Consider the following 144,179-nt stretch of genomic DNA (forward strand, 5'->3'; position numbering starts at 1 on the left):
CAACAAAACCCCCCAAGCTTTAACCTTTGCTCGTCCCGAGTGAAGGACGAAAGGAAACAAAGACTTGATTGTTGATCAGGAGTTGCTACTATGCTGCATATCTCAAGGATACAGGTGCAAGGTATATGTACTCTCTCTCAGATTAAATAATCTTTGGCACGGTAGCTTACCCTTACCCTTGATTCCCACGAGACACTGCTTCTCCGTGCCTTTGGCAGTTGAAAGACAGAACATCAATTTAGAGTACCAATAACCCAATCTTTCTTCAATTCTTATTCCGGAAGTTTTCAAACGATTTTGCAAAAGAAAGCCAAGTTCCTCAATTGATTCACTCAATCTCTCTAAGTGTATCAATATGAATTCCTCACCAAATATTGCCTTTTTTGATTCCTACTCTAAGGTTTGATATGTGGAGCTCGGTAGGGATCAAACATGGCATACTTGCATTCACATTTATTACTGAGTCAAAAACTTCGATTAGAGCAGATAACTAAACATACTCAAGATCAAGATCGTGCAAAATTTGTGTGTGGTATCTGGTGGAAATGGTATATGAGGAAAAAAAATAAAAGAAAACTGGTTCTCCTTTGTGCTTACTTTCTTCTCCCAAAAATCATTTTTTTTATTGATTAGAAGAGGGCATGGCTACAATTTTTTTTCAACATCATGCTTATGCTTGATGGAGCATAACTTTATTTTTCATAACCATGCCTTTCCCTCCCTTCTTTTTTTTCAAAAGGATTTTTTTTCTTTTCTTTTTAGGAGAAGAAAGCACATGAAAGTATGGAGAATTTATTTTGGTGGTAATATGGAAATGGAATGGAATTTTGTATAGCTCCCAGTGTAGGAGTTTAGCATGTGCATAAATGTGGGTATATGATCTTGATCATAGAGCATGAGAAGTATCTACACAAGTCACAAGAGTTGGACAAAGTTCAATGGAATGACAAGTAACCAAAATGTATATGGTTTAACCATTATAGCATTTTTTTTCTGGTAGGAATTTATATCAAATGAGGAACTTCCAATTTTATCATTTTGAAAAACAAAACATCCGGAATTCAAGTGAAACTAGTATCAGGATCATAGTAACTCATATTACTATCTCATATCTCGCAACAACTTAGACTTAGATCAGCAAGTGCAGCCTATTTACCTCAGATTCCCGGATAATTGTTGGCTACTTATATTTAACCTTTGAGAGAGCACTTACCAAGAACCCATATATCAGAGATATAAAACAGAGCAACTATTCATCATTTCAACAAAGAGAACTAGCTTGTCTTACCTAGCATGACTCAAACCTATCCTATCTTTTTGGTATTTTCTAGTTTGCAAACTTTTATGTTGTTTTTTCAACTTTTATAGGATTCAATTGGAAAACAAATATGCACTTGGAAAGGGAAATATGAAATGTGATACAAGTTACCTCAGTAGGGGGAGCGATGTCTCCCCCCCCCCCAAGCTTGGCTTTCGCTCAGGGTCCTTGATAAGGATTGAACCCCTGAAAACAAAAGTACGCCTGAAGGTCATCGTGCTGTTGCTGCATCATGTTGTTGCTGTTGGTGAACTGAGCATCAGCAGATTGTTACCATTCTTGCGTTTGAGCTATGTGTTTCGTGAGGTTGTACTGGATCATGGGTGTCCATTCTCCTAGTGATTTTACCCAAGTCCCAACGAGAGGAACTCGAGCGCCATTCACTTGGAGATTGAGGCACACCACTCGATCGGGGAGGTTGATTGTCCCCCAATTGGATGTCATGAGGCGCATGCCACCGGTCCTCACTGGCGCTTGCCCAAGTTGAGAGTCCGATGCTATGGCATGGAGCTTAGGTCCATCCGGGTGCATCCCCAGTTGGTGCCCATCCTGCCTCATACATCTGTATGGGTGTTGAGGATGATAAACTTTCTCGTTCGTTCCTTGTCATGTTGCGCGTCTCCCTATATTTTCCACCTGCACGAGATTCTTCTATGGTTTGTAGGGGAATGGTTAGTTCATGGCAGTTGTACAAATGATATCCCGCATTTGGCAACGGGATTTCATTTGTACAACCGAGGAAAAAGTAAATCAAAGATCCATCTACTCCATGTTTCATAATATGCCCTTGCACTTGATAAGCCTCATCAATACGCGGACGAGCGGCTGAGATAAAAGCAATTTGGTCGCTAACGACACTTAGCCCTTTTGCTATCCGAGTAATCATAGAAGTACACTCAACAGGAGCATAGAACTTTATACTTTCTAACCATTGCCTTATCATACATTTCACCTGAGCAATTTTGATCTTTCTAACCATGGCAAACATGATAATTAATTCATCTCCCCTAATGAGTCTCAGATCACCTCTAGGAAACAAAGTCATAGCAATCCATTTGTGCATGAGCCTAAGTGTAGGATTATGGATATCATTCGTTCTAGGTTTCTTGCAAATTGGAGCACCAGAAATGTCTTCCCAAAACCTATTTTTCTCGTACCCAAAAATTCCTTTCTGGAGATCGATTTTACAGGAATCGTGAAAACCAAGAAGTGTACTTAACCCTTTCCATGTGAGTGTGAACTCCTTACGGAAAAAGCGAAAAGAAATACTATCTTCTATTTCTTTCAAAGTGCATAGAAATTGCAAAGTAAGCAAACGAGAACCGGGCTCATCTACCACAACAAATCTCTGCCAACCAACAGCTTTCCAAATAGAACGAAATTCAACATCCAAACCTATCTTTTTCAGCAGCTCCAGAGAGTATTCTTGAGTGTGAGCATATTCCCGGTCGCTCAGCATGTAGTAGGCTTGTCTGTTCCGATCACTGACAAGGTCGAGGTCGGTGTTGTTCAGGAGTCGTCGCGGAGCTTCGGCGTCTTCCATCGAGACATCAGCTAATGAATGAGTGCTAGATTCGCCATGATGACTTGATGAAGAGCCAAACCCCTTGAACAGACGAGACAGTCGCCTCCTCATACTGCACAATAGAGCAAGAACGGACTAACTCGGCAGGGGTTAGGAATGACAAGAATTTCACCCGCCGGTTAGTTTCACCAAAGCAACTTGTATATATGCAACTAAATAATTGAATTTGAGGGAAACTATCAAAGCTTGAATGAACTTGAGAGCAAACTTTGGAGAGGGAATGAAAATGTGTTGAAATGGGGTGGAATTCCCTCTCTCGGCCGGCTGGCTCTTATAGGGTACCCATAACGGACAGAAATGACATGTGGGACCCACTAGCTGTTACCCTGCCAAAAGCGGCTGGTAGCAGTTGCCTGGCCGGTTCGGCCAAACCAGGGTGTTCGGCCGAACCCCTGGTGGGCCCAACCGGCCCCACTTTCTGCCGTTGGATTCAAACGGTCAGTGTGGTCGTGGCATAGTGAATTTTCGTTGAAATTTTTATTTTTGTTTGCTCTTAAAAAATTCATTTGAAGAATTTCCTCAAAATTCAAAAATCCTAAATGCAAATTTGAAATTCAAACATGTGATGATGCAAAAATTCAAATTGTTGAAAGCAAATATGCGGATACAAACCAATTTACCTGTTGGCAAAGGTCGCGTCGTTTAAAGTCCGACGTGCAAGACTGTACCTCCTTCTGATTTAGTTCACGGATTTTCCACCTGTCTCCGGAGGTGATGGAGCGGGCCTCTTTGGCTTTTCCTTCCATGCCTTTCTTGGTTTTGGTGCGGAAGACGGCTTCTTCTGAGTCGGCTGCTCTAACTTCTTGGCCGGCATCCTCCAATAACGGTTCCTGGGCATCGTTGTTTCCTTCTCCAGGAAATTCTGCATAAACTTCACCAGGCTGTCCGTCTTGGGTGGCTCCACTTCGACCACTTAAATATTCTGTGGGTTCTGCTGTGGAAACAGGGTAGTGCATGACTGGTTTCAACCTGCCGGAAAACTTCAAAGGAAATCCAGAAGCTTTCTTCCGGATCGTCATGCTGTGAGTCGTTGCTCCGCAGAAAACTCTACCGACAGAGAAACCAGCCGTACCAGCGCCACCGACCTTCAAAACTATGGCCAGCAAGACTCTTCGCGAGTTCACTGCTCCCTCTGCTGACAATGTGGCCATAAGGCAACAGGTCAACATAGGGGATGTGGATTTTGACTCGAAGTCCGGCCTCATCACGATGGCGCAGGCTAGCCCGTTCTATGGCAGGCCTAATAAGGATGCCAATGCTCATCTGCAACAGTTCCTGGAGATCTGTAGCACATACACCATCAAGGGCATCAGTCCCAACGCCATCAGGTTGCGACTGTTTCCGTTCTCCCTTCTTGGGAGAGTGAAGCAGTGGTTTTATGCCAACCGTGCTGCCGTTAACACCAGGGACAAGTGCTCTACGGCATTCCTCTCAAAATTCTTCCCGATGGGCAAAACGAATGCCCTTCGTGGACGAATTTCCAGTTTCCAGCAGACAAGGGACGAGTCCATTCCGGAATCATGGGAACGACTGCAGGAGTACGTGGCCGCCTGTCCTCATCATGAGATGGACGACTGGCTGATCCTGCAGAACTTTTACAATGGGCTCACCCCAATGTCCCGCGATCACCTGGACGCGTTTGTTGGAGGAGCCTTCTTCTCTAAAACGGTTCAAGGAGCCGTTGAACTCATAAGGAAGATGGTCTCCAATGTGGGTTGGAGTGAGGAACGACTCCAGACCCGTTAGCGAGGCATGCACACCGTCGAGGAGACGGAGTTACTTGCTACCAAGCTGGACCTCCTCATGAAACGCTTGGACGACCACGAGAAACAACCACAAGGCACCGTCAAGGCCTTAGACTAACACGTCATGTGTGAAGCCTGCGGCGGCATGGGTCATTCTGGGAACGACTGCCCGGAAACCCGTGAGGAGGCGGTGTACATGGGCAACAACAACGGGTATCGTCCACAAGGAGGTCAGGGGTGGAACCAACCACGCCCATATTATCTAGGAGGTAATAATAACGGTAACTTCTCTAACCAACCCTCCTTGAAGGATCTTGTTTTTGCGCAAGCTAAAACCACTGATGTGCTAAGCAAAAAGCTTGCTGCTAATGATAAGATCTTAGAGAACATAAATGTCAAGCTAGATGGCTTTGCTTCCGCATTTCAAAACCAGCTGAGCTTTAATAAGATGATAGTAACCCAGTTTGCTTAGTTGGCATCTTTAGTCCCTGCAAATGAATCTAGGAGGATTTCGGGGCAACCCGACGCCTCCACTGAAAATGTCAAGGTGATCACGACGAGGGGAGGTAAGTCCACTCGTGATCCGCCATATCCTAACCCTGCAGGAACTAATGAGATATCAAAAGGAGCGCCATCTAGTGACTCGGTTGACATGGAGGTTCTGCCAGAAAAGACTATGCCGCAGGAGTATTGCGACACACGGTTGCTGCCGTTTCCTCAATGGGGTAGGAAACCGTTAGTGGACGAGCAATTCGCTCGTTTTGTTGAAGTAATCCAGAAGATCCACATCAACGTGCCGTTGTTGGACGCTATGCAAGTGCCAACATACGCCCGTTATCTTAAAGACATACTCAAGAACAAGAGACCGCTCCCAACAACAGAGGTGGTCAAGCTGACGGAACAATGTAGCAATGTGGTACTCCACAAGCTCCTGGAGAAGGAGAAAGATTCGGGGTGTCCTACGATCACCTGCTCGATCGGGGCACAATAATTCGACCAGGCCTTGTGCGACCTTGGAGCCAGTGTTTGCGTCATGCCAAAAGACGTCTTCGACAAACTCAACTTCGCGGTATTGGCACCAACACCGATGCGCCTTCAACTGGTTGATTCATCAGTCCGTTACCTGGCAGGGATAGCAGAGGATGTGCCTGTCAAGATACGGGATTTCTTCATCCCGGTTGATTTTGTGGTGTTAAACATGGACACGGGGAAGGAGACGCCACTCATCCTTGGGCGCCCGTTCCTTAGCACCACAGGAGCCAACATTGACGTGGGAACGGAGATTATCCGTTTCCACATCAACGGGAAGGAAGAGAAGTTTGAGTTCCAACCAAGGACGGAACAATGCTCCATGGAAAACAACCAAGGTTAGCCTGCAAAAAGTAAAATGATTATACAGAGGTAAATATAAAGTATTAGTTCAAGTAATCTCTATTATGAATCTTCCCCAGCAACGGCGCCAGAAATGCTTGTTGGCATTTCTTAACAACATTACTAGAAATATAACTCCCAGCAATGGCGCAGAAAACTCCTGGTATATTATGGTTACAGAGTTCATCCACAAGCGCATGGATATACCATTGTAGCATTTTACCCGAGGGTATTCCAAGGGTATCGTATTTATTTTATCCCGTGGGAAGATCATGTAGAGAGAACTCAATTAATAATTTATATTACTTGTGATAATCAAATTCTAAGCATGGGTTAAGATAATCCAAGGGTAGAGTGACACACAAGCATTACTACTCATTCTCATAATATATTATCTGAGCTAAGTGGAAAGGAAAAAGAAAAAGAATCTATTCCTATACTTCTAATATACATAGTGTCCATACATTCTAGTTAACTGATATACTAGCTAATACCCTCTATCCGATGCCCTCCTGATACTTCGAGAAGCCACCCCTGACTGCCAAGTTCCTTACGACAGCCCGTCATGACCATATAACCGGGGCTAAATACGGAGGAATACCCTCCCCATCGAATTAACTTCGGATTATATACTGGCGCGGAGCAATACCCGTACTGAGCTGTCACCATCAGCGGCCCACCTCTCATCCGCAATATATTACCCCAAATAATGATATCCCGTAATCTAGACACCACGTCTAAACTACCAGATACTACTCTAATATCATCGTCATGACATAGAGTAATTGCATAAGCAAATATTATAAGCACACCCAAGCATATCCCAGATAAGCTAGCCATATATTCAGTATAACGACATAATGTAAAGTAGGTACTCATATATTTGGAAAGTATTTCAATACCATAAATGTATTTAGAAGAGTATTCTAATAAAAGTATAAAGCTTACAAAAGAGAAGAGAAAAGCTACTAGAGCTATATCCGAAGTCTTCCGAAGGCTTCCGGACTCATGATTTCTACTCTATTCCTATTCCACTAGCTAGATATTACTAAACTAAACTTGAGAGAAATGAGAGAGCTATTGCTTGAGGTGTGTGTTGAAGTGAAGAGAGTGAAGTCCTTATATAGAGGTGGTTATGACGGTTGTGGAAGGGGAATTGTCTGAAGTGCCCTCCAACCATCATTGGGATGCAATCTTGGACGTCCACGCCGAACCCTGCATCCAATGGTGCCAGGATGGGTTCGACCGAACCATGGGCTGGGCCTTCCCGGCCCATCTTCGGCTGGCGGCCTCCTCTATTGCTTCACTTTGTAGACTTGTGAATTTTGGCCCAATTCATCGTGTCAATTCTGAGTTCTTGGCCCATTCATACATAAGTCTAGTTCTCGACATCGTCCGATTGATTTATCGTCTGAGTTGATGTCGATTCTCCTCCACTTTATTGTCATTCTCTGCAGAAAGGTTAGTATACCTACTACTAGGGGAATATTATTATTCTAACATATTTATGCATTGCAAGCATCACTAGTTCTCCTCTATTCTGGTAATATTGACGGTCGAAACTGATCGATAACGACCGTCAACAGTGCCAACGAACCCCACAAACCGATCTGGGATTGGCGCCGCATCTGGTTCCTTGGCAACACATGGGGTTGGAACTCGTGGTTGTTCGACGCGATGATGCGGTGGTTTGAGGGTTCTGAGGAAGATTCTGCAGCTTGTAAGATCATGAGATCTAGATGTGTGGATCGGACATTAGGTGGCTCCCGTCGGTGAAGTACGCTAAATCCCTCGTTCCCAACAGGCGTAGAGTTTAGCTTGCACGTGGAGTATCACCGGGCAGCCCTCGAGAGTATGCTTGGTTGTCTTATGCACAGGACACCAAGTTCTCGGTTTTAGGGTGGTCATCCTTGTCGGCTTTTATCTTTCACATGGAGGTGAAATTCAGCTGCCTAAGGGTTCCTCCCAGGTATTGGGGCCATCGATGTTCCGTTCTCCACCTAAGTGGGAGGAATTGTCGGCGGGTTGTCGTTTCTCTCAGTCGTTGTTGTACCTCTCTCGTTCCCGATGATGATTGGGCCAGTCGACATTGGTGTAACGGTATAGACCGGAAAGACAATGGATCCGACTTGAGTCCACACCAACGGTGTCGAGGTAGAAGCTCCTTGATCGATGCTGGCGGTGACATTGTTGTCGGAAAGTCTTGAAGTCATACTGGTAGATCCTTGAGCACCAAGTCCGCCTACCTGGCGCGCCACTGTCGACGAGTGATACTCGTGGACCGGATGAATAGAGTATTGGGGTACGTTGGAACAAGGGTCTACGTAGTACAACATCAAAGCAGACAAAAGACAAGGATTATACTGGTTCAGGCCCCTTGTCAGGTAATAGCCCTAATTCAGTTTATATGGGATTGATGATGATGAAAACAGATTACAAAGAGAGTAACTGAAACAGGCGATACCGACGAGATCGTAGTCGAGGGATTCGACAAGACCTCCCGGCGAGTCGGCTCCACGTACTCCTGCTTGGTGGGTGTGTTGGCGATGAGATTTGATGCCCTTCGCCTCCCCCTAGGGGTCCCTTTTATAACGTGGAATACCTTGACTCCCAAGTAAGACTTAGGGATATGTAAACTGGCACGATATAACCAGAGATTTTACCCTTTTCGAGTAGGACTCCGGCAATTTCTTAACTCATAGAGATATTTTCCATAATTTAAGATAGATTCCTAATGGCGTATTGTGGACCCCCGTTTTTTTTATAACAGGAATCAATCGTGTAAACAGTACCATTTCCCTGGATCGAGTAGTCTGGTACACACGAATTCATAGCTGAAATACCAAATGCACATACACGAGTGTCTAGTACGAATTATTACATCATAAGCCCGCAGGCATAGTCTTAAATCATCGGACCGAGCGGTCCGGAATACATACCAAAAACAGAAGAAGGTAAGGCAGCGGAGTTAAGGCAGCGGCACGCCATTGCCACAGGCAACGACCGTAACTAAGACCTACTGAGCACCATCGTCTTCATCACCCTCCTGGTAATAGGCATAGGGATCCTCCGAAGCTTCATCTCCGGCCTCTGATTAAGTTTGTATATTGCAAGGGTGAGTACCAACCGTACTCAGCAAGCCACCACAGCAACAATGCATATGACAGGGGTATTCAAAGGATGGCTATGGTTCTTTTGCGCAAAGCAAGTTTTGTAATTCCTTTCACAAACCTAAGACCTAGCACAGACTGATCAAATTTTATTACCAGTGTTCATATTAAACAATAACGGTTCTGTCCACCATCCATTGTGATCCCAAGGATAGCTTCCCGCCATTGAGTCTGAGGACGTCCACCTTCCCGCCTCTCAGGAAGTGGCTCCATCAGCATAGAAATCATCATGCAATATCCCATTCCACACAAGTTAAGAATTTAGAGTCTAGCCAAGTGTAATACATGTCCCGGTGCTCAATAACCGCGAGCACGGCTATTCGAATAGATTTGGTTTACTCACACTGCAGTAGATGTACACTTTACCCGCACTCCGTGACTGCCCAACACATGAGCCTCGTCCCAACACATGGGACGCGTCACGGCAAAGCTTTTCAATAACCTCACATTGGCAGTACCCGCTCCATGAACTTAAATCCTCATGCACTCTAGGCGTCCATGTTTCTAGCAGTGAGAGGAGTTCTGGCGCTCCCGGGAAAGAGAAGTCTCACACACATATTGAATTATGGTTCAAGTTAAGTTCTCTCTCTCACACACTCATGGCAGTCCTACCGATGGCGACACCGATGTAGGGCACGCCTCTCGGCCCTACCTCAACGGCTGTCCCACCGTAGCGCACCTACCTCACTCAGGGGTGAACCATCTATGCAGAGATACTGCCTCCGCTCGGCTATCTAATCCGCTAGGTCTATACCCATACGAGAAGTACGGTTGTACGGGGGTCGTTTCATGCTTAACTTCATGGCTCGGTCCTTAATTGACCGGGGACGGTACTAGCCTTTTCCAGATACCACCCAAATCCTCCGTCCGCCCCAGTCGAAAACAGTTGTTTAATTTTATTTCTCCTTTCACAAATCATATCATCAACATCATGGCAATGTGGCGCTCATGTCTCCACATGCCGCATCTCAATTACCTTCCCAAAGGTAATTGCCCAAGCATATAGCATTTGATAAATATGAGTATGCATAAATCTAGAGTAGCATTTCTAAGCATTTGTCATAGTTGACTAGGGACTTATACGTAAATCATGGTTACAAGGATTTAAGGGTAAACAATAATCAAGGCATGGCATAATCACAAGTAGAATGTTCATCATTGCATGCAATTTTTATTTGTAAATAAAAATAATTTCGCAATTGGGATCAACATGTTCAAAGAATAGTGATGACTTGCCTTGCTCAAAGTCTTGCGGGTCTTGACCTTCGCTTGGATCCGCAACTCCCTCGGGCTCTATAGTTACGTGCGAAAACTGATTTGAATTCAGAATTCAAATAAAAATCCAAATAAATCCAAATGAAAGTCGAATGCGAAAGTCGATTCCTTTATATTAACTTTACTATTCGCGAACTAAGGCAAACCCAATTTCGATTCAAACTATTTTGCGGGTATAAATATTTTGTTGTCATAAGTTTTTAATTTAATCTACCCGAGCATTATATCCATATAATAGGTTAGAAATTTCTATCGCGAGCTAAATATCGGACGAAATCCAAGAAATATTATACGATTTAATTTAGTCTATGACTAAATGATTAAATATAATACACGGCTAAAATCCCTAGTAATTAAATCCGAATTTCTACCGTGAATCGATTACTTATAGGGATTACCCAAAAATAATCTATAATAATCTATAAGAATTCATCTATTTGTTTAGTCATTAACTACATCTAAATTATTACCGCGAATTGATTTCTTATAGAAATTGCCAAGAATAATCCATAATTTATATTAAATTTTGCAATTCTACGACTATAATTAATCTATAATTAAATTCTAATTATTTTAAATTTTCTAAACTTCCCTAATCTCCCCCTAATTTCTATTTATTTTTTTCTTTTCTTTTCTCTCCTCTTTCTCTCTTCTTTTCTTTCTTCTCTCTCGGCTCCTTTCTCCCTTCCTCTCTCTCTCGGCTCTTTGCCCTCCCGGCGGCGACGGCGGTGGACGCAAGGGGGGGAAAAGGCGGCGGCTAACCGACAGCGGCGGTCGGCGGCGACGACGGCGACGGCGGCGCAAGCCGACGGCGACACCCGGCGCGGCACACGGTGCGGCGCGGCGGCACCGAGGGCGGCGGCGCGGTGGAGGGAAAGAGGGGAGGAAGAGGAAAATGGATTGGGGAACAATGGAGAGGGGTGGGGGTGTTTATAGGGAAGAGGGGAAAGAGGGAGAGAAAGGGGGGGATGACGCGACGGCGGCGCGGGGCTCGGGGCGTTGGTGACGCGCGGCGACACGACGGGCGGCGATTTGACGGCGCGCGGCACACGGGCGGCGATGGCGACGGCGTGGCGCGGCTCGGGGCGTGAAGCGGCCAGGCACGTGGCAGCAGCGCGGGGAGCGAGGCGGCGGGCGCGCGGCGCGAGGCGACGGGACGGCGCGCGGCGCGGCAGCGGCACGGCTCGAGGCGCGGGGCGACGGCGCGCGGTGCGGCAGCGGCGATGGGATGGCGACGGCGATAGGCGGCGATGGCGACGGCGGCAGGCGACGATGGCGACGGCGCGCGGCGGCTCGGGGCGCGAGGCGGCCAAGCGCGACGGGCGGCGGCGCGTGGTGACGGTGGCGACAGAGAGAGGGGAAAGAGGAGGGGCTGGGTTAGGGGACCACGTCGAGCACCTAGAGTGCAATGAACATTGTCTTTTCTTATTTAACCCGATTTTAGCCTATTTATTATTTAAATTTGGTTCTATAAATCCTAAATTTTGCATAAATATGGTTTATTCAATATTTGTGTTATTCCAACCAATGGATCCACTCTAGATTTATTTTACCGATATATTATTTTTATAAAATTTTACTTGAATTTAATTAGAGTAAATTCCTATTCAATCGCATTTAAATTTAATTGATACAAATATGGTCGCGATAATATTTTATTCATTTCTATCCTCACCTCATCTTTATTTTAAATTATATCTTAATTATTTCTTTTGCCAATTTAATTTTAGGTTTTATTCCTAATTAATTATTCCTTATTCGTTATTGATAAACTTCGAAACCAAATTCCAATGAAATAGGCGGAGAAAATCGGCATGATGCAATTTATTTAAAAAGTTTTTGAAGGTCCATATTTTTAGAGTTTAGATTGTTGTCGTCGAATTTTCAGGGTGTTACACGTATACGGATACAACCCGTACATGTGAAGGTATACTTTATCGGGATGTTTCATAAGTCATAGGATAGAGGGTATGCCTTATTCATAACCCTGACAACTTCAAAATTTCAACCCAAATTTGGAAGTTTCTGCTAACAATTTGAACTTTCAACTCGAAATTTTAGAAAACACTACTCGAATTTTTGAAACTTTTCAACTCAAAACTGAAACCTTCAATTTAACTTTTGAAACTTTGAACTTATATATTAAAACTTTCAACGCATCTATTTATTTATTATTTTATTATAACAAATTATGCTTAGTGCTTAGTGGTGGAGGCGTGGGGACACGTGCGTATTGTGCTAGGTGCACTCCTGACGCCATTGCACACACCGTACCTCTATTTAAGAAGAGAAAGGGACATTTTAAATATTGATGTGCAATTTGTGCCCTACCAACCTTTTGGTAGGTTCTATTTTGTGGTTTAGATTGAACACAAAGGTTAGTTTGGCAACATTAGCTCTCTACAGTGGTGGACGCACCCATTAGGCAGGGAGGGTCGGCCGGTCCAGCTATGATCCGTGTCGCCCCACGCAGCTACACCCCTAAACCTTATTAGTAGACCTATTTTTAACACATTATTCATCCGTCTACTATTGAATAATTAGATAATTCAAATATTTTAAGTAGAGACAAAAATATTTATGAAAATTCGTGACTTATAAGTATTATTTTTGTATAAGTAGTACCATTTTGACTGTTCCTGATTTTGACCATATATAAAATTTATTTTTCTATTTCTATACAATTCCCAGTAAATAGTTAAATTGGTAAATATATAAAAAAATATATTTTACTCACTTGAACTATTTTGGCGAAGCACTTAAACCCCTAAATAATTTTTCATCTTGTTTTATAACCCCAATTGAAAGTGGTTCCCCTTATTATCATCTAACAACATTTCTCTTTTTCTCTCTCTACATATAAATCATATATATTTGTTCGACTACCAATTTTCGTTGTTAACTTTCTCGATATCCGTGCCGTGCACTGCTGCGCCAGTGTCATGAGCCGGCGACTATGGTTTGTGTGCATTGTACCATCACCTAATTAGAGTTAGCTCTGCCGCCATTAGCCGGTGACTATGGATTGTATGTATTGTGCCATCATCTAATTAGGGCTAGCTCCGTCGTCCCATCTATATTTTAAACCTACATCCGCCACTGGCTCTCTCTATAAGTAACGAACCAAATGTAATCAAGTCAACTCTCAGTACTAAAGAATTGGTAGGGTAGAGAACCAAAGTGGCCCAAAGTTGAAGCATCAACGCAATTCTTCAAACATTATTCATGGAATTTCCAAGCAATGCACACGCAGTAACTATAGTGTGCGAAAAGGGACTCAAAACTGTCTTGTTTTGTGAACGAGAATTATTATTGATCAAAATTTACCATCAGATCAATAGCGTTATCGGGAGAAAAAACAAAACGTAGTTTTTAAGCTGAATAAAAAAAACAGAAATGTATTGTAAAGGATTGGAGAAGGAGGGATGACTACATGATTACATTTACTCCTGCACAATTTTACAAGGAGCATCTTTCTAGCATCTATATATACCTACAGCTGAAGCCTCATACCTCCCACAAATTTAGAGGCGATTCGGCGAATTATACATATATATATAGCTAAGCAACCAAGATGTACTATACAGTGGGAGAATATATTCATTCCTGAGCTTCTTTGATTGTCTTCCAGGCGTGCGGCCAAGCTGCTCGCTAGAACGTGGGCACGACGCCGCAGCTGGAGTCGGCGGTGGTGGAGAAGTACTGGTCGACCTCAAGGTCGGTGTCGCTGCGCTTGGCGAAGCGTCCCTTGATCCTCGGCCGGGTCTCGGCATACGCCTTCCGCGACGCGTACCTGATGGTCTTCTCGAACCGCCTCGTCTTCCTCTTCTCCCTGTACCGGTGCACCCTGGCCTCCCTGTCAATGGCGCCCATGAACTGCGGTGGCGACATTATGCTGTGCGCCGCCACAGGGGAGCCAGCTGCTGCCGTGAAGAGGTCGATGGTGCTCTTGGATGGCCTCAAGTAGGAGGTGGTGATGTCTGGCACACCGCAGTCTGGGACCGTGCTCATGTTCTCCAGCGATGACATCGAAACCTGAGCGATCGTCGAACAAGGTTGAAATGCATACTATACTAGTTGATATTCCGCGTTTTGCTGAGGATATGTGGATGAATGCATGTTTTATATAATATAAAAGATAGATATATATGTTTAAATAATGTGATAATGATATGGAGATGATAATTTCACATTGCTCGCATATTAAATTCTAAAAATACAATAAAATTATAAATGATATATCATGTTTACATGAAATTTAAGATACTCTATAAAATAATTCCTAGTACGTGATGATGTGACACACTTGTATCTGATTTAAAATACTCTACACAATAATTCCTAGAGATCTTTTACGGTGTTTGCGAGGTACTTAGAGGTACTTAAAGGTGGATCAATGTAAACTGTTGATCAAAAGAGGGGTCAGGTACGGAATAAAATTATTGTAACATGATAGGAGGTGAGTAAATGAAAACGTAAATCATGGCTACCCTGTTAATTTAGCGATTGATTCAATCTGTATCGGAGAGAGAGAAAAAATCAAAGATCATGTTTCCTTTCTTCTCTAGCTACATTTAGAGATATCCATGACTTATTTACGTAGTTAATTAGTTGTTTATGTAGTCAAGGAAGAAGTTTCATGTTTTATAGGGATAAATTGATAAAATATTATATAATTTAAATCGACGCAAATCTTCGGTGATATTTTAACCGGTCATGTTTCTGAAACACAATACAAATCTCTTCTAGTAAAAAAGATATAAATCTCAAAAGAATTAAACGGAGGGATTTTGACATGTTCTTGAGAACATAACATAAATCTAGACAAGGGAACACAAATGAAAACTTTTACACCAATAACGTTTTCTTCGGAACAAAACGTATGTAAATATAAAGAAAATCATGCAGATGAGAATCTCAAATAACACAACATAAATCTATAGAAAATCATGCAAATGAGAACAGCTAGTACCAGGCAAATCACTTAACCGGTACCTATGCGGTACCGATAAATTTAGGGACAATTCTACCCTTTCTCTCAACAAGTATATTTATATTTTTACCCTTGATATCTAAGTATCTATACTAATACTTAAATACTTTTCACATGGTACCTATTATTGAGGAGCGTTGTATTTTTACCTTTTTTGGAATGCAAACACCGTAAAAGTTCTCGCGAGCACATACATACATATGTACCTATACATTTTTATTTTTAAGATTTTTACCACAACTTGTAGTACTTTTGTACAATTCACAGAATAGTACTATAGGCCATGCTACAAACTGATTTGTTGTTGTTTGTCACAGTCTTCTCTGAAGGAGATAGTAGTTAGTAACTTGCTATTCTTCTTTGGTGATGGTGTTGCATGTTCTTCTCGGGTCCTTCACACAGAGTTCATTTGTGTGTGTGGTTGTTAGTCAGAATATTGTGTGTGGGACATGCAATGTGTTCATATGTTTGGATACTTCTTTGATTTTGGTCAGCATTTCTATCACTGTGTGCAGAAGTTTTGATTTCTTTACATGTTCAAAAGTATTAGAACTTCTATATGGTTCAAGTTTGTGGTAAAAGAATTTGATTAGCTTGATTTGTTTACTCTAATTCTTTTCAAGGAGAGTTTTAGCTATGCATGGAGGATGTTAGTTCTTATCCATGAAGGTGGATGTGGATTCTGAAGAAATTAAGCAACATATCGTCCATGGGCTAATTTCCTATGTTCAGGTATTGATTTGTCTATTATTTACTGAAAATTAGCAGGTTTTGTCCTGCAAATTCACTGATATTTGAGTTCGAAAATCTGAACTTGGGGGCTATTAATATTGGGTAAATTTTAAAAGATTAGTATCATTTTTGTTTGTTGTGGATTCTGAAAAGAAATCGGGCATACTATCTCAATGTCATTTTCAGTACCTACACAAAGACCAATCATTAGCAAAATATTGTATTCTTGTTTGCTCTGTGTTTCTGTTTCTGTTTATGTTTTTGGTTTTGGTTTTGTCTTTTCTGTGTTTTTGTTAACCTTTTAAATTTTGCCAAAATAAATTGTTTTTTGTGTCCCATTTGTAATTTTTCTAGTACATTTTTAGGTGTACTGAGTAGTTGTGCTAGTTCTAGACTAGTGTCATCCCAGTCTCTAAACTCGCAAATCGACCGTTCAGGTCCTCAAACTTGTTCGACTGTGTCATCCTGGTCCCTAAACTTGCAGATCACTCGTTTAGGTCCTCCAACTTGTTCAGCTGTGTCACCCCGGTCCCTAAACTTGGATTTGAATATCATCTGGGTCAAATAGGACGGTCTAAATACTTTATATTTAAAAATAATTCATAACTTTTTCATGTGAACTCTGATGAAGATAAACTCTATATATCAAACTTGTAGCCCGCGACGCGATCTACAACTTTGTAGTTGAATTTTTTTTATTTAAGTCATTTTTGTCCCAAAATGTAATTTTAAAATTAAAATTACAAAATCTATAAATATGCAACAATATTTTGGGACCCTAAACAGTTTTAATTTAAAAACTTTTCAACTACAAAGTTGTAGGTCGCGTTGAGGGCTACAATTTTGATATAAAGTTTGTCTTCATTAGAGTTAACATGAAAAAGTTATGAATTATTTTTTGATATAAAGTTTTTAAACCGTCCTGTTTAGGGACCGAGGTGACACAACTGAACAAGTTGGAGGACCTAAACGAGTGATCCGTATGTTTAGGGACTGGGATGATACAGTCGAACAAGTTTGAGTACCTGAACGGTCGATTTGCGAGTTTAGGGACCGGGATGACACAGCGGTACAAGTTTAGGGACCGGTGATAGACTTTACTCATTAGAATTTTATGCATGACTATGTGCATCTGAATACCTCATCAATAATAAGTACAAAACAAGTTCTCATGTCTAGTTTTCTCAACTACTAACATTTCTAGTTTTGTGTTTTGTCAGCCATTTGATATTTCTGCAAAAGTTAGTTTTGTTTTCTAGACCAAATATCTGAAAATCAGTTTTGTCAATCCTTGACTAGCTGAGCAATTAATTTTGTACATCTGAATAGTATTGTTTTGTTAGCATTTAGTAGTTGCATATAACATATGACAATGTTCCTTAACTAGCGGTTATCTAACTACATGTTTTATCAACTTTGCCGACCAACCACCAGGTAAGACTGGGACAACCATTATCTGTTAGCCAATTCAAATTGCAATATTCCCTACATTAGCCCACTCTATAGGGCATAAGCTATCACCTAGAAGATTTTTTGTTCAAAGTGTGTGCAATATTCACATGATTGTTAACCTGATCGTTGACTTGATGAATTTGTAGGTTTGTCTGCAACATAGTTTGTTGAATGAATTCAAACGTATGTCATAGAGGTAGTTAGGCCCTATGTGAGTCATTGTACTTACTAGTTTTGATACCCAAATTATAGTTTAGTTGCTTCATTTTTCAGGGTGGAAATATGAAAGCGGCATGCATCGAGTCATTCTCCATGCCTTATTAGATTAGTGGATAATTTCTTTTCTATACCTTGACAAATGGAAGGTATCCTAAAAGATGCTATTAATAAATGACAAGTTGGTAATGTAAGAATTTGGTGACTCGACCTCATTTATCCCCTGGCTAGAAAATCACCAGTTTGGAATTGTTGATCAATTAACCCATATATTTTTGGTGATATTTTTTTTTGTTTAGGGCTGAGTTAGTATAGGTAGTACATGTATCATATGGGTTGCATTTGCCATGCATGCACTGTAGATGTTGACTTCATATATACAGTAGTTTGTCTGAGTATGCTAAAAAATTATCGTGACATTTGCATATTTTAGTACTCCATGATTGTTTTCCATAGATCTACTGCTATGTAAAAAGGGTTTATGCTACTTTTCTTTATCAATGTAATTTTAATATGAACTATCGTAACCTAATTTTGTCAACCTTGTGTGCTATCTATATCTTAGTAATTACAAAATCAGTACACTGAGCTTAAATTTAGACAATCAAGGCATCAAGGATCTACTTAGTAGTGCTAGTGCACTGAGCTTGATTGTTTGCACTGAAGCATAAGAGTAATTTATTTAGTGACTACTAGGCTTGATTGTCTTCTAGCAATTTTTTTGGATATCTATTTCGATCTTTACACTGATCATACTTTATATTTATTAATCTTTCAGGAGACCAACAACTGCTTTATATCATCCAACAGGTCATTTATACAATTTCTTTCATAGGATTTGCATAGATTTCACATTTTGCTCCACTGATTATTTGGCAATGGGAGGTGGTGGTGACTTTGCACTTTATCTCAACGAATACATGTAATCTCTGTCCTTCCTCCCGCCTTATCATACAAAACTTCTGGTCCATGTTTCATGTATTTATTCCCATTTGCTCTATTAGTCTCTGCAGTCTTAGGGAGTGTTCGCTCCTCCTGGTTGGGAACACTCCCCTCCGGCACGGAAAACTGAGCAATCCATTAGCGCGTGATTAATTAAGTATTAGATTTTTTTTTCAAAAATAGATCAATATGATTTTTTTAAACAACTTTCGTATATAATTTTTTTGAAAAAAATGCACCATTTGGTAGTTTGAAAAGCGTGCGCGTGGAAAACGAGAGAGATGAGTTGGGAAAACTGAGCCTTAATGGGTTTTCCATGTCAGTGAGATTTAACAGTCCATGCTTATCATGGAGAAAATCGGACACAATTAGTTTTGTTAACATGAGACAAATGTTAGTATGATGAATCAGTATGTAATTGCTGTCTAGGAAAAAGAGGGAACACAGATCCTTCACTATAATGTCAGATATTTATGTCACAAATTAATTGCGATGCATACATTTAAGTTTGTTGCTAAAATTGATTAGAGATGGTAATATCATTTGGAATTAATCTATTTATGCATACAGGATATGTCAAGATTTCTTTGTTTGTAAGGATTTTGCTAATGAATCTTGCTAGCTGAGCTTTGTCACGCAAAAGTTGTGTGATAACAAAATGGATTCAATCTCGCTCTGGTGTTGTTTCCTGGCTACAAATGGACCTTCTCATGTTGGGTTTGTTATGACTTAATGGAAAGAATTTGTGTGTTGATGTCAGACAGATTTTGAGCTTCTTTTGAATAGGCCAAAGCAACAATGTTGAGGTTGTTCAATATGAAAACAAGCCCAATAAATAACAAAAGATAAAATATGTTTTCTCAGTCCTGACCCAACAATGAGTATTGTTTTAATGGAGAAGCAATCGTGAGAAGGGCGCTCGCGCTCGGCGGGGCGCGCTCGGGGGTGGGTGGGTGGGTGGTGATTTTGACACATGTTTTATCGCATGGCTAAAAATTCAGCTGATTTCACACAATTTTTCAGCATGAATGGGGCGGATATAGGAGTAGGGCAGCTAGGGCACATTCTATTATACTAGTTCAACCCTACTCTTGAGCACATTCTGGCTCCGCCACTGAGCATGATATCACAGACAGCCCTAGAATTATGTGGATAAAATTGTCGTAACAAAATATTTCTCATACGTGTGTTACCTTTTTTTTATTTGTACAAATTATAAGTAGTTGAACTTGTAACTCATTGAATTAGAAAAGTCCAAAACAACACTTTTATTTTACTAAAGCGAGTATAGGAAATATACTGTATGTCGGTATAGGTATATATCTAGGATAGGGATGGCAGGACCAATTCAAACCTCATATTAAAACTAGGTACAGGAAAATTAAAGCCAAGGAGAGAAGTGACTGTTCCATTGACTATTATAGTAGTTTTTTATTCGAATATTCTTAAATAAGTTTCTATCTTTTAGGTATTAAAAAAGGTCCAGATAGGGCCGGGATGCCCTAAAACCAGCACACATAAGTATTTTCTGGTCATTCCAACTCCACATGTGGTCTAATCTAAAATTAAAAATCGGTAGTCAAGCCAATATGAGCAGACGCCCACATATGAGGCATTTTAAAAAAACAACACCTCTAAGAGAGTCTAGCAGACAAACCGAGCCAGCCCTAGTTTTATTTATTCCTTGAAGTTAATCTTTCCACCTCTCTTCTCTCTCAGAGTCCACCTCATTCTCTCTCGCACTTTTCTCTCAGAGTTGATCCCACTCCATTGATCTCTCGCCACCACCACCACCTCCTCTCTGCTGCAGCTAATGCCCCTCCTATCCGCCACAGATGCTGCACACCCCTTGTCATCTCCACCGCCGCCACATGTAGCGCCTCCTCCTCCAGGCCAGTGGATACGCCGCCACAAGCTCGGGGACGGCTAGATCCGGCCACCATGATCTCGAGGGCAGCTAGATCCACCGTCGCGAGCTTGAGGTCTACTTCCCTTCTCAACGTCCCTACCAATCATTGTGCCTCCCTCGCTCTCTCGACCTCCACCTCGCCATGGGCCATTGGTCGCCATGAGCTCGAGGTCAGATCCGGCAATTTGTACTTTTACCTTTCCGATTCGAGTAGTACGTAATGCATTTGAGCCAAAATTTGTGATTCACTTTTTCAATGGTGATATTGAAATACAATTTGGGATAGATGAAGAACCAATTGGGAAATTTTTGAACTCAATGCATGGGCTCAATTGGCTTGAATCGAGCCGATCAGACTTTTTGTTTTAAATCATGCACCTCATCAATAAGGGTTTTTGTTTTAAATCATGCACCGATGAGCCTGCCTCATTTATGCCCCTTATTTGGGGTCATCTCGGAATCTGGCACCAATTAGGGTTCCCAGCCAGCACTGAAGGGGGGTTTTGTTGTAGTGATTCCGTACATGTTGATTTTGATTTCTCAAGGAAAGTTGTTCGTTTTCCTCTTCATTGTTCCCTCCTTACTAAAAATGTGCATTTTTTGATCTCTTCATTAGCAAAGCATTTTTTGAGGAATACGCAAAAGAATTGTGCACCTTTGCATCAAGAGGAGTAAAACTTACAAAGAGCAAAACAAAAGAAATAACAAACCAAAAGACAGAACAGAGGTAGGGAAATAAAAAGGGGAAAAGGAAAAACAGGCGAAGCTTAAGTTTATTCTCATGATAACAGAGGAAACAATCTAGCGACCTAAAGAACTAAGGTAGCAACGCCTGCGACGAAGGCCGGGAAAGCTTCCAGAGGGTGGCGTCCCGCGCCATTGCCGTGACCACTTCAGGCCATGTTCGATTAAATTGATTAAGCACCAGATTGTTCCTCTCCTTTCGAATGGACCAAGCCCCAAGGGGTGCAATCATGTCAAAGCCACAACACTGGTCCTTTTGGACTTGTGGTGGCTAGAGCACACAACCAATCATGGAATGAGGAGACTCCGGCAAGGAAGCACTAGTGTAACCCGAGGCCTGAAAGGATGATCCATCAAAGCTGTAATGAATTAGGGCCCTCAATCCACAAGCAATCAATCGTTTCTTCCCATTGGTCATGATAGATGCTGCAAGCGGGGTGTGGGAGGCCTCTTTTCTCCAGACGATCAACAGTCTAGCAATGCCAGTGAGCGACCAGTCACAAAAAGTAGCTATAGCGAGGAGGGGCCATGGATTCCAGATCAGCGAGTGATGGAATGGGATCCTGCCCATGAATAGTGCGTGGTAGGGTTAGCAAGCGGAGTAGGAACCTGAGCTTTCTCACTTATAGAGGAAGGAGTCCGACTTGGTCCACAGATAGTGTTGTGGCACGTACCATCAACCAGATCAAAAGGTACTAGAAGATTGGCCGTACTCCTAGAGAACCGCGAAGATCGTTGATACATCTGTTGTTTCTTAATACGTCTGCGATTGAGAGGCTCCAGTGGATGCGCTCCAGAACACACTCATAGAGCGCAGGCGCCTAGAAATGGATGCTCACACCTTGCAACCAACCATCTTCCCAGAAGAGAATTGATTTGCCATCGCCTAGCATGCACGTCATGGAAACAACAGCAAACTCGCGTTCCTGCCTAGAGTACGGCATATGGAGACCTTGCTAGGGCTTAAATTGAGATGTGCGTTGGGCCGAGATCCATCAGGACCTAAGCGCAACACCCATAAGCTCTAGATTGTCGATGCCTAAGCCAGTATACTCCAATGAGCACATAGACCTTTGGCAATTAAGACCCATTTTGGAGGATCTATGGTGATTAGAAAGTAGACTAAGATTGCGCTCAGGACCACTTTGATAAACGCTTTCATTAGCAAAGCATTGGGTTCCCCTTTACTGAGTAGGATTTGTGTATAAACAAATCGTAAGAAAAGCAAACACCTTCTGCTGCCAGAACACCACTAATTCCATAATTTTAATCAAGTGTTGAAAGATTCGTTGGAATATGAAACTTTAAAGTCACTAGTAGAGTATATGTTTTCTTTTTATTTTTTACCCTTCTCTAAAAAAATAAAAAAAACTAGTAAAGTATATCATCTACCATATAATTCATCAACTCACTCTTACACCTACATTACTCATTCATCAAATCCTCATTCATCAAATCTAACGACCCAGGATCATTCAATCCAATACCTCAGATCGTCCCTACTATATATATACCTATACCTATATACCCTCTAATAATTCACCAACTCACTCTTACACCTACATTACTCATTACTCATTCATCAAATCTAACGGCCCAGAATCATTCAATCCAATGCCTCAGATCGTCCCACGTTTCCCCTATCCCCTCCTTAACCCGCACGCATATCACCCCACTCCCCTCGCGCAGAAATCACACCGCTCGCCACTCCCTCACGTGCTCTCCTTCCCCAAATCCTCTCCTCCCGCCCAGATCGATCCCCCTCCCCTCACCACCATGACCTCCTCCTCCATCCCCTGCCACCGCAAGCGTCACCCCGCTCCCCGCCGCGGCACCCGTGATGCTATCTCGCCCCTCACTGCAATCGTCGAAGCCAAAGACCACTGAGCCAGCGACGATCTCCTCCGCGGCCGCTGCTGACCGGCTCCGCCACCCGCCGAAACGAACGTCATGTGTGTGGTGTGGCTAAATGTGTTTGATTCAATGAAGGGCGAGAGCTGGTGAAGACAACAACAGCGGCGGCAGTGGTTCTTCGACAGTCTGGGCTGGCCTGGCATTGTGGCGGCTGACACAGGCGGTGCCGGCGGTGGGGGCGAGAAAGCGGCTCAAAGACGGTCTTTGCGGCAGACCAATCCAGGCCTGCGGTCGCCGCCGATGTCGAGCCACCAATCTCACACAGAATCTATGTCGTGGTCTCCGCCGCTGAAGCCGATATCTGCCCACTGTCGATTCGGACACCCCGCATTCGCGCGCGGCGCCACCGACATCCGACATCTCTCACACGCAACGCCAGCTGCCGCCTAACCCTAACAGTCGTCGCCGGTCCAACTGTTAGTGATATGCCCTAAAGGCAATCATAAAGATGATTGTATCATATACTATGTTTACATATTTATCCGACTTTGTTCCTTGAAATAGATAACTCATTATTAGTTAATGAATATGTGATTCTTTCATGAGACTCTTTATGTTGTGTGTTGCTATTTCTAAAGGATCCCTGATCAAATATCATATGTGGAACAAATATGTTTAGATGATCAACACATGTATTAATTGATGATCATGTCTCATGGATCATGGTATAGAGATACCAAATTAATAATGTGGACACATGTTGGTGAACATGTTGTTGGATAGACCCAACATGAGACACTGCAAGAGCCATATGTGTTGTGTCATCAGTGATCTCATTTAGTGTTGGTGTTGAATCCTTAGACTTGAAATTATCATGGTTCTCAACATGTGTAGTAGCTTACTTAGGGACTGCTAAACGCTACTCCGTAATTGGGTAGTTATAAAAGTAGTTTTCGGGTATGCTATGAAACATGTAGTGGGATATGAATAATCAAGATGGGATTTGCCCCTCCTATGGAGAGATATCTCTGGGCCCCTCGATGTTGTAAATTATGGAAGTGCATGGCCATGCCAAAGGTGATTGAGGAGTCAATCACAAGTTATATAATCTATCAATAGATTCGAGTGAATGATTGAGCTATTAGAGGATAGCACATATCTAACTTTGAGCTTAATCGATATCGTGAGGCAAAGGGGTTCATACAAGTATACACTAGAGGTTCAGCCGATATGATCTTTATGTATGCCCGGTGAGTCAATACGTTCTGCTAGGAGCCGTTGTTGACGCGTGGACCGAAAAGGAGTTTTCGGGTTACAGCCGAGTGTACATGAACCTACAGGGTCGCACGCTTAATGGGCCGGAATAAAGGGATTGGATGGGGATCCAATATGAGCTTAATTCAGATAGGGATCCGAATAGGAGTCCTATGGGCCTTGGAGGCCCGAGTGATGGATCCTATATATTCGTGAGGGGTGTAACCGGCGGAGGTATTGCATCACGTAAGAAACCCTAGCCGTCACTCCCCTCCCCGAGCAAAACCCTAGCCGCGCGCGGGTGCTAGCACATCTACGCGTGGCATTCCGTCCCTGTACGTGTGGATACCGGTAGAGGCGCCTCTGATTTGTGGTGCTGATCGGCGTGGGAATACGGCGAGGAGAAGGTCGAGCCGGTGCGATCGACTACTTCCTCTACAACGACGGGCGCTACTTCGCGAGAATTCCTTCGATTTCTTAGCGCCTTCCGCTGCGCAGCGCGTCGAGTGGTAACGATCTATGATCTAATACTTGCATGGTTCCTGGTTTACGTGATAGAAAATTTTGATCTATGCTATCATAGCCTACGCGTATCCCAACACCAACCGCATCACAGCAGCCGCCGGGCGCCATAGATTCCGACGCCCCTCCTTCGCGTGCGACGACGCCGACGCCCGGCATCAAGTCGCCATCAATTCCCGCCTCCAGTTTGACGCTGTTGGCACCCCCTCACACGCCTCCAAATCGACGCTGCCGGCATCCCCTCTTGCCGACTGCGTCGCGACGCCACCGCCGACTCCCTCGCGCCGCCAAGGATCCTGCGCCATGTGCTCTCTGTTAAGCCACCACCGGAATCCTCTCGACCACGCTGGGGACAAGGTAAGCATCGCTCGATCCCGTTCCTTCAACCATTACAGTTCAAATGCAAATTTGCGAAAATAGTGCATGTGAAATACCGAGCAAACCAACCAAAACAACTCCCTCAATGGCTTAGACTTGAAAATAACCAATTTGTTTTTAGTGCCCACAACAAAAGCAGCCGCAGCAGCAGCTGTTGCCCGGACTATTTTGCTGTTATTTTGTGAGAGGATGTGAGATTAGATGAGATGGCGTGCAGATGCAATACAGGGCTTGTGGGAAATTGGAAAGACTTGCCAGGATTGATGGGTTAGGTCTTTGTATGGTTCTGAACATATTTGGGAATCAAACTGCACGTAGGCAGATAGTCTTCCTGAGTGGTACAATCAATTAAGGGAATTTAACACTCACTAGAGTTCAGTTTCCAGTTAATCAGAAGCAATAAATTGAGGGAAATTGAGACTCACAAGAGTTTCATTTCCAGTCAATCAAAAGGTTAGTTTTTTTTTTTGTTCAACACTGACAATTTCCAACTCAAATTCTGTTGATGCATGTAAACAATCTGTGAGTTTAGAGCACTTGAAACTAGGCAATAAAATTATAACACTGAACATTTGGGAATAAATTACTTTGCTCAAACCGGGACCCAACATCACCAGCAGTAAATTTCTGAAGTAACATTCATATGTGAGATGTTAAGTTCATCATTTTTTTTTGTTCAGTACGAGTTTTCACAGCAGATGGTTAATGGTTTCAAATTTTTAGGGGTATTTTACAGGTGTTTGACGGTTATGGTTGTATAGACGAAGCATCTTTTGTTCGGAAGAACTTACAAAGGTCCATAGTTGATGCTTGGTTGACTTCCCCAGCAGCATCCACAATGCAGTTAGGAGTGCATTTCTACATGTTTATCGGATGATTGTTGATTGGTACCTGCCATATCTAACTATGTATATCTATGTATTTCTACTATGTACTCCTATATTAAGTATATATTTCTGTGCTGAAATGGAAATAGAAAAATGGCATAGTTGTTTTTAATATGCATTGGGCCGTCTGAAATTTAGAACACTGAAATATACATTGTTATTGTCCCTTGACTTTGCTTCTTATATGAGTGGTTAAGTGAATTTATTACTAAATGGTTAATAGTTTTTGAATTGTACAATGGAAACTGGGAGTTTTCTATGTTTTATAAAAGTTTGAATTGTATAAAGGTAAGCATTAAGTAACCTGAATTTTTTAATATTGAGCATGCTGGCAGCTTGCTTTCAAAATTCCTTTGTGGAATTCAGAATATATAAATGTAACAGGTTTGCTATGGCACTTCCAAGGAAAGCAGCGAACCTCTCCTGTTTGCTATGGGACTTCCTGGTTAGGGCTAAATTTTTGTACAAAATCTGTGAGTAACAGAATTGTTCTGATTTGAAACAGAGACCTCTGGTTTAGAGCATGATCACTGAGTTAGTACTGGCATTGTTTTAAATTCAAGCACTCTCCTCTGGTTGGAAACTTTGATCAGTTAGGTTTGAATTATGTCTCCTCTTTATGCAAATAATTTCTTTCTTTTTAGGTAATGATAATTTGATATAGAGTTTAATTTGGCACAATTGGAGTATTAACTCTAAGTCAGGGCTAAATTTTGTACAAAATCTATGAGTAGCATAATTGTTTTTGACCTGAGACAGAGTCCTAACATGATATCAGAGAGAGTTGCAAAATTTTGTAACGTCTGTTAGTACCAGAATCATTCTAATTTGGAACACAACTCCTCTGATTAACAACTTTAATCAGTCAGTGTGAATTGTGCCTCCTCTTAAGTGCAGATAATTTCTTTCATGTCAGGTAATGATCATTTGATCAGTCCGCCGTGCTCTCTTAGGTATCATCATGGGCAATCAAGTGTGGACCTCCGGTCATATTGGCAACATCTACATCCAGTCAGATATACCACGTCAAGCACCCAGTCCTTCAAATTTCCAGTGTAAGCATCCATAATCATCCACTTACTTTATATGCATGAATAACATTATTTTTCAAAACTGAAAGATCAAAGGTATGCTCTGCTGTGGTGGATGAACAAACAGCCCGGTGAGGATCGTGAAAGTGGAGTGAAGACGAAGCAGAGTATGATGTACGTCGTGGCTAAAACAAGAGCCTCCTATTATGGAAATTATGAGTATGGTTGTCTCTTGAATCCTTTTTTTCCTGCTGAATCTATAACTCCACCGTCTCATTTCTTCACCATATAAGTATGCTTGCTGAAAGAGAAGTGAAGAGGCGAATAGATAACTTATAGCCTAGCAGGCGATGGATCATTAGATTGTATTCTACACTACTACGAAAACAATCTTTCGTGGTGGCCATTTTAGGTTTTTGCTGGCGGATATCGGAGCCGCCACAAAGTAAAGGCTAGTTAAGATGTAGCATCTACGCTGGCAGCGACAAACCGCTAGAGAAGATCGATTTTTGCTGGCGGCCGGCTTAACACAACCGCCAGTGAAAATCGTCTTCACTGGCGGCTGGCTAAGACAACCGCTAGCACAAATTTCGGTTTTCGCTGTCGGAAGATAAAACACCCGCCAGTGAAAATATTTTTTGGATTAAAAAAGAAGAAAATTGGAATCCAGATTTTGAAAAAAAAAATCAAAATCACCGGCGTGCCCATCCTCCATCACCGGCGACAGGGAGGCCCAAGGTCGACGAGGAGGTGGGTCACTGCCGTAGAGCCCAGCCACTGCACCTCGTCGCCGAGCTGCCATCCACCGGTGCGAATCAGACCTGCCGCCTCGCAAAGCGAGTCGCCGCCGTTGGATTCGTCGGGCGACACCGCCCCACGAGTCGCCCCTTCTCCTTGTCACCGTCGCCGGAGTCGCCGCACCGCGCCGCCCCGCGAGTCGCCGCCGCTGGGCGACGCCCCCCGCGAGTCGCCGCCGCTGGATCTGCCGCCCCGCGAGTCGCCTTCGCCGGATCCACCGCCCCGTGAGTCGCCACTGCCGGATCCGCCGCCCCGCGAGTCGCCTCCGCCGGATCCGCTGCCCCGCGAGTCGCCGGTGCTCCGCCCGTCAACCAAGCCGCCAGTGCTCCGCCCGTCGACAGATGCGCGCGCCACGAGCTTCGTCGTCGCTGGCGGCTGGATGGAGAGGCAGAGAAAGGAGGGAGAACGGTGGGTAGATAGGCGGAGAGAGAAGGGAGAGAGTTGGAGAAGCGCGTGGAATAGGTGGATTTTTCGCGGCAGCGGATTCTAATAGGTGGGCGGTGGATTTTTCGTGGCCGTGGATTTTTTGCGGCGATGCTCTTTACAATCCGCTAGTGAAAATCCGATTTTCGCTGGCGGTGTATTAAGTGGGCCGCCAGGGAAAATAGTAACATCTTCGCTGGCAGCCCGCTTAACTCGGCCGCCGACAAAAATCTGTTTTCGCTGGCGGTCCGTAGCCCCCCACCCCTTGTTACGTTTTTGTTGGCGGTTTTCGCGTATGACCGCCAGCAAAAATGATAGGGTAACGCTATGAAAAATTATTTTTCTAGTAGTGCTATGTTTCTCTTTATCTTTTTGGTTTGAGCTTGAGAATGCATTTTTCTGTTGGTCTTGAACTCTTGAAGTCACACCTGGATGGATGGGTGTTCGGTATTCTCGTTTCCTTTTACCCAACTCATTTTATTTATGAATGATAATGTAATTTTGATAATTTAATTATCCAAAAATTGTGGGATAAAATCTTTATTTGACTCCGAAAGTTGACCTCCATTCTCTCATTGACATGTGGATCCATGACCAACATGTCAGTGAATTATCATGGAAAAATTTTCAATAAGAGTTGCTTGTAGTTATTTTGCACATCATGAGCAAATAGTATTTATTTACTTATAAGAATTTCTCAGTGCATCAAAAAATAGATGGTTTTGAGTGAAGATATAAAGGTTACCATGCTATTTTGCGCACATGGTTGTCTTTAAAATATAACAACTCTCTATTGTTCAATCTTTACGTGAATTTTAAATTTATCTAATTATATTTTTGATTGTGTTAACATATGATAGTCTTTGGTTTAATGTTATCGTATAGTTAGCACGGGTAAGTTACTAGTGTAGATAATTCATTGATGAAAATTCGTGTAAGATTGTAAGAAAAAACATTAAGACTTACGCTGTGGCCGAGCGATGCGCCAAAGCTGTACCCGCGCCTGAAATTGGAGGCGTCGTAGTCGGTAATGTCCATACTCACCGCCCCGAAGCCCTGGCGCTCCGGTACGGGCTCGCCGGGCACGGCGAACTCGTGGCTGCCCTCGCTGCTCTTCCCGTGGCTGCTGCTGCAGTCCTTGCTCGACGACGCGTCCTCCTTCTCCCCGGCGCCCCCGCCGAGGTTGAGGAAGTCGGCCACCAGCGCGTCGCCGAACGGCGGCAGCCCCTGATCCGAGGAGTCCTTGAGCGGGTCGAACAGAAGCCACGACGTCGCCTCTTCGTCTTCCTCCCCGTCGTAGTAGCACCTCCTGCCCTCTCGGATTGGCCAGGAGGAGTTGACACCGCCTGCAGGGCGGACGACGAAGGCTCCCCCGGCGCCGGGGGCAGCCACCACGCCCATTGGTACGCGGCGGTGGCGGCGTGCCAGCGGGTTGACGGAGTGCACGTCAGCGTCGCACGTGGCACAGAGCGCCGCCGAATCGGCGAGGCAATAGAACGCGCACGGCGCCGACCGGCACGAGTCGCACCGCTGCGGCAGGCCGGGGAACTCCGGCTCCAACTTCAGCATGGCTGGGTGCCTGTGCGAAGACGTGTTTCCAGCAATGGCAAAGCTTAGCTAGCAACTCCTATTAATTGTTCAATTCTTATTTTTCCAGTAATAGTAGTACGTGGCTTCTTTACTTGTTTTTCGATCGGACATGCACAAACCTGAACCACACAAAGAGCATGGCGTGTGGTGTTGTGCTTTGATTTGGTTTGGTTTCTTGAGGTCGTGGATGCGAGTGGGACAAGTAGGCACAAATGCGCAGGGAGACGAAGCAGGCGAATCAGCTAGGTGAAAACGTGGCGGTTTTCTAGCCGGTGAGAGCACTTGTACCTTATCTAGTGGTGTGGGTAGTCCCACTACCCGCATAAAAACCCGCTTATTAGTTTATTTTCCGTATGGTAGTATAAAATTTAGAAGAAAAAATGAACTAGTGGTGGAATAAGCGGGACAAAAAAAACCCGCTTATCCGCCCCGCTTGCATCCCTATCTAGTGGTCTCGACTCTCGAGTGGTTCCTGGTAGGCCCGGTCGTGCTCGCTTGGGTCCCATAGGATAAAGGGCTATTGGCATATTGCTCAGCTGATAAAACGGCCGCTTATAGACAAGTGCAAAGTTTACCTGAATCAGATGATCTTTCACAGGCTCTCGTAGCAAATATATATGACTGAATATTTATTAAAATAATGTAGAAATTAATATGATGAATGATGAATTTGATAGAAATGTGTGAAAATTATATGATGAATGATGATTTAGGTTGGGTTCTTTTCCCCACTTTCAACTTCTAATTTCTCGTTTTTCGCACGCATGCTTTTAAAACTGCTAAACAATGCATTTTTCATAAGTTTTCTATTGAAAAGTTACTTATAAAGAATTATATTAGTCTAATTTTTAAGTTTTATACGCTTAATTGATTATGCGTTAATCCATCGCTTGGTTTAGCGTGCCACCAAATACCGCCTTAGCATGCTTACATATTGATTTTTATAATGTAATAATTTGTAGTTGATGTATGCAGTTACATTTAAGTTTTAAGTTTTAGTATGTACTATGCGTGTTGACAGTGCTTAGTGGGTTGACGTGGCTTACTTATATGTTAACTACTTCCTCCGTTTTAAAATGTTTGATACCGTTGACTTTTTAGTACGTGTTTGACCATTCATCCTATTTAAAAAATTTAAGTAATTATTTATTCTTTCCATATCATTTGATTCATGGTTAAATATACTTTCATGTACACATATAGTTTTACATATTTCACAAAAAATTGTGAATAAGATGAACGGTCAAACATGTGCTAAAAAGTCAACGGTGTCAAACATTTTGAAACGGGGGAAGTAATATATATTTATACTTTCATGTTGAACTTTTAAGTGTTCAGTGGGTTGTAGCTTCATAGAAGATACCAATCGCTTATGGCTGGTGGTTGGGGACGGATATAAAATACCATGACAATTTATAGGATAATATGATTTTTATTTTAATTTCTATAGGCTTTAAAAATATATATCCTACATCTCCAATGTTATTACATGTAACAAGCACCTAACAGTGTCATATATCTCTTAAATCATCGATGTAGCTTGCTTGTTACCTAAAAGTACTTCTCATTCTCTTTTTTTTCTTTAGAGAATCCTTCTTATTTTCTTTTTCTAGACAATGTTGACGGACTTCTAATTAACTGCATGCCAGCACCACTTCCCCGTACACCACTAGCTATGGCTAGGGGTGGCAACGGGGTAGGTGTGGGAATTGGTATTTGCTATACACAGATAAATCTGCAAACGCATTGATGCCGTTGTAGTACTATCTAAGAACATGATTCAACAAAGGACAACAACTAATGATAGGATTGGAAACTCTATCAAATGCTTTGGCCACCGGCCCTCCCCCGGTATGCCAATTAGCTGAGTCCAGCCTTGTCTTCCATGATGTACCTAAATGTGGAGGGATGCAAATGACGAATAGGGCTGTCACCACCTGCCGCCTACCCCACTTTTCTTGGACCACACAACAAACGAAGGTAACATCTAAGTTAGACACCACGCGTAAGTTATTGATTACTACTCTAGCCTTGCGCAAAAAATTTCTTCTTTATCCAGAGTCCTAGTACTAGAGCACTTAATTATAAACTAAGCGACGAACCCACACTGATGAGAATATATCTCACTTAAGGAAACTAATTAAATAGTATAAAAGTATCTCGAACAGTTACTTTATAAAAGGAAGCTTCCGCCGAGGTACAATCGAGAAGAAGGCCGACAACCCCCAAGCGCTTCTCCAAAACTCCGTTGGAAGAATGTCGATTAACTCGGCACTCCTCTGAAAATTCTGGGAGAGAACTCCGATATTTTGGGGCACTCCTTCCGGAGCTTCCTCTCACTTTCTCACTATAAAAACATACTAAAGATGAAACTACATGTGAGTTGTACTCTACTTGAGCTCAAGTGGTGTGTGTTGCAAATATGAAAGCCTACTTCTTATATAGTGTGCTAATGATGGTTGTGGGTAGTTGGAAATGTCAGTAACACCCCCCTCTTAATCGTCATTGAGGACCAATGGGGAGTTGACACGTGGAAGCTAGCGGTTAGTAGCGCCGAGGCTAGTTCGGCCAAATCACCTCCACCGTCTCTGGCAACCAACTTCCCTTTGTCTCTAACAGGTGGGCCCCTATGGCGGTTGAGGATGGTTTAACCCCACTTTAGGCCGGTTTTTAGTATTAGGTGGGCCCTCCAATCCTTGTACTCGCACTTGATTGGTCGGAGGTTCATTTTGTCGCATGGCGGGTATATTTTCTCCTTAAATGACCTACATGCCTATCTTTACCAAAGCTAGTGAAAATGGTTAGTAATAAACTACTACCACTAAGTTGATATAATATTTTACTTCTTCTATGCAGGAGTTGACTATTAAATTTTGTACTTAACGACCTTTAATAGTGGTTGGGGATGGGTTGGGCTGGAACGTCTCTGCCCTCGGTCCTTGACTTCCTCACCTGCCCCCACTTCCGAACTGATGATCGGGTGGAAAATGTCTCCCATCCCCATACCTGTTGGGTCCCTGCACCACCCTCGGGGCCCTGCACCTATGTGTCATCGCATCTTTTAAGGACAACAAGCGGCGTTGGCCTTTGGAAAGAGGGAGATTGAAAGAGAACTCAGCGCGTAGCATGATGCGATCAGGGAACCGGTGAGTGAGTGCAACAACAGAAGCGTTCAGTTGGGTCGTTGTGGTACTTATGCATGCAACGCTGAGGCCGTCGAGTAGGCATAGACTAGGCAGCGGAGGAGGGGCTTAGCGCATAACGATGCTGGCCCACGACATAAAGAAGTGCGTGATAGTTTCGCGTAAGTGTGAGTGGCTTACCTCCACTTCTGCAGGTAGTGAGATAGGCTGGTAGTGGCGGCTAAGGAAATTGGAATTTGGAAAGGTACCTTCATACAAGTCAAGCTGGCTTGCTTGTATTTCAGCCTTCGTTGGGCCTACTAGTATTGGACCATTTCTTGTGAATAATGACTGTTGACGGCTATTAAGTACCAAATTCTCGCCATCAATACCTGCATAAAACCATAAATACAAAACATCCAACATAGTGGTAGGGTTTATTTCTAACAATTTCCACGAGTGTTGGTGTATATTCGTATGCAGGTGACAAACTACCTATGTTGAGAAGAAATATACATGAAGGAGGAGGAGAATCAAACGCGTATCCGAACATATGGAGTTTTGGACCCAAAAATCCAATTAAACACCTCCAAATGGGCCTTCCATCCACACCAATAGAATGAGGGGCCCAAAATGAGTGTCTAGGCCGAAAATCGGAGCCAATGGAGCCGTCCTAGGTTCGGCCGAACCCTGAGTTCTGCCGAACCATTACGGAGGCCGCTGGCCCATGCCCAAGTTGCGTTCGGTGGATAACGACTTCCCAATGATGGTTGTACCTGCAGAAACTGTCATGGACACGTGCCAAGAGGAGAAAAGAGATGTCCCTTGGATTCCATGGAGGATCTCCACATTCCCAAGCAAGCTATAAATACCCCTCTCCTCTCTCATTCTCACACACACTTGAAGCATGATCTGAATTAAAAGAGGCTCTAGTGTACTTTATTGTATATTAGAATAGGGAGAGAGTAAGGTAGAAGAAGTCAAAGGAATTTCGGAGTTATCGGCAATCCTCTTCCTATTTCATTCTGCTCTGTTTATTACTCGGATTATAATTGAAATATCATTTGAGTAATTTAGTTTTGCTCGGTGAGAATTATTTCTTGGTTAGTTCCTAATCAGAGTACGGGATCATCGTTCACTATAATTCAGTAAAATATAGTGACTACTTTAGTGAGTTATAAACACTAGAGTAGTTATGATGAACCCTGAGTTCCACTCGACACTCAAGGCTGTTGTTGGCCCGATCTTTCGGTGAGTTGATGATAACTACGATTTAGGACAAACGTTGACGATCATACTACAACCGTACAAGACGTTGCATTGCGCCTTAGCGATCGATACACCTCTTCGTGGGTTGTTGATCTTGCCGGTGCAAATCAACCCTATTCCTGCAAGCAAATCGAAGAAACAAGCAAGAACAAGATAAAAGCAATCTGATATTGCAAATAAGAGTTGAATACAAATGATAAGTTGGGGTTCTGAAGAACAAGCAGACGGACGGTCTAGCCGACACACGCGCTGCAAGCATGAAGCAATGGCTAAACTTTAATCTAACAAAACCCAAGAAACCCTGAAGGGGTACCTAGCTATTTATAGGGGAGGGAGGGCGACCAAGGGTGCCCTAGGGTCGTGCTCCACCAGGTTGGGGTGCACCCCACATGGGCTCCACTTGGGCCGGGGTCCCAAACGAAGTTACAAGCCCATTGGCCCAATATAGGTGAGACAGCACCTTGTTTCTTCAATTGCGGCCGTCTGAGATGGAATTCGGAGATGAGGCTGGATTCATTGGAAAGAGGACTCCAAGAGCTTTCCATCAAGTACTCACGGGCTGAAAACGGAGGTCGTATACAGATTAGGCGGCCGTTCGAAACCAGCAGTGTAGCAGGTGGCCGAATCGGATTCCAGCACTTGTAGGACTTGATCATGATATCTTCTTGTTCATCCATGATGTGAGGAACGGTTGTATCCATTGTAGCCATGGTCACATCAAGTTATTAATTGCTTAGACACGGTGTCTAGGTAGTTAATTTCTGGTGTTTGCTCCGCATCCCACAGTAGGTGTGAGGTGGGTGTAGAGGTGGTGACAGCACTCAATATCACTGAAGTCCTCCCTGTCCGGGTGCACAGTAGAGCGATATCTGGGAGCAGCGAGTTGGCCAGTGCCCGAAGTACCACATTAGGATTAAAGTTCAGCTTTCTGTAGACATAGTTTCTTACCGGTGAAACCTCTCTATCCTTTTGCCTATCCGTAGCTTCGTGTCCTTGGATGAACTAGTGAAGAGCTGACACACACGTTCCCTGTGGAAATCGATACCTTAGAATACTCCCGGGTGAAGTGCTACATTGGTATTTTCCGTGAGCTTGCAGATTCTATCTGTGAGGTTAAGAAATACCAACAATGACTAGACTTTTTATGGGCTTTCTACAACCAGGGCCCCATTGGTCATTTGCGGGTGAAAATTGATCCCTCACCCCGCATAACTTATGGGCTCTGCCCCGTTCAATCCATGGATGCACTATCCCTGGCCCCGTAGGGGCGGGTTGTGGGCGCTCGAAATTTATACTGTCCAGTGCAATTTGTGACCGCCACATAATTTTGGATGAGTCGGATCCATACATGCATAAATAGCCACACACACCTCAATGTGCCCATGGTCACAAATTGACACCAATCGATATAAAATACACAATGCCGAATAATGAGCAAAGCAGATATTGTTCAGACTCAACATGCCAAATGTGTTACACATCTCTCAGGAGAGTCATTAGGAGCCTACACGTGGAAGCAGATGGTGAGAGGGGCCGAAGTCGGCTCAGGCGACCTTGTGGTTCGGTCGAACTTCTAGCCCACCTCCCGGCCACTCCTTCGGCTGGGAGAGGCTGTCTGGTGGGCCCTCAATATGCTGTACCATGGTTGTGCTCAATTTTAGGTGGTTTTGATTGACATGTGGGGTCTCCATTCCGTGTAAACACGTCCGATTGTACGGAGGTGTATTTTGTCACATGGTGGGTGGTTTTCATCCATATTTCACCTGCATACAAATATTCACTAAGACTTGTGGAAATAGTTAGTAGCAACCACTACCTCTAAGTTTGGTATTCCATTTTATATTCTTCTATTTGCTATTATGTAGGAATCGATGGTCGAATTGGTACTTAAGGATCGTCAACAATAGGCTACAATTGTTGTGTCAAGGGACTCATACAGTGGATGAGTATTACAAGGAAATGGAGTTGCTCTTGATCCGTGCTCACATTAAAGAAGATGAGTCGAAAATGACAAGATTTTTGCATGGTCTCAATGATGAAATTTCTGATTTTTTGGAGATGTTTATTCAACACTTTTGCAAGATCTTCTTGATCAAGCCCAACATACGGAAAGGTACATTCAATAAGAACGGCATAATTGGTCCTCTAGTGGCTGCTCCAATGCAGTCCTATGGCATCGCACGCAACAAACTATCACTTTTGTTGGCACTCGTTCTCAGAGAGCCTCCACACGAGCCTCTCCACTAGCTGCTATAGCCAAGCTACAACCATCTTCGGCATCTTCTCCAGCTACACGCAATGAGTCTCGTCGGCTTGCTACACCTATAGCAAAATCCTCGTCCCGTAGCCGCGATATTGTGTGTCACAAATGCTAAGGTCGTGGCCACATTGCTGCTGAGTGCCCTAGTCGAAGAACCATGCTTGTGAATGAGATGGGTGAATGGAAATCTGCAAGTGAGACCAAGGATGATGGTTAGTGTGAAGAAGAGATGGTTAACGAGCAAGCGGATATTAATGTCGTTCATGCAGAACTTAGGGCTAGATTCACTTTCATTACACGAGTTTTCACCCAAGTTGGGATTTGTACCGTATATTTACCTTGGTAAGCGTAACACTTCACATACATTATACAAACCTTTTCTATCCTATAATGCACAAATAACACCATCAGTTTTCTTTTGCATAGACAAACGATGGTTACAGTTTACACAATACTCCCTCTATTTTATATTATGAGACACTATGACATTTTTCTAAGTCGAACATCTTTATGTTTGACTAAGTTTATATAAAATCGTAGCAACATTTTTAACGCCAAACAAACATACTATTGAAATATATTCACTATTAGGTTTAACGGAACAAATTCGGTGTTATAAGAGTTACTCTATTTTTCTATAATCTTGGTCAAGCCTTATAGAAGCTTGACTTAAAAGGAAAGTCAAAGTGCATTATAATATGAAATGGAGGGAATTATATCTTACTGTAAAGTTGATGTCCACTAACTTCTAAATCTCAATGTAAGTGTGATACATCATCACCCACTAGCAATTATTACATAGAGTATTTAAATCACTTGCAAGTGTACCATATCATTACCCACTAATAATTATTACCTAGAGCATTTTTAATATCAAACAAATATAACATATTATTTACAATTTTGTTGTATTTTTAGAATTCAACATACAATCAATGTCAAATCATTATCTCCACATCATTTTCACATTATTTAAACATGTACATCTATCATTCTATAATGTATAATATGCATTCATCCACATATCCCACGGTAAAAGCGCGGGGTATCAACTAGTATATATAAATGACGATCCAGAAGTGGGAACCGGTGATAACGGAATAAGACAATAATATTTTCCTCTACTGTGCACCATAGTTTCCTTATTACGTGCCAACATGAGGGTAGTTGTCACTGAAAACTACTCATAGCAAAAGGATTATGCGAAAGGATAATATTGTCTTTATCAGCGAAAAGCTAATTATATGATAGGCATTAATGGTTGAAAGGAAAATAATTAATCGACTATCGGCACAATGAGAAGGATAGGTTGCGACCCGTACTCCACTTATTATAGGAGAGAGATTTCTAATTTTCTCGCACAAGTAACTATTGAAAAAATAGATGGCTGGTCCAACGATCCTTTTTTTTTTTTTTGAAGAGATGGTCCAACGATCCTACTAACCTTTTCTTTCATTATGGAATAGTTTTTAGATGTGAATCAGGTGGTCTGCTACGCATTCCCCATTACTTTCTATGTTTTTTCGAAGATGGCCCCTCTATTTTTTTAATAGTATGTTTGACTTGTCCAAAAAATTTTAAATATGAAAAATATAAATCATGCTTAAATTATACTTCATAATAAAACAGAGTAAAAGAGTAATTACATATTTTTTTAATGAGACGACCAACATACTTACACTCTCTCCATTCACTTTTGATCAGCTTATATATAAGAGAAGTGAATCAAGACCGAGGAAAAAAAGCATCCAATATTCCATTTAGTGCGCATCAGTGAAGGTATGTTGTTGTTTCAGGAAGAGCAAATGAAACAGATGCTTCATTATGTAGTTGTTGGCAATTTTTTTTTGGCAAGAAGATAAACACATTTGGGACACCTAAACGCCTTGCGGTGATATGGAGTCGTCAATCACCCCGATCTCGCCAAAGGCCAAATCGAGATGGGTTCCGTAGAAAAAGCTAAACCGGCTAGCAGAGTCGATTTAGAGATCAAAATAGGCCGATTTAGATCGATACGAGGATAACTACCTGTCTCGTGGGCAAACGAAAGGTTTACGGAACAAACCTACAAAGGGGTAATCGTACTCTCGCAGCGACGACGGACGGTTTATGGCGCAAACCGACAAAGATGGACATAGTTGAAAAGTAAAAGTAAAAGAACAGATTGTTGGGGATTGGGGTCGAACCAGCCTTGACCCTTATAAAGGGGTTGATCTTGCCTCCTACAAGTCCTCCTCCACGTTCAACTCAGTATAGAAACCAATGAAAACCCGAAACATCCCTTACCGAGCAAGAAAACCTGAGAACCAATGAAATTCGCCTCGGACGCAGACTCTACCGGTCTGACCGGCCACATGCCTGCGGTCAGACCGGCTCAGACCGGACATACACTTGTGGTCGGACCGGCCCGTGAAGGAAACCCGACGCTTTCAAAACTTTAGTATTTTTCCGTATTTCGTTCATAGGTATCAAATTTAGGTGTAAAACAGTAGTATATGTTGATCAAAAGTGAATGGAGAGGGTATAATATTACAGAAAATTCAACGGACCGGTGCATATAATTCTATTGGAAAACGAGGGAATAATTTATTTACACGATCTGCATCATCACATAAGATGAGACCTTTACTTCTTTTCTGTCCACAATCAAACCAATGGACCGGTGCCAGCATTCCATCCATGTACATCGCCATCTTGCCGGTCAGCGTGCACTCATCCGCAATTCCCGTCCAGTTACATCAACGTGATGCGTCAGCCTCAGGCTGGGAATCATTGCTCATCCAGGACCGTCGGATCATCAGTTTACCCCTCAGCATTCGACTAGTAGGCTAGCGCAGAAAGAAAGAGAGACCATTCCGTCCATTCCCCTCCTGCGTACTTCCGCCGCGCGGCTCGCCGACGCACTCATCCCGCTGCCGCGCGTCGCCGCATCCCGTCCACGGGCGCCCGCCTCCTCGACTACCCACAGTCGTCTTGCTCGCACCTCCGCCGCTGCGGTGGCCGCCGGTCCCGGTGAGCAATGAGACCGAGACTAAACGTTTTGTTTTATTTGGGGTTTACTGTTCGTCTGAACTCGAATCGTTTGGTTGCAAGGAGGCGGCCTCCGATTTAATGGAGAAGTCCTACGCGTCGGCGAGCTCCGGCGAGCTCGGCGTCGTGGCGGGTGGTGGGGGCAGGTCGGTGCGGGTTATACCACTGCGGCATCCACAGGAGGCGGTCGCTGGGTCCTCGCCGTCGTGGTGGTCCGTGGTGATGGTGAAGGCGCGGGGAATGGGGCCGCGGGATTGGGCGGAGGCGGCTCTGCCCTGCTTGTCGTGGATGCGGACGTACAGGTTGAAGGAGGATCTGCAGGCCGACCTCGCCGCTGGCATCACCGTCGGCGTCATGCTCGTGCCCCAAGTACATTCTTTACCCTCGTGATTCGCAACATTTCGTATTGCTATGCACGGCTTCAACTGTTCCTAATCCTGGTTATCAAACGGGAAAGATATGGTTATATTTGTTAATTTCAAAACTCATTGCCTCGAAACATGATGTAGAATGTCCTTGTAATTACCTGATTTTTTGGCTACTGATTGAACATGTTAATCTCCAGGTTATTCTCTTGCTTGTCTAGTTAGTTTGTCATCATATCGCCAGGAACAATTACATAATTGTTTTTTGAAGTTATTACAGTTTACTGCTTGGTGGTCGCTAGTTCTAAGATCTAATTATGTCAACTGTAGTATGACTGGATTATTGAAGTATAGAATGGATGAGTGCCAATTCGTCTCCTAAAAATGGTCTATTGCACACGGCGCTATTATTTAGTGGATCCAACCATCTTTTCATGCTGGCCCGGAATAAGATAATCCCAATTTCCATATATGGAGTTATTTTCAGCAATGCATTCAGCTATAGATGGAAAGCTCTATCGAACATGTAGCTTGCTTACATATCATTCGGCTACCCCTTCTGTTAACACCATTGCAAATTGCAGTTTGAGGACTTAGGTTGGTTTGCCTTCTGACAAATACTGAATTTTCTGGACATCTTTTCTGGTGTTTCTGCTTAATAAGTTGCAAACTGGTGTATATCCTTCACATAGGCTGAATTTGCCAAATGGAGAACATAAATTAGCCTTATTTTGGGACACATTTGTTCAACAATTTCATTTCTATTCATGAACTTTGGTGCATGAGAATGTCAACATCTTTGACAGTTGACACTTGATAGTCCAGTCATCTGAATTTTATCTTAAGTCTGTCGAAACTTTTTAAAAGTCTTCCGATACAAATATGCAATGGTCGAAGTCCTGAAAATAATAACCAAAAAATGCCAGAAATGAAAATATTAATAATTAGCATTGTATTGTAGGCAATGTCATATGCAAAGTTGGCTGGGCTTCACCCAATATATGGGTTATGTAAGTATTTATATCTTTTGCAACTCCTGTCTTTGTAGTTTTTTATATTTGTATGTCTTTGCGCTTAATCGTTAGTATGCTATTTCCATGGCTGAACAGACACAGGCTTTGTCCCGCTATTTGTCTATGCAATTTTTGGCTCATCGAGACAGTTGGCAGTGGGTCCAGTGGCTCTTGTCTCTCTTCTAGTTTCTAATGTCCTCGGTGGTATTGTTGATTCATCTAGTGAGCTGTACACAGAATTAGCCATATTATTGGCATTCATGGTTGGTGTATTAGAATGCTTGATGGGATTGCTAAGGTAATTCTATTCTACTCTGGGTAGCTGTTGTTCTTTTTTAAGTCATTTTACAGTAGATAGGACATAATTTAAGAAGTATGGACACATCTACACATATTCCTTTGGAATTTTACACTTATGAATATTCAAGACAAATGCTTTATTGTCTCAGCATTATAGCTATGACTATAGCTTAAAATTTTGGACCACCAGCCGCATATCCTTATGCTTTTCACCATGTTCTGATGATATATCCTTTACAAGATTTTTTACTAAAGCTATAGCTATAACTTGTTATCCCATATGTTCATGGAAAGTGATCATGAAGTTCATGTAGAGGGCAACAGTATATAGGTCCTGCTACTTTTAGAGTGATACTAGGATCATTTCATGGGTACAAAGGTGTTCTGCTCTTGTGGGGCTCTGTTTTTTTGGGGCTCACATAAACAAATTTGTTGTCTAACAGTCATGTGTGCCAATACAAAAGCAGCAAACGTTCATAGGAAAAGCTGATATATCACAACCAGATATTTTTGAGGATTTCATGACTATTTCATGATGCACTGAACAACTGTCGTGTCCTTATGTTATGCACACATGCTAATTCTGTGGCCCAATTCATCGCTGTTGTAGTGCACCGAAAAACATTACCATGTATGTATTTCTTGTATTTTATATTCTCAAGAAAATGATTGGATTGAACATTAAAAGTTTGTGCGTATGCATCTATAGATTCTATACTTCCTAAAATGAAGGCACTGGCACCACCATTACCTCATCAATTTCATTTTCTGCAAATTGCTCCCTGGATTCATTATGATTACACACTGGACTTTCCATATGTTGTTTTTCTTTTCTTATTTGTCCTTCAAGATCATAATTTAATACAAAAAGGTCTAAGATGATTGAATTGTTGTGTATATACTAGTAATATGCCCATACTAAACGCTACGGTGTAATTCTATTTGTCTTTAACAACGTTTAAAATTTCATCTGTATATATGTAGTGTGTGAATGAATTTTCAAAAATGTATGTGAACATTTAGCGAACCTATGTACATTTAGCTAGTACCGTTATTTTTCTCAAATACGCAAGAGAATTGTGTATCACTGCATTAGATTTAAATATTTAAGACACCCACTGCTGTGGTGATGGAAAAGGAAAGGAAAATAACACCAAAATCCTCCAAAACCAAGAGGACGTGACCAAAAACACCAAAAAAATTCTAGCCACCTGCTACCTCCAACTGGGCCAAGCCCCTAGGTCCTGCTAAACACCACAAAGCCCATCCTCCAAAACCTGCCTAAGAAACAACTGCACATATGGAGAGACTCTGTTAAACACAATAATTTCGGTGCTTCCAAATCAGCCACACTCCCAAAGTAATGAGCGAATTCAGATCACACTTCCAGTGCTTTGAACCGGAGAAATGATCTTTAGCCACCATTCACAAAAACAACCATCCTCTGGTTGTGGTGAAAGATCTGTCCGACCAAGCCGATGAAAGAGGAGATACTAAACTTGTCGTGAGAAGACACAACCTATCAAAATATGTTGAATGGTTTCCTCCTCTTGGTCACATAGCGGACAGGTACTTGGATGGGGCATTAGCTAGTAACATATTCATGCTCTTCCATGTTTGCACACTTCAAACTATCTTCTAAGTTTTAGGGGGCAAAACCAAAATCATTTAGATATGCTTAATTTTTACTATAGTTATGTTACCAATGATATGTGTTCTTATTTACAGGCTCGGTTGGCTTATTCGATTTATTAGCCATTCTGTCATATCTGGCTTCACTACTGCTTCAGCTATTGTAATTGGTCTGTCACAGATCAAGTATTTCTTGGGCTACAGCGTTACGAGAAGCAGCAAAATTATACCACTTATTGAGAGTATAATTGGAGGAATAGATCAGGTGGGCTTTGCTGTATCTGTACGATCAGCTTATAGACTGTTTATTTTCCCATTTAAATTTTTCTATGCACAGTGCATGTTCCAATGTAATCCAATTCTTCAGGTAAAAAGCATACATAATTTGAAATGTTTCTGTCAGATCATAATACGCTTTTTGGTATTTGAACTACATATTTTTCACTAACTTAATATAGCAGTTCCATTTTGCAGTTCTCCTGGCCACCATTTGTAATGGGATCAAGTTTTTTTGTTATTCTTCTCATAATGAAAAATCTAGTGAGTTTTTAATTTCTTTCTTTATCAGTATGGTTCTTCTGTTATTTTTTTTTTCTGGAAACATTACAATCAAGGGGAGACTTCTATTTTTTTTTACCTTGAGAAGCGAAACTTTTTTCAGGGAAAATCGAATAAAAGACTGCGTTTCCTAAGAGCTTCTGGTCCCCTTACAGCAGTTGTGTTTGGAACAATTTTTGTGAAAATTTTCCATCCATCTTCCATATCAGTGGTAAGAAACACCTACATTATTCTTTATATTTCTTACTCTTAGATGTTACAAAATATGAGCAATGGAAGTACTTTATAATAAGAAATTTACTCTGATCACAACATTATCTACTTCTATGAATTTATGTCTATGAAGTGGGTTATTATACTACACTTACCAATCTTTTCTCCCTTATCCCTTAGAATATTATTTACACTAAAAAGTTGTGGTTGCTTTTTCCAATGGAATTACTTGATTCGTTGTTATTGAATGAACAAGTATAAGTAAATCTTATTAATTGTGGTACAATAGTCTCTTAGCTATGGTTCTCTAGTTTAGAGCTTTACTTTGTTCGTAAATTGAATTGTTATAGACATTCATTCATGGATAAGGTATTGTCCGAAGATCGGGATAAAGGCGGGATCTCTCTTGTCAGCACCGAGCTTGTCCCAGTTGTCCATAGACTCTTATCAAGCTAGACCTAGCTTTATGATTATTTATTGCTTAATTGGTAGTGGGTTACATGGGACCTTTTTATAAGGAGGGTTTCTGAGCTACAGTAGCATGGGTACTATTCACGTGAATCCGTGAGCAGCTTACCCCCTAATAATACAATCTCTACATCCTTAACAAACCATTTCTTTAGTTGCTAACCAAACGGATATGTTCCTAATTAATCGAACTCATACCAATCAACGAAACTATCGATATGTCTTGGGAATAACTATGCAATAGGTATTATTATTCTTCGTTATAAAAAAGTAGATACTATTATTCTTGAAGGTAAACTCCTAAGCATATTACTGCAGTTCATGGTAGTGTTTGCTACATTATCAACACCCACAAAAGAATGTTTTTCATTATCATTTGACTCTTTTTTTTTGTTATATGATGCATTGATGCTTCTTATATTCAAATGTGCGTATAAGATATATTTTAGTTGTTCTTTGTATTTAGTTACCTTTTTTGATAAACATATATATTCAACATTTAAATGATTTCCATTTTAGAAGAACGCAGAATTAGGTTGTTTTGTTCTGTCGGTTGACCATAATTTGTCTGTCAGGAAAAACTATACTTTATGTAATCCTCTATTTCTTGAGTGCTTAGGTAGGTGAAATACCGCAAGGTCTTCCCAAATTCTCCATTCCTCGAGGATTTGAGCATCTGATGTCCCTAATGCCAACTGCAGTACTTATCACTGGTGTCGCCATTTTGGTAAACAATAAATCTAGTATGTATTAGTCCTTTTTACTTGCTTTAGTGTTATTCACCATTTGTATCATACAATTTTAGGAATCTGTTGGTATTGCTAAAGCTTTGGCTGCGAAGAATGGCTATGAGTTGGACCCCAATAAGGAGGTTAGTTGTAAATCATTAACTAATGCATTGAATTCATGTTGGGGCAAGCTGCTCCCCATTTATTGTCACAAAAACAATCTCTTTATATATTCATGTTATGTGGTATAAATAATAGGTTCCATGCACAATATCTTAGAGGAGGTCATAATTAGTAGACCTCTTCTACATGCATAACCAAATTTATTAAATATTCTTTACATATTGATCATGTTATAAAATTACACAATGATTTTTCATGCACATTATCTTAGAGAGGTGACAATTTGCAGACTAAGGATAGTTATTAGTAGACTAACGGTTAGTATGTAAATTGCATATTAATTATATGAATAGTTAGTGCACCGAGAAATGGAGTAGTAATCATAGTTATTAAGACCGGACCGGTGCTCGAACCGGTAATAAACTCGGTTCACTGGTTTATTGGTTGGACCGGTCCAACCGGCGGTTTATTGCGGTTCAAATAGATTTGTATTATACTATTATCACATCTTGGCTCATAGCCTGGTGATTGATGCTTTATGCGGTGACATGGAGGTTTTGGGTTCGATTCACAAGTACTACATCATTTTTCCCTATTTTCTAACTCCACGTGACGCACCTGCAAGGCTGCAACCTGCGCGCTTCTGTTTCCTCCACGTGACGCCGTTCCAGCAGTTCAACCAGCTCCGGTTTTTGTCCGGTTCTTTGGAAAACCGCCCGGTTCAACCGAGTTCTTGCCGATTTGATTGCACAGCGATCTTTTAGATGAACCGGACCGGCCGGCGCCCTGGTTTCGGTTTTTTCTGGTTGGACAGCCGGTCCGGTCCGGTTCTAATAACTATGGTAGTAATTGTGCACCAAATCCTTTTTTATCATCTTATAGTTTATATTTAAATCTTTTTAGAGCATTTGAAATTTAAGAACAACAAACAAGTTACTCCCTATGTTTTATATTATAAGACGCTTTGACTTTTTTACTAGCCAAACTTCTTTCAGTTTGATTAACTTTATACAAAATTTTAGTAACATTTATAACGCTAAATTAGTTTCACTAAATTTAATATTGAATATATTTTGATGACATGTTTGTTTGGTGTTGAAAATGTTGCTATGTTTTTCTATACTAGCAAAAATGCTTGTGTGTTTTAACAGGTGAAGACATTTTTCACAATTGATAAACTCTGTCAATTTAAACGACAAACCGAAACAAGTCAAACAAAACAATGGCAAAACAAAGTCAAAAATCATATGTAGTATTGAACCCGGTTACACTCGCTTCATGTGTCATCACACGAAGAATCCTTTATGTACATCTTTCCATAGTCTCACAAATCGATCGGGTGGCTATTCCATAAGTTGACACGTGTATTTTGCTAAACGTCATCGACCAAAGATTGAAATTTTGATTGTTCAATTAGTGAAAGTTTTTTACCTGTAGATGGAAAGCATTTGCAAAGTAACAAACTTGCCGCATGCACACCTTAATGATAATTTCAAAAGGAAAATATTTATGAGAGAAATTTGGAAGAGAAAAAAAAGGAAAAAAGGAGAAAAGGAAGAGATTGGAAGGAGAGGAAGAGGATAGAATGATCGTGAGAAAAGAAAAGGAGAAATAGAAAAAATAAAGGAGAGAAAAAAAGACGCTAGTCGGGGATGCGCGCGGGTCAGGGCGGTGGGATGGTGTGGGTTGGACTGGGAGGGGGAGGGGGAGGGGTTGGGCTGGGAAGGGGGTGTATAATAGTTATTCTAGAGTCACGTCGAATTGGACATAGGTGACATTGAACCAACTCAAAGATGATGTACCAAAATTTTGGTGTAAACATCTTCAATTTTTATAATAGTAAAGAAACTTGGTAAAACTTAAAGATTGACTAGGAAAAAAAAGTCAAAACATCTTATAATATGAAAAGGAGGGAGAACGCCAAAAGATGTTATGTAAAAGTCAGTGTGTCTGTGACCCTGAGGAATTTTTTTATATTTTATACCTTTTTAATATAATATTTTAATACTAAACCATCTAAAATTTTATTTTCAAATGTGAACCTTTTGGCCACACCAAGCTAGCTGGCGTTGCCTATTAACTTTGCCATGCCACATGTATATTGGCGTGGCAGTACTGCCACATTGTATTATACATAACACGTCATCAGTGTTACCACGCCACTGTAATTGGTGTTGCAATTGTGTTCTGCCATGCCATTTTCTCTGGCGTGACAAGCTTGCCGATGGAGTGGCGCATGCTTAAGCTTCGTGAACGGCTTGGCTGCTGCTTCACTGTACCTGTACCACGTGTTGTTCCTTGCTTATTGCTGTTGCGTGACTTCGTGAGCTGCTTGTGCCCTCTGCTACATTTCCTTGGCACTGCTTTTGTTCAATTGGCCCATACAGTCATATTAGCTGCTTTTATATATTCTGCTTGTCGCTTTCCTTTGGCTATTATGTGTACAGCAATATTGCAAAAACTTACTCCCAAGCTGGTATGGGCTTTTAGCTCATTAGCTTGATAAAAAATGGAGGTAGTATATCTTTTTATGCGTACTGTCTTCTCCCGGTGACCACCTAGGCAATTACTCTTTTTTAAAGCTAAAAGTTGCTACATTTCCACCACTTGTATTTAAGTGAGTTAGTGTGTAATATCGTGTGAACATGTGATAAATTGGTAAATATTAATATTTTTAAGCTGATATAAATAAGTTAAAACTTGTTGATGAGATTAGTTAGTTATTTCACGATCTGAGCCAAACTTTTAGCTCGTTAAAATTAGCAAGTCGAATTGATCTAGCTTGTTATACATGCAAGTGCGAAGGGCCTTTTTTGTTCGAAGCCAAATTTTATCCTATCAAATTATTGGTATTTTAAATAGCATCAAAATTTATATGATGGTTTATTAGCGCACAATTAATTAAATACTCCCTCCGTCCCAGAATGTCCAGATTCGTTGTCCTAGGATGGGTCTCATCCCATCCTAGGTTGCTATATTCTGCTCCTAGGTTGCTATATTTTGGGACGGAGGTAGTATCAGCTATAAAAATAAAAATGAATTAATATGATATTTTTAAAAACTCCTATATATGTTTTTTTTTTAAAAAATGGCTTATTGTTTAGTAGTTTGGGAAGCGTGCATGCGAAAAAAGAGAGAATAAAAGTTAGGAAAGTATGGATAAGAACACATCCTAAATGTATAAAACACAGTATGATAGCAGAGCTAGTAGTTATACCAGTATTCAATCCCACCATAATTAATTAGTACTCTTATTTTTTCTGATTTATAATTTAGCGATTACGGAAAAATGTAGCAGCACCATGCTAACGCAAGTTACATGTAGCAGCAATGAGCAGCTCATTTTTTTCTTCGGACGAAGAGCAGCTCAATCGTGTAACAACAATAATTACATCCCCGGTACTGCAGCAAGCAAGCAACAGCCTGTACTTAAGCATGCATGTGATTAGTCTCTGCCGGTGGCAAAGCTTGTCACGCCAGAGAAAATGGTATGGCAGAACACGCTTGCAACGCCAATTACAGCGACATGACAACACTGATGACGTGTCATATCTAATCCAACGTGGCAGTACTGTCACGCCAATACATGTGGCGTGGCAAAGTTAATAGGCAACGCTAGCTAGCTTGGCGTGGCCAAAAGGTTCAGAGTTGGAAATAAAATTTTAGATGGTTCAGTATTAAAATATTATATTAAAAAGGTTTAAAATATAAAAAATTACTGACCCTGAGTCCCTCACGTCTGTCTTAACTGCAAACTACACAAAGTTTAACTTGATGGGTTTTTTTTTTTCTGATGGCTGAGTTATTGTTTGATTCCATAATGGAAAATGTCTCAATCCATTATTCCGGCACATCTTTGTATAATGCTTATAAGACTTAGGAGTTTGTGAAGATCTGAAAACAAATATTGTGTGTTGCTTACACAGAACTGTCAGGCACTCTTATACAGTAGGAACTGTGTTTCGTTCCTCCCAAATATTTTCATTTGCTCAAACTCATACCTTCCTTTTATGTTTTGTTCGTCACAGTTATTTGGGCTTGGTATAGCAAACATATGCGGTTCATTTTTCTCTTCATATCCTGCTACAGGTAAAATACTAACCATATTAATGAGAGATCATTTCTGTGCTTATTTATCTGTATATTACATAATTAAAATTCTTAATTCACTAGAGCTAAGCTTCAAAAAGCTGATTATTTTGTACTATTCTTTCAGGTTCCTTTTCTAGGTCAGCTGTGAATCATGAAAGTGGAGCAAAAACTGGTCTATCTGGAATCATAATGGGCATAATAATTGGTGGTGCTCTCTTGTTTATGACACCCTTGTTTACAGATATACCTCAGGTTAGACTCCACATGTCTTGTTTATTTGACAGCACCCTTTTAAGTATTGGTTCCATGTAGATTGCCATCTGAGAATCTTTTTTGCAACTTGTTTTTTGTAATTACTGCTCTGGAAGTCGTATTTGTTTTTCCATATTCCTGCTGCATTTTAATGAAAATAATGTGAAATTTGGTGTTGCAAACAGGTCCTTGTTGTATTTGTGGTATATTTCACAGTTCAAGTTAATTTGAAGTTGTACTTTTAGCAGATCTACTGCAACTAATTTATAGTATCTCTTGTGTATAAAAGTTAATAAATAACACACCTTTTAATATATTCAAGTTGTTTACAGTTAAGTACCAAACGTAGGTACAGTTTTGCTTTTTGAAATGCATTTGCTGTTCCATTTTGGTTGATGATTATGCCTGTAGATACTTACTAAGAAACTGCAACAATAACTACATTCCCCTGCATTAATTTGGTTTTTTTGTCTGTACTCCGTCCCAGAATATAAGAAGTTTTAGAGTTGGACACGGTTATTAAGAAAGTAGGTAAAAGTGAATGGTGGAGTTGTGATTGGATGAGTAGTGGAGGTAGGTGGGAAAAGTGAATGGCGGGTTGTGATTGGTTGAGAAGAGAATGTTGGTGGAGAAGTTGTTATATTTTGGGACAAATCCTGAGAGCTAAAAGTTGTTATATTTTGGGACGGAGGGAGTAATTAGCAAAGAAACTGGCCTATGTAAAATGTTAACAAGACAGAATGAGGTAGGCATTGTAGTAAAATGCAGTCTTACTTGAGATCCTCTATTATCAGCTAAAAATAACCACAGTTTTGTACTCTTGATACTTCAAATAAAAAACATAACTTTATTGCAGAAATCAACTTTTCAGCCCCATTTGTTGCATTAAGCCTGTAACCAAATGAATCAATGTTATGTTGGAAACATTGTACTATTGTGCTAAACATGCACTGCAGAAAACTCCATCTCAGATATTTTATTAGCTATGGTAATTACACACATTACTAATTTGATTTCATATTTCTTCCTTCAGTGTGCCTTGGCTGCAATTGTTATTTCTGCAGTCACTAGCCTGGTAAGGACATCTTATTTCTCAGATATATCAAAATACCTTTATCGAAAAAGATGCTCTGTCAATCTTGATGCCTATGTAGTGCTTTTTTCAAAGGAAGCTACTGACGAAATTGTGCCAACCTAAACATTTTATTGAAAAACATTGTAACAATTTACATATTAGTGCTTTTACCTAAAAAATAAGTATAGTTAATTTATTTTACCCTCCACCTTGAGCTTTCTTCTCTGACATGTCACAATAATTTGTTTTGTAGCTTTCTCACTTTATGATGTAAACTATGTCAATCTGATTTGTCATGGACATTTTCGTTATTTAGGTAGACTACGAGGAGGCTATCTTCTTGTGGAGTATTGATAAGAAGGATTTCTTTCTATGGGCAATCACATTCATTACAACATTAATTTTTGGTATTGAGATTGGTGTTCTTGTTGGGGTAAGTGTAAATTTATTGCTGATTACTGACATGTGGATAAGATACCAAAATGTTCTGCATTCTTTTGATGGTAACATCTTCCTTCGTAGGTCGGATTCTCATTGGCCTTTGTAATCCATGAGTCAGCAAATCCTCATATCGGTGAGTAATTATGCTATACTAGACCTGAGGGTACTCACACTTTAATAGATACCACAACATCATTTATCAAACTAAGAAACTACCATTCTATCCCACCCTGCTCCTCTATTGGTGCTTTGCCCCTTTATTATTATTAAAGCTTGGAAAAGAGGATAGATTGGTAGAAATGAGAGGTAGCAGGGTCCTACATTTACCTGCGGTATTGCTATAAATATGGCGACATATTTTTTCTCAATTCTCAGTCGAAATTTTTCTAAGCCTTTGATTGGCTGGAGCGCCGCTTTTTTCGGTGGCATTGGTCTCATCAATTGCATTTGATTGGCTCGAAGCACTGCTTTAACCGTAGCTCGTTGGCACGTTCTTTCACATAAGTAATCAATATATGTAATTTTCAATGCAAAATATAGAAATTACATTGCACTTACATTATAATTACATTATACTTACATATGTAATTTAGAGACTTACATATGTAATTTTAGGACTTACATTGTAAATACACTAAAATTACATATGTAATTTAGAAATTTACAATGTAAATATATACCGACTATTTTTTGATGAAAAATATGGCATCATAAATATAGTTACTCTCTTTACCTGTGGGTAGATGGTACCCCTCTTTACATAAGGCAGAGGGATTGGACTATCCTTCTGTTAATTGTTCTTGCTTTCAACAGGATAACCTCTCTTCTCAAAAAAGGGCTTCTTAACAATGGATCTAAAAAGATAAAGGACAGAAACAATCCCCTAAAGGAAAGTAACTAATCAATACATAACCAAATAATCTTATCCAAAGATTTTGAAGCCGCCATGCCATGGGTGCAGGAGCATGTGTATGCATGCTTCTCCTCTCTTCCTGACCCCCTCATGTGCTCTACGTCCATACATATTGCTCTTTGTGCCCTACTGCGACCTTGCCTAAACCAGGATATATTGCCGTCGACTTGGGACGGAAACCAGGACTGCACTTTGCAATCCAATCCTCATGGTGAATGACAGCTTATGTACTATTTATGCATGCCTCTGGTGATTTCCCTGTCATGCACCTGATTTGACCCCTCTGCAACATGGATTTGGATAGACTTGCTATTTCTAACTGTTATGTTCAAGAATTTTAACTTTTAGGTATCAGGTTCTGATATATTATTGCAGGGCAAAAAGGTAATTCTAGTCCTAGTAAGTAGGACCATGAAAGGAGTTCTACGATGATTCATAAATATAGCTTCATAGGATGAGGATTCCTGCTCTGTCTTAAGAGGACTTGCATGAGGGACTCATCCAAAGGAAGTAACTAGAAGTAATTAGGTCACAGTAGATGATTGGAGGCTGTGATTCTTTGTGCCGTAGATTTTTGTGTGGGATAGGAATCTGATAGTCTAAATAAGTCAAGACAACCATATTGAGAGTTCAATAATCCCTTGTACTGTTTGGAGGTTGTGCTTGAAGAAATTTGTAGTCCGCTTTGACATATCTTTTCTCTCGCCATGGATTGTTTTGTCGCCGTTATTTTTGTTCTCTATAGGATAACAGAAATATCCAGAGCTGCTGCATAGTATTAGAGTATAACAGTTGATTTAACTAGATTTTATGGTCTGTGTGCAGCCGTATTGGGCCGCTTACCTGGCACCACAGTGTACCGAAATAGATTGCAATACCCTGAGGCTTATACCTACAACGGGATAGTTGTTGTTCGAATTGATGCACCTATCTACTTTGCCAACATAAGTTACATAAAAGACAGGTGGATATTTTTTTTATCTGTATGAACAGTTTGTGTTATCAATTTTTTTTCTTACCCTGATGTCCTGATGGATGTTTTGTTGATTGTGTCCCTTATCAGGTTGCGTGAATATGAGCTTAATCTCCCAAATTCAAACCGTGGACCTGATGTCGGAAGAGTGTACTTTGTGATCCTCGAGATGTCCCGTAAGATCTTTTTCTTATGTTACATGATATGAGGCACATTAATTTTTTTGTCATATCATGTTTGCATAAAAATGTTTCTTTCAATTAAGAAACTCATGAGCATCAAGTAGATTTACTAGACTAGTTAAGATAAACAAATACTGAACATGCAGCTGTTACATACATCGATTCAAGTGCTGTTCAGGCTCTCAAGGACTTGTATCAAGAATACAGGGATCGCCATATCCAGGTTGGCACTTCTAATTAATTGAACGAGTGAAAAGTAGAAACAAATGTGTACAGGTATGGCATTAAATCATTGAGTACTACTGATTGGTTGCAGATTGCAATAGCGAACCCAAACCGGCAGGTACACCTGCTGCTTTCGAGATCGGGCATCATAGACATGATTGGTACTGGGTGGTGCTTCGTGCGAGTGCACGACGCTGTGCAAGTATGCCTCCAGAAGGTGCAGAGCTCATCATCAAGTTCCATAAAGCTGTCGCCACAGGCATCAGGGGACCTAGCTGACTCCGTTACCACTCCAAAGGTTCAACAGCGGTATAGTTTTCTAAAGAACCTCTGGAAATCACAGGTTGGGGACGGGTGTACAGGTAGTGAGGTTCAACCGTTGCTACGCCAAAACCTTGTTTAACATTATGGCCGACTACCTTTCTATTAGTATCTGTCTGCCTGTTTATATTTGATGTACATGTATGCATACAGTGTAAAGGAAAAAAAAGGAATATGTTATTACTCTCTTGCAATTTTATATAGAGGAATTGAGATGGGGTTGTAAGTGGACAGTATATGTGCTGCCAACACATTGGTTATCTACACATAAGGACGTAGAATATGCTGTGTACTGTACGGTGCCGCGGCTTGCCTATCGTGAGGAGTTGAAATGTTCGCAAAATTCTTGTTTAACTTGTAAGTTTATGTATATACATTTTCCTAGGCATGTAATAACAGCCGCTTTCCATCTGTATGAGTTGTTTTTACCCTATTAAGGCTTCTTTGGTTAATCCCTAAAAGAAAAGGATTATAAGGGTAAGAGGATTAATTTCACACCTCAATATACGTGGAATAATTTTTCTCCAATTCCCTTTCAATCCTTTATGAATGGGCCTGAGCTTGGTTTGATAAAAGGAATAAGGCGTTTGACGGGTATGCATGCTTGTGACCGTAAGCTGAATTATACCAGTCTCCTCAATTAGACTTTGCATCTTAGACGATTCTTAATAACTGGTAACTTATAAAAGTGAATTAGGATAAAAATTATTTTGGATGTTTTTGTCCTCATGATGTTATATAGAAACGGTGCTTGGAGACCATAGGTAATACTGTGGGAACATCTCTGAAGAAGATTTTCAATAGTATAATATTGTAGACCTGTATGAACATCTCTAAAGGAGATTAATATTGATGTTGTGTACTGATTTGTAGTTGGACAATAGTAAAATGAGGACCACAAAATTTGTTAGGAGTGCATTTAGATCAAAACAATACTTGTGCAATGCTATTCAGTTGAACATTCATTGGCTCTAAATCAAACAGTTCTTTTATCATGTTGACTAACTCAAGTAGAATCAAACCAATGGCCCTGGGTAAGATCTTGTCAGGCAAAGGAAAAAAATAGATACAATAAATTCCCTAAGTAAGACATTTTAGGACAATATTGTTAACGATGAAGATGAATGGATTATGTGGCCTATTATGCATCCATTGTGGGAGCAGAATAGCTTGGGCACCTCTGATATCTTTTTTTCATATAACCTAGATCATTAATTTTTACAGTGTTGATAGGAATAAAACTATGTAATGTACATTGGATAAAAAGAACTGAAGAGAGATATTTAAAGCATAGAAGATCACCTCTGGGAACAAACTTGATATATTATATCAGGTTCTTCTAATTGTGCAGAACGGTTTCCTAGAGGAAGCAGTAGCATAGCCTGCAAATTGACGCAAAAAAAAAAAGAAGAGGTAAATACCTGTAGGTAAACATAGATACATTGCCAGCTGGAAAAAGAGAATATTTGTCTACCTAAATACATCAACACACAGTTTAGAATATGACAATAAATAATAAGGACAAAATGCATCAGGAAACATCATACGATGTTACTCTTGCTCAATGCCAAAGCAGTACTGGAACTGGATTCATCTATAAAGTTCTTAGAAGCAAGAGCGGTAATAAGATGCCTTGTACTTTACTTTGGGTTATTTGCATAGATGAAATCATGGTGCTACTGCTCCTGGACACTACCATAGGAGAGAGTAAGCGTTACATAATTAATTAGTAAATAGAAGATGCAGAGTGAAATGTCTTGTGGTAAACAATGTACATACCTTCATCCACATACATCGAATTTGCCTATCAATCAGTAACCACATGGTTTTGCTCTGAACCCTGGTTGTAATCTTGGAAAACAAAAATCATGTCCAGTCGAAGATAGAGGAAAGAAGAAGGAAACTCATAGTCACTACTCACCAGTGGAACCGGATCCTCTGACGTACTTTATTCTACGTCAGAGGGACGTTCGACCATGGATCGCCGTTCCTTGCGCATCCGACGGCAACAACCGTTTCAGTCCCGTCCCTTGTCTCAGGCCCCACAGCGTAATGTCTCTGCCTGCTCTCCGGGAGAAAATTGTGATTTTGCTTATCGCAAAAGAATGGTTTCGCTGGAATACTATCCCTTCAAAGTGATTTATTAAAATGCTATTCTAAACTAAGGGGTGTTCATTGAAATGCTATTTTAGATCTTTTTGGTTGCTAGAAATGATTTTACTCTATTTTAAGTTTTGTTCTGACCAAAATACCCTTGTGTCCTTGTCTCTATTATGTTGTGAACCGTTGTGAACCGTGGTACATGTGAACCACTGTTATGTTGTAAACCATTGTTATGTGAGGTATTTTGTGAACCACATGCTATTCAATATTATGTCTACATGCTGTCCAAATTTGTTCTATTTTGTTTTTACAATTTTTTCATGCCCAAATTTTATGGGTTAAGCTAGCTTCACCATTATATCTTTATAACTTGGAGTGAGAAAAATCTTGATCTGTATGCGCGCTTGTGGCTAAACTGGACTACACACCATTTTTATTGTACAAATGTGAAAGCAAAATATATTGTTCTAGTAAAGCATGTGTCAAAATTAACCAGAGAGGTGCTGTTTGACTTTCAAACCAGTGCACTAGAGCTTTTGTATTAGTGTTAATGATCAATTAGTATATACATATCATGCAGCGGAGCGTGAGCCGTGCATAGGTTTCACAAATATATAGCAATATATTTTGCTCTAGCAAAGCATGTGTCAACCTGCCATTATCCTGGGCGAAAGGAGGACATAGAGGCGAGGGCATTTTGGTCCGGAGAAAAACTAAAAGAGAGTAAAAACATTAGTACTAACAAAAAGATCCAAAATAACATTTCAGTGAACATCTCTTAGTTTAGGATAGCATTTTAATGAATCACTTTGAAGGGATAGTATTCCAACGAAACCATTCTTTTGCGATAGCAAAATCACAATTTTCTCGCTCTCTGGCCCATTCATTGATAGGGACAGCGGTGTCGCGCTGGCCGCCGGAGAGCTCAGGCCGCCGCACACTGCCGCCGGTGGGGAGGTCGGACTAGGACGCGGTGCTACCGCCGTCCGCCGGCGAGGTCCAGGGCGACGGCTACGCCCGCCTCGGTGTTTGCTGTTGGTCCCATCGCCCAACGACTGCTATTCTCGGAACCGTCGCCGGCGAGGTTGGATTGGAATCGATCTGTAGCCGATCGAACTTCCATCATCAGGTTGCCTTTTCTCATGGAAGAGGCAGCTGGTTGAAAATCTTGCTAAGGCATTCGTGCTATCATTAACTTTTCCCAGAAACTACAAGTAACCTGAAGAATAAAAATCAGAGCTAACCAGAAGAAAAGAAACCAAAACTTTGCCAACAGATTCACAGTTGCATGCGACATAGCAAGTCTACAATTGCAACAAGAAAATACCAAAGAAGATGGTTTTTTTCCTTGAAGAAGAGATCAACGAGTGCAGATGTTAACCAAGGAAAGAAATCTCATGGCATGAAGTGAAGAGAAGATGAGTAACTTTTCTGTTCTATTTGTTCCCCGTATAGCTCTCCGACGACGGTTCCGACAACAGCAGCCGCTGGGCGGAGCCATCGCCGTCGACCTCGCCGGCGGACAGCGGTAGCACCGCGTTCCAGTCCGACCTCCCCGCCGGCTTCAGCGCGCGGCGGCCTGAGCTCCCCGGCGGCTGGCGCGGCGCCGCTGCCCCTATTAACGAATGGGCCGGAGAGCAGGCAGGGACATCGTGCTTGCGGGGCCTGAGACAAGAGATGGGACTGAAACAGTTGTTGCCATCGGATGCGCAAGCAACGACGATCTGTTGTCGAACGTCCCTCTGACGTAGAATAGATTACGATAGAGGATCCGGTTCCCTCACCAGTATCACCATTCACCAGTCACCAATAGCAATTAAGGCCTACTTTCTGGAGCGGAAGTGAAAGAACCCAAAGCAGCAAGTAAAGAAAAGTAGGTATAAGAAAGAGGCCCTACAAAAGGGCGTCAGCAAGGCTGCTATAACACGGGCACACGAGCCATTCATCGGAGATGCAACAGCGTGGATCCGCCTTCATCTTGACCAGCGGTAGCGATGGAGGACGAAACAATCTCCATTGATGAGATGCTAGTTCGTGGTGTGGAAGAGGAGGGGAATTTATTTGCATCTGAACTCTATCTGGACGGAGAAGAGGAATGGGAATGGTTGCAAGAAAACGGATCAGTAAAAGACAGGAGGGCAGGGCAGTGAGGCAGTCAGCGGTGAGTGGAAGCAGCACGGGAGCAGCGGCCTTGCTTCCTGTTGGTGTGGCGAGGCATAGGACAGACGGCTAGATGGGGGGTCGCAGCCTTGCAGGGTTGGATGGACAGGTGCGTCGATGGGGCGAGGAAGGCGAAGTGCCGGCGCTAGAAGGGGGAGGCGAAGCGGAACCGGCGCGCAGAGTGGCGCTAGGAGAAGGACGCGAAGCGGGACGCAGCGTGGATGTGGTGCGGGGGCGACGGCGCGAGATGCGGGAGGGGAGTTGATGCGCGTGGGGCCGCCGAAGCAGAGAGATGCGGGAGAGGAGAGAAGGGGAGCGTGGAGCCGGCGAAGCAGCGAGATGTGGGAGAGGAGAGGAGAGAAGCGACGCGGGAGGAAGGGCTCGATGCGGATCCAACGGTGGGGACAAAAAAGGTGACATGGAAGCATCAAGAAGCAGAGAGTTCTAGTAGTGGGGATGATTTGTATAGGTATATAGGATTCCAGTCTCCTGAAACATGCAGGTTTTCTAAAAGGAACATAAATCTACATCGAGAGGCCTATCGATTTGTGCCATCGCGCAATGCTGGGAAAGCCATCCATCCCGCGAACAAGCGACATGGTGTCCATCCCATGCGTCGTAGCGTTCTGACCGTGAGAAGGGTGCTTCTTCCTTTCCATCTACTCAGGTTATGCTTTTACGTGGATTGACTATGTCTGATGAAGAATTTGATAGTTTGATGGAGGATACTTCTCTAGTGGAGGGAGTTCAATCCCAGGACAATTTAGTTGAAAAGCTTGCTGCTGTTCCAGAAGTGATATTGTCTCCATCTAAGAAGAGTAAGAGGAGAGGTAGTGACATCATTCAACACGCTCTAGAAAGGGCAGAGAAGATAAAGGCTGACAGAAATCTAGAAAATCAAAAGGCTAAAGGTAACTTGCATAATAATGTTTCCTTTTTACATTTTTCTAATGATGATATTTCTGCCTCTTTACAAAATCTTGGTATTTTTGCTGCAAATAAAGATGTTAGCTTAGATCACGCTATTAATGATATAAGAAGTGTAGAACATGAAAGACTTAGGGATCATGTTAGTTTAAATGATAATAATGACTCGAGTTTAATCTTTGATAATGATTTCGTAGAGGATCAATTAGAGGATATCTTTTTACTACAGCAGTTATGTAGTGAAATTATGGATGAGGTAATGGATTCGTTTTCAAACTACTTCAGATTCTAAGATACCTTCCATGGACAAAAAAAAAGGCAAAAAAGTGAGGGGAAACAAAGTTTATAAAAATAAGTTATAAGTTTATAAAAATAAGTTATAATGAAAGGAGTCTTTTGGAATTGTGATGGGTTTAAAGACCCAAAAAAAACATAAGTTTATTTCTGATTTTACTAAGGAACATCAACTTAATTTTATTGCGTTATCAGAGTTTGTTAGGAGGGATTTTACTTCTTCTGATCTTAAAAATCTTTGTGCTAGTAAAGATTTTTTGTGGCATTCCTAGGGATAGATCTGGAGGGATGTTATTAGGAATTAATTTATGAACTTTTGATATTGGTTTAATTGATGAGGGTGATTTTTATATTAAATTTCATTTATGTAATAAATTGGATAAGTTTAAATGGGCTTTGGTGTTGGTTTATGGTCCGACGCAAAATGAATTTAAAGAACAATTTCTTCTTGAATTAGTGAATATGTGCAGCTATGAAGCTTTACCAATTCTCATTGGTGGTGATTTTAATATTTTGCGCAGTCATGATGAAAAAAATAATGATAACTGTGATGATATGTGCCCTTTTCTCTTTAAAGCAACTATGGATGGTTGAGTCTTAGACAACTTGTTTTGTCTGGAAGAAATTTTACTTAGGCAAATAATTTAGCAAACCCTACTTATGAGAAATTAGATAGAGTATTAATGTCGACGGAGTGGAAACATAACTTCCAGCTATCCTCGGTTGTTGCTCTTAATAGAGATATTTCTTATCATACTCCTTTACTTTTAATTACAAACTCCTCTTCACCGTGTAATGGACAACACATTTTCAAGTTTGAATTAGATTGGCTACTATGGGATGGTTTTGTAGACATGGTTAAGGAAATATGGTCCTCCACAGATGAAGGTAATACTCCTAAGCGTTGACAGGCTAAACCTCGTAGATTAAGAAAACATTCGAGGGGATGGGATAAACATACAAGTGGTGTTTATAAAAAAGAGAAAAAATAGTTATTAAATAATCTTGATTTGCTTGATAAAAAGGGTGAAACAGATTTATTAACTCCGGGGGAGATTGATATTAGATATGTTTGGAGAAATAGACTAGCATGTTTGTTGAGAGAAGAAGAAATTAAGTGGTATCGGCGAGCTAAGACTAAAGATATTTTAGAAGGTGATTCTAGTACTAAATACTTTCATTTGGTTGCAAATGGCAAACAAAGGAAAACGAGAGTCTTTCTATTACAAGATGGTGACCAAACTATAAATGGTGATGCGAATTTAAAATTGCATATTACCACTTATTACAAAGGTTTGTTTGGCCACTAGAGGACTCTATCTTACAATTAGATGAGAGTAGAACAAATGATATTCTTCAAATTTCTCAAATGGAAAATGAGGCTTTAACTCAGGAATTTAGTGAGAAGAAAATTAGAGACATAGTTTTCCAAATGGAACATAATAAGGCTCCGAGTCCTGATGGATTTCCAGCTAAGTTTTATCAGGTTTTTCTGGAATGTCATTAAATTTGATTTGTTGGAGTTATTTAAATATTTTCATAGGGGAACTTTACGTTTATATTCTGTTAACTTTGGTACTATATTTTATAGCCTATTTGTTTACTTATGTTAGTTTTAAAATTTTTACTAAAGTTGCTATAAACATAATAATTGGGGTTGCCCAAAAAGTCATTAGTCCTACTCAAACTGCTTTTATTCCTGGAAGAAATATTATAGAAAGAGTTGTTATTTTATATGAAACTATACATGAAATTCATCGCAAAAACAAGAGTGGGGTAATTCTTAAGATTGACTGTGAGAAAGCTTATGATAAGGTAAAATGGTCTTGTGTTCAACAAACCTTAAGGACGAAGGGTTTCTCGCCAAAATGGTGTCAGTGGATTGCCTCTTTTATCCGGGGGGACATGTTGGTATAAAAGTAAACAGTCAAGTTGGTTCTAATTTTCAAAGTTATAAGGGTCTTAGGCAAGGGAATCCATTATCTCCAATTCTTTTAAATATAGTCGTTGATATGCTTACTATATTAATTATAATTAAGAGGGTCAAGGATGATGGTCAAATTAGCGAGATCATTCCACACTTGGTGGATGATGGTCTTTCTATTTTGCAATATGCAGATGGCACTCTTATTTTCATTTTTTTTTAGAACATGATCTACTACAAGCCAAAAATCTAAAATTGTTATTATTGACTTTTGAAAAAAAATATCTGGCCTTAAAATTAATTTTTATAAAAGTGAATTATTTTGTTTTGGTTAGTCAATGGAATGTCAAGAGCTTTATTCTAATATTTTTTGTTGTAAGCTTGGGAATTTTCCCGTGAGATATCTTGGTATTCCTATGCATTTTAGAATACTTAGTTACAAGGATAGGAAAACAATCGAGGGAAGAATTGAAAAGAAACTTAGTAGTTGGAAAGGTAAGCATATGTCAATTGGGGGAAAATTGGTGTTGATTAATTCTGTGCTTTCTAGTTTAGCCATGTTTATGATTTTTTTTGAGATTCCAAAATGAGTTCTTCAAAAAATTAATTATAGATTACGTTTCTTTTGGCAAGGAGATGAGCACAAGAATAAGTATAGGCTTAACCCAAAGATCAAAGGTACTCTTGGAGTTCATAATCTTGAAATTCAAAATCAATGTCTTTTGAGTAAATGGTTGTTTAGGCTTATAAATGAGCAGGGCGTGTGGTAGGATCTATGAAAATGAAATATCTTTATAATCAATCCTTAAGTCAAGTTGAGAAGAAATAAGGGGATTCCCATTTTTGGTCGGGTCTTATGGAAGTTCAGAGCAAGTTTCTAAATATGGGTTCCTGAATTGTGAATAATGGTGTACAAGTGAGATTTTGGGAGAATAAATAGGCAGGGAACTATTCTCTTAAGGATGGGTACCCGTCGTTATATGCTATAGTTCGTAGGAGGAATTCTTCAATTGCAAATGTTATGTCTTGTGTTCTACTAAATGTTTCTTTTAGGAGAGCTTTAGTAGGACATAATTTAAACAATTGGCATAATTTATGTACTTCAATTGTGCATATTTATTTGACTGAGGAGAATGATATTTTTATATGCAATTTTCATCAAAACGGTGTATTCTCGGTTCGGTCTATATACTTAGCTTTAATTAATAATGGCTAATTGAGAGGAATAATATTATCTAGAAACTTAAGATGCCTCTCAAGGTTGTTCTAACAAAGAACAATTTAGCTAGGAAAAATTAGCATGGTAGTTTGAAATGTTGTTTTTCATGAGAAATGAGACTATTCAACATTTATTTGTGGAGTGTCACTATGCAAAATTTCTTTGGAGAGCTCTATAGTTTATTACTGGTTTATATACTCCTCATAGTATATCTCATATTTTGAGAATTGGCTTGTGGGGGGTGATAAAGAATATACCAAACTTATTCTTGCTGGAGCATCCGCTATATGTTGGGCTATATGGTTGTATAGAAATGATATGGTTTTTAACAAATCACCATCGATGTCCTATACGCAGGTTCTTTTCAGGGCAATATATTGGCTCTGGTCTTAGCCTCAACTACTAAAGTGTGACAAAGAAATCAAGTCAGTGAAAGCTGCATGTCGTAATCTGGAGTCAATGGTTATGCAGCTGTTCACTAACTTTAGATGGAGATTCATAAATAGAATTCAATAATTTTTGTGATCTTGTTATGCCGTGGGAGTTTTTATTAGTTTGTGTGTGCTTTTGTTTATTCATGTGTGAGTTTTTGTTAAATTGGTGTAATAATTGGCTGTAGAAATTTGAGTAAAGGCCGGGATTATATTCCATTATTAAAACAAGTTATGTGTTTTTTGGATGAATCTCAAAACATAGTTTATGAACTTGATATGTAGTTACATGTGATAATTCTATGATTTTTGGATATGTTCTTCCGGCTTCCTCTCCTCCAAGTTGCTGTTTTTCCTCCTCCCCTCTTCGTGCTTCTCTTTTTTTCGATCGATAATGCCGCGGCGGTTGTCCAGAGGTGGAAAGACGACAGATGTCCTGATGTGTGAGGGAGTCCATGCTGTCCTGGGCTAAGGCTCAGGCCACGCAAGATGCCCCACGCGAAGCGCGGTAGCGCGTGTGTGACACGGAGCGCATGTGGGAGAAATTCCGTTTTTGTCGAGGGTCAGGGGTCCCGTTACACAACACGCTGCGCGCGATAAAACTTCTTGGCGCGACACAGTGACAAAAACCCTAGTCCCCCACCACGAGGCCACCAACCCACCTGCCCTCGTATAGCATGAGTAGAAAAGTTACTCGTCAAATAAATCCGCATGTATGTGGAACATTTGTTCAGTTAAAATTGGAAGAATTACAAATATATCACTACTTTCACCCTCTAATTTATAATAGCCATTATAAAACCATCAATTGCAAATTTGCCACTGAAATTAGTGCATGTATATGGCGTATGCCATACGCCATTGCCGTTTGATTTGGTGCACTTAAGAGGAAAAAATATTTATAGAACTAACGTAAAATAAAAAGCAACACAATAAGACTATTTTGTCCTTCTAAGATTCAATCCCCTGTTTGCTCTCGACCGACTCGGATATGTGCACAATAAAAGCCAGAACAGGTTGAAGTAAAAATATTACTCACCAATAAGATTGGGAAAAAAAAGGCTTATAATAGAGTAAAAAGATTAGGGAGTAGCTATATTTATGGCGCTATATTTTTCAATAAAAAAATAGTCAGCATGTATTTATACATTGTAAGTCACTAAATTACATATATAATTTTAGTGTATTTACGATGTAAGTCCCAAAATTATATACTAATTACATATATAAGTAGTGTGTAACTACTGTGTAAATTTCATTTGACGTATTTTTACCTAAAAAGTTGTCACCATATTTTTATAGCTGCTAACATCTTGCATCATTGTTTGGTTTATATCCTGTAATTTGCCACAGCATGAATCTTAGAGAAGATCAAATCATCTAGAGATCTACCGTAAACAAGCCAAAAATATAGCGACAGTATTTTAACAAAACCGAAAAATTACTTCCTGCCTCACCGGTTCTCTCTCTAATCCCCCGTGGCCTTTTTTTCACCACTAGTAATTTCTTTACTCATTGGTTTATTCTCTCTCTAATGTCTCGATAGCTTTGTCAGAAAAAGTTATAAGATTTTCTAGTATTGTCCATATTAATATAGATGATACATATATATCTATTAACATATATATAAAATGAAGGAAGTAATTTATTCCTATATGCCAACTAAAAATCGCAGTAAAAAGATATTCTACCATCACAAAAATTGGAGACAAATATTTCACCATACGTAGTTACATCTCAAACATCAAAATCTATCCATGAAAAAAAAATTGCACACAAATAAAATCATCTGACTCCGCGAGAAAGATTACAAACTATATGAGCACTAGGACATCGGCAAATGAGCATTTGACACCTTCACTAGACCTCGTCACTATGAATAATTGTTGTTTGTTGTAGCACGACCCCATAAACGCCGACGGCATCGCCACTTGTCGATTCTCGAGTCTCGTGTGAAGCTCGGGGCGGGCTCAGTTAGCAGGACATCTCAGAAGTATCGGGGACACAGCTTCATAAATCCATAATGCTATATGCTTGCAGTAGTAGAATTCCAATTATGACGCAGTACACTTTCGATGCCTTAATGATAATCATATATATGCATTTTGGACACTGAACAGAAGTGCCTGCCGACATCCTGAAACAAGCATCCATAACAAACTAAGGGAGAGTTTAGATCTAAGGGGTAAAGTTTTGGCGTTTCACATCGGACGTTGTGTAGGGTGTTGCATGGGGTGTTCAGACACTAATAGTAGCACCACATTGTCAAATCATGGAGCAATTAGGCTTAAAAGATTCGTCTCACAAATTAGTCCCCATCTGTGTAATTAGTTTTTTTTCTAAAATTATATTTAATACTTCATATATGTGTTCAAACGTTCGATGTAACAGGGTGAAAAATTTTAGGGTGTGATCTAAACAGGGTCTAAAGTTCATACTCAGGTAAGGGAGAATAGTACCAACAACAAAGTTAAAAGTCTTAGTTAATCTGTTTTTGGCAGCCTGCAATTAAGTGATAAACTAAAAATTCAATCTCACCAAGCATACTGCAAAGGATCGAAGCCCCAATGTTCAATCAAATATCAAAGGAACTCCTCCTGTCTCCTGTCCTAGTGCCTTCCGGGCAGCTGGCTAAAAATGACGACAACAAAACAGTCATGGCGTCCACCGGCGGAGCAGGAAGAGGGAGGACGGCTTTACGGTGCCAGAGTAGGAAACCCGGCGCCGGCGGCAGCGTTAACGCACAGGGAAGGCATCTGCATTGTGCCAAGCTTCTACAGCACACTCTTGCTTTGCCTCGGAGCTCTTGTTTCTGCTACATAAACAAGATGCAGACTAAAGCAAAATGCAAACTTACCACGCTGAGACGTGCCGGCCATTAAAAACACCGCCACCAGCCGTAGCAGGCTGCTACTCTTCTACAACACAACCACGGAACACACGAGGAAGATCGGCAGTGTCGTGCCTGATCTGACGGCTACATCTTCGGCCTCCTCCGACCGGTGAAGATGGTGATCAACGGCGCTAAAGCTCAGTCCATAGGGGAGGCCTATCAGCAGGTCCAGTTCCACCACCTCATAGAGCAAGGAACGATGTCCCATCCTCCGATCTGCACGGGTGGTGCGACGGAGGTGCTCTATGGGCCACGACGGGCTCACCTCTTTCTCCCGATCTAGCGTGGGGCGCACCTCCTCGATCGCTGCCTTCTCGTCAGGGGCATCGCGATGGTACAGAGGATGATGGCATGTCAAATCTGCGCGGAGCGTGTAGGTGAAGTTCGCCGCCGTCGACCCCAGCTTACCCGAGCTTACCGCCGCCAAGAGCCAAGACCTCAGATCCGGAAAAAAAGGGAAGGCAGTGGGCTAATAAAAAATAGAGTGGGTCTTGGGTAACAGAAAATCTACTCCACGGCTTTCAGTTGCAACGGGAGAACTTAACTTGCGATTACCGATAGCGATTAACCGTGATTAATTAGTGTATAAACCGTTTTTCCGAACAGAAGCGTCCAGTGCCTGTTTCATTTTCCCCCACCCACCCGTGACTCTCGGAAAAACAGTGGCGTTCTATCGACTTCATCGGCGTCGTTGCCGCTCACGGCGGTGAATCTCCGCCGGCTTCCGCCGTCCTCGTCGTCGCCTACGCGTGGCGGTGCTTCGCTGGCGTTTTGCTCTCCCTCCTCCGCCGGCAATGGGGAAGACGGCGCCGCGCGGAGCTGCTCCCGCCGGCTCAGGAACGTGCGGCGCGGCGGCAAAGCAGCATGCGAGCTCTCGCGTCGTCGCCCCCCTGCCGACGAGGACCGCGAGCTCCTTCGTCCCTCTACCCTCACGCAGCAGTGTTTCACCCACCACTGCTCCCCTCCGTCCATCCGCCTCCTCACGCCACCAGCGCTGCGCCGCTACTTTGCATCCCTTCCTTCGATACCTGCAGGTACCCCTCACACTCCATTCTACTCCGACTGATTTCTCCACCCCTCCATGTCGGCTGTGTGTCGGCTTCACAGCCGCTTTGCATCCCTTACTCATGTGTGTTTTTCTCTTTTTTTCTTGATGATTTCCTTGCTGATTTTTTCTCCAGCTTATATGGATAGTATCAATTCCCCTGTCCTATTCTCTTGAATCCCATAATTTTACAGGTACCAGGTACCACAGGTACCATACACTGGTATCAAGTATCAGGTATCAGGTAGCAGGTACCAGGTACCAGATACTAGGTATCAGATACTAGGTGTACCAGGTACCAAGTACCAGGTATCAGGTATTAGGTACCAGCCTATGCTGTGCTGGTCCGGCTGCAGAGGAGCGACACCGGCGACGAGGTATCGCGCGCGCGATATCGAGTAGGAACCGGATAGGTATCGTGCCTCTGGTACGTATCAGGGGGAGCACACATGGAATCTCACCTATACAGATGAAAGGAAAGGGGAGGAGTCATTTAAAGTTATCCCGTAGCAACGGGATCCCATTGTGTAGCTGCTCTCCTTGGGTAAAAACGGATCAGAAAAACTAGCACACTGGATACCGTTCGAGCTACGGGATAAACTTAAGGGTGTGTTCGCTATTCCTGGATCCAAACCGGATCCTTCCGCATGGAAAACGGAACGGTCCATTAGCGCGTGATTAATTAAGTATTAGCTATTTTTCTTTTCAAAAATGGATTAATTTGATTTTTTTTAAACAACTTTCGTATAGAAACTTTTTGCAAAAAAACGCGCCGTTTAGCAGTTTGAAAAGCGTGTGCGTGGAAAACAAGGGAGAGGGGTTGGGAAAAGGGAGGAAGGCAGTGGGAGAATAAAAAATAGAGTGGGTCTTGGGTAAAAACGGATCAGAAAAACTAGCACACTGGATACCGTTCGAGCTAAAGGATAAGGATGTCAGTTAATTAATGAAGTCTTATCTCATGTTGCCACTCCTCCCTCAACCACTCATCTCCTGACGCCATCTGCTAGAAATGAGGACGAGCTCAGGTGGTACAGACTGAACTGACAGCGGCGTAGCCGATAAGGCCTCCATCGGAGCTGATGCTGATGATACTTCCCTCCTCTCCCTCGCCTCCAACCAACACCACTGTCGCACTCCCCTTTCTCTCGTTCGCCAAGAGTATTGTTCTTGTGGAGGTGTGGCGTCAGCGCAACAAGCTGATTTGTGGGCAGTCATGGTGGTGGCTAAGCAAAGCTGCCAATGCTGGATCCAGAGGCCTAGGTCATCCTATCGCTAGATCCGGTCTGAGCGCACATTGGGGACGAGGGCAGTGAGCGGCAACGCTCTTGTGTCCTCTTTTGTCCCAAGCTCGCAGCAAGGTGACGCCCATCAAGTCCAGGTACTAAGGCAGCAGGGGAAACAAACAAGAAAGAAGACCATCGAAGAAGACTCCCATAAGGTATCAGTTGTGAGCCATTGTATCACAGGTATCAAGTATCCGGTCTGATACCACAGGTAGCAGGTCTGGTACCATAGGTCTCATAAGGTATCAGTTGTGAGCCATGGTATCACAAGTATCAAGTATTTGGTCTGATACCACAGGTATCAGGTCTGGTACCATAGGTATCATAAGGTATTAGTTGTGAGCCATGGTATCACAGGTATCAAGTATCTAGTCTGATACCACAGGTATCATGTCTGGTACCATAGGTATCAAGTATGATACCTACCTAATAAGTACCGGGTATCATAGTACCAAGAGATCAGATTTGGTACCTATGGATATCATGTATGATACCCCACATACGGACGTACCTAGTATCAAGACACCGAAAAGGAACATGTGCCACTGCTTAGTCGGCTGGCGAGGGTCTATCGCCAACACCTCTTGTTCTCTTCTTCCTTTCTTTTCTTTCCTCGATTCCACTATCTCTTCCTTGTTGTTGTTGCCGTCCTGCTGTAGCTGCGTCCGGTGCGCCCTCTTGGCGTCTAGCCGCTGGTGCTAGCACCGTTGCTTCCTGCTAGCATCATCACCATGCGTGCACGAGGGTGGGTAGGTGTCCTCCTGCTTTACTCGTTTTCTCACACATGGGATTTCTCGTAACTGGAGAAAAGAAAGGGGTAGGGGGCTCATTAAAATATCTCGTCCTTGTGACGGGATCCCGTACTCTAGTCGCTCTCAAAACGGATATATAAATCGCAAGAACTTATCAGATAATAAAAATATCACTACTGTAAATACGAGGCACCTACAAATCAGACGCTCGATATTATTATTATTATTATTATTATTATTATTTGCAAAAATCAGGCATTGTTACATCAAGTAGATCGAAATTGTTTCAATCATTTAAAAAGCTGAAACACAACCAAATCACCTCATGGAACATTTTGCTACAACGTATGAAACAAAAGGTTTCCAAAAAATCGGGTGATGTTTCACTATATATAAAAACAATGTTTCAGCAAATAGCGAAAGGATATTTCAATTCACTGCAACATTTGATCTATACATAGTTGTCGGTGAAATGGGCCCGGGGGTACGCACAGCAAAGGGAAGTATCCTTCTCATCTAAGTCGCGTGGCCACGCGGCCTCATCTCCCCCCGCCCCTCGGGTAGCGCTGAGGTGGCCGGGCGACCTCGGGGTGCCACGTCACACCCCTCGGGCCTTTGGGGCGTACTACCCCGAGGCCTTCGCCCGGCCACCACATGGCGGGGAGAGCGGGCGGGGCGAGAAACGCTGCTCCGCGCCTTCAATGCGCGGTGCCACAACCGTTCCGCGCGGCATTTAATGTGGTGTGGGAGGACGTGCGGCGCCGCTCGGTCTGTGACCGGTCACAAGCGATGGGACGGGTGGCAGTGCCCCCACGTTCCGCCCTGTGTCAGGCGGAGTGGGGGCAGGTACGCCCCATCCCATCGGCACACTGCCAGGGGCATCCCCCGGCCGTGGTGAGCCGCCGAAGTCCCCATACAGTTAATGGGGAATGACGGGGATGTCCCCTGTGTCAGGCGGGAGACGGCGCTGGGCCCCACCTGAAGCCGGGCGACCGTGTTGCTTCCGGTTGAAGCAAAGGATAGCGATCTGATTAGGGCCATGTGGGCCCCCTCCTGTGGAGGGGTAGGTGCAAACGGTGCATGTGGTATCCCCTTGAACTATAAAAGGAGTACCTCGCCTACCAAGAAAGGGGACGACTCTCAGACAACTTGAGCTCGGAGGAAGAACAGCTAGGTTTCCCTTAGAGCTAAAAACCTCTTGTCAAAATTCACCATAATCCCACACATAGGAGTAGGGTATTACGCTCGATAGCGGCCCAAACCTGTATAATCCTTGGTCTCCCACATAGCCACGAGAGCGTTTTAGTAGTTAAGCGCCAAGCGGAAGTAGGGTCTTGATCATCGCGCCATCTCCCCCGACCGAACTCACAAGGGGGGGGGGTCTCACGACCACCCGCTAGAGGGGATCTCTCCTCGACAGCTGGCGCGCCAGGTAGGGGGAAATCCGTGCGCTTGAGAAGGAAGTCGTTTTCTTCCGCCCTAAGTTTCTCTCCATCCTCAGCGACCATGGTTGAGGTGGTGGAACATGAGGTGGTGGTACGCACACCCATTCTTCCGGGAGTGAGGATGCAAGTGGGAGTAGCGATCCCCGACACCATCACCAGAATTCTCTGACTCCTCCGCGCCATAGCCCCCGACGGCGGGAGGACCCCAATCGGTCTAGGGCTCGGCCCTCTCCCCGCCACCTGGTGGGGGGAGGCCACACCGCGCCAGGGTGCGGCGCCGCCTAACCTACGGTGATGAAGGTTCGCCCCAGCGCGCACTTCAGGCGGTGGGGGCTCTTCTGCGGCACCCCCCCTGTCAACCTAGAGCCAGAGACTCCTATTCAGCGATGGCTGGATGACGTGGCCAACCTGGTCAGCGCCGCTCAGCGACAGCTGGCCACTGACGGCGAGCCCGTGACTACTGGTACCTTGCGTACCCCCACTACCCTCTCCTTGTCCGCAAGAAGGAGGGCCCGTCGATCGGCCTTGACATCGAGGTGGTCGACAGCCCAATGTCGTCGTGGCCCTCGGAAAGCCGGAGGCATCATGATGACCTCTACGGGGAGCAGGACGCTCGAATCAAAATCGAGCGCCGCAGGGACGAGTGCCATGCTACCCGCATGGGGGAAGGCGCCTCCTCATCTGGAGTATCGCGCCCCTCCACGCAAGGCGGCTCACCCCCACATCCATTCCCGGTGGGGCTGGGTGCAAGGCCATCGTGGCGAGTCTCCGGAATGTCCGGTGGCCCCCGAAGTTCCGCCCCAACCTCACCGAGAAATATGGCGGCAGCATCAACCCCTCCGAGTTCCTCCGGATCTACACCACAATCATCGTGGTGGCGGGAGGTGACGACCGAGTCATGGCGAATTTTTTTCCCATGGCCCCTAAGGGTCAGGTGCGCGGCTGGCTCATGACCCAGCCTCCTGACTCTATCCACTCCTGGGAGGACTGTGCTAGCGGTTCATCACGAACTTCCAGGGCACATATCCCTGCCCAGGAGAGGAGGCGGACCTGCACGCTGTGCAGCGAAAGGACGACGAGTCCCTTCGCTCGTACATACAGCATTTCTGCCAGGTCCACAACACCATCCCCTGCATACCGGCCCATACGGCCGTTTATGCATTCCGCAGCAACGTGCGGCACAACCGCATGCTCGAGAAGATCACCTCCAAGGAGCCCAAGACCACCGCCGAGCTCTTTGAGCTGGCGGACAAGGTGGCTCGGAAGGAAGAGGCGTGGGCTTGGAACTCCTCTGGCTATGGTGCGGCGGCAGCGGCTACCCCCGAGCCCTCTTCCCACTCCAAGCGGTGGGATAAGAGGAGAAAGAGGAAGCCGGCCCGCTCCAACGACGAGGGCCATGTCCTTGCCGCAGACGGTCCTTCTCGGACCCCATGCAAGGAGAAGGTCACTGGCGACAAGCCGAGCATCACCACTCCCCCCGGCGAAAGCCGGTCAGCGGATAAGTGGTGCTCGGTGCACAACACTTATCGGCACAGCCTTGCTGACTGCCGCACGGTCAAGAACTTGGCCGAGCGGTACAGGAAGACCAATGAGGAGAGGCAGCAGAGTCGCCGGGAGGGCAAGGCCCCCGCGCCCTCCGCTGGCGACCAGCGAGAGGAGGCCAAGAAAAAGGCCCCTGCCGATGACGATGACAACAGCGAGAACTTGGAGTTCCAGGTACCTCAAGGGACTGTCGCCACACTCGACCAGGGGGGGCTTGTGCTCATGCCTCCCGTCGAAGTTTCAAGGCCATGAGGCGTGAGCTTCTGGCCGCCATCCCAACCCACAAGGCGGCTCGGAGGTGAAGCTCACTTTTGACCAGAGCGACCACCCGACGGTGCTCACCTGTGGAGGGAAGCTGGCCCTCGTGGTCTCCCCGACCATCCACAACGTCAAGATGAAGCGCGTCTTGGTCGACGGGGCCGCTAGCCTCAGCATCATCTCCCCGGTGGCCTTCCATGCCCTCAAGGCCCCGGGGATGAGGCTTCAGCCGTCGCTGCCAATCATTGCGGTGACACCAGGGCACACGTGGCCTATGGGCCACATCGAGCTCCCAGTCACCTTCGGCGACTCCACCAACTTCCACATTCAGCGGATTGACTTTGATGTGGCGAATCTCAATTTGCCCTATAATGTGGTCCTGGGAAGGCCCGCGTTGGTGAAGTTCATGGCCGCCACCCACTACGCCTACCTTCAGATGAAGATGCCGGGCCCCAATGGCCCAATCACCGTCTCTGGCGATGTCAAGATCGCCTTGGCTTGTGCGGAGCAGTGCGCTGACAGCTTGGCGGCGGCCACCGAGCCAGTGGAGGCCGGCGGATCCCCGAAGGCCTCCGCATCCCGCGCCTCCAAGAAGCGCATCACCTCGGGCGATAAGGTGCCCGTCAAGGAGCCCCTTGGCGATGATCTGTCCAAGACCGCCAAGATTGGCGGCAACTTGGACGCCAAATAGGAAAGCGTGCTCGTCTCCTTCCTACGGGCGAACTCCGACGTCTTCGCTTGGAAGCCGTCGGAAATGCCCAGGGTCCTCAGGAAGGTGATCGAGCACCGCCTCGCCGTGCGGCTGGACACCCGACCCATCCGGTAGAAGGTACGGCGCCAGGCCCCGGAGCGGCAAGGCTTCATCCGTGAGGAGGTGACGCGGTTCCTGGAGGCCGGCTTCATGTGAGAGGTCATCCACCCAGAGTGGCTAGCGAACCCGGTGGTCGTTCCAAAGGCCAACGGCAAGCTCCGGATGTGCATTGACTACACGGACCTCAACAAGGCATGCCCTAAGGATCCCTTCCCTTTACCACGCATAGATCAGATAGTCAACTCCGCTGCGGGGTACGACCTTTTGTGTTTCCTAGATGCTTATTCAGGATGCCATCATATTTGCATGGCTAGGGGAAGATGAGGAAAAAATTGCTTTCATTACTCCTGTAGGCACCTTTTGTTATATAATTATGCCTTTTGGTTTAAAGGATGCAGGCCCTACTTTTCAACGCATGACTCGCATTACTTTGAGTAATCAAATAGGGTGTAATGTTGAGGCTTATGTCGATGACTTGGTGGTAAAGACGCGCCACCACCAAGAAACATTGTTGACGGACTTAGCTGAGACTTTCGATAGCCTTAGGTCCATGCGCATGAAACTGAACCCCGAAAAGTGTGTGTTCGATGTGCCGGCGGGCAAGCTTCTCGGTTTTCTAGTCTCGTCATGAGGCATAGAAGCTAATCCCGAGAAGATACGCGCGATAGAGAGGATGCGCCCCCAGTAAGCTTAGGGATGTGCAGTGTGTCACGGGACGTATGGCCGCCCTAAGTAGATTTATATCGAGGCTAGGAGAGAGGGCGCTACCCCTATTCAAGCTCCTCAAGCACTCAGGGCCATTTGTGTGGACGGAGGAGGCTGAGGAAGCCCTCAACTAGTTGAAGGCCTACCTCACCTCCCCTTCGACCCTGGTGGCCCCGGTTCTAGAGGAGCCGCTGCTACTCTACTTGGCTGTGACCCCCCATGTGGTGAGTGCCGCCCTCGTAGTGGAACGCGATGAACATGACCCGCGGACGCCAAGTCACAAGCCCGGACATGGGAGGGAACTAGGGGCCCACTTAACCAGCGACAGCCCCTCGTTCCTTAGCGGCTCGACGCCCGAAGCCACCAATCCCCAGGAAGGCCCCGAGGCCACCGCGGGAGAGCGATAGGCTATGGCGGACGACCCGAGAGAGCGAGAGGTCTCGAACGTGCTCCCGGGCCGTCGCCTTAGTCCCCGGGGGGAAATCTTCAAGTGCGCGCCAAGGAAGGATGTCGGGGTCACGGGCCTGGTGGCTCGCGAGGACAAGTTCCACCGCAGCCCGCGCCAAGGAAGCCGATGACGACTTCACGGCCTCGATGACCTCCTCCTCCAGCTTCTCCAGGTCCACCACCATCTCGTCCAACCATCATGCGAGCACCGGCCTCGTGGAGGGGAGCTTCTTGTCCTGGCACATGGAGATGCCCACCCGGCGCCCCGCACGTTCCAGCCATTCGATGGCGTCGTGGAGCTGGCCGGGCCCGATGTCGTTGGCAAGACGGAGGGCCGTGATCTCTCTAGCCTGGTCCTGCACCAAGCGCCCCAGATCGGCGAGGGTGTCTTGGGCCGTGGCGAGCTGGCTGGCCTAATCGCCAGGCTGCCCGCGCGATGCTAGTTCCTTCTCCCTAGCCTCCAGCTCGAACGCCCGCGCCGCCATCGCCGCGTGTTTGGCCCGGGCGCCTTCCAGGTGGTGGGCCTCGTGCCCGGCGACGGCCTCCTCACGCTTGGTGAGCTGGTCGCCTAGCCGGCGTGCTACCACCTCGTGGCGGTTGACCTCGGCCTTGTGTTCGCGAGAGCGGCGTCCCGCTCCTGCCACGCCTCCTCTCGAAGCCGCAGTTCCTCCACGCGATAGGCCACTACGGCCTCGGCGGCGGTGGTGGTTCGGGTGCGCTCGGCGGCGACCTCTTCACGGAGGCGAAGGGCGGATTCGGCCTCGGCTGCCGTCGCCTCGTGGGCGGCCAAAGTGGTATCGCGCTGGTCTAACACGCGTGCCCGCTCCTCGAGCGCTAGGGCCCACTCCTCCAGATCCTAGGCCCGCTGCGCTTGTGCCCGATCGCGCCCCTCCTGCTTGCGTTTGTTGCAGTCGAGGACCTCGATCTGCCGGCGAATCATGGCCTCGAACTCCTGTGCAGAGCGGGTGCGCTCGTCCAAGGCTTTACGCTCAGCTCACAGCGAGGCGTCGACCTCCGATGCCCACCGCTCCTGGGCTGCGGCCGCATCAAGGACCCCGCTGGCGTCCTCAACCCTCTGCACCAGGTCGTCCACATAGGCCTCATACTGCAGGCGGATGTTGCCTAGCGCCTCGTCTAGGACGCTCGAGGCGATGAGCGCCGCCTACCGCTCCTCCTCCGTCTCCCGCATAATGGAGTCCAGCGTCTCCTCGCGTGCCTGGATCTCCGTCAGCCGGGCCTGGTGCATTTTGCGCCTTGTCTCCACCAGGTCGTCCACGGTGCAGCGCCCCTCATCCACCCGCGCGCGGTCCGCCGCGACTTACGTCCACTCTGCCTCTAGGGCCGCTCGCTCGTCCGCCAGGGCTTGGACTTAGGAGTTGAGCTCCTCCCGGACAGTGGAGTCGGCGGCGACGAGCACTCGTAGGAGCTCCATGCTTGCGGGAGTCGGGGAAGAGAAGGGCGTGGTCCGTCCACGGGACGATGGAGTACGGCTGGACCCCCCGCGAGAGTGGGGGCTGCGCTCGGGCCCCCTTTCACGTGGTTGGACCCAAGGGCGCCCAGGTGCAGAGGGGTACGATTGCTGTCATCGCCCTTCGCCTCGGGCCCCTGGGCCGATTCAGCCTCGGCCTCGGGCTCGGGCTTACGCCCCACCTCGGCCTCTGGGCCGTGTTCCCCTTCGGCGGTGCCCTCGGGAACGCCACCGAGGGGGATCTCGATGCCGCCACCACCGACGGTGGATGGCACCCTCTCCTCCCTCGAGGGGGCGGTCTCGGCCGTGGTAGATTCGGAGCCGGACCCGGCGTACGGGCCACGGCCCCCGCTGGGGGGCTGTGAAGGATCCACGGCCCCGGCCATGGCAGCCGGGCGGATGTGAGCAAGAGGATGGGTGCACGGAGTACGGTGGAGAAAGAGAAGAGCACTGGGGGTTGGCAAGTGTGTGCGTGAGTATGAAAATGGCGAGAGGAAGGAGACGAACTATCCGCATTCCTCCCTTTTTATCCTCGCCTCACTAGTGCCCGACTCCTCGTTTCTCGCCATTTCGGTTGCCTCCTCGTTTTTTGCACCCACTCGTCCCATTCGTCCCGCTAATCGCGCGCCCCGCGCTTAGCACGCCTGTCAGCGGCGTGGCCGGTGCGGGACGCATGATGATTACGGTTGCGGCCAGGCGGGCCCACCGATAATCCCGCATTCCCACGCGCCTGGTGGTCAGGCGGTTGACGAGATGGCCAGTAATGGCACCGGGCACGGTCTAACAAGACCCCTCATTTCTCCTGCCTTGCGCGCCCTGCGTGTGGCGCGTTTATTGGCGGTCGAATAATCATCAAGGTGGACGCTTGGATCGAGCTCGCTGACAATGACTCCTCAAACCCCCCGTGCAACCCATTATCATGAGACGGAAGTTATGAGGCACCACACCAGACCACCCCAAGGGGGTCGCACTCGGATGCGGTGCCAGAGGCTACTGTCGGTGAAATGGGCTCGGGAGTACACACAATAGAGGGAAGTATCCTTCTCATCTAAGTCGCGTGGCCACGCGGCCTCGTCTCCCCTCGCCCCTCGGGTAGCGCTGAGGTGGCCGGGGGGCCTCGGGGTGCCACGTCACAGCCCTCGGGGCTTCGGGGCGTGCTACCCCGAGGCCCTCGCCCGGCCACCACGTGGCGGGGAGAGCGGGCGGGAAGAGAAACGCTGCTCCGCGCCTTCAACGCGCGGCGCCCCAACCATCCCGTGCCGCATTTAATGCGGCGTGGGAGGATGTGCGGCGCCGCTCGATTGATGTCAATCGAGCTTGACCGGTCTATGACCGGTCACAGGTGATGGGACAAGTGGCAGTGCCCCCACGTTCCGCCCTGTGTCAGGCGGAATGGGGGCAGGTACGCCCCGTCGCATCGGCACACTGCCAAGGGCGCCCCCCGCGCGTGGTGAGCCGCCGAAGTCCCCATACAATTAATGGGGAATGACGGGGATGTCCCCCATGTCAGGCGGGGGACGGCGCTAGGCCCCACCTGAAGTTAGGCGACCGTGTTGCTTCCGGTTGAAGCAAAGGATAGCGATCTGATTAGGGCCATGTGGGCCCCCCTCCTGTGGAGGGGTAGGTGCAAACGGTGCATGTGGTATCCCCTTGAACTATAAAAGGAGGACCTCGCCCACCGAGAAAGAGGACGACTCTCAAACAACTTGAGCTTAGAGGAAGAACAGCTAGGTTTCCCTTAGAGCTCAAAACCTCTTGTCAAAATTCACCATAATCCCACACACAGGAGTAGGGTATTACGCTCGATAGCGGCCCAAACCTGTATAATCCATGGTCTCTGACACAGCCACGAGAGCGATTTAGTAGTTAAGCACCAAGCGGAAGTAGGCTCTTGATCATCGCACCATCTCCCCCGGCCGAACTCACAAAGGGGGGGTCTCACGACCACCCGCTAGAGAGGATCTCTCCTCGACAATAGTGAAACATTACGAGTACACTTGCTGAAACAATGTTGGTGGAACAAAAATTGAAACGGATTTCTTTAATAGAGCATTTCCATAATATGTGGGTAATTTGTTACAACGACGCATGTGATGGGGCGAGTGGTGGGGACGGCATGGAGGTCCGGAAGTGGCGGGCGCCTGATTTTTCTGGCGCTGATCGGGTTCCCGATCCCTAGCATTTTCGCCGTAAATATATTGGTGGGTGCCATGGATAAGGGTGAGGGGTGAGAGTAAAAAAATCACTATTGATAGACAGAGTGATGGGTAGATCGGTGGTGTAGTGGTTGAATAAAAAATTACTACGATAGAGGTAATGATGTGTGGCTGGATGGGAGTGGCTATGAGAAGTGCTATGCCGTTAGGTAGCACCGTTTCGGAAGATAGCGATCGCGAGGATAAGAGTTCAGAAGATATTTTGAAGAAGTAAGTCCCACATCCCAGTTGAGCATTTTGAGCCTACTTTATACAATTTTTTACCGTTTGCAAATAATTAAATTGCATGTTTTTCTAATTACATGGGATTAGGGACTACCGATCTGCTCGCTTGTGCCATGTTTACTTAATATCCATCCTTTGTCAAATTGGATGATAATTTGACTAGCTTGTCACTTATGTTGACCTAGGTAGAATTATATATGCTTAGCCATGCTTAATTACCACATTATCTACCTTTAGTATCTTGATGAGTTGTGAGTTCGAGACACCTAGCCATGTTTTATTGCTCGAAATTATACAACTAAAATATGGCTTAATGGTGAGCTGTGTGTGTATGGTTTTGCTAGTCGTACCCATAGCAATTAACGACCGGTTCGCGGGAAACCTAGGTGTATGGTTTTGCTAGTTGTATCCATGGTAATTAAGGATCGGTTCGCGCGAAACCCTAGAAGACTTACAGTGCTTACCACAAGCAAGAATGGGCAACTGCTGGACTTGTAGTGTAACTTTTCCCTTTCTGACGTACTGAGGCAAGAGTGAGCGTGATGGAATTTGGATGGGCCCTGCGACGGCCTTTATGGCTTTCGGATTCACCTAGGCACAAAAGGGGTTGCCTACCTTGGTTTTAAAGATAGGGGCAAAACTTACAGTATGATGCGATTGGTCAGTGGGAGTTATGCGAAGGGTCTTGTCACAATCACTCAACATGGTGACGTGTCTAGTCGGGCACGGTGATATGCCGGTAGATTGTGTCTTGTGGGTACAGTTGTGCATCTCTAGCTAGAGTAAAACTATTCGAATAGTCGTGCCCGTGATGATGGGCGATTGACTAGTTTCACCGTGATTAGCCCCACTCTATTAATTTGATTTAATGAATTGGTGTAGTTCAGGTGGTTTGGTTGGGTCTGTTCAATGTGGTGTAGAATTGTTCAGCGGAGATTTAATATTGCCTTAATCAATCAACAATTTTACTTTTTTTAACTTCAAATGTTTACAAGTGCCTTTTTGCAAATAACCATAAACCTCCCTTGTATTCTCTTACACGTATGTATCGTTGGTGTGGTTTCTGAGTACGGTAGTTGTACTTAGCCTTTGTATTATTCCCCCTTTTCAGAAGTTTGTGCTTTCCGAGCTGAATACGAAGTTAGAGGCCCAAGGCTTATACCCCAGTTGATTTTTTGTCTGTGGAGTGTAGCTGAAGCCCTGTTAGGGTTGCTTTTTTCCGCTGCTACTACTTTCTTTCCGGTGTGAGGACTAAGTGTCTCTTATATAAGTATTTACGTTTGGATCTATATATTAATTTGTTGTTTTGTGTATCCTGGCTTGGTTCCTCGATAAGGATTTATATATAAAATAGTCTAAAAATTTGAGCTAAATTTCAAGGTGTGACATGCTCTAGATCCATCCACGTGGGTGGGTTGGAGAGGGAAAGGGTGAGAGAGAGGAATGAATCCCTTCTTTCCGCACTGGCCCGTCCAACATGGCCATCTTGCGGCGGGAAGCCGCCACCACAACAGGACTAACGCTTAGAAAAGAGATCGTTGTAGCCTTCAACACCCACCTCATGGCGCTACCGTCATCGCCGCCTCGACTAGACTATTCGTGTCCAACGAGCAGCTTGGTCGCATTGCCGTTGCCTCCATCCTCCCACAGCGGTAGCCTCTGCGCCGCGCTCGCCAGCTACGAGCCTCCGTGTTGTGCTCTCTGCACGCCTTCTCGGTTGGCCTCAGCCGCTGCCGGATTCACTGCAATAGCCTCCCTGTCATCGCCAACGCCCGCTCCAGCCTTTCGGCAACGGAGCCTCCTCCACGCCACGTCAGCCTCTTCGGTGACGACCTCCTTGCCTCCACCGCTGCCAAACGCGCCGGCCTCTTCGTCCGACCGTCACTTGCATTGTCCTCGTCCTCCGCCATCGACCATGACCGTGCTTCGTCATGTCGCCCTGTGCCGCCCCGCTCCTCCACCGGGCCGCCGTCACCGCGAGCGCCATTGCTGTTGAGGGATTCGGCACCGCCGGAGTTGCCCGCTCCCAATCTTGCTGCAGGAGGGCTAGATGCGCATCCGGCGTGGCCAAATTGGCCGCGCCGAGTACTCTACCCACCGGTGCATGCCACTCCACCTCCCGTGCCGAGGAGAAGCGTCATTAACTTGTTTTGCCTGCCACCGCCTTCTTGGTTGGCCACTCGGTTTCCGACGGTGGCGATGCAACAAGAAAGAGTGAGGAAGGTGGCGGTGTTTTGCCGCCAGCCGCCCGCGCAAGAGCAATGCTGGGACAAGGAAAAAAAAATCCAAAAGTATATAACGTGCTGGACTTTGACTGAAAAGCACAATTTTTTTTTATTGTGATGGTTAGCAATGATATTTCAGCTAAGAAATGCGATAGTTAAACATATATTCCTTTTGAGTTTATTTTTGAAAATATCCCTACCTTACCTCCGCCACTGCGGCCGTGAAATTCGGTGTATTTTTCCCGCGGTACTCCACCAAAAGCTTCCCGCCAAACGTCCTTTCCCGCGCGGGGGGACGCGCCAAAACCCACCAAAATGTCTGCAACCAAAACCCCACCCCGCGTATCGTCAATCTCTGGAAACCCCTAACAAATTCCTGAACACCCGCCGCCACCATAGCTTCAGCCTCGTGGGTGAAGAATCTCTCGTCGTCGTCGTCGGTGTCACCATGAAAGGGCGCGCGGTGAAGCTCCGGGAGGCGCACAAGGCCGGCTCGCCAGTCTTCTGCTCCGTTGCGTGGGGCCAAGGCGGGCAGCATGTCGTCACCGCATCCGCCGCCGACGTGGCCATCCTCATCCATGACGCCGCTGCGGTCGCCGCCGCCGGTGGCCGGAGCTCGGGCTCCGCGGCTGCGGCGGCGCTTTCCACGATCCGGCTTCACAAGGATGGCGTCACGGCGCTCGCCGTCGCGCCGGGCTCCGGCGCGTCGCTGGCGTCCGGCTCCATCGATCACTCCGTCAAGTTCTGTTCTTTCCCAGGTTCTTAGATCTGACTGCCCCGGATGCAATTTCTCCTAATCTCCGTCATTTCCACGGCTATATTTGTGAAATTTTGCTTCGGATTTCCTTCTAGAGGGGGTGTTCCAGAGCAATATCGCCCGGTTCACCCTGCCGATCCGGTCACTGGCCTTCAACAAGAAGGGGACTCTGCTGGCGGCGGCCGGAGACGACGACGGCATCAAGTTGATTGCCACCATCGACAACACCATCTCCAAAGTGCTCAAGGGCCACAAGGGATCGGTAACCGGGTTGTCTTTCGATCCCAGAAACGATTATTTGGCATCAATTGACACCTTCGGCACAGTCATCTTCTGGGATCTCTGCACGGGGACTGAAGCCCGTAGTCTGAAGCGGATTGCGCCGACATTTGGTTCAGACCACTCAATCAACAATGCCCTGTGCTGGAGCCCTGATGGGCAGTTCCTTGCTGTTCCGGGATTGAGGAATAATGTGGTCATGTATGATAAGGACACCGGTGAGGAGGTGTTCACTCTGAAAGGGGAGCATGAGCAACCAGTGTGTAGTCTCTGCTGGTCCCCAAATGGGAGGTACCTAGTCACTGCTGGATTGGATAAGCAGGTTCTGATCTGGGATGTGAAGTCAAAGCAGGATGTTGAGAGGCAGAAGTTCGATGAAAGGATATGTAGCTTGGCTTGGAAACCTGAAGGTAATGCTGTAGCAGTGATCGACGTAACTGGCAGATTTGGCATTTGGGAATCGGTCATCCCGTCGACTTTGAAATCGCCCACAGAGGGTGCACCTGACCTGAACTCTACTAAGGTTCCTTTGTTTGATGACGAGGATGATGAGGAGAGGCCGAGTACCTCTGGTGGACTGGATGATGATGATGATGATGAAAGTCTTGGTGAATTAGGTCCATTCAACCACAAGAGATTGAGGAGGAAGTCAACCTATCATGATCACTCAAATGGAGATAGTGAAGATGAGGATCTGATACTTCAGATGGAGTCACGCAAGAGAATGAAAGATACACATAGAGATAACAAGGAGGTTGCTGATAAGGCAATAGGTGATTCAGCAACTTCAGTAAGACTGGTTACAGCAAGAATGCAAACTGCATTTCAGCCTGGGTCCACACCACCTCAACCTGGCAAGCGAAATTTCCTTGCCTACAATATGCTTGGAAGTATCACTACTATCGAAAATGAGGGGCATTCACATGTAGAGGTAAAATCTTCTCACCCTCTATCTTATAAGCCATTGTATCCTCTACTTGTTTGCAGCTTGGATGTGAATAAACCATCCGAAGTTACTTTGTTTTTCAGGTAGACTTCCATGACACCGGAAGAGGTCCTAGAGTTCCTTCGATGACTGATTATTTTGGTTTCACAATGGCTGCACTGAATGAATCAGGAAGTGTCTTTGCAAATCCATGCAAGGGTGACAAGAATATGAGCACTCTTATGTACCGCCCTTTCAGTAGTTGGGCAGGCAACAGTGAGGTAAGTTAACTAAATGAAATTGTTGTTTGCCAGCTTCTGAGATAGGGTTGAAGTTTACCACTTTGGTGCTTACTGGACTAATTTGAAAATTACTTAGTGGTCAATGAGGTTTGAGGGAGAAGAAGTGAAGGCTGTGGCTGTTGGTGCTGGATGGGTCGCTGCAGTTACAACTTTAAATTTTCTGCGCATTTTCACAGAGGGAGGGTTGCAGGTTTTGTAACTTCCTCAAGCTTTGTATTTAAGTCCTTTTTTCCTGATGAATATACTTGGTAGTCAGTTTGTGGAGTTCATTTTTTTCCTGAAAGAAAGCTGACTCCTTATTAGTTCCGAAATACCCAAAAAACCAGGTTGTGCCTGGTAATCAGTTTGTGAAGTTCATTTTTTTTCCTGAAAGAAAACTGCCTCCTTATTAGTTCCGAAATACCCAAAAAACCAGGTTGCTTTAGTTTTTTTCAGTGCTATCTACTAGAGCTTTCATAAGGCCAAAATAGCTGTGAAGTATTAACAAAAGAATTTATAGTATTTTAAAAACAATTAATGTTATAGAAGAAAATTAGATTCATGCGACTCTCGACATGTTTCCAATTAAATTTATTGGTCAAGGAAACATTCTATACTACCAACATTTAAATGCTGAAACCATTTTTTATTTCTACATCCAATGTACAGCCGAAATTGTCCCGCCCTAACCATCAGAAGCACAGAAATTGTTGTACTATGTAGCCACTCATGAATTATAACTTGTGGGGCACGAATTATAACTTTGACTTTTTGCACTCAAGAAAATAATTCAGGGAATGCGCTTTCCATGTAGATACTAGTAACTTTTATCACCATTTCTCACCAAGAAGTGGTCTACGGAACACATTTACATTTTTAGATCATTAAAAATGCTGTTCATGACATTGGTCGTGACTTACATAGCAAAGCCAAACTACATATTACTAATCTTGGATGGTTTTTCTTGATACATGCGAGCTGGGGGTTACATAAGCATTCATGAATCTGATTTACATCATTCCCTGTTTGTTACTTGAAGTGGGAAAAATTCAATTTAATTTACTCATTTTATATTGTACTTTTACCTAGCATGTCTTGATTTTCAGATGCATATCCTCGGTCCGTGGCCCAATTAAAAACCCTTTAAGTTTTGTCAAACACATCTCTTGATTTTCAGATGCATATCCTCTCAGTCGGTGGCCCAGTGGTTACTGCGGCAGGCCATGGAGATCAGCTAGCGATTGTGTCTCATGCTTCAGATTGTCTTTCATCAGGAGACCAGGTATTCAGTATATGTTCGTTTGACTTTTGGAGCTTTGTGTAGTGATGATATATGTTGTAGCTAGCTATCACTTATCAGATTGTCAGCACCTCCTAGTGTACCATGATTCCAATCGTGTGAACCAATTCACAGTACATATGAACTGATGGTTGAAATGGTACTACAAGATTCTGAATTGAAACATGGATTTGTTCATGATTAACCCTTTCAGGTGCTGGATGTTAAAGTACTGAAGATATCTGAATGTGCTCAATCATTGTCCAGCCGATTTGTTTTAACTCCTGCCTCTAAATTATCTTGGTTTGGTTTCAGTGAGAATGGTGAACTTAGTTCCTTTGATTCCAAGGTATGACCAATGAACACTGTCAACAATTCAACATATCTTTAGTTATATCATGGGAGTTTTAAATGTTATTTCTAGGGAATACTGAGGGTCTTTTCTGGTCAATTCGGTGGAAGCTGGATTCCAATATTTAGGTATAGTATCTGCCTGACAGGTTATGCATTTTACTACTACCAAAGCACACTTAATAATTATATCCAACTGCAGTTCAATCAAGGCAAGAAAATCCGAAGATGAAAGCCACTGGGTGGTGGGCTTAGATGCTAATAATATATTCTGCATTCTATGCAAGTCCCCGGAGTCCTATCCACAGGTATGCCTAAATGCAACTTCTCATGTGTACAACTTTTGAGTGTTGATGTTCCAAAAAAAATAGTACTTCTATATGCAATTCTCAAATATTGAAATTTGTTTGTCGTTTGACGTCTTTGACTGATCTTATCAGGTGATGCCCAAACCTGTTTTGACAATACTTGAGCTGTCATTTCCTCTTGCATCATCTGACCTTGGTGCCAATAGTTTGGAAACTGAATTCATGATGAGGAAACTGCATCTCTCACAGGTGCACTGTGTTTCTTTCAGTTTTGAAGGGCAGTATCTGTGATATTGTTCTTAATCGTTGCTGTTTATCTCAGATTCAAAAGAAAATAGAAGAAATGGCTGCTTTGGGTCTGGACACGATTGCATTAGATGATGAAGCATTCAACATGGAGGCTGCACTTGACCGGTGCATCTTGAGGCTCATCTCCAGCTGCTGCAATGGTACAAGACTTGAACTATGCTTTTTACCCATAAATAGTGCTTTGCATTAAATTATTTCTTGTTTTATTTCTTGATTTCAAAAGGTGATAAGCTTGTACGAGCTACCGAGCTTGCAAAATTACTAACACTGGAGAAGTCAATGAAGGGAGCATTGATGCTTGTTACACGCTTAAAACTTCCCATATTGCAAGAAAGGTTCAGTGCCATACTCGAGGTGAAATTCACAACCCTTATACTGAACCTGCGTACTTTTAGCACTCTAAAAATGGCACATTCAATATTTAAGAATTTATCATATGTTCAACTGAAGGTTATGCAATGGCTTCTTGTAGGAGATGATGCTAAACAATGCAAAAATTGCCAATACATCTGGTGTTTTCTCCAATAGTAATACAAACTACTCACCATCACCAGCTTTGAGCACTCAAGCAGTCCCACCAGCTAAGGTTGTGCAAAATGGAAACAGCTTGAAGTTACCTACATTGCCTAAACTGAATCCTGCCGCCCAACGAAGCAATCCAACTGAATCAAACAAGGCAGAGCTAGAACAAGCAGACAATTTGAAAGAAATCAGTACAAAGGTTTCACCTGCACAAACTCCGTTAGTTAAAATTCCAAAAAACAGTGAAATGGGTGTAAAAACGAAGAAAGATAATGATGGAGCATCACATGCAACTACAGTTGATCAGAACCCAAAGGGAGGCAGTGGTCAGGTTGGCCTTAAAAACAAGAGCGTCGATAGCTGCAATGGTGTACAGCCTCAGCGGCCAGTTAACCCCTTCGCGAAATCCTCATCAAGCAAAGAACAGCCATCATCCCTTTTTGATTCCATCAAGAAGACGAAGGTCGAAAATGAGAAGGTTGACAAAGCTAACAGCAAGAAGGTGAAAGTGTAACTGCTTATCATTATCTCATGATCTTCGGGAGCAAACCAGCAGTTAGGTATCCTCCACCTTTACTGACATATCTGTGCTTATATTTTTCATTTCAGTTGTGATAATGTAGGTGAAAATCACTATTTACTTCTTGAGCTACGTTTTTGTGTATGGCTTCAGAGCTTAATTTCTAGTTATGAGGTGGTACACAATGTATGATAGTAAACCTGTTTAGATAGTTTGCTTGTTCCTTTTGTTGATTGCTTTGATATACAATTACATTTTCGTCTGATTATATTTAGGATTTATGTATCTCCTACAGATATGTAATGGAGTGCGCAGGTTGGCTGTAAATCCCTTGATTAAAAATTTAAAATATGTTGTAACTTGCTACTGGGTCCTCTAGGATCAAAGGTGATACACATGAACAATGAGATCCTTAAATTAAACACCAATGGAACATTTGTCTTTTATGGAAAATTCATAGCAGTTAAGTGTTGTACGGGGTTATTTGGTCATGTTTCATGTTCATAAACCTTTAGAGACAACGTGCAACAGTACAGCACCATCTCCAAACATCAAGGATGGTCACTCTATTAAACCTGAATCAAGGATGGTCTTCAGTTCTTCACGTTTCAATAAACTCTATGCTTTTTGATTAAAGTGCATATAACTTTAGGTATTATGACTTGTGACAAATAACCTTAGGTATTATAGATCTAAAGTTTCACAAAACCCCACTCATATATAAGCCGTGCACACATCTACTTAAAATTACAATTTTAAAATAGTCTATATGAAATATATAATTATTGGTTTATTGATTAAGCTTGTAAGTTTAACTCTTCACTACTTTAAAAAACAATGTTTCAATATGTGGTTATGTACCACAAGTCATAATACATGTGATTTGTTTTTTTAAAAAAATACTCTATAAATAAATATAATGTGAATATTTAGAAGGAAAATGCTAAATAAATGGCACACCTTTCAGATACAAAATGGCAAGAAGCCGAGAAGGTTGTGGGAGGAAATTTCAAAACTCAAACACTAAACTTTGAAATTAGTCACCGTGGCCTATTTGAATGTGTGGATGGATGATGGATGATAGATGAAACGTGGTTTATTAGGCCATTGATAGTGCGGTGCGCTGTCGTTTGGCCTCAGTGGTCCACGTACATCTAGTTGATGCCCTGTGTGTTGCTGCGTGAAAATAGGGGATACACAATAGTTACAAACAATTAAGCTTGAAGAAAAAGAGTATCCAATGTGCATGGAATTTTGCTTCCACCAGTTGAAGCATATGGTAATGAAGTGTGGAGTCTTGCACGATACTCTGAATCTATAGAATGTAGCAGAAATACTATGGACTATGGGAGTGAACCATGGCTACTGGGGATTACTTAAGACAGTATTCTATAGCCCATGACGAAAACAGGCCTTGAAAGATCAGAAAAGGGTCTCTTGTTGACGCAAATTGTCTGAATGCTTTGCTATTCTTTATTTCTTTCCAACTGGGTGCATATTGGAGACAAATCTGTTTAGTTTTTCTGAAACCTACATTTGTTGTGGCATTGTTACGAGACATTGCTTCATTTCTTTTCCTGAAAGACCTACATTTGTTGGCATTGTATTACGAGACATTCTGAGCAAATGAAAGTTAAACATCACAGGTAGATGAATTAGCTGCATAGACATATTTGATCAGGCATTTCAAGATCGTAGTGCACTTCACCTCGAAACAACAAGCTGAAAATTCACGCTATATCCATGCTGGTGAAGTTAAACCTGGTTCAACAAATCACACACAGGGCTTATGTGGGACTGTGATACTAGAGTAGCCGGCCTGTCTATTTAGCTGCCAATCCCTACCACCGCCGCTTCCTTCTTCTCCGCCACGCCACCGCACGAGCGGCGCACCCTTGGCAGCCGCAGGGACGGCGGCAGCGGAGCTCTCCTCCATCTCTCTCCCCCTCTCTCCTGTTCCCCTGGCCTCGTTGTCCTATGCGGGGCTGGGCAGCACGACGTTGGAGGCGGGCGGCGGCGAGCCAGTGACCCCAGCTGACGGCGCGGCTCGGCAGAGATGGAGGAGAGCGGTGGCGGGGCTTCCTTCTCTCCCTCTCCGCTCCCACCCGCTCCCCCACCTCGTCGTCCGGGTCGAGCTGGCGCCGCGTTGGTGGCAGACGGCAGCAGCATCCCCAGCTGCAGGGCGGGGCGCGCAAATGGAGGCGGGCGGCTGCTGGGCGACAACGTAGGGGTCTTCCTGCCCTTTTCCCTACCCACCCCCTTGTCGACGTGGAAAACACGTGCTGGCCTGAGAGATTTGCTTTACTCTAGTGCAGGTCTAAAGAGATCGCTTTTGAGTCTAGGGCGTGCCAGTTGGTTTGATCCTGCAACCAACAAGAAACAAAGAAACCAAAGTTAAATCCATAAACGATAGCCGATCGGCTGGTTTGTCGATGACGTATCGTTTATACCGGGCCGATGCAATATAGATCAGATCGGCCAAGTAGTGTATGGCGAAGGGATAATTGAATGTGCTCTGTCGGCTATAGATATCAGTAATATATAATCTATGCTTTGAAATACTCTTAAACCAAGTGATTAGGAGAGATCGGTCAGCGCACCGAGACAGTATAAACCACTTGAATCCAAGAACGCTTTAAGGCAGGGATTATATATACTCACAGCATAGCCGACATGCAAACCCAACGTGTACCAGCTAGTACTCTGATACCACTTTATACTAAGTTTTCGATATAGAACAAATACGCTAAACAGAGATCAATCCAGTGTCAGGGTAACCTAACAGACTGATAGCAGGCTTAATATATTTGGCCCAAATGAGATATTAATGTAAATGGCAGATTTAGCATATCAAGTAAGCATATGAGGAACGAGATAACTAAATCAGGTAAGATCGGCTGAAACCCCGATGCTATCTCTATTGATAATCATAAGACAAGCTAGATATTATGGTTTTGAATGTTACTTAACAGATCAAACATAACCGATGCAACATCAAGTACATAGAGAAACATAAGATCTAAACAAGTTTATGAAAGCCTTTTCGAGATGGTAGATATGCTATATAATCTAGTTCGTCGTGGCTATTTAACCTTATCGGCTGTTTTCGATGATAGAGGCTAGCCGATGAGATTATATAGCTAGATCGAACTAGATTATATAGCATATATGATAACTCGGCGGTTTACATAGGCGGGACTAGAGTGTCATGAAGATGTAAGCACTAGCCCCTAGAACGCAAGCCGCCATAACAAGCTTTACCTCTTTGTCAGAGATTGAAATCGATGCAGCCCAACTCGAAAGGAAGAACTCGTCGAAAACAAAGAAAAGTAAAAAGGGCGGCGATGCACCGAGAGTGTATTGAACTTGATGTTGTTTGTTTACATGGTCTCGGGTCATATTTATACACAAAAAACATGATATGTCCTTGCTGGACACAACTCTATCTCTATTACAACTCAAAAATATGAACAAGTCCCTTAGGCGGACTCTTACCGAAAATATCTATAAGGAAACTATCAAAATATCCTAATTAATAGATACAATTACCTTCTCCAGACTCAATCCACACTTGCCAATACTTGTGTAGCACTTGAACCGATCTCGATAATGGTCTCATGATTGCCTTGCCGGGATCGGCTGCATCGGCTTCTCCCTATCTGGTTTGGTATCAGCCAATGCAGACGGTAGCTGATGCAACCCGTAGCCGATGCGGGTTCTGTTTCCGTGATTATCGAGTTCCTCCAAATCCGCTTTGGTTCTGACTTCGGATCCAATTATGATTTACCAATTTTGGTCGTTAACACATGCCTCCCAAGTCTGTGATATTTGCGATGTTGCGGATTTGCTCGATTCTGTTTCCATTCGCATCTAGGGTTTCTTTTCCGTTTCGGCCGTTACCGCGCCCTTTTAAATAGTGATCACCGTCTTGGGATCCTACTTACGCCGCCCTGCTTCCCTTTTTTACCGCTTTCGGTCATTATTCCCTGTGAAGCCCCCACTGTAGCAATCCCTAATCTCTTGGTGATCGTTCCTCAATCAGCGAATTCCTCCACCCCGCCAACTTTGTTCGGACCTATGGCAATGGCATACGTGGCGGAGATCCCCGAGGCAAGCTACATGTTACTTTCAGCAATTCCCTCAATCTTCTTTGGATCTTCGATGATCCTATTCCTTCTTTCCTTCTGCCAGCATTCCAGGGATCATCTTTTGATTCCCACCTTCTGGAATTCCACATACTTTTTCCTTGGGCCGATGGGTGATCCGGATCCTACCGAGTTTATCAACGCCGAAACGGAGAGGATCCCCTTTAAGCAGACCAAACCAGACTTAGCTCAATGGAAATCGACCTTTAGGTCTTGGCCGTCCAAGTTGAAAGGGTACAAGTCATGGTACAAGAGGATGGTGGCTGCTAAGCGATCTAATTGGGAGGAAGTAGGAATAACGCAATGCCTGGCTTTATCTATAGCAGACATAAAAAAGGATGAGCCCCTACTTTCCGCTGTCGGCTGCTTTGGTCTGATACATTGAATGCTTTTATCTTGAGGCAGGGACCTATGACTCCCACTTTGCTTGATGTGAAGATGCTAACAGGCCTGGACATCCTTTCGTCCACTAATCCTTTTGACTTGACATTAAATGCTCTTATCAACTGAACACAAAGAAGAACAATTGTTGGACAGGCTTCATCGTCGACCATCGGAAGACTATGTTTCGGATGAGGAACATGCTGCCTTTCCTTCCCTATGGCTTGAGAGGTTTGTTTTCTATGGGTCTACTTGTGCACCGACTGCGAACTTCCTTCACTTCGCTGAAGCCCTGGTGAGAAAGGAAAAAATTCCTCTTGGCCGATACCTCCTAGGGGCAACTTATCGGATGTTACATGTTTCCTCAGCCGGTATACTTCTAAATAAACCAGTGGTTCATTCAGCTGTGGTTGACAATTCACACCAACACCGTGGCCAACAGACCTTCCCTGCTTGAATCGGCCTTCCCCAAATATGACTCTAATGAAGATCAATCAGAATCCCGGTCGTGCAAGTCTTATAGGGAAGCAGCTTCAGTTTACCATAGTGTCAAGCCATCCGTTGAAGGTTTCAAGACATGGTTCGACATATTTTACAACAACAATGCTACTGATGTTCTCTTTGCCTATGATGCCTACACCGAGTTCAATCTCCCAATGGATCTAGATCTGAGCCAGAAATGCTAATCGGAGATTGCTCGCCTGGCGACAGGGGTAGCGATCAATTCGCACCCCCTCCCCCTCCCTCCCTCCACCTGGTTTTCTTTTTTTGGCACCGCATTACTTTCCTATTTTAGTAAATTTATGCACCTAAAGTTTATACACCACAAGTTTACGCATCTAAAGTTTAGAGACCCAATGTTTATAAGTCAAAAGTTTATATATCCGATTCAAATTTGAATTTGATATTTTTTATATATAGTATTTCTATACATCTAAAGTTTATACACCTAAAGTTTATAGACCTAAAGTTTATAAGTCAAAATTTTATATACCCATTTCAAATTTGAATTTGAATTATATCTTATTCAAATTTGAATTTGAATTCAAATATTTTCTATATATAGTATTTCTATACATCTAAAGTTTATACACCTAAAGTTTATAGACCTAAAGTTTATAAGTCAAAAGTTTACATACCCGATTCAAATTTGAGTTTGAATTCAAATTTTTTGTATATATAGTATTTCTATACATCTAAAGTTTATACACCTAAAGTTTATAGACCCAAAGTTTATAAGTCAAAAGTTTACATACCCGATTCAAATTTGAATTTGAATTCAAATTTTTTATATATAGTATTTCTATACATAAATTTTTCTAACTTTTGTTTTTTTTTAAATTTTTTGTGGTGTACTGTAGTAGGAAGAGAATAAGGGGAGGAGGAAAGGGAGAAGTGGGAGGAGGTATTGCCTATAGGGGGGAGGGGGGCGAATCTGATCGCTGGGCGATCGCCCTGGCGATCGATCACCATTAGCCCCCCCCCAGATCTAAGCAGGCTAAATGATAAAAGAAGATTCATCATCAATGGGGAATTTCTTAGCAACAATTTCTCCCTGTGTTCTTCCTACAGGTGTGTCTCAGGGAAGATAATCTTTCTCTTATGAGTGTTATCACCCAACATCGGCTGCAAGACAACTGGGGCTTGGCCAGCTTCCCATCAGTCTCCCTTTACTGAAAGTCGTAGAGCCAAGATGTGAAGTATCATCAGCCGATGTCATGAAGAAACCGCTAGAATGCAAATTCCAAGTCTCAGCCGATATTGGCGATTTTACACTTTATCAGTTTAAGCATGTCACCTTTGACAGTTGGTGGTCGGATTGGTCAAAACACCTCTTCTCTGCTCCATCATTCTATTATCTTACCAAGATTGATAACCGCATCAAGGTAGGCCGCAATCTACTTCCGACTAGATTATGCCCCCGTGATCTAACTTGTTTTGCTCCCTTTTTCCTTTTTTGCAGATATCAAAACCACTGGCACCGAAACGCAGCCTGAGTGATCGGCCAATTTTCTATGCCCAGGTTCTTAAGCATTCCAGAGGGATTACCAAGATATTGCCCTCCCCGATCATTTCTTCTGCTCCTTCAATTGAAACACTCATGAAGACTCTTACTGGGGTCCCAGCTGCCGATCTCCCAAATTTTGGCAAACGCAAGGATCCTTCTTCGAGAATTGCCGGGTTATCACCCAAGAGGGCTAAGGCCGATGATTCTGCTGGGACAAGTGCCTAAGCGTTAGCTGACAATATCCTGCCCTCTCTCTCGTCATCCCCACCAACCAGAATTCGTCACGCCATTCGCAAGGTTGATATTCAGCTTTGCCAAAAATGTTTGTCTTCTTCATGGCCTCTTTGTAACCCGTCCTTTTCCCTATTGTAGGTGAAAGCGTCATCGTTGATAGACCCATCGGCCCCATCGGCACAAGAACCGTCCCCATCGGCTCAAGCTGCTCCGTCTGTCCAAGCCGTTACCGAAGAAATTACATCCACCTCTTCTAAGGCTAAGGTACTTTCCCCACTTCTATGCTTGATCGTCGGCTAATATTTATCCATGCCTAACCCATCTCTTCCTACAAGATCTGTCCAACATGTTCTCCTTTGACGTTAAAGAATTTTTAAATGAGGGTGAGGGAAACAGCCCTGAGGGAGCTCAGATAACCGATGAAGTTAGGGCCCTATTGGTGGAAATTGGTGGAAATCGCCGATCGGCTCAATGCCTCTTTGGACACTCTTGTAACAAACTGTGGGCCGATCTGACAACGCTTCCAGGAGATCCAGGATCGAATTCCAGATGATTTATCCAACAAGATAGCCTCGGCCGCCTTCCTAGAGCAATACGAGAAGCAATGTCATCGGGCCACGAAGAGGATAGCCGATCCTCACGAAGCCCAGGCTTTGGATGCCACGATCGACACTTGCCGGAAGCAAATAATTGAAGACAAAGCAATCTTAGATCAACTCGCTATTGCCCTATCGCCGATGGAGCACGAACTTGCCACTTTGCAGGTGAAAGAGGCAGCACTGGTCGAAGAGCTGCAGCAATGCCGAGCCGATATATTGTCTGTAGAAGGAAAGATCAAGAACTTGCCACATGCCACCGAAGAGCAAAGGTCTAAACTAAAAGCTTCCCTCAAACACTTGGCTAATCTAGTCAAGTCCTCCAAAGAGATCCCAGGGACCACAGAGCAAGATCAGGAGGATTTAGACGAGATAGACCAAATTCGCCTGCGTGTGATTAACGCAATTGTTGACGGTTGTTGAATACAAAATTTAAGCATAGTGGTAGGGTTTATTTCTAACAATTTCCACGAGTGTTGGTGTATATTCGTATGCAGTTGACAACTGACAAACTACCTTAGTTGAGAAGAAATATACCTGGAGGAGGAGAAACAAACACGTATCCGAACATATGGAGTTTTGGACCCAGAAACCCAATTAAACACCTCCAAATAGGCCTTCCATCCATACCAACAGAATGAGGGGCCCAAAATGAGTGTCCAGGACGAAAATCGGAGCCGACGGAGTCGTCCCGGGTTCAGCCGAACTCTTACGGAGGCCGCTGGCCCAGGCCCAGGTTGCGTTCGGTGGATAACGACTTCCCAATGACGGTTGTACCTACAGAAACCGTCATGGACACGTGTGAAGAGGAGAAAAGAGATGCCCTTTGGATTCCATGGAGGATCTCCACATTCCCATGCAAGCTTACACTATAAATACCCCTCTCCTCTCTCATTCTCACACACTTGAAGCATGAGCTGAATTACAAGAGGCTCTATTGTACTTTATTGCATACTAGATTAGGGATAGAGTAGAATAGAAGAAGTCGGAGGAGTTCCGGAGTTGTCGGTAATCCACTTCTTATTTCTTTCTGCTCTATTAATTACTCTAATTATAATATAAATATATTTTGAGTAATTTAGTTTTGCTTGGTGAGAATTATCTCTTGGTTAGTTTCCTAATTAGCGTGCAGGATCATTGTTCACTATAGTTCATTATAATATAGTGATTGCTTTAGTGAGTTATAAACACGAAAGTAGTTATTAACTGCGTAGATGCTGTGTCTAGGTAGTTGATTTCCGGTGTTTGCTACGCATCTCACAGTAGGTGTGAGGTGGGTGTAGAGGTGGTAACAACCCTCAATATCACTGAAGTCCTCCCTGTCCGGGTGCGCAGTAGAGCGATATCTGGGAGCAGCGAGCTGGCTAGTGCCCTAAGTATCGCGTTAGGATTGAAGTTAAGCTTTCTGTAGACACTGTTTCTCACCGGTGATTCCTCTATATCCTTTGCCTATCCGTAGCTTCGTGTCCTTGGATGAACCTGATTTAGAGTTGACACACATGTTCCCTGTGGAAAATCGATACCTAAGAATACTCCCAGGTGAAGTGCTGCATCGGTATTTTCGTGCGCTTGCGGATTCTATCTGTGAGGTTAAGAAATACCAACAGCAATCCAAAATTTCTTGGGTCTGTAAATATCATGGTCTTAGGGCAGTTTAGCCTCAGTGATAGGGAACTTCAGTTTCGGTGATGGTACCCTGACTGTGGAGCCAACGATGCCCGCTTTGACAATATTTTGCTAATAATACTTTTGGTTGGCCCTATCTTGTCCGTAATGCTTGTCCTAGAAAGTTTTGCAAATCCGTACTTCAAATTCTCTCAAGGATCTCAATCCTATCCGTGTACATATGCTCCTTTAATTTTGCAGTGTTGAAAAAGATTGACAAAATTATATTGGTCTAAGGGCGATATATATAACATATATCGGCCATCTGAAGACGATGTAAACACATCGGCTATCTTGTAACGGCTTAAATCAACCGATCCATAGTACTGAAATCTTCTAAGGGCGATCATACACGTATCTGCCATCTAGAGGCGATGCTTTGCACATCGGCTATTATGTATCGGCACAAACCAGTCGATCATGCATTGACCCAAATACTTAGGAAATACTTCTTCAAATATTTTCCGTTGAGTGCTCTTCCATAAACTTCTCCATCGAGCCCTTGTAACATGTAAGCTCCCTTATAAACTGACTTGTAGATTCAGAAAGGTCCTTCCCAATTTGGTGACCATTTGTCGAATTTATTATCACGGGTCCCTATCGGCAAAATCAACTTCCAAACTAACTCACCATCTGTAAAAGACTTGGGCACAACTTTCTTGTAATAATGACGGGCAACTCTTTCTTTATCCTTCATCACTTTTTCCAATGTGCGTAGCCTGGATTGAACCAATTCTTCTGATTCGTCTACCATGAGGTTACGGTATTCATCGGCTGTTAACTCATCTTGCAAAGCAATCCTTCTTGAGCCGATGTTAATCTCCCTTGGTACGACCGCTTCATGCCTGTAAACCAACTTGTAAGGAGGAATTGTTGTATCGACCCATGGCAAGCCATCCGATAGGACCACAATGCTTCTGCTAACCTGGTATGACATTGCTTAGGGTAATCCAAAATATTCCTTTTGATCAATTTAATCAGGCTTTTGTTAGATGCCTCAGCTTGCCCATTAGCCTGCGCATAGTATGACGAGGAATTCAATACTTGATTCCCATGTTCTCTGCAAACTGAACAAATTCATCCAATACGAAGATAGATCCTTGATCGGTCGTAATGGTCTGCGGCACACCGAATCTATACATCATATGTTCCTTAACAAATTCGATTGCGTCCCCAGAATCAACATTTTTCAATGGAACTACCACAACCCATTTAGTGAAATAGTCGGTGGCAACTAACATAAACTTATGCCCTTTGCTTGATAGTGGGTTGATCTGGCCAATCATATCGATTCCCCAACCTCTGAACGGCCATGGCTTGATTATAGGATTCATAGCTGATGTCGGTGCTCTTTGAATAGCTCCAAACTTCTGACAGTCTTGACAGCCTTTGTAATATCTAAAGCAATCTTCCAATATTGTCGGCCAAAAATACCCAGCACATCGCAATAAGCACTTCATCTTATGGGCCGATTGATGGGTGCCACATATGCCCTCGTGTACTTCTCCCATCACGACCTTGGTTTGATGTGCACTCAAACACTTGAGCAGTACCCCATCAATCATCCCATAATATAGTTCATCTTCCAATAAAACATATCTCAATGCTTTATATCACAATTTTCTCGAAGCCGATTGAGAGGGATTCTTTAAGTACTGAAATATGTCATGCCTCCAGTCATCGGCTGCAATTGTAGTGACTTCTATCCCGACATCCCTTGCCATCGGCTTGTACCCCGATGCCCCCTGAGCTAAATCATTAGCCTCAGCATTTTGCGCTCGAGAAACATGTCTCATTGTCACAAGCCGAAAACTATCCATCAATTCCCGGCACCTCTCATTCTAGATCACTAACGTATCATTTTTGCACTCATATTCCCCTACCAGCTGGCTAATGACCAACAGAGAATCGCCTATAATCTCAACGTCATCGGCTTCAACTTCTTTCAATAGCTGCAACCCCTTGAGGACCGCTTCGTATTTGGCTTGATTGTTATTTGCATAAGGCTTGATGGTATAGGCAAACTCAAAACTTGCCCCCCTAGGTGACACGATCACTAAGCCGATGCCACATCCGTGAGTGTAGACGGACCCATCGAAGAATAGCGTCCAGGGTACTATGAATACCAGGCCGATTGAGCCGTTTTGGTGTTCGACAATAAGATCGGCTATGGCCTGCCCCTTGACTGCCTTAGGTGATTGATATCGGAGGTCAAATTCCGTAAGGCGAAAATCCATTTCCCGATCCTTCCTTTTAAAACTGGAGCTGATAGCATGTACTTGACAACATCGGCTTTGCACAGCACAATGCATTCATTGGACAATAAGTAATGCCTTAACTTCGTGCAAGAAAAATATAGGCATAAGCGCAATCTCTCCACCGGAGAATACATCGTCTCCGCGTCCAAAAGTTTTCTACTTAAATAGAAAATTGCCCTTTCTTTGCCATCAAACTCCTGGACTAAGACCGAACCGATTGCCTTCTCACCGGCTGATAAGTATAATTTGAAAGGCATCCCCTTTTGTGGAGGAATCAGAACTGGCGGGTTGCTCAAACATCCCTTGATGTTATCCAAGGCTTTTTGCTGCTCTGCCCCCAGACAAACTCCTGATCGGCTTTCAACCTGAGCAAAGGCGTAAAAGATTCTATCTTTCCTGATAAATTAGAAATGAATCGGCTGCTGAAATTTATCTTACCAACCAGAGATTGCAGTTGTGTCTTATTCTTTGGGGGTTGGATCTCCTTGATCGCGTTATTGCTACTGTGAGTTACCTCTATCCCCCTTTCATGAACAAGGAAACCCAAAAACTGCCCAGCCGATACATCGAAGGCACATTTCGTACGATTCATCTTCAAACCATATCTCCTTGTTCTTTCGAAAACATTTCTTAAATCGGCTTTATGGTCTTTGACCACTTTGGATTTAACTATTACATCATCAATATAGACCTCCACCAATAAGCTGATTAGATCGTGAAATATATAGTTCATCACTCTTTGATATGTAGCCCCAGCACTCTTCGACCCAAAGGTCATCACAACCCACTCATATAAGCCGATTGCACCAGGACATCTAAAAGCAGTCTTATGAATGTCTTCCTCACCCATAAATATTTGATTATAACTAGCATTGCCATCCATAAAACTACCATCGAACACTTATCAAAGCTGAATAAAACAAACCCTTTTCTAGCCAAATCAACAATTGGGTGAATGAGACTTTGTAAAAATAGAACAAGAGGCTTTTAAATTCATCGGAACGTTATTGACATAGATTAAAATATAAAAAAATTGGGCCCCCTAATTTTTTGGGACCCAAATCGGTCGCTCACTTAGCACACCCTCATCGACAGCCCTGGTTCTATGGCACATACTCTAAGAGCTGAAGATCGTGGACATAACTGTAGATGCACACCTAAAACAATGAGCTCTAGCAGGGCTTACGCGACGGCGGATGCTGTGGTATAGGTGTGGGAGATACTGTTTTAGGAAGCCCATGACGCCAAGCGATGTCGGCAAAGCTCAACCTCCTCGTCGTGCCAAATCAGAAAGCTGAGAAGCACTCCGTTCCAGCTCCACCGGGGTTATGACAGGCAGCGAATCGTGTCGACGACCTCGACACCATCCCTATATGCCTTCCCCCTTATCTCCATGTGGCGTGTCCCTACTACCAGCCACCACCTCACCGTTGTGCTCCAACGTGTGGACTCCAGTACTCGAGTCGATAGGCCGCAAATTGTGTCGATGACCTCGACACGACCTCCCTCCTCATCTTCGTGGAGCACATCTCTACTGTTGACCTCCTCCTTACCATCGGAGCATCCGATGTGCAGAGGTTCCAGTAGTCATGCCGACGGGTGGAAAATCATGCTAGTGACCTCAACACCATCCCCGTATTCTTCCCTCCTCATCTCGGTGTACCATGTCCATGCTGCTAGCCTTTTCACCATTGTACTCCTCCTCCATGGCTCGCATCCCAGAGCTCTAGTCTTGCCGTGTCGTCAGAGCTGCAGTCTGACGTGGAGGTATAGGCTATGACACAGCCCTCATCGACCTCTCCTCCCATGACCACCTTCAACTCTAACGACATTGTGACAGTCCGAGCATGGGAGCTCGGCTTCATCCTCCAGTGAAGGCTTGCCTTCATGGGGATGAGGGAGGGGATGCCGTGTGGGGCACATGTCAACGAGGTGGAGAGAACAAGTATAGTAGGGGCATTTTGGGCAATACGAAAATATAATGGCCTGCATGTGGGTCCAATCACATCCAATTTCTATAAAATACCACATCTAATTGTAATGCATGGTTTCTAAAAGGTGAATAGTAATGGTGGGTCTCTAAATTGTAGAATTTGCAATGGCATTAATCCAATTAACCCAAATTCATTTCTAACGTTTTTATACGTGAAGTTTTTATGTATAAGGTTGTTTCTATGTATAAATTTTATTTGGAAAAAGTTTCTATATAGAATGTTTTCCATGTATAAAATTTATATGTAAAAAATCATTTATTTATAAAGTTTCTATGTGGCTCGTGCTAGAGATATATTTGTAATATTATCTCTTTGGTCGGTTTCCCTATTTCTCTTGTAATTATGTTTCTTTAAGTCGGTTGTAAAGATAAGGATGCATCTTGTCTATATGTACTCATGTCCGGGATCAATATAATTTATCACGTTGACTCTCGTGTACTTTTAGCCCAAAATCACATGTAGGTTTCGCTCACACCTAACTCCTCAGCCCTACACACGGAATCTACACCATGTCGGCTCATATATTAGGCCTACCAATCAAATGGCGAGTCTGAAATTCTAACCGTCTATGTTATGACGTTGTCCAACTCAACCGATTTCTGCTTGTTTCCCAAAATGTTTTTGGATGAAGAGATGTGTACATACATTCAAAATACGAGCAGAAATCAATATAGAAGTATTTTGGAATGTGGAGTAGTTTAAATAAAAAAATTGGCATGCCAAATTATTTGACATTCCTTCCAATGCAATACTTATCAAAGCTTAATTAGTCTCCAAACAATAACCTAGCAAAAATTTTGCTACCATCGAATCTTGCCACTACCAAAAACACCCCGGAATCATGCCATTACCGAAAACATATATGGCGGCAGAAATGGCTGGGAAAGTTTTTGGCGGGAATCCAAAGTGTATTTCGCGCCGAAATGGCAACTGTATAAAATGCGTACTCCTCCACGATGCGACTTCTACTAAGAGAGAACGAGATGGAACCGTGTGTGAGAAGCGAGAGCGGCGGCGTCAAGAAGCCGATGACCTCGCCGCCGATCGACGCCGTCGGCGTGGACCTCCTCCGGAAGATACTCCTTCGCCTCCCCAACATGGCGTCACTCGTCAATGCCGCCCTCTCCTGCAAGCGCTGGCGGCGCGCGGCCTCCGACCCCACCATTCTCCAGCGCTTCCTCCCGCTCCGCCGTCCTCCGCTCGTCGGTTTCATCCTCACCGACCGCGGCGACAAGCCCGTCCCCCGCCACTGCCCCAACATCTACTTCGTCCGCACCACCGCCCGTAAGCCCAATCTGGCATCCGCCGCCGCCGATTGCGATATCTTCTTCGAAGACCTCCCCGATATCGATTCGGACGAGGACGACGACGACGGCCGCGGTTTCTACTCCGACGAGTGGCGCCTCCGCGGCTGCGACGGCGGCCGCCTTCTCCTCTCCCGCGGCCGCTACGGGCTCGACCTCGCCGTCTACGATCCCATCTCGCGGACTGCCATCTTCTTCCGCCCGCCCCAAGCCTTCCGCTGCTCGTTCCACATGGTCAGGTACGCCATTGTCGTCGACGACGCCGACGCCTCGTTCCGGCTCATCGGCATCTGTGACGACACATCCGCCGCCATGTTCTCCTCCCGCACCAACAAATGGACCCTGTTCGACTTCGACGCGGAGGCGGATTTGTGTTACCGCTTCACCGACCGCGACGGCATGTCCGCCGGCCGGTTCGTGTACTGGCGGTCGAACACCAAGAACAACAAGAACGTGGAGAGGATCTTGCTGCTCGATGTGGGCACCATGAATTGGACAGTCATCGTGGCGCCGTTTCAGGTAGGGGAGTCGTACTGCGTCGCTGACATGGCGGAGCACGGTGGGCTCTGCCTCGTGTCCAGCCAGGAGCAAAACCTTCAGCTCTGGGTCCGCAGCAGCGGTAGCGGCACCATCAATGGTGGATGGCTGCTTAAGAAGGAGATCTCATTGTTGCATCAGTTTGGGTACTTGAAGAAGCTGCGGAGTGAGGAGTGGATGAAGAGGGTGCGTGTGCAAAGGCTGGCTATGTCTACATGGAGTTCTGGTCCATCAGGAAATCTAATTCCTATCTTCTCGTCCTCAATCTCAGCACCATGAAGCTGGAGATGTTTCGCAACGGTTCGGATGAACCTTTCAGGGGTCCTGCATTTCCATTCTTGTTGCGTTTGGCACCTCTGACGACACCTAGCTGGGATGATGCAAATGATCTTCAGGTTCCATCTGGATGATGGAATCAGTTTACTAGGTAATATTATATTAAGTTTGTTTGCCAGATTGCAATTCCTCTGTTTTAGTAGGTAATACTCTGTTTAATTTGTTTGATAGATTGCAATTCTTCTATTTTCTGTTAGAGTAAGTATAAGCCTAATCACTAGATTCTGGACATTATTTTTTAAACAAAAGCACTAGATTCTGGACGATTTCCTTTTTAGCAGGAGCACTAGATTGTGGACTGATGTATAGGTGGTAGTCGATTTACAAAGTTATTTGATCTTTGTTCTGAACCAAATACCTCTGTGTTTAGTTGCTGTGAGGATGGACAATGGTACATCCCTTTTAGGGCACTTTTGGGATTCGTGGAGCTGCAAATGCTAGAACGGAATGAGTTAATGGCTTTGCTGGCAAATGTCCTGCTTGCAGACGGGGAGGATAGAATTCGATGGGTGTTTGAAAATTTTGGTGTGATTTTCTGTCAGATGTCTATAAAGTTTCATGTTTCATGGCGCATAGATGGGTTATAAACCAAAGGATGAGAAGACTTTGGATATGTAGACTTCCAATGAAAATCAAAGTTTTTTATGGCAGTTATTCAATGATGAACTCCCTACTTCTCAACAACTCTTGAGAGGAGAATTACGCAGACAATAACAAACTGTTGATTATATCTTTTTTTTTTCTTTTCTTTTTGCAACTTTTGTATGTATTTGCTGCACTGAGTCTATTTGGTGGTTAAGAAATAAGATGTCAATTGAACATAAGTTCCCTTCAAATACTAGTTTGGCGCTTTACAAATTCATTTTCTTGTAACAGTCCAGGAGCATTCTGTTTGAGTGGTGGACAGAGATAAAGTGGTAGCTGGCTTTTGTTCTGCAGTTGAAAGACTGGATGCTGTCGTCAGGAATTTAGTTAGCGAATGTTCAGTGATCTTTTGGTTTCATTCTGTGTTGGATAGGGTAGTGTTGGCTCAATGTTGTCTAAGCTTTTGGCTATGGTTTGAGATCTCTTCGCTGCGCTGTTAAGCTGCTAAGCAACCTTTTATGTTACCTTAAAACTCTTATTCAGCTTTCAATAGAAGCTGGGGTAATATCACTTTATCCAAAAAAAAAACAGAGAAGGGCTTAACATTCTTAGCTGTGACCATTTCTCTTTGATGATTGGGCAACACTACTTTGGCAGCTCGCTTCATCTTCTCTCCGGGAATATCTATAGTTATCAGTCACTACAGCAATTGATTGACGTTATTTATTTTGAAAGGAAACAGTTTTTTTTGCTAGCTCCTGCAGAGACCATTATTGTCCCCTTTTTTTTCATGTCTGTTAGAGCAGGTACAATAAACTGACTCAGCGGGCTACAAAACTGTGCCACATCATCCTATTCCTATGTGGAGGGGAGAGAAGTGAAGAGAGAGAGAAGAGAACGACCGACTAATTTGTAGCCCGGCGATAGCGATTTTTTTACTCCGCATCGCTCGCCTGCAGCCGCACTCAGCGATTAAAAAAACACAATGCGGGTCCCACACAACCACAGGGATCACACTATCCATCCGTATCGCCCTCCCCCATCCGTATCGCCCTCCCCGTCCGCATCGCCCTCCTCTCCAGATTCCCTTCCTCTCTCTCAATCGCCGCCGCCTCCTCGATTCTCAGCGCGCGACGCAATCTATCCCCCTGGCTCCCGCGCTTCTCCCCTCCCTCCCGCGCGGTTCCCGCGCTTCTCCTCTCCCTCTCCCGCTCGCGAAATTGCCTACCTATATGACAGAGAAATCTAGTTGCTCTAAAATTCCCCATCGCCATATTCCGCCGCTTCCGATCTCCCTCTTCCGGCGGCCACCGAATCGACAGCCACCTCGACCACAGACCCGCTCCTCTTCCACCTTCTATAATCTCTCCCGCCCCCGCAAGAAATTCCTGCCTAAAACCCTAGTTCCCCACCACCAACACCATGTCTCGTCGGAGGAAGAGGGAGGTAGCGCCGCCTCCTCAGGCCGTCGTGAGCTCTACTGCTCCATTCGCTGTTCCTACGTCGCAGGCAGCGCCATATCCATATGGAGGTCTCGGGTTCCCGCCGCCACCGACAGCTTGGCTTGCTTCTCCACAGCCACAAGCCATGCCTGGCTCTTCTGCTTTCCATCCTCCTGCGGCCGGCAAGACTGATGTGCATCCTGATCTTGAAGAATGGTATGTCTGTCAATTGGCTTTGTTAGTTCTGAATTTGCCATGCTGATTACTCCTTTTAGTGCTAAATAAAAAAAAAGAGCATGTACTGATTTACTTATTTAAGTGATGTTTCTTTGAAAAACAAAGTTACAAAGCATGCACTGAATTCTATTTAGGCTAATAAGATTTGATATCCATTTGTGACTGAAATCTGAAACAATTTGATTGTGGTTATTGCACTGAAATTTTACAGATATTGTTTGCATTTAAAAATTGTTGACATAAGTGACCACAAGCTATAAGTTTCGGTGGGATCATAATAAAAACCTGAAACAATTTGATTCGATTTTCTTGCACCTAAACACATGCAACCCATCATTCCAAATTTAAGCACACAATGTTCAGAATTATATTTCTAATCAGCATGGCCAGTGGCGAATTCACCTCCCGTGCAGCTGCCCGGGCTTCACAGCGACGATCCTTCGCTAAAATAGATTAATTCCCGGGCAGTGTGTATGCTAGTTAGAGGTAATAACGGCAAGCATGTAGGCTGCAACCGACACTTGGGTTAGGCCTTGGCTGCCTATGGCATGCATGCCTCACAAGTGCTAGCCTCAATGCGTCACACGGGCATGTACAGAAGCATTGAACAACTTGCTAAGTTTTAATTCTAATACCAGTTCCTTGAATGAATAGACTAACTTATTGTTGCTAGAGTTTCAGGCATAATGTAATATTTAGATGATATATATGAGATAAGTCTTAAAATAACAGAGTTACATATAAGATAAGTCTTAAAATATCACAATGTTAATTTTTATGGCTTTATACAAAAAAAAATGAACATATTTAAATATTGTAGCAGTTTATTTGTTAGCTAGCCTTGCCCAGGCAGTTTATTCAGTTGAACTGGTCCCCAACAAAATAAATTGGCTGTCTTTTTAATAAAAACCCAATAGATTAGTGGGCTTCTGCTATACCTTGTTTGCACCAATGTAGTATAGGCTCGTCTGTTAGCCCTTTGTACTGGATGAGTGCATGTTTATTTTAGTAGTGTATAGAACACCATTTACAAACTAATGGCCATTTTCTTGTTAAAATATTATATTATTCGGACACAACTTGAACAAGATTTGCATGTTCATGTGTTCTATACGGGGGGTTGAATCTCGTCCGCCCGGCGGTTTCGTTAATTTTATCAATACCCCATCAAACTATGTCCATCATGTGGCCGAAGGGAGTCCATCACAGCACATCAATGTTGTGAATGGACATGTCGCTAGGACTGATAAGCGCTTGTCATGGATGAAGGATGAAGACTTGAGATTGGTAAGTGGCTTATGTCAGCTATTTATTTGTTAATGGCATGCATGTCACTTGCATTATTGGCAATAATAAATTTCTTTTTTCTGAAATTGTAGATCAGTGCTTGGCTGAACAACTCAAATGATCCTATAGAATCGAATTTCAAGAAGAATGATAAATATTGGGGCGATGTAGCTGCAGCTTACAACAGCACTACACCAAAAAACCGATCTAGACTAGTTAAGCAAGTTAAGGATCGTTTTGGTAAAATTAGGAAGAAGGTCGGGAATTTTTGTTGCTCTTGGAAGGAGGTTAATTCATTATATGCTAGTGGGGAGTCTAATGAAGATCTGATGAACAAGGCACAGAAAATATATGAGAATGACTTCAAGGATGGTCCATTCTTGTTTATGCACTGTTGGAATGAACTAAAAAAACAACCAAAGTGGCATGCATATTTGGAGCAGCTTGACAAGTCAAACAAAAGGAAGGCAGATTACAGTGATGTTATCCCCCTTGATGATGAAGAAGATATACCACGACCAATAGGAGCCAAGGCATCTAAGGCGCAACGTAGTTGCAAAGAAAAGAGCAAGGTCCAAGTTTGTACAATTGAGCTTGAGGATGACATCCGTAAGTTTATGGATGCGCATGCAGCAACCAAGGAAGGGCAAAATGAAGTGTTAGAGACCCAAATACGGGTTTCTAGTGACAACCTTGCAGCCAAAAAGCTTAGTCGCCAGACAGCTATGATTGAAACCTATCGAGACTTAATGAACAAAGACACAAGGAAGATGCCTGACGATGTGAGATCTGAGCTTGTTCACATGCTGAAATGCATGAGAGAAGAGATATTCAACAAAAATCAGTGAGGTATGAATCTCTATTCTAAAATGTAGTTAGATGAAATTAATTTGAAGCCTTCAAAAAAACATGTAATCAGCCCAAAAATCAATGCAAGTTAGAACAAACACACATGCAGGTAGTTCCCTCTTTCATGCTTATTAATTGCAGTTTGTCCAAAAAAAATGAACTTTCTCCAAGTTCCCATACTGATTGCTTATTCATTGCAGCTAGTCAAAAAGTCAAAAAGTTATGTAGTCAGTCCAAAATTTTGCACTTGGTCCAAATTATGGTGCAGTCAACTCAAATATTCATTGCTAGTAGTCTCTTATGGTGAAATTAGCATGCAAAAGTTGTTTGCATTTAAAGTGGACCTTTGTCCAAATTCCCATGTTGACTACTTATTAATTGCAGCTACTCAAAAAATCATGTAATCAGTCCAAAATTTTGCACTTGGTCCAAATTATAACGCAGTCAACTCAGATATTCATTGCTAGCATTCTCTTATGCTGAAATTAGCATGCAAACTACTACAACCTGTCAATCTCTATCTATATATTGACTCTCTCATTCTGGAATTCCCAAACCATTCCATCCTTTTCTAGAACCACCATGTCAGATTAATCCTCAAACTCAAACTCATCCTCCTACTCAAATGACCTAGACCCATCCAAATTTCTTGACAAGTACATTTCTGATCAAAATGTCCTAGACTCCTTTGCTACTCACATCGTAGAGAAGATCAAGACCAAGTTTGCAGCTGGGCTACTCAAGCGCCAAAGTGGAACTAGGAAGACCATTGCAAGGGATCATGAAGAAGGTCACCGACGTCTAGTGGCTGATTACTTTGCAAATCAGCCACTCTACCCTGAGAGAATGTTTCGCACAAGATTTCGTATGCGAAAGCATCTCTTTTTACGTATCGTGCAAGCCTTAGGTCAATGGTCTCCATACTTTACTCAAAGAGAAGATTGTTCTGGTCGCACTGGCCTTTCTCCACTTCAGAAGTGCATAGCAGCGATCCGTATATTAGCATATGGCACTCCTGCTGATGCTTTAGATGAATACTTGCTAATTGGCAAAAGCACTTCCTTAGAGTGCTTGGACACTTTTGCACGAGGGGTAGTTGAGGTCTTTGGTGGGCAATACTTGCGACGGCCCACAAGTGAGGATATAGATCATATACTACAAGTTAACGAATCTCGTGGCTTTCTGGGTATGTTAGGAAGTATTGATTGCATGCACTGGAGGTGGGAGAGTTGTCCGAGAGCTTGGAGGGGACAATTCACCCGTGGTGACTATAAAGTCCCAACAATTATCCTTGAAGCGGTTGCGTCATATGACCTTTGGATTTGGCATGCTTTCTTTGGTGTCGCTGGTTCTAACAACGATATAAATGTGCTGAATCAGTCCCCTTTATTCCTTGAAGAAGTGAGAGGGGAGGCTCCTCGGGTTCATTTTTCTGTAAATGGGAATGAGTACAACAAATGGGTACTACCTTGCTGATGGTATATACCCAGAATGGGCCAGCTTCATGAAGACGATATCACTTCCACAAATAGAGAAGCATAAATTGTTTGCTGAACGTAAAGAAGGTGCAAGGAAAGATGTGGAGCAGGCTTTTGGGGTATTGCAAGCCCGTTTCAACATTGTACGCCGTCCAGCAAAGAAGTGGAAGCGAAAGAGTGTTGGGAAAATCATGCTAGCTTGTGTGATTCTCCATAATATGATTGTTGAAGACGAGAGAGAGGATGCAATATGTGACATTGACCTCAATAGAATTCCTAGGACATCAATAGTTCTGCCTCCTGAAGTAACTTGTGATGATAACCCATGTTTTTCTGATGTGCTACGTAGGAGATCTGCTATTCGTGCTCGTTCAGTCCATACCCAGCTGAAAAATGATTTAATTGAGCATATTTGGAATCGGTTTGGAAATAGGCAGTCAACATAAACATGGTAGGGTAATAAGCATGTGGTTTTTGCCTTTTTTTTTTGTCATATATAGATCATCAATTAATCCTTGTGTAATATATTTCAGGAAGATGTTCTCTTGTCCAATTCATGGTGCTGAACTTATTACAGGTAACTTGTATGAACTAAATTTACTCCTAGGCCAGACTACTTACAACCATAGTTTAGTGATTCTCTCTTCTTATTTGGGATGCAGTAGCATGGCATTCTCTTAATGCTCTTACATGTTGAACTCATACTGAATTAACTTGTTTATGCATTTGGATATACTGGATCTCTCACTCAATTAATTATCTCAACAACTATTTCTTTGAAAGAACTCACACTGAATTAACTTGTTTAGATTTATATCTCCTTCATCACATTTTTCGTATCCTGTAATAAGGAAAAAGCATGCAGTAGTTACTCCTTTTAGTGAGGTTTCATTGAAAAGATGATTCACTGTGCAATTTATAGTTTCTCATTTATTCATCACACGATGTACATGTCATATGATACATCTGTCTTTTTTTTTCAGCAAATGATGGTAGTTCAGGCAATGGTCATATGATGCAATGGTTCAATGAAAAGTCTATCTTTGATTAGATGAAGAAATCGTTATCTATCTGTTAGATAACATATTTATGTATTTTGCTTAATGTCACATTGTTTGTGACTTATTGGATTTGTAAACCATTAAGTATGTTTTGTTTTATCCTCTATTACCTTGTCGGTTATTTAGACATGCACTACCCTATCCTTTTGTTTAGACCTGGGATGATATTATCCATTAATCTACTTGCTATGGTATTTTATTTATCTGTTGTTGGTGCCTTGTATTTTTTTATACTACGGAGACTCTTCATCTTATAACACAAATTTGGTTGATGTGCACTGTATTGTGTTAACTATGTGGTGTTTTATGATTACTTCTGTAGCATACAAATGTTCATGCCACAACAAATTGGCTACAATGATGCACTTCACTCTTGATCATACACATTGACATGTGCTAGTTATAATTAATTATTTGATCTATGAGATGTAGCCAACCAACAGACAACCTACTGTATGAGCAGTTGGCTGCAGCGTTGGCTATAAAATGGAGTGTAGCCGGCAATGGGCTATACTATTAGCCTTGCTCTTAGGGCACCGTTACATGCCATGCGTGTAAGATCACTACCGAAAGAATTTCTATTGAATATACTTGGTTAACTTGTTTTCCATGCTCTCTCAAATAGTTCAGTATATTTTTTTCAAAGAAGCAGGTAGGAGCTCTGCCATTTTATATTAGAAGAGACTAAAAAAAGTTTTTTTTTACTGGAGCAGCAAACACAAAAAAAGAATTAGAAAAGCTTTTGGAACTACATTTGAGCCGGTGCTTCTCCCCTTGATTTGCACAATAGTAGTAGCTATGTTGACCACATCTTCCACTGTCTCGTTATAAACGTTGTTGAAAACTCTATCGTTCTATCGTTTCGCTCCAGCCAAACGCACCATGACGTGTATATGATGATGCCATCAAACATCCTTTGATGTTCCTTTAGAGCAAGTTTAATAGTATAGCCAACTACTAGCTCCAAATCTTCTATAGCGCCTGGAAATTCACTAGTAATTTTCAAACTAATTTATGCAATAAAATCCTCATCCAGAAATCAGCCGAGGTACACAAACTGACAATTTAATATACAAATCCATCATAATAATAACGCTACATACTTACAAAAGAAAAGAAAAAACAGCAGCGGAATTACGGTCTAGCGAAGCTCCGGCTTCACTTCCATAGGCAGCTCAACTGGGGTATAAACCAAACGTCTTCTCCTTCTGTTTCCTTTTCTTCAACTGAGGTTTGATTGATTATTGCAAGGTGAGTACATGGAATACTCCACAAGCCATACAACAAATATGTAAGTGCACAAGGATACCAAAGGATGGCATAATATATGGCTCATTTGCAAAAGCAGCATTTAGCAAACATTTGAGAATTGTAAAACAGTAGAGTAACTAATTATCAATTTTAATCAACACTGAACATCATATCCATGCTGCACAGGCCCAACCAAACCTGAACAACCATACCCAGCTGTACAGATCTATCTCCAAACCAGGAATGTACCATTCCAAACCAAGAGCTAATCAAATTATTATCAGTTAGAGCATCATTTATTATGGTGAGAAGTGTGAGACTAATCATGAAAGACATTGTTAGATCCGCCCATAACCGCGGGCATGGCTATTCGAATAGCTTTACTCTGGCCAGAGATGTACCACTGTACCCACAAGACACAACCCACCGTCATGTCACCGTGTCCGCGCAGACACGTCCCCATGGCGAGTGATTGTGACAAGACCCCTCGCATAACTCAACTCAAAGCTGTACACCATTCCTGGATCATAATCACCCCCTTATAAAACAAGGCATGGACTCCCAGCGACCCCCGTGGGCTTATCTCCGCCACTTCTCAGTCTGCCACACCACAATGAGCCTTGCTATACAAAGTGTCCAGCCGTTGCCCATTCTGGCTTGTGGTTAGCACGATTAATGTTTCATAACCGAATCTCGCGAACCGGTCCTTAATTGTCATGAGCACGACCATCAAAACCATGTGCTCACTGTTGACGGTCCTTATCGATCAGTTTCGACCGTCAATATTACCAAAATAGAGGAGAACTAGTTATGCTTGCAATGCATATATATGTTAGAATAATAATATTCCACTAGTATTATGTTTACTAACCTTTTGCAGAGAATGATCATTAAATGGAGGAGAATCGACATCAATTCAGACGATAAATCAATTGGACGATGTCGAGAATCAGATTTATGCATGAATGGGCCAAGAACTCAAAATTGACACGATGAATTGGGCCAAAATTCACAAGTTTGCATAAAGGAGCAATGGAGGAGACCGCCAGCCGAAGATGGGCCGGGATGGCCTAGCCCATGGTTCGGCCGAACCCATCCTGACGCCTTGGATGCAGGGTTTGGTGTGGACGTCCAGGATTGCGTCCCAATGACGGTTTGAGGGCACTTTGGACAATTCTCCTTCCACAACCGTCATAACTACCTCTATATAAGAACTTCACTCTCTTCAGTTCAATACACACCTCAAGCAAGAGCTCTCTCATATTCTCTCAAGTTAGTTTAGTTGTCTTAAGCTATTGGAATAGGAATAGAGTAGAAATCAGGAGTCCGGAAGTCTTCGAAAGAGTTCGGGTATGGCTCTAGTAGCTCTTCTCTTCTCTTTTGTAAGCTTTGTAATTAGAATATTCTTCTATATACATTTATGGTATTGAAATAATTTCCGAGTATGTTAATACCTACTTTACATTATGTTCATGTTATACTGAATATACTGCTAGCTTATCTAGGAGATGCTTTGGTGCGGGTATAATGTTTGCATATGCAATTATATGTCATGACGATGATATTAGAGTAGTATCTGGTAGTTTAGGCGTGGTGTCTAGATTACGGGATATCATTATCTGGAGTTATATGCTGTGGATGAGAGGTGGGCTGCTGATGGTGATAGCTCAGTACGGGTACTCCTCCGCGCGTGTACATAGTCCTAAGTTAATTCTCTAGGGAGGGTATTTCTCCGTATTTAGCCCCAGTTGTATGGTCATGACGGGTTGTCGTAAGGAAGTCGGCAGTCAGGGGTGGCTTCTCGAAGTACTAGGAGGGCATCGGATATAGGGTATTAGCTAGTATATCAGAGAACTAGAATGTATGTATACCGTGTATACTAGAAGAAGTATAGGAATAGATTATCTTCCTTTTTTCTTTCCATTTATCTTAGATAATTTATTATGAGAATGAGTAGCTTAATGCTTGTGTGTCACTCTACCCTTGGATTATCTTAACCTCTGCTTAGGATATGATTATCACAAGTAATATATAAATTATTAGTCAAGTTCTCTCTACATGATCTTCCCATGGGATAAAATAAATACGATACCCTTGAAATACTCTCGGGTGAAATGCTACAATGGCATATCCGTGTGCTTGCGGATGAACTCTTTAACCACAATATAACAAGAGTATTTCTGCGCCATTGCTGGGAATTATATTTCTGGTAATGCCATTAAGAAATACCAACACTCACAACCCACCATTGTCAAGTTTTAGTTGGCAAATTAATTAATTAACCAATCACGATTGACCATCGTGAGCTACAATTAAATATCCATCATTAGGTAATAGTGAAGCATTAATCAGCCTAATAGTGTGCTAATGTTTCTAAGCATGGCTAAGCAATTAGATCTAATACATCTAGTACCAATATATAAATCCAACTAGTCAAATTATAACCTGGGGTAATCAAGAAATAGGGTAATCCATGCAAATGGGCCATAACAAAGGAACAGGTTCACACCACCCGGTGACATTCGAAAATAAATGCACAGTTGAAATAAACAAAGAAATTAAATATAGGATCAACATGCTTAAAGGAATTGTGTTTGGGATCTGTGTGACTTGCCTTGCAATATTCGGTCTTCAATTAATCTTCTTGAATACTTCCGATGCACTCGCGAACCTCCGAAACGACGAAAACGACAAGCTAACACACAAAATGAGGAAAAGACTAATAAAAACCAAATAAACAGTACATATAAAGTAAACAAAGATGTAGATAATAAATTTAGATGAATTATGAGACTTGAATGGCCTCATTGTGACTTCATATGAATTAGTTACGAATTTCACAAGATTTAATCTAATTAAAGCCTAGTATAAATATTTTAATTGAATTACGACGCAATAAAGAATTACTTTTGAAAAGGAAAAGAGATTTATTGCGTCATCAAGGACGGTCCACCATAAACCGGGTTCACAGAAACGGTCCACGAAACCAACGGCCGAGATCTAATTGACCTAAAATTGACCGAATCGGACGGCAGAGATCGATCCGGTCTACCACGGTCTACGGCTAACGTGGCACTGCGATCGACAATGATATCATCACCGGCGGCGGCCCGGCACCTCATGCTCGCCAGCGAACGATGGCGCGGCGGCGCAAACGGAGGGCGCCAATGCGTAGAGCTCGGCTCAACGAACTCACCGGTGGCTCGGACGACGACGGATGGCGATGATCGACGACGGCGACGAGGTTGAAGCGGCGGAGAGCTTCGAGTCGGTGGTGACGGCGGTCCTCCAGCGGTCTACGGCGGAAACGGAGGGCGGGATGGGGACGGTGGTGACCTTGCGAACCCGATGGTAGCCTTCCCGAGCGACGATGACGACCGGAGCGCCGGCAACGCACAGCCGGACTTCCTTCGGCTTCGGCGGTGCACAGTGGCTAGGGTGCTACGGGCGACGGCGAGCTAAGGAGAAGGTGGTGGCGGATAGAGGAGGTCCTGGGGGTACTTTTATAGGGGCTAAGGGGTGGTGGCTAGGCCCACGGCGACCGGCGGCGAGAAGGAAAGAGCTAGGGTTTTGGAAAGAGAAGCTAACCAAATCGGCATCGAATCCGATGATTTCCAAATGAATTAGCTCAGGATTACAAAAGAGAAAAGGAAGAGGAGATCGAGGGGATTATTTCCCCTCAATTGATTCAGCCGGAGAAGGAACGAGGTGGCCGGATTTTAGGAAGGAGGCGGCGGCTTGCGGCACAGCCAGGGCGCGGCTGGAGGTTGAACACAACCCTGACAGGTGGGCCCCACCTGTCAGCGGGAGACAGAGGGGAGGGAGGGACTGGGCCGAGCGCGAGCAGGCCGAGGGAAAGGGAGAGAGAGAATTGGGCCGACTTTCGGCCCAAACCTGAGAAGAAGATTTTAAAACCTTTTTCTATTTAAATTATTCATGAAATGAAATTCCATTTATTAAAAATACTTCCTTTGATCAAATAAATCCCAAAAAAATCTAGGAACTATATAAACAATAGAAGTATATAACAAAATTTTATCTAGCCCACTTTTATATTGAGATTTAGCAAATTAAAATTAGATCTTCTCTTTTAGGCTTTTAAGATTATTTCTAATAATTCCTTTTAAACAACAATTTATAATTTAAGGATTTTTAAACAAGAAAGGCACTTAACAAACTTATAATTAGATCATTAATTGATAAATTTATAGATTAACTAATTACTGAAACATTCTTTGTATTATTAAAATTAGGAATTGAGCTCTGAAAAATCGAGAAAATTCCAAAGTATAATTAATCATGGAGAATTTAATACAAATTAAATCCAACCATGCTTTATGTTTAGGAAATTTTATTTCCCACATTTAACTTCACTTGTAAATTAATGAACATTTAATATAAATTCTATTAATAATTTATTAAATAATTTATAAATCCTAAAACGGAAATTCAAGCTGTGACATTGTCAGTTTTGCTTGTTGATGCATTTGGAAGCAACATAATGGACTCTCAAATGAGATTCGTCTGCATGTCTGCAGAATGAATGGTTCTCTCACCTCTTTCATTCTTAGCTGGTTACAGAGCTTGTAGTTTATCAGGTTTTGTTTTGTTTTTTGTTTTTCTGTACATGACTCTTCTTTTTTTAATATATATAACTACTCGGCAAAGCCCTGGTAGTAATATCTCCATCCTTTTCTTTTCTCGTCAAGCCACATTACCTTACTTTTACATTTGGATTATCAATCTATATACTATTTAAATTATCATAAAACATATCAACTTATATAAGCTTATATTGTTTAGCTATTTTCGTATTATTTTTATTTACTGCTATCATACTAAAGTTAAAGTTAAGTAGCAATGCGCGAGATTTCACTTAGTATTTAAGTATGACTGAAGTACACTTGTCTTGCTGCCAGGCCTTCAACCAAATAATGGTCACTAGTCAGGCTGTGCAAAATTCTTTTATGTTTCAAGTATTCCTTTTCGTAGCATATTGCGGAGGTTGCTAAGCAAACAACCAATATCGCATAATTTGCCTAATATTTAAGTGCTTAATAGAAAATATAAAACTGGAGAACAGAGATGGTGTGAGGAGAGGGGCACATGGATGGATAAGTACGATCGATGGGTGATTGGATTGACAGAGGGTGCCAGTCATATGTTATAGTTATCAGTTTTCAATAAACCGGCACCTATAGTTTTATAGTTTATTGTATGTACGGGTTTTTTTTAACAAAAATACCGGTACCAATATTATAGTTGTTGGTTTTTATATAGAACCGACATATAGGTAACCGGTACCTATATTATAGGTGTCGGTTTTTATTTATATCTTTTTCTACTAGCAATATGTCTGTGCGATGCAACGCGTGAAAATGATATTAATATTAACAATAAATAAATACTAATAATTAAAATTTAAGTATCACAACATATTGAAAAGGAATATTTTTTTGCTAAATTTCTTGTTGGTTCCACTTAGGCAAAAAAAAAAAATCAAAGTGCAAAATTATTCCTAAATCGTAATTCCAGTGGGCCGGGGGAATAAAAAATAATTAAATATTCTAACTAAACTTCCTGTTGGTTGTATTTAGTTAGAAATAAATTAAAATGCGCCAACAAAATTTACTGCAATTTTATAGCTTAAAATGATTGCTCAAATTGACTAAAATTATTTATAAATTAAATAAAACAATAAGTGATTTTAGAGTGAAAATAAATGAAAAATGAATTTTTGGCCGAGAGGCTAGTGTCGGCCCAAATGGCATGCCGACCCAATGTGGGGCCGATCTGAGCCATCCGATCTGATGGACGGCTTGGATCGGTCCTGTGCCGATTAAATCGCTGGCCGGAGGGGGGAGGGGTCCAAAAACCCTAACCCTAATCCCCTTTCTCCCTACTCCCCCTATCCAATCTCCAGTGATGCTAGTGGTGATGGCGGTCCATCGTGGTGGAGCACGCACACGGCTCCGACTTCATCGACTGGTAGGTGTTGACGATCCTTAAATCATAATATCTGACCGTCAATATATGCATATAATGGAATAAAATATGGTACTCAACTGAGTGGTAGGGTTTATTACTAATTATTTCCACTAGTGTTGGTATCTATTTGGATGCAGGTGACAAACTACCAAAGTTGAGAGGAAATATACATAAAGAAGGAGGAGAATCAAACTCATATCCAAACTTATGGAGTTTTGGACCCAAAAACCCAATTAAACACCTCCAAATGGGCCCAACTACCATGCCAATGGACTGAGGGCCTGAAAATCAGTGTCCATGAGGAAAAACAGGAACAACGGAGCCGCCCAGGGTTCGGCCAAACCCTGAGAGAGGCCGCTGGCCCAGGCCCAAGTTCAGTTCGGTAGCAAACCGCTCCACAATGACGGTTATGGCCATTTTCACCGGTGGAAACCGTCATAAGCTGGATACTTGGCAAGAGGAGAAGGAAGATGCTCTTTGGAAGCTATGGAGGATCTCCACAATCGCAAAGCACCTCCACCTATAAATAGACCTCCTCTCCCCCACTTCACCCACGCACAACTTTGAGCTGAATTACAAGAGGCTTTATTGTATCTTTTATACATTAGAAATAGGTAGAGGATGAGGGGAAGCTCTGGAAGAGTGCCCAGAAGTTTGGTGCTCTCGCCGACTTCTACCTCGACAAGTGTAGCTTTCTAGGAGGAATTCTGGAAGAGTACCGGGGTTGTCGATACACTCTGCTCCGTATTCGGAGAAACTTCTTCTATTAAGTAAGCATTCGGGATCCTTTCTTATGTTATTTAATTACTTTGTCTAAGTGAGATAGATTTCCATCTTTGCGGGTTCATTGTTTAGTATTCGTACTAAGTGCTCTATTACTAGGACTTTGGATAAAGAAGGAAGTTCATGCGCACGTATTTGAGTAGTAATTAAGGCGTGGTGTCTAGGTTAGAGATTATCTTTGTTTGTTGTGTGTTGACGGTCGTTAGTGATCAGTTTCGACCATCAATATTACCAAAATAGAGGAAAACTAGTTATGCTTGCAATTCATATACATGTTAGAATAATAATATTCCACTAGTATTTGGTTCACTAATCATTTGCAGAGAACAAGTATAAAGTGAAGGGGAATCGACATCAAATCAGACAATAAATCAATCGGACGATATCGAGAATGGGCCAAGAACTCAGGATTGACACGATGAATTGGGCCAAAATTCACAAGTCTGTACAAAGGAGCAACAGAGGAGGCCACCTGCTGAGTTTGGGCTAGGTGGGCCCAACCCATGGTTCGGCCGAACCTCCCGTGGCGCCGATGGATGTAGGGTTTTGATGGACGGCTGGGATTGATCCCCAATGACGGCTGGAGGGTATTACCGACCATTCCAACTGTCACAACCGTCATTACCTTCCTATAAAAGGAGCTCCTCTTCTCACTTCACTCACACACCTCAAGCAAAGATTTCTCATATTCTCTCCAATTTAGTTTAGTGTTCTCAAGCTAGTGGAATAGGAATAGAGTAGAAATCGGAGTCCAAAAGCCTTCGGAAGAGTTCGGGTATGGCTCTAGTACCTTTTCTCTTCTCTTTTGTAAGCTTTGTACTATTATTAGAATACTCTTCTTTATACATTTATGGTATTGAAATACTTTCCGAATGTACGAATGCCAGCTTGACATTATGTTAATGTTATACTGAATATACTGCTAGCTTATATGGGAGATGCTTTGGTGCGGGTATAATGTTTGCTTATGCAATTACTCTATGTCATGACGATGATATTATAGTAGTATCTGGTAGTTTAGGCGTGGTGTCTAGATTATGGGAATCATTATTTGGGGTTATATGCTGCAGATGAGAGGTGGGCCGCTGATGGTGACAGCTCAGTACGGATATTCTTCCGCGCGTGTATATAATCCTAAGTTAATTTCCTGGGGAGGGTATTCCTCCGTATTTAGCCCCGGTTGTATGGTCATGACGGGCTGTCGTAAGGAACTCGGCAGTCAGGGGTGGCTTCTCGATGTACTAGGAGGGTATCAGATAGAGGGTATTAGCTAGTATATCAGATAACTAGGATGTTTGTATACTATGAATACTAGAAGTATAGGAATAGATTCTATTTCTCTTTTCTTTCCACTTAGCTTAGATATTTCATATGAGAATGAGTAGCTCCCTGCTTGTGTGTCACTCTACCCTTGGATTATATTAACCCCTGCTTAGACTATGATTATCACAAGTAACATATAAATTATTAGTCAGGTTCTCTCTACCCTGATCTTCCCACGGGATATAAATACAATACCCTTGGAATACTCTCGGGTGAAATGCTGCAATGGTATATCCGTGCGCTTGCGGATGAACTCTGTAACCAAAATATACCAGGAGTAATGTCGTTAAGAAATACCAACAAGCATTTCCGGCACCGTTGCCGGGGAAGATTCATAATAGAGATTACTAGAACTAATACTTTATATTTACCTCTGTATAATCACTGCCTTTTGCAGGCTAACCTTGGTTGTTTTCACTTTTGTTGTGGAAACAGTGTAGTGCATGACTGGTTTCAACTTGCCAAAAAACTTTAAGGAAAATCCAGAAGCTTTCTTCCGGAGCGTCAAGCCGCAAGTCGTCGCTCCGCAGAAAACTCTACCAACAAAGAAACCAGCCATACCAGCTCCACCGACCTTCAAGACTATGGTTGACAAGACCCTCCATGAATTCGCTGCTCCCTCTACTGACAATGTGGACATTGGGCTACAGATCAACATGGGAGATGTGGATTTCGATCTGAAGTCCAGCCTCATCACGATGGCGCAGGCTAGCCCGTTCTGCGGCATGCCTAACGAGGATGCCAATGCTCATTTGCAGTAGTTCCTGGAGATCTGTAGCACGTACACCATGAAGGGTGTCAGTTCGGACACCGTCAGGCTGCGGCTGTTTCCGTTTTCCCTCCTCGGGAAGGCGAAGCAGTGGTTTTATGCCAACCGTGCTACTATCAACACCTGGGACAGATGCTCTACGACATTCCTCTCGAAGTTCTTTCCGATGGGCAAAACCAACGCCCTTCATGGAAGAATTCCAAGTTTCCAGCAGACAAGGGACGAGTCCATTCCTAAAGCATGGGAACAAATTCAGGAATACGTGGCCGCCTGTTCTCATCATGGGATGGACGACTGGCTGATCCTGCAGAACTTCTACAATGGACTCACTCCCATGTCCCGTGACCACCTGGACGTGGCAGCTGGAGGAGCCTTCTTCTCTAAGATGGTTCGAAGAGCCATTGATCTAATAGAGAAGATGGTCTCCAATATGGGTTGGAGCGAGGAACGACTCCAAACCCGTCGGCGATGCATGTACACCGTCAAGGAGACAGAAATGCTTGCTACCAAGCTGGACCTCCTCATGAAGCAATTGGACAATCACGACAAACGGTCACAAGGCACCGTCAAAGCCTTGGACTTACACGTCACGTGTGAGGTCTACGGCAGCACAGGTCATTCTGGGAATAACTGCCTGGAAACCCGTGAAGAGGCGATGTACATGGGCAACAACAACAACAACGGGTATCGTCCACAAGGAGTCAGGGGTGGAACCAGCCATGCCCATACTATCAAGGAGGTAACAATAACGGTAATTTTTCTAACCAACCCTCCTTGAAGGATATCGTCTTTGCGCAAGCTAAAACCACTGATGCTTTAAGCAAAAAGCTAGTTGCCAATGACAAGGTCATAGAAAACATTAATGTCAAACTAGATGGCTTCGCTTCTGCTTTTCAAAACCAGCTGAGCTTTAATAAGATGATAGAAACCCAGCTAGCTCAATTGACTTCATTAGTACCTGCAAATGAATCTGGGAGGATTCTGGGGCAGCCCGACTCCTCCATTGAAAATGTCAAGGCGATCACAACAAGGGGAGGTAAGTCCACTCGTGATCCGCCATATCCTAACACTACAGGAGCTAACGGTATCTCCAAGGAAGCGCTATCTAGAAATTCGGCTGACGAAGAGGTTCAGCCAGAGAAGACTGCCGACGAGTGATACTCACGGACAGGAAGAATAGGGTATTGGGGTACGTTGGAGCAGGGATCTACGTAGTACGACATCAAAACAGACAAAAGACAAGGATTATACTGGTTCAGGCCCCTTATCAGGTAATAGCCCTAGTCCAGTTTATATGGGATTGATGATGATGAGAACAGATTGCAAAGAGAGTAATCGAACAGGCGATACCGATGAGATCGTAGTCGAGGGATTCGACAAGATCTCCCCGGCGAGTTGGCTCCGTGGACTCCGGCTTCGTGAACTTTGGTGGGTGTGTTGGCGAAGAGATGCGATGTCCTTTGCCTCTCCCATGGGGTCCCTTTTATATCGTGGGATACCTTAACCCTCAAGTAAGACTTGGAGATATGTAAACCAACACGATATACTAGAGATTTTACCCTCTCCGAGTAGGACTTCTGCAATTCCTTAACTTCGTGGAGATATTTTCCATAATTTGAGGCGAATTCCTAACGGCGTATACGGAAACCAACCGTATGCGTGAAGGTATACCTTATCGGTATATTCCATAAGTCGTAGGATAGAGGGTATGCCTTATCCGTAACCCTAACAGTAGCCCCCGACTTCAATTTAAATGAATTATGTCCTCGCACGCGACTTCTCCTGATGGAGCGTTGTCGTACTCGTTGGATCGATCTCGGTTATATAACCGTAGAGACATAGAGTTATCGATAACGCTTTCAGGGAGCCTATCTGTGCGGGTTTTGAATTTAAATTGAAGTCTGAACAACGGTCCCCAACGGGCCTCAGAAATTTTCGGCGAAAATCTCTCCCCTTTCCTCGAAATACGAACCATCAGGTAGTGCGCCTATTTAATGGGATTTTGGGATCCATTTCGAGTCCGTTTGCCAAAAACTCTCACTGTTCCCTAGCTTCCCCGGACTCTCCGTCTCCCCAATCTCCTACACCCTCCATCAGCGATCTTCTTCCGGCAATCTCCCCCAATGGCGGACCTAGAGCAATCTTCCTCCGATGCCACCGGGCTAAAGAAGCTGTACACCGGAGGAGCCGTCCCTCCAAGGCAAACCATGGCGAGGGAGGCAGGAGGTACTATCCCTTCTCCCGTTTTAGGTCGTATGGTAGCGGTAGAGGATTTCATCCGATGTGGCTTTCTACCTCCTCCTTCCGAATTCCTCTTGCTGATATTAAACTTCTACGGCATTTCTCTTTTGCACCTAAACCCCAACTCCATCGCTTTTCTGAGCATATTTGTTCATCTTTGCGAGGCCTACATTGGGGTAGTGCCTTTCCTTATAAAAAGCGAAAGCGCTTGACATTAAGTTGTCGCGTAAGTTTCTATCCACTATGATTTTACAATTGCATTAATTGAGGCAGAAGAATGACTATAGCCTCCTCGGTTGTACATATTCCTAAATGGCTTATTAGAAAATAAAAATTAATTTATAGATAAAACTTATATATATTTGTTTATAGCAACTTAAAAGCCAACGCTAAAAAGAAATTGCGTTGAAAATATCATAAAATTAACTTCATAATTGACGTTTGCTTCCTTGTTGACTACCAATATACGTGGAATAATGGAATATTGTTAGGATGCTTCCCTAACCACAAGTGTACGTTCAGGTTAATTTTGTGAGGGAAAAGTTTTGCTTAGTCTCCATAATTTTCTTATTTTAGAAACCTTTCGAATCTTTGAAATTTGATGAAGATTTTATGGAAACAAAATATCAATGGAGCTAAAAGAAATTTAAAATTAATATTTCAGACTATCGACAACGAGACACTTATAATGAGTTAATCCATGTAGTTAATAGAACATTAAAATCCACTCCTAACAGAAAATAAAATCCAGAAAGTATTTTGTTGTCATGCTACTTTTGATGAAATGGCGAGTCAAAAGGATAAAAGTATAACGAGAACAATTATTGGCGCTAGAAATCGCGGGAAAATATTTTTGGCGGCAAGCCAAAGTGTATTTCGCGCCAAAAGGGCAAAGCGATATAAACCAAACTCGCCAATCCAGGAGGCGAGAGAGACTGAGAGCGAGAGATGGAACCGTCTGTGAGAAGGGAGCGCGGCGCCGTCAAGAAGCCGACGATCTCGTCGCCGTTCGACGCCGTCAGTGAGGATCTCCTCCGACTCCCTAACATGGCGTCACTCGTCAACGCCGCCCTCGCCTGCAAGCGCTGGCGCCGCGCGGCTTCCGACCCCGCCATTTTCCGGCGCTTCTTCCCGCTCCGCCGCCCCCCGCTCATCGGCTTCATCCTGACCGACCGCGGCGACTCCGTCCCCTACAGCTGCCCCAACCACTACTTCGTCAGCGCCACCACCCGTAAGCCCAACCTGGCATCCGCCGCTGCCGATTGCGACATCTTCTTCGAAGACGTCCCTGATATCGATTCGGGCGAGCAACGCGGCGGTGGCTACTTCGACGAGTGGCGCCTCCGCGGCTGCGACGGCGGTCGCCTCCTCCTGTCCCGCGGCTGCGGCGGGTTTGACCTCGCCGTCTACGATCCCCTCGCGCGGACTGCCATCTTCTTCTCCGCCGCAAAACTTCCATGGGTCGTTCCTCAAGGTCAGGTACGCGATTGTCGTCGACGACGCCGACGCCTCGTTCCGGGTCATCGGCATCGACGGCGACATGTTCTTCGCCGTCTTCTCCTCCAGCACCGGTAAATGGGCCTTGTTCGACCACACGGCAGACCTGTACGAATTCACCCGCAGCGACGGCATGCCCGCCGGCCGGTTCGTGTACTGGCGGTCCAACAACAAGAAGTGCAGGTACTACGACAACGACGAGCGGATCTTACTGCTCGACGTAGCCACCATGGAGTGGACGGTCACCGTGGCGCCGTTTCCGGTGGGGTAGTCGTACTGCATCGCCGACTTGGCGGAGCACGGCCGGCTGTGCCTCGTGTCCAGCAAGGAACAAAACCTTCAGCTCTGGGTCCGCAGCGGCAGCAGCAATGGTGGATGGAGATCTCGCTGTTGGATCAGTTCGGGTACTTGAAGAAGCTGCGGCGTGAGGAGTGGATGAAGAGGGTGCGTGTCCTGGCAGCAAAGGCTGGCTATGTCTACATGGAGTTCTGGTCCATCAGGAAGCCCAATTCCTATCTTCTCGTCCTCAACCTGAACACCATGAAGCTGGACATCATTTGCAACGATGCGGACGAGCCTTTCAGGGGTCCTGCACTTCCATTCTTCTTGCGTTTGGCACCTCTGGCACCAAGCCCGGATGATACCAACGATCTTCACGTTCCATCTGCATCTGCTTGATGGAGTAGTAGGTAATGTTCTGTCTAATTTGTTTGTCAGATTGCTCCGAAACCAAACCTGCTCAACCGGATCAAAGCACTAAGTTCTGGGGATTTTTTTTAGCAAACGCACTGAATTCGGGACTGAGATTTGGTTTCGGAGCTCTATGTTCAAAACTCATTTTCCAAAAGTTATTTGATATTCTTTTAGGGAATGCGCATAGGCAGTCGCACCATTTGTATTAAGAGTTCATAGGAGAGTTTAGATAACATCCAACAACCCAAAAAACATAAAATTATTTGATATTTGTCCTGAACCTAATACTCTAATAGTACTTCAGTGCTTGGTTGCTGACGGCTGAGCATGGCATCCCTTTTAGGAGAACAATGCCTGATTTCCTTAGAAATAGTTCTGGCTTCCTCTCTTGGATGACTTCGGTGTGTAGATGTAGTTACGACACTAGGCAGGCGTCAGGCCCCATACATTGTCTTACGACTTTACGGAGACCTGTCTATTTGGCGGCTAAGAAATACGGAGTAAGATGCCAATTGAACATAAATTGCCTTCAAATATTAGTCTGACGCTTTACGAATTCATTTTCTTCTTATAGTCATGGAACATTTTGCTTTGACAGGTGGACAGCGATAAAGTCGTGGCTGGCTTCGTCCTGCGGTCGAAAGAGTGAATGCTATATATCTTCTGGAATTTAGCTGGCATATACGTCCATTGATCTTTTGGTTTCGGTCTGTTGGATAGGGTAGTGTTGGCTTAATGTTGTCTAATCTTTTGGCTATTAGATGGAGAACTGTTAGCTGTCTTGTTAAGTTGGTAACCCCAGCCTTTTATGTTGCCTTAAAACTCCTATTCAGCTTTCAATAGAAGCTGGGGTGATATCCCTTTATCAAAGAAGGAGGTGCTTAACCATTTCACTTTTATGATTGGATAACATTTGGCAACTAGTTCCATCTTCTCTTTGGGGATTAGCTTGTCCAAGCAATGATCAACGTATTTGAAAGTATTCAGTTTTGCTAGCTTGTGGCTATGGTAAAAGAGAATTTCTATGATATGCCGTCAACAAAGACTAGTCCCTTTTGTTCCATCTATGCAAGTGCACCGTTAAATGCCCTTATGTGCTTGGAAATGTTCAATCAGTGTTGTGAGTGTAAGACAACTGTCAAATGTTCAGGCACTGAGCTGAGCAGCAGGTAATTGATTTTTTGTCTAGGTTATAGGTTAAAAGTTCAGTTCGTAGTCTTTTAACAGAATTTTTTTTTAACAGAACACATTTCAGCTCTGTTGGTTTTAACGAATATACCTGCTTAACTTGTTTGATATGCCCAACAGAAAATACTGACATGTTACAATCATTTTTGCGTTTTCTTGCAAGTTGCAAATAGTTCAGCATAATTAAGCTAGTACCATTTTGACAAGGAAGCGCACTTGACAAAATTTGGGCTTATCTGTCTTTAGAAACAATTTTGTAGTCTGAAACTTGCGTGGAATTGACAGCCATCACACCGTGCAGTCGCGCCAGGAAAGTTGCATAAACATCCAGCCCATTTTATTGCAAAAACACCATCCAGCCCATTTTAACACTGCTAGAGCGAAATTGCTACCCCCACTCTTCCCTTTTGTCTTCCCACTACGAACTATCCTAAGAAGCTGCTCAAGTCGGACTCAGCTTATAGCCACGTGTGACGAGCGCGACCTGTCTGGTATAGTGGACTACAATCCATACATAAAGGAATAAGCCGTGTCAACGACTCACATGAGTTAGGTGGTGTTTTATTGGGGGGATAAGCCCATTTTACACCTCTCAAATATTACGTTTATCTAAAACACATCCTCCAACTTTAAAACCGAATATCCAACACCCTTCAATTGTTTAACATTTCAATTTACTCCCATCATCTAAACCAGGTGGTTTTTACTGATGTGGTAATTCAGTCAGCAAAATAATATAGAACTGTGGAACCTATTTGTCAGACCAAGCCTTCTCTTTCTCTCTTCCTTTCTCGATCTCTCCTCTCCCTCATGACGCACGGGATTACAATACGAGTGCCGCCAACTTGGCACCAAAAGCCTCCCTGTGGTCTGGAGGGTTGCCAACGTGCTCCTTCTCGACGACCGCCAGAATTGGAATCCTCCCGAGGGATACCGCCGTCCAAAAAGAAAGATGGATTTAGCAAGCTTGAGCTCGAGGGCACCCTGTTGACACAGTCTTCTCTAACATCAGCAAGGGAGGGCACTGTATTTGGGACTCAGGGATCAGGCGCCATGCCCTATTGATCCCGTCTTCTCCAACCTCGACAGCCATGTCTCGAGCCCACCGTGTCGTGACAGCGCGACTAGGGCCCAGTGTCGGGGTAGCCATCCAGACCCTACCTACATCACCGCCCAGTCGATCTCGACACCAACGCCGGATCTACGCCACCACGCCGTCGGCACCACATCCCTGTCCTCTTCTCCGCCTTTGGTTCCTTGTCTCTAACTAGAGGCGTTGACGATTGGGCCGAAGTCATCTTCTCCGTTGTGGCCACGGAACCCCTCCATGGTCGCTTGTCGCTGCCTCTACCTCGTCCTCTGCTGATTTCAACCCATCGTCGCTCGATCACACAACAGGAGAGGAGGGAGGGAGCACAACGGGGATGGAGGAAGGGAGGAGGCGGAGGACGAGGGGAGAGTGAGCTTGCTAGGAGCTGTTGCTCCTATATTATGGAGCTTGTCGAGAGAGGGAGGAGAGGGGAGGGTGGGGGGGGGGGGGGGGAGGAATAGAGAGCATGGGACTAACTAGTGGGATCGCATATTGACGTGGACTATTTGTTGAGGTGGCATCCATCGTGGCTTCCAATTATACCAAAAATAGCTCTAAAAATCATGCTAGGGTGTAAAATGTACGATATTGGTAGTTTAGAAGTGACATATACCCGGTTTCGCAGTTTAGAGAACACAAAAGTAGAGGGGGAATAAAATGTACTTATCATTTTTTTAAACAAAATTAATGAGTAATAGGGTGAACCGTGATAATTGGGATAGTTTATGCAACTTTGAAAAACGAACCCGAATATTCTCAACGATATTATTTTCAGCAAAAATAAACTGCAGTCGAGCATGTATACATGGCTCAGACCAAACATCAGTTATTTTATATCTAAATCTTGATTTTTTTTCTAGAAAAAAAAGCGGACTAAAAAAAACATGATTAATAAAATAACTAGCCGTTAACGCCTTCAATTCCAGAATCCCCATCCCAAACATCTCAAAACCTCGTCAAGAACCTGAAACCAAAAATTCTCTCTCGCCTCGCGCGAAATCTCCCGTCGATCCACCGTGGGGACAAGCTCTAGATCTCTCTCCTACGATCCACCACGCGGAGAAGCTCTCGATCTCTCTCCTTCGATCGATAGTTTCGTCGCGCTAAGTCGGTGGTGATCTGATCTCCGCGTTCTTTCGGGGGAGTTTCTTGCTAGGTTTTTCTGGGCCGAGCTCGCCCATGGAGGCGCCGGGCTCCGGCTCGGTCCCAACGGCGAAGCGCCGCCGGCTCGTGCCACGGCCTCCGCCGGTGCCGCTTGAGGTGGCCGGCGCGAGGTGCCCGTACATGCCGCCGCTATGTATTAAATCCAAGAACCCGTCCGCGAAATGCTACGTGAGTTGCTGCAAATGACTCCCCTTTTCTTAGCTTCTTCCCCCAAGTTGAATTCTTGGATGGATTTCCGTCCGCTCGTTCGGGCCTGATGGAATGTGTGGAAGGAATCCGTTGATGCCGCAATTATGGATGCTTTAGGACTTAGGAGGTTCTCGATGTCGTTCTTGATAATCCGAGAGATAGATTTGCTCTGACTCAATTTTAGATGATTCGCTGATTCTTGATGTCTGCAGAGCCAATTATATTGGTCTTTGTTGGCTTGTTTTAGATGTTGAAATTTTGTAGAGGAATCTGTGATCCGTGCCCCAATCCTGGAATGAGGAAATGTTAATGATGTGAGAATATAATTGATCATGCATGATTCTTTTTAGAGTGCAAAAGAAATTCGAAATCTTGGTGATTTTGTCCTATACTCAATCTGTTTTTTGGCCAAAAATTTTGTCAAAAGAAAATAGTCAGTGTAACTTGTTCAGAACCAAGTTCATTCGTCAGTTGCATCAATATTCATCATCAATGTTCGAAGAAACCTAGCACAATAGTCGAGTGGAAGACAATGCCAAGTTTGCCAACATTAGTTACATAATCCATGCCAAGCATAAATCACAGAATCTAGATAACCTTTAGTAATCGATATTATTCCTGGACCTCAATAATATGTTTTTGAAGTAATATACTGAATACGCTGTTCTTTTGTTAAACATGACAGTGAGAATTGCTCGTAGGTCCCAATCCTGATTTTCCTTTGTATTCCTCAATTTTGGGGTTGTCCTTTCACATAAAAATCGGTATGAATCAGTCCAGTGTTCTGTTAAGCTTTTTTGTGGACAAATCGATTGTGTGCAATAAAAAAACAGGTACAAACTGTTCTTGATGTTTTGACACCAACAGTATTTCTCTTCAGTGAAGTACTGAAATTTTCAGTCATGTAGGAATTGTTTTCTTCTTGTGTCACAAATTCAATCTTGTATCTTCAATATTTGAACTTTCAACATAGTAATCATTGAAGTATAGTTGATAGTGCAATGGTGCTTAGACTTGTGACTAGTGTTATTATTTCGTATTAGATCTTCAAAGTGGTAAGATGACTAATTTGTATTTCTATATTTATGGTGACAGGGTGACAGATTCATACCTGATAGGTCAGCAATGGACATGGATATGGCATATTTCCTCCTGACAGAACCTAAGAAGGAGAAGGAAAATACTGACATGCTATCACCAGCTGAAGAAGCTTACAAGAGGCTTCTTGCCGAGAAACTCCTGAACAACAGAAGCCGGATTCTTGCATTCAGGAACAAACCACCAGAACCTGAATGAATTGTGCAACAGCTATTATATGAAACTTTGACTTCCAGTCAGACAAAGCCTGCTAGGAAGTGTAGACACATACCCCAGGTATGCAAATTAATTTGTTGCTTCAAACATATTTTTAGGATTTTTTTTAATATACATCATTCTTAGCTTAGCTTAAATTTTCAGTCTTCTGAGGGGACGTTAGATGCCCCTGGGATTCTTAGCTTAACATATTGGACTGGGGATGCAAAAATGTGATGTCCATTGCGCTTGGGAACACCTTGTACCTCTGGAATTCAGCTGATGGATCTATTATGGACCTTGTAACAATTGACGAAGATGATGGTCCCATCACTAGTGTTAGCTGGTCTTGTGATGGGCAGCGGATTGCCGTTGGCCTCAACTCTTCTGACATTCAGCTGTGGGACACCAGCTCTAATCGCATGGTCAGTTATCTAGAGTTCTAGACACTTGCTCTGTATTGTAAGCAGATTAACTTGTACTGATAGATATGCATATGTATAAATGTGGCAGCTGAGAACACTTCATGGTGTACACCAATCAAGGGTTGGTTCACTGGCCTGGAACAAGAACATACTGACAACTGGTGGAATGGATGGAAACATTGTAAACAATGATGTCAGGATGAGATCCCATGTTGTTCATATATATCGAGGGCATGAGGATGAGGTATGTGGGTTGAGATGGTCAGGGAGTGGCCAGCAATTGGCAAGTGGTGGCAACGACAACCTGGTGCACATATGGGATGTATCAATGGCATCTTCTAATCTATCTCTAGGTCATAACCGGTGGCTTCATAGATTTGGCGATCATTTAGCTGCAGTGAAGGCCCTTGCATGGTGTCCGTTCCAGAGCAATTTGCTTGCATCTGGTGGTGGTGGAGATGATCGGTGCATCAGGTTTTGGAATACACACACTGGTTTATGTTTGAATTCTGTTGATACTGGATCACAGGTGTGCGGACTACTCTGGAATAAGAATGAAAAGGAGCTGCTAAGTGCTCACGGATATGTACAGAATTCACTTGCATTGTGGAAATACCCTTCAATGGTTAAATTGGCAGAACTTGAAGACCACACTGCTCGTGTTCTTTGCCTGGCTCAGGTATATCTCTTTCTATTGTGGTATAGTAATGATGAGTAATTGCTTATGATTTGTTTGCTGATTTCGTTTTTATGCTATATGGTTGCAGAGCCCTGATGGATTTACAGTAGCCTCTGTTGCAGCAGATGAGACTCTAAGGTTATGGAAAATTTTTGAAACTTCTGAAGATGCCAAACCCGTATTCAAGACAGTAAACACTGGAATGTTTAACAGTTTCAGCCATATCAGATGAGGTATGCTCAATTGTACTCCGCATCGACTGTATGTTGTGAATCGCCGAATCCTAAAAGGGTATCGAAAATATGTATGTTCTGATAGGACTTTCGAAAATAAGTTTACAATTGATGAATATTCTTTATTAGTTCTTTTCATTCGTTAATCACAAAAGCAAGTATGCTAATTGTTTAAGGATTTTGTGCCAGGTGAAAAATGCCATTTTAGTGTAGATATTGACAGCAAATCCTATCTGATTTGTTTTCAGCATTTCTTTTCACAACAATAACCGTGATGTTTTCCATACTTTCAAAAGATTGTTATAATAAAACATTTACATTGTTTTCCACATACATACTGTCTGTTTTATCTGTGACATTCTTTTGTCGTATTTTGTTGAGAGCAATAAGTCTTGTTTGTATATTGGTTTCTTCGTAAGAAAATTGTACTAGTAAGTTTTACCAGAGTCCACAAGGATGTTTTATCTGCAATTACTGTTGCACTATAATGAATTTATAATCAATTATTGATACAGTTTGTCCTTGTCTTCCAGGATAATGTGAGAGTTGGACCGTGGGGAACTGACTGTTCATATTTTCAGGATCTCATAGCATTAGTTGTAACCATGGTCACCGGTACGAAAGGTGGAGAACTGGAGATGCCAGAGCTTCATGTGTATATATATGTTTCATTTTTTTTTGCATCTGGATGATAAATGTTTTCTGGCCGGCCTACTTTCTTTTCTGTGCTAGGCTGACAAGAAACTGTAATTGGCCATTTCTTTTATTTGCTAGGCTCACAGAAACTGTAATCAAAAGCAACCGTTCATTTCATGTTGGTGTATTGGTTCTTGATGCCATCATGCTACTGATTTGTTTGGCAATAGATACTGCCTTCGTTCCATAAAGAACGAGCATAGTACTCCCTCCGTCATATTTTAAGCGCAACCATGAATCTCTGTGTCCAATTTTAACCGTATGTTTTATTTAATTTTTTTAAAAAAATTAAAACATAAGTTATGCACAAGGTATTATTTATGTTTTATCATCTAATAACAATAAAAATACTAATCATAAAAAAAATTTAAATAAAACGGGCGATCAAAGTTGGACACGTAAACTCATCGCTGCGCTTAAAATGGGACGAAGGTAGTACAAGATATGACACATTGATACATCGTAATACTATATATGTATGTTCAGATTTATGGACTAAGGGAGTATGTAATAATATCTGGATGCTAGTATCTTTTCCTATGTGCAGTAGAGATGTTGCTATGTTTATTTCTGAGCGTGATTGTATTGCACCAGACACATTTGCGCGAGAATGTTTTGTTTAGATATTACCCTATGTTTGAGAGTAGTTTTGACATTTTTTTACTTGTTCATTTACAAAGAAAAAATTCGGTTCCAGTGTGCTGTTACTGTTGTTCACACATTTGATCGTTAGTTAATTTGAGACCACGTACACCGTGAGATACTGAGGTTGGGCAGGAAATAGCTTTCACTGGTGTTGACTTTCTCGACCATAGATAGATACCAGTATCCCTTTCATCTTGATTGTTTCTATCTACGTAAACTGCGGCAAAATTTTATTAATCCTACTTACCACAACGATTGTGACGACACATGCATCTACCAATCTTTTGGCGTTCGACGTAACCAGTGACTGAGTACGTACGTACATACGTAGTGATCGATCAGGGGGCAAAATAAAAGTATATATATATATATATATATATATATATATATATATATATATATATAGGTAAATTAACTGGTGCTACATAGAGTATGGGCTCCAAGATTCAAATTAAGTATATACCCAATTTGAATGAGTATGAAATTTTTTTTAAATGTTTAGATATGAACATTAACTTCTTTACTAACAAGTTCAAACAAGTTTGAACTGAGTTTAAACTTTTTTTTGGTTAGATTTTGGTTCTAGGTATATAACATCCAAACATATAATTCGTTAGGTATGTAATAATGAATTGTGAAATAAAGTTGAGTTTGAGTTGTTTTGTTGTTAGGTATTTGTATAAATCAAATTCATATACCTAGATATCCACTTACAATTTGTAAATTTTTAAAAATTTGAGAGAATTTGTGTGTTTTATACCTTAGAGCCCGGGCACCATGGAGTCCCATATGGGTATATATATATATATATATATAGCAAATCTATTCTACACCCCCCTCTCCCATGGACCACTCCCACCTCCCCTACTCTTCCTAGGGCCCAAATCCCCCCTCCCACCTCAGTCAAAGGCTGGTCAAAGCCCCCTCCCGCCGGTCAAACCCGCCCATTGACTCCCTCCCCCGCCCACCTCTTTGCTGTTCATGTCTCGCAGAAATTCCGCAGTAACATAACGGTCATCGTGCAGTAACATGACAACTTTCTCGCAGTTACAATATTGAAAAATAGTCATGATGAATCTAGTTTTGTTAAGCACTATTTTACGAACATCATGGTGCAGACGGATTAAAAAAATACTATATAATATGAAAGATGTTGCTCTCTAAAGATTGAGATTTACCTTTTTTTTAAGCTCTCGTATCTTTAGAACGGCGTAGTAACACAACATTCAATGTGCAGTAACATGATTACTTTCCGCAGTAACAACATTATAAAAGCATTTGTCTCGATCATCGTGTAGTAATAGGACTATTGTCTCGTTGCAATCTCGTTTTAAAGCATTATGGTAAAAATGGTTCTGAAAAATAATATGCAATGTGAGAGATATTATTGTTTATAGATTAGAATTCTAAAAGTTTATTTGTACTAAGCTTTGCTACTATGTATCTTTGTATGGACAAAGAGAAGTACTTTTAGCACTTTGTGTTAACTTGTGACCATACACATATACTTTTTTAGCACTTATATTTTGCACAAAGATTGGATTTAAAAATTTAACTATGCACAAGCAGTGGTACTGTGGTAATACCATTACTACCATATGTTCTTTGTTACTACAATTTCATCACGATGTTACTGTAGAATGTGCAGTAACGGCCTATAAATTTCACAGTAATGACCTATAAATTTCGCAGTAACATATCGTGTTACTGCACTTTTACGATAATGTAACTACCGAATCATAGTAACAAGGTATGATTCGTACAGTAACATAATAGGCTTGTGTTCATAAAATTTGGGCTTGTGTTCACAAAATTTGAACAGATATATAGAGAAAGCAAAGAATGATCTCAAATCATATAATGTCATAGGGTGAATTGGTTAGGAGAGTTTGCTTTGAACAATAAGATCATGAGTTCTAGTCTTAAACTCACCAATTTTTTTTTTAATTTTTCTAGAAAATAGAAGGAAAAATGAGAGATGGGAGAGAGAAAAACAAAGAAAAGAAAAAAAAAGGAGAGAGAGATCGGGATGGGGAAGAAGAGAAAAAGCGAAGGAAAAAACGGAGAGAGAGATGGATGAAGCGGAGAAGGGAGAGAGAGAGATCGGGATCGAGAGGGCAGTAGGGCCGGGCGTGCAAAAACGGAGGAGAGAGATATAGGTAGGAGGCGGGGCGGGCGCGCCCGTGCGCGATTGGGAGAGATGCGGGGCCGGGCGTGATCGGGAAGGAGGGAGGGATGGGCTTAGGTAGCTGGGCTGAGAAGGAGGGAAGGGGTCCCCCTCCCTCTCAAGGGTCACCCACTTCCCCCTTCTTACCAAGGCCCATAACCCACCTCCCACCTTAGTCAAAGGCCCCTCCTACCGGTCAAACCCGCCTACTAACTCCCCCCACAACCCACCTCTTCTCAGCTCTCGTCCCAGGACGGTGTAGTAACACAACGACCACTGTGTAGTCACATTGTGTCTTACGTGCAGTAACAGCGTTAAAATATAGTTGAAATATAGTCATGACGGATCTACTTTTGATAAGCTCTTTTTTTCTAGCATCATGGTGCAAACGGTTTTAAAAAACCTTACATCACTTGGGATATATTGTTTTTCAAAGCTCGACTTTTTTGCAATTTGTCTCTCCACAAGTGGTAATACTATACTATTACTTGTTACTATTTGTCTGTTATACGTTACTATAATCACATCACGACGTTACTACACTGCGTTTTACTGTATTTTTTTGGGTAGTGTTACTGCATTAAACACGTGATAACGTGTACCTTCTGTGTAGTAATACTTTTACTTTTGTGCAGTAACAAGTATATGGTTAGCATCTAAGACTTTTAACCTATATATTTTTGTTTCAATTCTTGATTTACTGTTGTTCACCACAATATTATTGTCAAAAGTGCAGTAACGTCATATATATATATATATGTAGTAACACTATATTGGAGGGAGGAGATCGGTTTTCTTGAAAAGAGGGAGGAAGAACAGTTTCTTGAGGAGGGGAATACATAGATGCATTTTGAAGTTTAAACATCCACATGCAGTAACACTATAGAACCATTGTGAAAACAGTTTTAAAAAATAATACATAACTTGTGACATATTGCTTTTCAAATATTGGCATTTTGAACTTTAACACTCCATATGCAGTAACATAGTATGTAATTTGCAGTAACATGCGTATATACATGCAGTAACATGGTTTTACCAAATGTATAAAATTGTTCAAAACACTCCTACATCAATCAGACCTCGCTCAAAGCCACCTACAGACTTTATCTATAGCCCACCTATTCAATCTTCATCTTGTAAAAATGACATAGTAAAACTACAATTATTGTGCAGTAACATAGCTACTTGAAAGTGGTAACATGTACCTATTATGTAGTAACACTTCTACTTTTGTACAGTAACAAGTATATGGTTAGCATGTGAGGCTTTAACCCATATATTTTTGTTTTGATTCCTGGTCTACTATAATTTTACTATGACATTACTGCCAGAAGTGCAGTAACGTCCTATGTGTTATACAGTAACATCACGTGTTACTGTACTTTTACAACAATGTTACTACTGGAGCATAGTAATATGCTATGAGTTTCAATAGTGAAAGATATAGGAATTGATAATCATATTACTTTCTCACAAAATTCTTGAAACAAATAGCATTATTAGACGAATTGGTTAGATGATTGTGCTTTGAACTATGAGGTCATGGGTTCAAGTCTTGAATTTGGCAATTTATTTTTTATTTTCCTAGAAAAGAGGAAAAAAATGTTTCAGGGAGCAAAAAAATACAGAAAAAAAATAAAAAAGAGAGAGAGATCGGGAGGAGGGAGGGGATCGAGAGGGAGCGAGAGAAGAGAGAGATCGGGAGGAGGGAGGAAGGAGAGAGAGGGGGGGATCGGGAGGGAGGGGGAGGAGTGGAGGGGGCTATAGAATAGTCTTACCCTATATATATATAGGGTAAGACTATATAGGGTAAGACTATTCTACACCCGGGGTATAGAATAGCAGCTATTCTATACCCCCCATCCCCTTCTCATCCGATCCCCCCTCTCTCTATACCCCCCATCCCCTTCTCATCCGATCCCCCCTCTCTCGCTCCAGATCCCCCACCCCGCTCTCTCGCTCCCCCTTCCTCCCTTCTCTCTCTCTTTTTTTATTTCATTGTTTTCTGTGTTTTTTCTCTTTTTTGGAAAAATAAAAAATAAATGCCAAATTCAAGACTTGAACCCATGACCTCATAGTTCAAAGCACATTCTTCTAACCAATTCATCTAATGATACTATTTGTTTTAAGAATTTTATGAGAAAGTAATATGATTATCAATTCTAATATCTTTCACTATCGAAACTCATAAATGTTGCTATGCTCTAGTAGTAACATTGTTGTAAAAGTACAGTAACATGTGACGTTACTGCACTTCTGGCAGTAACATCATAGTAAAATTGTAGTAGACCAGGAATCAAAACAAAAATATATGGGTTAAAGCCTCACATGCTAACCATATACTTATTACTGCACGAAAGTAGAAGTGTTACTACATAATAGGCGCATATTACCACTTTCAAGTAGCTATGTTACTACACGATAATTATTGTTTTACTATGTCATTTTTACGAGATGAAGATCGAATAGGTGGGCTACAGGTAAAGTCTATAGGTGGCTTTGAGCGAGGTCTGATTGATGTAAGAGTTGTTTGAACAATTTTATACATTTGGTAAAACCATGTTACTGTATGTATATGCCCTTGTTATTGTAAGTTACACATTCTGTTACTGCATGTGGAGGGTTAAAGTTCAAAATGCCAATCTTTGAAAAGCAATATCTCACAAGATATGTATTATTTTTTAAAATCATTCCCACCATGATGCTATAGTGTTACTGCATGTGGAGGGTTAAACTTCAAAATGCATCTATATACTCCCCTCTTCAAGAAACCGTTCTTCCTCCCTCTTCTCAAGAAAATCGGTCTCCTCCCTCCAATATAGTGTTACTTCATGTATATGACGTTACTGCACTTTTGACAGTAATATTGTGCTGAATTACAGTAAATCAGGAATTGAAACAAAAATATATAGGTTAAAAGTCTCAGATGCTAACCATATACTTGTTACTGCACAAAAGTAAAAGTGTTACTGCACGGAAGATACACGTTACCACGTGTTTATGCAGTAACACTACCCATAAAATACAGTAAAACGCAGTGTAGTAACATCGTGATGCGATTGTGGTAACGTACAACAGATAAGTAGTAACAAGTAATAGTATAGTATTACTACTTGTGGAGAGACAAATTGCAAAAAAGTCAAGCTTTGAAGAACAATATCTCCCAAGTGATGTAAGGTTTTTTAAAACCGTTTGCACCATGATGCTAGAAAAAAAGAGCTTATCAAAAGTATATCCGTCATGACTATATTTTAACTATATTTTAACACTGTTACTGCGCGTAAGACACAATGTTACTGCACAGTGGTCGTCGCGTTACTGCACCGTCCTGGGACGAGAGCTGAGAAGAGGTGGGTGGTGGGGGGAGTTAGTAGGCGGGTTTGACTGGTGGAGGGGCCTTTAACCGAGGTGGGAGGTGGGTTTTGGGCCTTGGTAAGAAGGGGGAGATTGGTGTGACCCTTGGGAGGGAGGGGGGTATAGAATAGTTTATATATACATATATATATATATATATATATACATATATATATATATACATATACATATACATATATACATCTACATATATATATATATATACATATACATATATATATATACATATATATATATATCCATATACATATATATATACATATATATATATGGGCTCCAATGTCGGGAGCCGTAGGATCGTGGATGATCGGTGTAGTCATTTTGGTATATTAGCTTAATGGGTATATACCCGTTAAGAATATAGCTATTAACAGTGAATGAATTCCATATATTTGAACGTAGTTATAGATAGTAAATACACTGAATTAATACGTTTCAATGCATGCATGCAATTCGGATGATAGAATTTCCATAATTGCGTGTAAAGTTCAAAATGGAAACTTTTAATGCCATACAATTAGGAATAGTATCACGAAAATATGGAAAATCACTTGCCTGAAGTTGGGGTTTGAATAAATGGTAATATATGTACGAATCATGGAAAGTGCGAAAATTGGAAAATTGAAACTAAGTATATGGAAAAACAAAAGGAATTATCCTAAACTAAGTATCTAATTCTAGAAACTGATCCTCGGTATTTGGCAACACGGGAACTAAGTATATGGAAATACTGATCAGCGACATTTTGGAAAAAGGAAACTAGGTATTTGGAAATATATTGCGGCTGGGTATATGGTAATATATCCATACCTATATACTTCCATTTATGGCGTCATTAATTTAGCTATTAGACGTACAAAATATGCACTACGGCTATATTTCCATATTTATACATAGAATATGCACACTTGATTTTTGATTACTGGAACCAAATATACCCAAATATTAGGTATGAACGCGGGCATTAGTTCTTAATGGGCCTGAAATAAATTCGCACGGCATGAAAAATGTATCTTCGTATCTGGTTGTCAGAAAATTAAACCCAACCTTTTGGCAAATAGAAAATGCGAGAAATTCAATATGACATCTATCCAAATAGTTCTATTTAAAATTTAAAACAAAAGACATGTGTATTGTTTATTCGGTTTATGCAAAAATTGTGGTTTGTTATATAAGGTTATGAGTACAAACATGTGTCATGGGCATATACTCAAAGATTGTGTATGTAAGGGAAAAAAAATCACAGACCATGATCAAATTTTCATGTTATTATGTATTAAGTTTATGATAAAAAATTTGGGTATTCGAAGTAAAATTAGCTATACTTATATGACGTACGGCGTGTATATACGCAAGAGTTGAAAATATATACCCAAATATACCAAGTTTTCAGTTTGGGAGAAGTTGAAAATATAGACACAAACAGACCTATATAACCAAATATGCCGGGTACTCAGTTTAGGAAAACAAGTTTAAAATATAAACCCAAATATAAGTATGTCCCCAAATATACCGGGTATTCAGTTAATGGGAACAAGATTAAAATACAGACCCAAATATACGTACATACCCAAATTATGTGTGTACAGAAATCTGGGTATGCGATCTAAAACTTAGGTATACTATGACCCGGAATATGACCCAGAATACAAATATGAAAGTTTAGCTAATTTATGGATAACAGACACGAAATTTGGGCAAACAGTTATACTATTTCGATTGGAATAATATAATAAGAAAAATTGTCCAGCAACTAAAGTAAAATTAACATTGTTCAAAGCTACTTCCTCCGTCCCAAAAAAAAGACAAACCCTGGTTTCCGTGCCTAACATTTGACCATCCGTCTTATTTGAAAAAATTATGGAAAAAATTAAAAAGATAAATCATGCATAAAGTATTAATCATGTTTTATCATCTAACACTAATAAAAATACTAATTATAAAAAAATTTCATATAAGACGGACAGTCAAACGTTGGCACGGGAACCCACGGTTTGTATTTTTTTTGGGACGGAGGGAGTAGGTGCCACGAGGTGATTATTACAATATATGATTCTTAATACAAAGGAGCAACATAGATTATTATTTGTTGTCAGATGGCTTGCAATCCACGCACGCTTTCAGGGTCGCTGGTTTTTCCTGATCTTCAAATTGATCCCTATCATGACGAACGAGCAACTTGGGAGGATCAACTCCAATCTTGACATCAGCGAGATATCTGCATATGTCTCCTATAAAAAACAAACAATGGGAAATGATTACACTGGACGTTGAAAAATAACAATAGGTACTGATCATGATGCATGAATATGTTGGAATAAAACATTGAATATATTGAGTAGTGCCTCAGCCACACGAAACATAAACTAGAAAAGATGGATGGATGGAGCACATACCTGAACGTGGTTCACCGATAAGATTCAAGCGGAGGAACTAGAAGCCGAAAATTACGTCGTGGGGCGAGGAGCGAGCTTGGGATGGAGTCGCGAACAACAAGCGACTGCTGCGATTGTCGCGAACGACGAGCGGGCGCAAAGAAGAAGCTCGTGGATGTTCGGCGGCGCAACTGATTGGCGACGAAGATTGTGGATAACCGGCTGCGTACGTCCAAGACTCTCACGAACAATCAGCAGCCCACGACGAAGATGCTCAGGCACGTCTGGTAGCACAACGACTCGGCGATGAAGAAGTTCGCCGACGTGCGGCGGTGTAACAGCGTGGAGCCCAAAGTGGAGTGTGTAAAAGAATGAAATGACATCTCTACTCGTATTGATGGAAATAAAGCAAAAAAAATCGAAATTAGTGGATTCGATTTAGTGCAATCTCAGATTTTTGGAAATAAATATTAGCGTGATAATGTTAATATTTCAAATATGGAAAGTCATTTTAAATTTGGATAATCAATTATCACGCAATCATATTAATATTTCAAATGGAAAGTATGTGCATGAAAGTTTATATGGAAACAATAGGAGTGAACGTATAAATGGAAACTCAATCACGTCAGTACATGCATGCTTGCAAATCATGCATGCCTATTGCTGATGGAAAGATCCAATCGGGTTTAACCCGTTAAGATGTATAATACTCCGGTTTATGTAGCACGGATCTCAAAGCATGTATACGGTGGATTCTATTGGACCCCATACTCCATGGAGCACGAGTTAATTTACCTCTATATATATATATATATGTGTGTGTATATCTATCTATATATATACACACACCAGTACTAGTATATATATAAAGGACTTTGCTTAATTTGCTATGTGGACTATTAGTTTGCGCTTCTCGTATTGGATATCTGCACTGCACTGCTGTCCACTGCGTCCACTACTCTCCAAATTGGGCACCACAGGGCATATATGTTTTCCTTGAAAGTTGGAACACAAGGCTGAAAAACCTTTGACTTTGCTCTCTCCGTGCAAAAAAGACTTCAGTGTTAACTATGTATCTTCACGGATAAATGCGAAAGAGTATGTAGCTTAGTGGTTGCAGTGACATAAGTAGTACATCAAAGTCTTGAGTTTAAATCTCTATAGAAACGAATTTGAGATTGGGTTGTTTGATGGACTAAGTTCTTAGAGCCATAAAATGAAGTCTTTGCAGAAAGTTGATGTTAATGTAACATCCCAAATCATTCACATCCCAAATACAAATCCTAAATCTTACAAAACATCACAAATCTTAAACAAATTACACACAAATAAAATGCATCACAGATCGATTATAAATCTTAGATCTATGCAATGAATCACAAATTGTAATAGAAGAAATTATATATCTCTCAAATCACAAATAAAAAAAAGGGGAGAACCGGCTGCATGCCACGGCCGCCGCGCGCTGCCCTGCCGGCCGCCGGCGACGCGTGCTACCGCGTCACGTGCGGCCCCGCCGCCCGCCGACGCCGGCCCTCGGATGTGAGGAGGAGAGGGGAGGAGGAGGAAGGGGAGGAGGGGCAGGAGGAGGAAGGGGAGGGGAGGAGAGGAGATGAAATAGCTACATCTGATCTGAGAGATAGGAGGAGAATATGAGGAGGAAGCTGGTCTGGGACTTAATCGATTAGATGTGGGAGAGAAATATTTACTCCGGGTTGGAGTTTTTAACTAGTACTAAAGATAGATCGATTGGTGTTACCAACTTAGACTAAAGTGGTAATCCGGGACTAAAGATCCTCGGCCTCCTGACATGTCTCTGATAGGCCATGAAATCTTTAGTCCCGGTTGGTATTAAGATCAAAATTTTTATAACCAGGATTAAAAACAATCTTTAGTTCCGGTTCTTTTTGGATCCGAGACTATTGTGGAATTTGCTAGACCGACCAAAGATGGTTTCTCCACCAGTGTTTGAGGGGCTAAGTACTTCGAGCCATGAAATGTAATCTTTGCAGAAAGTTGATATTAAATAAAGTCTTTAAAGATAGTACTATAAAATCAATAAATTGTCATTTAGCGTCATTTGATCTTGCATGTAGCTCACAAACTAATTGAGTAATTGACCCTAGCTCATATGCGTAACAAAAACCGTACGGCGTACGTGCTTCTTCCTCCCAAGAATGAGTTAAAAATTAGCCACGTAGAAATTCGTGGTGTGTGTGTAGCATATCAGCACGATCTCATCCGATAGTAGTTTTTACCACGTCCATGTACCTTTCATCATGTAAGCATAAGACATAACATTGCATTAATCACTGGTGGAAAAACCCTTTTTCCTCCTGGTTCGTAACCCCCTTTAGTCCCGGTTGTCCAACCGGGACTATGAATCCGGGACTAAAGATCGATCTATCATTTTTTTTATTTAATTTGCATGGCCCTGTTCGTTCTGCATGGTTAATTTTATATATATATATATATATATATATATATATACTAGCAAAAGTGCCCGTGCGTTGCACCGGGAAGTTTACAGATCAGAAAAATATGCAATTAATTAAAATACAAATTCGCTGAAATATTTGGTATTTTTAAGTAGGTATGTGTATAATTAAATAAATTTACAAGTAAAATTCTCCATTCTCCATGGTTAAATAAAATGACATGGTTAAATTTAATTTTATTAAATTATCCATAATTAGTTACGCTCTTTGGAATTTTATTGGAATTTTCAGAGCTTAATTGCTAATTTTATTAATACAAACATCATTTAACAATTATTTAATTGGAAAAAGAAATAAAATACTTTCTTTTAGGTTTGCTTCGAAATAAACATATTCAATATAACTATAATTGTAATTGTAATGCTTCTGAAAAAATGAGCACTAAAAATGAACTTATTCTCTTTTTTTTCGGCCCGAGCGACCAAAAATAGACTTATTTCCGACCCATGCCGGTCGACCCACGGCCTTTTGCGCACGCGCAGGCGCACTTTTCCTCCCTAGGCTACAACCTGGGCTTGGGCCGGAAAAGTGGCCTCACTCTCGATCCCTCTTGGGCCGATTTCGGCTCGGACGACACCGGTTGTCCGATCTCTAGGGTTTTGATCGGACGGCCGAGCGTCGATAGTGGGGAAACAAAACCCCCTCCCTCTCAGCCGCCGATCCCTAGCCCATTTCCCTCCCTCCCATCTCACTTCGCCGCTCGGTGGCGACGACGACGGCGCCCCTCCCCCACCACCGACGGCGGCGGCGGCGGCGCCCCCACCACCCACGGCGGTGTCGGCGGCATCCTCCCCCACCACCGGTGGCGGATCTAGCGGGAGGGGAGGCACCGGCGACGGCGCCCCTCCTCCCGCGAGTGGCGGCAGCGGCGGAGTCCTCCCCCACCACTGACGACGGCGGCGGCGGCGCTCCCACCACCCACGGCGGCGTCGGCGGCACCCTCCCCCACCACCGGCGGCGGATCTAGCTGGAGGGGAGGCGCCCCGCGAGCGGCGGCGACGGCGCCCCTCCTCCCGTGAGCGGCGGCGGCGGCGGAGTCCTCCCCCACCACCGACGGCGGCGGCAGCGCTCTCCCCCACCACCGGAGAGCGCCCTCCGCCGCTGCCGCCGGCGGATCTAGCGGGAGGGAAGGCGGCGGCAGTGCTCTCCCCTCCACTGGATCCACAGCGACGGCGACGGTGACGGCGGTGGTTCGGCAACGACAGCGACGGCGACGGCGGTAGTTCGGCAACGACGGCGACGGCGACGGTGGTGGTTCGGCAACGACAGCGACGGCGACGGCGGTGGTTCGGCAACGACGGCGACGGCGACGGCGGTGGTTCGGCAACGACGGCGGCGGCGGCGACCCCCTTCGATCTAATTTATGGTTTTTATTTGGATATATATGTGTACATGCATCATGATTTGTGTGATTGAACTCCGATTGTGATTGTGATTTTTTTCCGGCGTTTGATTGATTGGATGCAGATTGGGATTTTGGAGGAGGGGGGCGACGAAGCGGGACGAAAAATCGGTGTGACGACCGGAAAAATCCAAATATTTATATTAGTTATATATATATATGTCCTATATAGTAAATTTGTTTGGTGCTCCATGGGGCCTGGGCTCCATGGTTCAAATTGAGTATATACTCAATTTAAAAGAGTATGAAATTTTTTAAAATGTTTAGGTATTAACATTAACTACTTTACTAACTAGTTTAAAGCAAGTTTGAACTGAATTTGAACTTGTTTTTATTAGATTTTCATTCTAGGTATATTGCACCCAAACATATAATTAGTTAGGTATGCAATATTGGATTGTGAAATAAAGTTAAATTTGAGTTGTTTTGTTGCTAGGTATAGGTATGAATTGAATACTTATGACTAGGTATGTACTCACAATTTGAAAATTTTGAAAAATTTGGGCGAATTTGTGTATTCCATACCATGGTGCCTGGGCACCATGGTGCCCCATATGAGTGTCATATATATATATATAGACACACACATGTATAATTTAAAAAGCACTTAACATTTTATGTGCATATATGTTACCAAAATATATATTTACACTAAAGTAAATGTATATATCTATAAACATATATATACATGCATGTATAGTACAATTCATTTGCTCGCTAGCTAGCTACGACTTCGACGTCAGTGTTATGTCAGAAGAGAAAGGACCGACGTTATGAATTGTCGATCCGTCGTAGTAGAATTCACCCTCGGGATTAAGGACTTCTTCGTTGATGAATCCCATCAGTTGTTCTTGAACAGCCGTAATAAAATCCTTGTGTGGGAGATTCTTCCTCATGTGAATACGCTATCATTCGAAAAATAATGACATATCAATATATGAAATTAATAAACAACAAATCCATACGCCATGAAAATTTGAATGGTTCATGTATACGTACATCGAGCTCTCATGTGGTGTAGATTTGGGTTGATAGGCAGTGGGCATACTCGCATACATAGTAGCCACACAAGTTAGTTCCCTGGTCCTGCTTTGCACACTATAGGAGAAACGACGAGAGATTTAATATACACTTATATTAATTTTCATTAGAGATTCAATTCAATATAATTTTGGAGCATGCATGTACTCACTGGAAAATGAAACCTCTGTCCAAGTTTTTCTTTCCAAGTCCGCGGACCAATTGACGGAACCGATCCCAAGCCCTACATGCAGTTGCAAGCTATGATTAATTAATTATTACCCGAGATCCGCATAATGGCAATAGAATCCCCGTCACTTTAGAATATATGGCATTATATTACCTGTCTATCAGTTGGAAGACCTTGTCAAAAGTCCACTCCTCTTTATTCATTGAGTCATACACAGTGACTCTGCATGCGTCCAAGTCGAAAAATAACAGGACCTAGTGGAATTTGAAATATGCGTGAGACTATATATATATATATATATATATATATATATATATATATATATGAAAATGTACATGTTATATCTATGGGAACAAAATTTGTTCGAACGACAGTAAAATCTCACTCTGTGTTGTACGGCAGTAGTATGAACGTCTTGAAATGCTGTTGCGTCAGCAGATGGACGAGATTGTCCTCTGTGTCTTTCTCGTACTTGTCGATCATTTTGGTGTTGATTTTCCGAGGGTCGATGAACCCAGTATCGTAAACCCCCCGCCGTCGGGCCCTTTGAATCTCCATTCTACAACGATAAAAGGAAATTATTATTGTTTACATATATGCAAGAAGCTAATTATTGAACGAAGCAAATTGAACTCAAAGATACTTACAAAATCCATGCCCTCAGAAGTGAGACTTCGAGGGCATCCAGATGGTATAGTTCGAAGACATCCTTGAAATGGATCCAGAGAACATCTTCTCCTTACAAGAAGTCGGAGTTACTAATCCTCGCTCCGAACATCTCTCTACCCTTGGCGCTCATTTCCATGTACCGTTCATGGAATTTCTACATTTGTGTCGGTAGGGACTGCAGCTGCTTAGGCGTGACAAGCGGTTTACCGAGTTTAAACTTGTATGCCACTTCCGCCTTCGGGATCGGTGCACCTCCAATCAACTGATCCACAGTTAGACCGGTAT

General features: G+C 43.0%; 3 protein-coding genes, 2 non-coding genes and 3 pseudogenes across 6 annotated transcripts; 5 read left to right on the top strand and 3 right to left on the bottom strand.

Annotated features, from left to right (window-relative positions):
• Positions 1–4,364: 4,364 nt before the first annotated feature.
• Positions 4,365–4,471, bottom strand: LOC127785511 (small nucleolar RNA R71). Its single transcript, XR_008019762.1, has one exon. It is a non-coding gene; the product is annotated as a small nucleolar RNA R71 (small nucleolar RNA).
• A 9,295-nt stretch (positions 4,472–13,766) lies between these two features.
• On the bottom strand, positions 13,767–30,341 carry LOC127785072 (zinc finger protein CO3). 2 transcript variants are annotated; one of them, XM_052312491.1, is made up of 2 exons: positions 29,566–30,336; positions 13,767–14,499 (listed from the first exon to the last, which is right to left on the bottom strand). In XM_052312491.1, exons 1-2 carry the CDS (start codon positions 30,166–30,168, stop codon positions 14,116–14,118), a joined length of 987 nt encoding a protein of 328 aa, XP_052168451.1. In that variant the 5' UTR covers positions 30,169–30,336; the 3' UTR covers positions 13,767–14,115. The 2 variants fall into 2 exon arrangements, with proteins under 2 accessions (XP_052168451.1, XP_052168452.1); XM_052312492.1 differs by lacking the exon at positions 13,767–14,499 and adding an exon at positions 23,976–27,679 and having other exon boundaries at positions 29,566–30,341.
• A 9,288-nt stretch (positions 30,342–39,629) lies between these two features.
• On the top strand, positions 39,630–54,098 carry LOC127784444 (sulfate transporter 4.1, chloroplastic-like). Its single transcript, XM_052311753.1, has 18 exons — positions 39,630–39,852; positions 39,934–40,239; positions 41,197–41,245; positions 41,345–41,546; positions 43,277–43,445; positions 43,655–43,720; positions 43,842–43,949; positions 45,039–45,146; positions 45,225–45,290; positions 49,299–49,359; positions 49,487–49,614; positions 50,648–50,689; positions 51,006–51,122; positions 51,212–51,263; positions 52,869–53,007; positions 53,107–53,192; positions 53,345–53,421; positions 53,515–54,098. The coding sequence occupies exons 2-18, from the start codon at positions 39,952–39,954 to the stop codon at positions 53,824–53,826; spliced, it is 2,070 nt and encodes a 689-aa protein (XP_052167713.1). The 5' UTR covers positions 39,630–39,852; positions 39,934–39,951; the 3' UTR covers positions 53,827–54,098.
• Positions 54,099–80,097: 25,999 nt separating this feature from the next.
• On the top strand, positions 80,098–86,488 carry LOC127784546 (protein ENHANCER OF LHP1 1). The gene is made up of 12 exons (XM_052311873.1): positions 80,098–80,875; positions 80,970–82,084; positions 82,183–82,359; positions 82,457–82,570; positions 83,537–83,641; positions 83,853–83,987; positions 84,063–84,118; positions 84,192–84,297; positions 84,430–84,546; positions 84,620–84,746; positions 84,830–84,960; positions 85,079–86,488. The coding sequence occupies exons 1-12, from the start codon at positions 80,245–80,247 to the stop codon at positions 85,640–85,642; spliced, it is 3,378 nt and encodes a 1,125-aa protein (XP_052167833.1). The 5' UTR covers positions 80,098–80,244; the 3' UTR covers positions 85,643–86,488.
• A 13,424-nt stretch (positions 86,489–99,912) lies between these two features.
• Positions 99,913–103,041, top strand: LOC127784228 (uncharacterized; annotated as a pseudogene).
• Positions 103,042–118,340: 15,299 nt separating this feature from the next.
• On the bottom strand, positions 118,341–118,447 carry LOC127785513 (small nucleolar RNA R71). The gene has a single exon (XR_008019764.1). It is a non-coding gene; the product is annotated as a small nucleolar RNA R71 (small nucleolar RNA).
• Positions 118,448–121,343: 2,896 nt separating this feature from the next.
• Positions 121,344–123,708, top strand: LOC127785075 (uncharacterized; annotated as a pseudogene).
• Positions 123,709–125,804: 2,096 nt separating this feature from the next.
• On the top strand, positions 125,805–129,208 carry LOC127784995 (cell division cycle 20.2, cofactor of APC complex-like; annotated as a pseudogene).
• Positions 129,209–144,179: the final 14,971 nt, after the last annotated feature.

The sequence above is a fragment of the Oryza glaberrima genome, chromosome 9 (genome assembly GCF_000147395.1).
Source record: "Oryza glaberrima chromosome 9, OglaRS2, whole genome shotgun sequence".
Lineage (NCBI taxonomy): Eukaryota > Viridiplantae > Streptophyta > Magnoliopsida > Poales > Poaceae > Oryza > Oryza glaberrima.

What these genes read in the sequence shown, in the direction of transcription:
- LOC127785072 (XM_052312491.1), bottom strand. Translation starts at nt 30,168, where the DNA reads ATGCTGAAGTTGGAGCCGGAGTTCCCCGGCCTGCCGCAGCGGTGCGAC. An exon ending in GCGCATCGCTCGGCCACAGC is followed by an intron (nt 14,500 to 29,565) that starts GTAAGTCTTAAT and finishes ACGATCGCTCAG; the next exon opens with GTTTCGATGTCATCGCTGGA.
- LOC127784546 (XM_052311873.1), top strand. Translation starts at nt 80,245, where the DNA reads ATGATATTTCAGCTAAGAAATGCGATAGTTAAACATATATTCCTTTTG. An exon ending in TTAGTTCCTTTGATTCCAAG is followed by an intron (nt 83,988 to 84,062) that starts GTATGACCAATG and finishes TGTTATTTCTAG; the next exon opens with GGAATACTGAGGGTCTTTTC. An exon ending in AGCTGGATTCCAATATTTAG is followed by an intron (nt 84,119 to 84,191) that starts GTATAGTATCTG and finishes ATCCAACTGCAG; the next exon opens with TTCAATCAAGGCAAGAAAAT.
- LOC127784444 (XM_052311753.1), top strand. Translation starts at nt 39,952, where the DNA reads ATGGAGAAGTCCTACGCGTCGGCGAGCTCCGGCGAGCTCGGCGTCGTG. An exon ending in TTCTCATAATGAAAAATCTA is followed by an intron (nt 43,721 to 43,841) that starts GTGAGTTTTTAA and finishes AACTTTTTTCAG; the next exon opens with GGAAAATCGAATAAAAGACT. An exon ending in TGTTTACAGATATACCTCAG is followed by an intron (nt 49,615 to 50,647) that starts GTTAGACTCCAC and finishes TTCTTCCTTCAG; the next exon opens with TGTGCCTTGGCTGCAATTGT.